At 45.5% G+C, this 132,465-nt stretch overlaps 2 protein-coding genes and 1 long non-coding RNA gene across 7 annotated transcripts; 2 read left to right on the forward strand and 1 right to left on the reverse strand.

Moving 5' to 3' along the window:
- Positions 1 to 30,808: 30,808 nt before the first annotated feature.
- EGR4 (early growth response 4) lies at positions 30,809 to 32,143 on the reverse strand. Its single transcript, XM_035101133.1, has one exon. The coding sequence runs from the start codon at positions 32,141 to 32,143 to the stop codon at positions 30,809 to 30,811; it is 1,335 nt and encodes a 444-aa protein (XP_034957024.1).
- Positions 32,144 to 56,721: 24,578 nt separating this feature from the next.
- On the forward strand, positions 56,722 to 121,441 carry ALMS1 (ALMS1 centrosome and basal body associated protein). 5 transcript variants are annotated; one of them, XM_035101147.2, is made up of 19 exons: positions 56,724 to 56,961; positions 66,602 to 66,736; positions 67,146 to 67,341; positions 78,524 to 78,644; positions 79,281 to 81,552; positions 85,545 to 85,704; positions 86,807 to 88,198; positions 88,527 to 88,657; positions 94,779 to 96,531; positions 96,891 to 97,016; positions 98,666 to 98,836; positions 101,074 to 102,275; positions 103,203 to 103,320; positions 107,571 to 107,807; positions 110,445 to 110,689; positions 111,611 to 111,776; positions 114,658 to 114,721; positions 116,692 to 116,791; positions 120,926 to 121,441. In XM_035101147.2, the coding sequence occupies exons 1-19, from the start codon at positions 56,926 to 56,928 to the stop codon at positions 120,968 to 120,970; spliced, it is 8,670 nt and encodes a 2,889-aa protein (XP_034957038.2). In that variant the 5' UTR covers positions 56,724 to 56,925; the 3' UTR covers positions 120,971 to 121,441. The 5 variants fall into 5 exon arrangements, with proteins under 5 accessions (XP_060134310.1, XP_034957038.2, XP_060134308.1 ...); XM_060278325.1 differs by having other exon boundaries at positions 78,527 to 78,644; XM_060278326.1 differs by having other exon boundaries at positions 56,725 to 56,961; positions 110,445 to 110,617.
- A 6,992-nt stretch (positions 121,442 to 128,433) lies between these two features.
- LOC132592613 (uncharacterized) lies at positions 128,434 to 128,970 on the forward strand. The gene is made up of 2 exons (XR_009558108.1): positions 128,434 to 128,646; positions 128,831 to 128,970. It is a non-coding gene; the product is annotated as an uncharacterized LOC132592613 (long non-coding RNA).
- Positions 128,971 to 132,465: the final 3,495 nt, after the last annotated feature.

Raw genomic sequence — 132,465 nt, forward strand, 5'->3', positions numbered from 1 at the left:
ATGTTGAAAGATCCTCACCCCATCTTTGCAAATATGTGGAGAGCTTTCTCTTTTACGAAGGCCTGTCTCGTGTTTGCTTTAGCTGAAAAATGGGCCCTGTGCTCCTTGGTCCTTGGTCAGAGAAAACAATTCCTTCTGGGCACCAGAGAGAGAGAGTTTTAGCCAGCAACCCTTACTGTGGAAGATAAGAAAAAGGAGGAGGGTCTGCCTTGGCATAGAATTGTAGAGTTGGAAGGGACCCTGAGGGTCATCTAGTCCAACCCCCTGCAAAGCAGGAATCTCAGCTAAAGCATCCATGGCAGATGGCCATCCAACCTCTGCTTAAAAATCTCCAAGGAAGGAGAGTCCACCTCCTCCCAAGGGATACCATTCCACTGTTAATGATAATAATAATAATAATAATAATAATAATAATAATAATAGTAATAATAATAATAATTTATTTCTACTCCACCCATCTGGCTGGGTTTCCCCAGCCACCCCGGGTGGCTTTCAACAACTCTTACTGTCAGACAGCTCTTACTGTCAGAAGGTTTTCCTGGTGTTTAATCAGAATCTCCTTTCTTGTAACTTGAAGCCATTGGTTCGAGTCCTACCCTCCGGAGCAGGGGAAAACAAACTTGTTCCCTCTTCCATGTGATAGACCTTAAGATATTAGAAGATGGCTATCATATCTCCTCTCTGTCTCCTCTTCTCCAGGCTAAACATACCCAGCTCCTTCAACCACTCTTCATAAGACTTAGTTTCCAGACCCTTGATCATTTTGGTTGCTCTCCTCTGCACACACTCCAGATTATCAACATCCTTAAGTTGTGGTGCCCAGAACTGGACACAGTATTCCAGGTGTGGTTTGACCAAGGCAGAATAGAGTGGGCTTATTCCTTCCCTTGATCTGGACACTATACTTCTGTTGATGCAGCCTAGAACAGCATTAGGGTTTTTTGCTGCTGCATCACACTCTGGACTCTTGTTGCATCCACAGCAACTGTGGACTCTCGTTGCAGGTTGCATTCACAGCAAAGGTGGCATTTTTCCATCTCCGCCGTATCAAGCAGTTGGTCCCTTACCTCTCTCGCCCTGATCTGGCCACAGTGATCCATGTGACGGTCACCTCCAGGCTTGATTATTGTAACTCGCTCTACGCGGGGCTGCCCTTGAAGCTGACCCAGAAACTCCAGCGGATGCAGAATGCCGCGGCGAGGCTCCTTACGGGGTCCCGGCCGCGGGATCACATTCATCCAGTGCTTTACCAGCTGCACTGGCTCCCGGTGGAGTACAGGATCAGGTTTAAGGTGCTGGTTTTGACCTTTAAATCCCTATGAGACTTGGGACCCTCGTATCTACGGGACCGCCTCTCCTGGTATGCCCCGCAGAGGACCTTAAGGTCCACAAACAACAATATTCTGGAGATCCCGAACCATAAGGTGGCTAGATTGGCCTCTAGTAGGGCCAGGGCTTTCTCAGTGTTGGCCCCAACTTGGTGGAATGCTCTTTCACAGGAGACCAGGGCCCTGTGGGATTTGTCATCTTTCCGCAGGGCCTGCAAGACAGAGCTGTTCCGCCTGGCCTTTGGGTTGGACTTAGTCTGACCCCTGTGTTTTTCCTCCCTCATGGCTTGAATTTGTGGACTACTTGAAATGAGGCTGCATTTTAAATTTTAATACTGTATTTTGGTCTGTATTTTAATTAATTGCTTTTTATGTTTTATTGTAATTTTATTGGTGTGAGCCACCCTGAGCCCGGTTTTGACTGGGGAGGGCAGGGTTTAAATAAAAATTTATTATTATTATTATTATTATTATTATTATTATTATTATTAAGCCTGTGGTCCCCCAAAACCTCTAGATCATTTTCACATGTACTGCTAGTAAGCCAGGTGTCCCCCGTCTTATATTTCTGCATCTAGTTCTTCCTACCTAGAACGTCTACTCTCATTGCAGCTCCCTGCAGATATCATTCCCAAGCCCTTTTTTCCTCAAAATGTATTGTTTACTGTGGGGAGGGGGGCAGGATACCTTCAGCAAGTTGGAATGATCCACAAGTATTGCCTGATAATAGTCAAGTGCACAAACCTAGGGCAGACTCTCACCAAATGCCATCTGGGACTACAGGCCCCAAAGGTTAATATTGAAAGGCGCGATTTCGCTACCAACCTCCTGCCCCAGTAATGCAAAAGAAAGAAAGAAAGAAAGTAAACTTGAATCGGATGTGATGGAGCACAACTTGTGACAAGACACCTTCTTATTCAACGTGTGAAATGCAGGGAAGTGTGACAAAGTGTCACACACACACACACACACCCCTAGGTTTGCAAAAATGTGATGACATAGCATAAGACAAATATGCTATGTAGCTACTGCCCCTTGATCAGAACAGCAAGCAAAATACAACACAGTCCCTGTCCGAAAGGGGTTACAGTCTCTTTTCGATAGGCAAAACCAGATGAAAGGGAAACCAACTTGAACCAGCTTGCTGGGATGCTACAAAAACCAAGGGACCTTCCGGTAAGTGACATTTGGCACAAGTGCTGAATTTGAGATGTGCATCACATTCTGAAGTCTGCAGACAAGTGCCCAAAGTGGAACATTTAGCTTGGAGAAGAGAAGATTGAGAGATGATAGGATGGCTGTCCCCAAATATCTGAAGGGCTGTCCCATGGAAGATGGAGCAAGTTTGTTTTCTCCTGCTTTGGAGAAATAACAAGGAAGGAGATTCCAGCTATATATTAGGAAGAAATTTCTGATGCTAAAAGCTGTTCGAACTACCTCGGAAAGTGGGGGCCTGGACTCCCCTTCATTAGAGCTTTTTAGACAGGGGTTTCATGGCCATCTGTCTGGGGTTCTTTAGCTGTGATTCCTGCATTTCTGGGGGTTGGACTAGATGACACTTGGAGAGCCCCTTCCCTTTCTACAATTCTATTATTCCAAAATGGTCCAGATTTCCATTTTACCTCCAGCAATCACAGATTTGGTATGTGAGTTTTCTTTTCTGAAATAACAGCAACAACAATTTATTACCTGTACCCCGCCCACCTGGCTGGGTTCCCCCATCCTGTCTGGGTGACTTCCAACAGAATATAAAACAAAACATCAAACATTAGGAGCTTCCCTATGCAGGGCTGCCTTCAGATGTCTTCTGAAAGTTGTTTATCTCTTTGACATTTGGTGGGAGGGCATTCCATGGGGCAGGCACAACTACCAAGAAGGCCCTAACAACAATTGTTTTCCTAACCGCGGCATACCGTATTAAATGTTTTTGCTTTGAAATGAGCAATTGGAGGGCATTCTGGCTCAGATGCTGACTTACATAAGTAGCCACCTTGGGCATGTTATCACTCAGCCTCAGTTGCTCATCTGTAACATGGGCACAGCAATGATATACCTTGAACATTAACACCTTCCTTTGAAATAAGGATTTAAAAAAAAAAACAGACCCTGGTTCCATTCCTTCAAAACTCTAGCACGAAAATCCCGTGGGCATTGCAGAATATACCACATATTCAATGAATCTGCTTAAGAGACATGCTTGCATGAATGAGCGCCATTTGGCAACTTCCCATTTTTCTCCCAACACCTCACTCTTTTTGCACCAAACCACTTTCTTTGAAGTGAGCAAAATTGCCATCCAAAAGGGATGAATTTCTCGCCCAGATTTTCCCTAACGTTCCCTAACGTTTCCCTAATGGTTTAGAGCCAAATGACATTCTTTCCCATGACTGAAAACACACGTTTCCCCTTTGATGGTTTCTGCAACCCCATATACAAGGAAACCCGTGATGCAGTGCAACTACGACTGAAATAGGATTTGAGAGCATTGATGCTGGAATCCGAGCTGGGCTTTCCACAGAAATCCACTGCTTGGAATCCGGAAGCAGAACCGCCAAAAGGAATTCCTCGCATGGGCTCTGCACTTGCTCAACTCTAAGTCTCCATGTGCAGGACAATGTCCCTTTTGCATACTGTACAGCACTTGGCACAAGCTAAATATGGCACGGTGCCTTCTCCAATTCAAAATAGTGAGCTCTAGGAACCCGGGGATCTGCTTTATCTGTCTTGCTCAGTGCGGTCCACTCTGACTGGCAGCTGCTCTCCAAGGTTTCAGGCAGGAGAGACTCCCAGCCTCACCTGGAGGTGCCAGGGGTTGAGCCCAGACCTTCTGCATTCAAAGCAGCTGCTCTGCCAGCGAGCTACAGCCCTTTCTAGCTAGAAAACGGAGGTTTATTCCTCCTTAGCAAATTTCTTTTGGAATATTGGTCCCCCCGTCCATGCACACACACCAGAATGCAAACATGACAAAGATTGGCTTTTCCATTAAATATCTCCCTGAGAAAAGAGAGCAGGGGGGGGGGGGAGTTTATGTGACCCTGCAAAGCTTCCACAATATTTCTGAAAACATATCGCCCATATTTTTTGCATACTTAACCACAGGGCTCTTAAACTCTCTCGCCTGGCTCATTACAGATCCCAGAGTAGTTCGCAAACCCTCCAGATGCAATATTAATACTCAGCCGTCAGTCCAGTTAACCCTTGCTGGTCCACATCTACGGCGGCTCTGATCGTAGAGCTACAACTGAGGCAGCGCATCTCCAGAAAGCAAGATCTCAACCTCTGAGCATTCATAACTGCCTTATTGATAACACTCCCGACAATCTGGATTTCATGCAACGGTTACTATGAGATACTGCGATAGCAAATTTGCACATGCAGAGTGGAGAAGAGGGAGGGAGGGAGGGAAGGAGGGAAGGCTCTTTTCTTTTCTCCAGCTACATCAGATAGAGGGGAAGGGGGGGGGGGAGAGAGAAGAAAAGAAAACTGCAATAATAGAACCTCTTATGGCAGAGACTAAAGGAGTCCGTATTGAATTCTGTTTTGTGAGTCACTGTCAGCTAATTGGATGGTGTGTGCAGGGAGAGCTATACAGAAAACCTCCGCAATCCTCACCTCTAGAATTTGCCCCTTGCTTTCCATCCTTCCATTCTGCCTGGAAAGATTTCAGGGGGTGGGGGAGCAGAGACCCACACATTCGCTCCCCTCCTTATTTTGCCTGTTCTTCTAAAGGCCACAGTGTGACAATTCCAACCTACTCCCAGTGGGGTTTTTTTAACCCTACACCTGGCTGGCACAGAGATCAGAAAATTGTTCATTTACAGGCTCCTTGATGGGGGAGGGGGAAAACCCACCCACCCACATCGAGAGGAGACATGCACTGCTGTGCATGGCAAGGCAGGAAGATCCTTTCTCGTTCTTCGCTTTTTCCCAACCCAGAGAATTTTGCACATCAGCCTGACAGCATGCCCGTGGAGGGAAAGAGAGAGAGAGAGAAAAAAAGAGAGCCTTACCTTCAGGGCTGGCCTGCCTGATCTCCCCGTTTTCACAGGTCCTGGAACGAGTAGGTGATGGCAGTGGGCGCAAGAGATGGGCTGCGGAGGCTGCGCACCTGCCCAGGTGTCCTGGCTGCCCTCCTCGCACGCTGTGCCTGGATGAGGAGATGGAGCTCGGGGACGCACAGTCTCTCCTGCTTAGTCCATACCTGTGTTCTGGGTCCTGCAAAGGAGAGGGAGAAGGAAAAATCTCTTTCCTTCCCAGAGAGGGCGGTAGCAGCTCTTATCTGCTATGCCTTTGGACGGTGGGGGGGGGAGGGAGAGAGAGAGAGAGGGAGAGAGAGAGGGAGGGAGGAAGGCGCGCCAGACCAAAAACCTCTCTTCTCCAATTCCAAGGGGGTGGCGTTGGGGGAGAGGTGGGATCGGATAATCTGACCCAACCGCCCCTAGGGAAAACCGAAACAAAACAACAGCAACAGCGAGCACCCTTTGTCGGGGCTGGGGAGGCCGAAAAGGCGGTGAGATGGAGAGAGGAGGAGGAGGAGGGGATGGTCTTCCTGAGCACAGCAGCACCCACCAGCTGACTGCAATCTCCGTGCCTCCATTTCCAAGGGAGCCACAGAGAAAAAAGAGGGGAGTGGAAATGGGTGCGGGGGGGCGGGGGGAGGAGGAGAAGGAGGGGAGATGCATGAGGCCAAACTGGAAGAGTCTCTCTGGGCTGGAGGAAGGAGTTTGCAGCTGCTCAAGAGGCTGAGGACGGGTGGGGGGGAGGGAGGGGGTTTGGCACGGCTCCCGGGCTCCCCCCTTCCACTCAACAAGCACCCCAGCCAACCCCCCTACCCCAGCTGGCTGTGCACTGTGAAGCGGGCTCTCTGCTCCACGGGAGCCCCTCCTGCCGTCTGGCTGCGGGGCTGCGATGCCAGGGGGCGTCTGCCTCTCTTGTCTCTGCCCTGTGCCAAGCGCCCATGTTTGGGGGGCAGGCACAGCACCAGGGCCAGCGCGAACCTCTCTCCATGTTTTGCAAAACACCCCCTTTGCGTTCCTTTTCTCCCTCCCCGGAGGGAAAGGGGCGTGTGTGTGTGTGTGCCAGCTTGCACACCCCGGCACAAGGTCACTCAACGTACACACTCGATTTATTTGCGTGTGCATTGCACTGACTGCAGAACTGACCGCCAACCCGCGCTGCAGATTTGCAGCCGAGGAATCGGCCCCCAAAAGATGCAACGGTGGCTATGCTCTGCCTCCAAGGATGGAGACAGCGATGCTTCTGAGTGAGTACCAGTTGCTGGAAACTGCAGGAGGAGAGGAGAGTGGCGCTTCTGCTCTCGGTTCCTTCTGGCCGGTTTCCCATATAGGGCACCTGGTTGGCCATTGTCCCCACACGACCCTCTCCAACCCTGGGCGGTTTATAAATCCCAGCAGTATGGCACACTGGTTAGAGAGTGCCAGAGTGCCTCTCAGCTTAACCTACCTCGCAGGGTTGTTGCGGGGATTAAATGAGGAGAGGGGAGGGCCACGCGCACCGCTCTGAACTCCTTGGAGGAAAAGGTGGTATGTGGATGTAAGAAATGAGTAAATAATAGTAATAGAAAATAAAAAAGAGAGTATATAAGTACTAAAAAAAATCCATTGACTCTCAGTCGCAGCAAAGAGAGGCAAAAGGCACCACAGGGCAAAAGACACATGCGTAACAGCCGAGACTCAGAAGATTAATATTAAATAAATAAAATGGTGTTAGAATTCTGGGAGAATTGAAAAAGGTTTGCTGGCACCGAAAATGGATTAATGTGGTTGCTTGGCAAGGCTCTATAGGGAGAGGTTTTTTGGGGGGGGCACCACTGAGAAGCCCCTATCTCTTGTGGTCACCCACCAGGTTGAGGGGGTACTCTGAACTAGGGAAAGGAGAGAAATGAGCTTCGGTTCAAATTTTGTAAACCTACCTAATTCACACTCTCCGTGTGAACTGAAACTCAGCCAGCTCCCCAAACCCACACTTCTCTGACTTTTGCGAGGCAGCCCTCCAACCAAATAACCAAATGTGTGCATTGGGGAAAGTGTGCCAAAAATGCATTATAATTAAGGGGAATTTCTTGCAAAGACATGCAAGCAAGGCCAAATGGCATATCTGGATCTCAGGAACAACGCACGCTCAACTGCTGGTGATTTTTCACGAGGACTTTTAACAAGATAATAAAATGCAACCCGAGGCAGAAATGTGGAGAACTGAACATAATCCGCCCACCCCTAGTCAGAGCAGAGCCTCTAGAGATGATCTCAGGTGGGTATGTTTTCTGTTTGGAGCACTGGCCTCAGCAGTGCAGAGAGAAGGCTCTGCTAGAACCATGGACAGCTCCGGGAAGAGATGAGCGTAGAGGTTGCTTCAGCAGCAGGCAGCCATCCTTGGGCTGGGACTTCAATTAGGTCCTGCAGCTCTTTCCCAGTAGCAGGCTCCTCTTTCTGCGGGAGCCTCTTCCCTTTATAGGGAACCACCCTGTTTTAGCAGTCGTGGAGTCCCACGGAGCAAAGGAGACTCTGGTTCCGCTACAGCGTGACATTCTCAGGCCAGAGAGCTGCTGTTAACTCATCCGTGAGATAGCTCAGTTGGTAAAGCATGAGCCTTTTAATCTCAGGGTGGTGGGTTCGAGCCCCACGTTGGACAAAAAGATTCCTGCATTGCAGGGGGTTGGACTAGATGGCCCTCACGATCCCTTTCAGCTGGACAATTCTATGATATTAGTATTATTACTAATACATCATCATCATCATCATCATCATTATTATTATTTACATCAATAGCCTGCCTTTCTTCCAGGAAGCTCAAGGTCGCATACATACTTTCCCCCCTTCCCATTTTATCCTCACAACACCCCTGTGAGGTAGTTAGGCTGAGAGGCAGCCACTGCCCCCCCCCCTGCAAGGTCACACTCAGTGAGCTCAGTGGCTGGGTGGGGATTTGAACCCTGATCTCCTTGGTCCTAGTCTGACACTCTTACCAGTAAGCCACACTCTGGCGGAGCTGGCTGAGGGCCAGAGAGTGGCAGAGAGACCAACGGTAGGAAAAGCCAGAGGCATAGCTGCCAAGTCTCCTGTTTTCCCCGGGAAATCCCCGTTTTCCCAGCTGTTCCTAGCTGAAAAAACGGATTTTTTTGTTTCCCCCCGGTTTATTCTGGCGCGACGGCCATTTTGGAACTGGGCGGAGCATGCTCAGAAGCGTGCCATTCCAAAATGGTGGCAACGCTACGTCCGGTCTGCTATTTCCGGCCCGGTCCCTTATTTCTCTGACAGCAACTTGGCAGGTATGGCCAGAGGTCAGTGGGGCAGTGCCCCATCTCCTGAAATAGACCAGCCCCCACTGCTGAGGGGGTCCTTGAGAGCATCCTTTCTTTCATTCTACACACCTCCTCTCTGCTGGTCTACCTTCCTCAACCTCTCATTGCCCCCATGCTTCAATTAAAGCCCAGGGGAAGGTGTTGCGATGCAAGGAATTCCACGGGGCTTTCTCCATTCAGGAATCCTGGGCACCCGGAGCTCTTCTGCCTGCCTGGGAATGTGTGTCCTTGATCATGCCTCTTCCTTGCCTGGGCGGAGGAATCTGTGTGTGAGAGAGAGCATGTGCAGAAAGCAGCCTACCCCCACAAAGCTCACATTCATGGCCCCGCCTACTTGTGCCTGAAGCCCCGCCTACCACAGGCATGCGGCCCCTGGGACATTGCCCAGGAGGAGATGTGGCCCTTGGGCTGATCATGGTTCCCCACCCGTACTCAAGAAGGAAAACAGGGCAACCATTTCCCCCTACACTGAAGCGGTTGCTTCGAGTAGTTCTGTGGTTCCTTTTGCAAAATTGCCATTTTCTTCAGCTGCAGTCAGGTCGGGTCAGGGATTCGCCTTCGTTTGTCGGCTTCATTTGCTTTCGGCTTTGCCTTCCATGTGATGATCACTTGATTTCTCCCAATTGCGTTATCACACTTTTTCTATTTTCAGCATCTGGTACAGTTTGGACAATCTGTGCTCTCTCTGATTGTTGTTTTCTCTTTATTATTACAAAAAAAATATTAAAAAATTACAATGTGTGCTTTGGCTTGCTCCAGAAGGATTTGAGCAGATGGGACTCCCTGTCTGTCAAGGCCTTGCCATAGGCAGCCAAGCGTGTGGAGGACTCGAGGCGCGATTCTCGATGGAGCTGAGTCGGGATGCTGGGACCACTCTGCCGGAGCGCTGGTCCAGAGGCACGGGCAGATGGCAGGGTGGGGGCCTGCCCTGAGAAACCAAGGGGGACTGGAGTGAGGAGGTAAGGACAGCAGCCGTGGAGCCAGGCTGATGTGGGGCAAGGAGAAGGGGCAGGGAGACTTAGGCCCGGAGATGAGCTGTTTACCCAGCAAAGGTCTGGAGGAAACTTGACGAGCAGTTTATTGAGCATCCATCTGGATTTGCTTGCGTAGGTTAGACTTCACTGAGCGCTCTTAGAATTGTAGAATTATAGAATTGTGGAGTTGGGAGGGACCCGGAGGATCATCCAGTCCAACCCCCTGCAATGCAGGAATAGGCAGCTCTCCTATACATTCTTATTTGTTTTGCTGGGCGGTTATATGGCAGGGAGCGCCCATTCTGATCTGCTCTCAGGGCACTTATGCATCTTCCTGTTATTCATTTGACCCTCTTGCACTTTTCAATGCATTTCCTGGACATCCTTTCCAGAGATCGGTGCTGTGATGTGGTGATCCTTTGCACCTCAAGGACCGCCTCTCTCCATATGAACCTACCTGGACCCTGAGATCATCTTCTGAGGCCCTTCTTTGTGTGCTGCCTCCTCCACGAGAGGTCCGGAGGGTGGCAACGCGAGAGCAGGGCTTTTTCTGCAGTGGCTCCCCGTCTGTGGAATGCTCTCCCCAGGGAAGTTTGCCTGGCACCTTCATTATACAGTGGTACCTCGGGTTGCAAACGCCTCGGGTTACAAACTCCGCTAACCCGGAAGTACTACCTTGGGTTGAGAACTTTGCTCCAGGATGAGAACGGCGGCGGCACAGCTGCATTGGGAGGCCCCATTAGTGAAAGTGTTCCTCGGGTTAAGAACGGTTTCGGGTTAAGGATGGACCTCCAGAACGAATTAAGTTCGCAACCCGAGGTACCACTGTACATCTTTCGGCACCAGGCAAAAACGTTCCTCTTTAACCAGGCCTTTGGCTGATTGACAGCCAATGCCCTTTTAAAATGTGTTGTGGAAGTGGGGATTATTGGGTTGCCTTTATTTTTATAATTCATTTCATGTTTTTTATATTGTAGTTTGGTGTTGTGAACTGCCCTACAGGTATTGGGTGGTATTCAGATTTAAAAGTAGCAACAACAAAAAACTTCTAATTCATAAGAAGGCTGGTTTCCCCAGCCACTCTGGGCGGCTCCCAACAGAACAATAGTAAAAAAGCAACAACATCAAACTTTAAAAACTTCCCTAACCGGGCTGCCTTCAGATGTCTTCTAAAAGTCGGATAGCTGCTTATTTCCTTCACATCAGATGGGAGGGCATTCCACAGGGTGGGTGCCACTACCAAGAAAGCCCTCTGCCTGGTTCACTGTAACCTCAGTAGGGCTCCCAGCCAGTCAGAGAACCTATGCAGTCAGGCTGTGAATGCTTTGCGGGTCCCATAGTATTGTGTACAATCACCAGGATTTCAGGACGGGCATCTTCCCCAGCCTTACTTGGACATGTTGTGGATTGAACCAGGGACATCCTGCCTTCAAAACAGATGCTCCACCCCTGTGCTATGGCCCTTCTTCAGAACATCTGAAGAGCCCATAACAGCCCAAGAGTTCCAGTCGACAACAACCTTTGCATTTCTTCTGGGCTCCGCTAGGTGGCAGCACGAGTTGGTCCTGTTCTGCAATGGCAGTGGGAGGGTCCTCGGTTGCTCGGAAGCCCAAGCTAATAATAGAATCGTGGAATTGTAGAGTTGGAAGGGACCCCGAGGGTCATCTAGTTCAACCCCCTGCAATGCAGGATTTTCTTTGCCCAAAGTGGGGCTCAAACCCATGACCCTGAGATTAAGAGTCTCGTGCTCTACCGATGGAGCTATATCCATTAAATTCGTTCTTAGGTACATATTTTAGCTAAACAAGCAACCGCTGTGTCATGATGTATCTAGGGAAGGGGTGTTTGCACAGTTTGTGTGCTTGAACCTAATGAACAGCTTAGTTGTGAGAAGGCAGCATTGATCTTTTTTTTTTTAATTTTAAAATACCTTTATTTCGAATAAGGATTTAAAAGTTATTTACACCAGATCTTTCCAGATGTAAACAAACAAATAAAATATATGACAAAATACATCCAACCAAACCAAATTCTCAAAACTAAAATTATACATACCAAAATCATATCTCTGAATGTATTCCACTTCCACAAATAAACAAAACTTCCAACCCTTCACCAGTATATCTAATTTTGTTGTTATTATTGATATTATTACCCACAGGTTGGTTTATATCAGCTTTAACCACAAATTCTTCCTCACTTTTCTTAGTTACCCTTTTTATGTCTTACAGATATCGCTCAAGTTCTGCCAATAGAATGTTGTTATTGTTATATGTTTTTAGATACTCTCTAAAAATTTTCCATTCTTTGGATATCTTTTGATGTTCTATATCCCGCACCCAGCCTGTTAATTTCGCTAGCTGTAAATATTCAATCAACAGAGTTTGCCATTCTGTTATGGTAGGGGGTAGTTTATCCTTCCATTTCCTTGCAATCAGAATTCTAGCGGCGGTCAAGCTATACATCATAAGCTTTCTATCTTCCTTTTTAAAGTTATCGGGCAAAATGCCTAGGAGGAAGATTACGGGTTGTTTCTTAACAGTTGTTTTGAATAGTTTTTTGATTTCATTATAGATCTTATCCCAATAATCTTTAATTATGTCGCACGTCCACCACATGTGGAAGTACGATCCAGGTTCTTTCCCGCATCTCCAACATTCCGGACTTCTCCCTTTATACATCTTTGCTAACTTCTGTGGGTAGAGGTGCCACCTATATAGCATTTTCATACTATGTTCTCTCAGTGAATAGCACGCTGTGAATTTCAGATCTTTGGTCCACAAACGTTGCCATTGCTCTGTTGTTATGTTATGTCCACAGTCCTGCGCCCATTTAATCATGACCGTTTTGGTCAGCTCTTCTTTAGTTTCCCACTCTAGTAGGAGGTCATATATCCCTGAGATATTTTTCTTTTTCTTTATTAATAGTTCTTTTTCGAATCTTGATGTTTCCCTAGCCAATCCATTACTGATATCTACAACTAATTTTTGGCGCAGCTGAAAGTATTGGAGCCAGTCCGTCATCCTTCCTTTAATGTCCTCATACTTTTTTAGAATTATCTCTCCATTCTCTATATCTGTTACCTCTCTGTATGACGGCCAGCTCCAATCCATATTTCTTCGTTTAATCGCAATGGCTTCCGTTGGGCAGGCCCATAATGGAATTTTGGGCTCTAGAATTCCTCTGAACTTGGTCCAGATGTTGTACAGGGATTTCCTTATGGTGTGATCTAAAAATCCTCTGTGTGATTTTATTTTCCCATATAACAAATATGCGTGCCATCCAAATCTTGTATTATGGCCTTCCAAATCCAATAGCTCTCTTTCTTTCAAAACTATCCATTCTCTCAACCATACTAGCCCAGCAGCCGCATGATAGAGTTCCAGATCGGGGAGTGCAAAGCCTCCCCTTTCTCTCTTGTCTATCAACAATTGATGTTTTATCCTTGGTTTTTTCCCGTTCCAGACAAACCTCGCTAGGTCTTTCTTCCATTCCTTAAAACAAGTTTTCCCTCCTAATATGGGTATTGTCTGGAACAGGAACATCAATTTCGGTAAGATGTTCATTTTTACCGCGGAGATTCGACCCCATAGAGATAGGTGGAATTTATTCCACGTTTCCATATTTTTCTTTATCTCTCTCCAGGTTTTACTATAATTATCTTCCATCAAATTTAAATTATTATTTGAGATCCAAATTCCTAAATACTTTACTTTCTTTTTTATTTCTAATTTGGTTATGTCCTCTAATTTCTCTTTTTCCTCCTTATTTAAGTTTTTTGTCAACATTTTTGTTTTTTGATAATTTATTCTTAAACCCATCGAGTCTCCGAATTCTCTGATTGCATCTAGGGCTGCTGGTATTCCTACCTCGGGGTCCTGTGTTGTCACAATTAGGTCATCGGCAAACGCCCTGACCTTGTAGGAATTTCTCCCAAGCCTAATTCCTTTTATGTTCTCTTCAGTCCTGATATGCTGGAGTAGCGGTTCTAATGCTAGAATGAATAGAAGTGGGGAGAGGGGGCACCCCTGTCTAGTACCTTTATTTATTTTGATTTCCTCTGTCAGGTTCCCGTTGATTAAGAGTCTAGCTTTTTGCTGTTCATAGATGGCCTCCAATCCTCTCCTAAACTGCGTCCCCAGCTCCATCGTTTCCCATTGTTTTTTCAAAAATTTCCAAGAAACATTATCGAACGCTTTTTCGGCGTCGATAAGTAGGAGCGCGGCTTTTTTATCAATGTTTACCTCCAGGTACTCTATAATATCAATGATGTTCCTCGTATTGTTAGAGATCTGTCTCCCTGGGAGGAAACCCGACTGGTTTGGGTGTATAATATCTTTTATCGTTTCTTTCAGTCTTGTAGCCAGTATGTTGGTGAAAATTTTATAGTCACAGTTTAGGAGTGAGATAGGTCTATAATTTGTCATCCTTTCTGGGTCTCCCCCTTGCTTGGGTATGAGTGTTATATAAGCTTCCCTCCAAGAATCCGGGATTTTGCCTGTTTTCATCACCTGGTTCATAATTTCCACCAGTGGGTTGATTATTATTTCCTCCATTTTCGTATAATATTCCGTTGGGAGACCATCGGGGCCGGGAGTTTTACCTATTTTCATCTTTTTTATTGCCTTCCTAACTTCTGTTTCTGTAATTGGGGCATTTAACTTTTTAATTTCTTCTTCAGTAATATTTGGGATCTTATGTTTAACTAGATATTTTTCTGCTTCTTCTCCTATTTTCAGATCTTCCTTATATAATTCTCTATAGAAATTGACAAATTCTCTTATTATTTTCTTAGGGTTGTCTATGACTTCTTTATTTACTGTGATTTTATTTATCCGCTTTTCACTGATTCTTTTTTTTAATTTCCATGCCAAATATTTCCCTGGTTTGTTTGCAAATTCAAAATTATCTTGCTTATACATTATCCAATTTTTATCCATTTCTTGATCTATTTTACATGAATATTCTGTTTGCAATAGTTTTAATTCCTTTTTAATTTTCTCGTTGGTAGGTTGTTTATCTAGTTCTTTTTCTTTTTTTCTTATTTCCTCGTAAAGTTTCTTTTTTTCGTTCTCATTGATTTTCTTTCGTATTGAATCTTGTTTTATAAAGTACCCTCTGATTACTGCTTTTTTAGCTTCCCAAATTATTTGAATATCTGTTTGTTTTTCCGAATTTAATTTGAAATATTCTTTCAATGTTGTTTTGGCCCCTTCTATAATTTTCTCATCTTTTAGTAGGGTTGCATTTAATTTCCACCTTCTTAGCCCTGTCGACCAGTTTGCCTTTATCTTAATCTGAACCGGGTTATGGTCTGAAATTATCTTTGGTAGGATTATCGCTTCTTCCACCCTTCCCAGTAAATCTTTTGACGTCCATATGGCGTCTATTCTGCTAGCTGACTTTTTCGCCTCTGAGAAGAATGTGAATTCTTTAGAGTTTGTGTGCTTAAACCTCCAGGCGTCTCCCAAATCTAAGCTTTCGCTTAGATCTATAAATGTTTGTGGCAATTTCCCCCGGTTTTTCTTTCCTCCCGATCTGTCTAATTCTGGCTCCAGTACCCCATTCAGGTCTCCCATTAGGACTATTTTCTTTCCCACATATTCTAGTAGTTTTTCTTCTAGCTTTTTAAAGAATGTAGCTTTTTAGAAGGCAGCATTGATCTTTGACATCTGTGGCCTTTGAGCAAAAAGGTGCTTCCCAGATGTGTTGAGATGCAGCAGCCTGGAGTTTCCTACAGAGACAAGGAGTTTTACAAATTTTTCACAGTTAGGTTTGTGGGATGTGAAACACAGAGCAGTCAAATACAACATTCCTAGAGTGGACATAGAAGGGGATGTCTGGACCAGCCAGTCGGAACTTCCTGTTTCCTCCTGGGCTGGGACAAACTTCCTCTACATGCGCCCAGAGGTGGGCGTGGCCTCACCTGTGCAGAGAACAAAAGCGCAGGACTGGCCACCACATCTCTCTCTCCTCCATTTTGCTTTCGTCGAAGAAGCATCAGCCTGAGATGCTCTCTTGGCAAGAGAGGACAAAGGAACTATCTCCTTATGGGATGTATATATTTTGTAACTTAAGTCTGCCTTCTGGGATCCATCTGTGAACAGGATGTGTGAGTAAACTATTTTATACTTTTATACAAGACTGTGTCGTGTCTATTCTTTTTAAGAGAGAATAAAGGGGAATTACCAGGAAACTTATTTTAGAGGTTTATACAAGCTTATACAGTGTGGGTGGCACTGTGTGTTAAACCACAGAGCCTAGGGCTTGCTGATCAGAAGGTCGGCGGTTCGAATCCCTGTGGCGGGGTGAGCTCCCGTTGCTTGGTCCCAGCTCCTGCCCACCTAGCACTTCGAAAGCACATCAAAGTGCAAGTAGATAAATAGGTACCGCTACAGCGGGAAGGTAAACGGTGTTTCCTTGTGCTGCTCTGGTTCGCCAGAAGCGGCTTTGTCATGCTGGCCACATGACCTGGAAGCTGTACGCCGGCTCCCTCGGCCAGTAACACGAGATGAGCACCACAACCCCAGAGTCGGTCACGACTGGACCTAATGCTCAGGGATCCCTTTACCTTACAAGCCCGGCAAAGCTATCCGCTGTGAAAGTTTAAAAGGGGAAATGCTACTCTGCTAAATTGTAGAACTTGTTAACACAAGTTGGGAAGGATATAATTAAACAATATATCCTCTCCTGCGTCCCTGAACATTCCCACAAGGTTTTCAAGAATAACCATGAATCACCATGCACAACGTAAAGCATCTTTCCCCGACCTCATGCCTGCTCTCCATAAACTCGTAGATCTGAAAGACACCCCAAGGGTCACCAATCCACCCCCAGATGTTTTAAACTACAGCTCCCAAGTACGGTTGCCCCATAGATTTGTGCAGAGGCATTATGATATTGGCAGTTTTATTTCTAGTACCTTTGCAAATGATCCCCAGCTTTTAATTTGCATCAGCTCGGAGCACAGGATCTTGCAAACGCAGGCTGCAGCTGGGACTCTGGAACCCTGTATCCATGCTGACATTTAATCAGAACATAAGAAAAGCCTGCTGGATCAGGCCAGTGACCCACCTAGACCAGCATCCTGTTCTCACAGTGTCCAAATAGATGCCCCTGGGAAACCCACAAGCAGGACCTGAGTGCCAGAAGAGTCCCTTGTCCCTTCTGTGGGAATGTTGAAGAAAGTAGGAGAGGATCTATTGATTATTATCCCTTCTCACTCAGGCTAGTGAGCAAGCAGCAGAGCATATTCCCTTGCCCATTGGTTCCTGGTAAGTTTCCCCTTTTATTTCCCTCTTCAAATAATAACAATAACATGACAGTCTCCTTTAAAAGTAAGAGTAAAGTTTACTTACAGTCAGTTCACAGCATTAATCTGAAGGCAGGCTTTGTCTTGTGGTTACAGTTCCATTTGTAGAGAAAAGAAATCTGAGCTAGGCCTCAGATTTATACCTTTTGTGGCTTCCATCCTCTGTAAGGATGAGAGCCATGTGCCCCTGGCTAAGAGCCAGAAGAGAGGAAGATGGCAAAAGAGCAAGAAAGAAAGAAAGAAAGAAAGAAAGAAAGAAAGAAAGAAAGAAAGAAAGAAAGAAGCAAAAGAGGAAGATGGCTGTGTGACTAACTAGCCCTTTTATAGGGTCTGCCAGGGTCACGCCCATCTACCTGGTCACACGCAGGGGGAGGATGCTGCAGACCAGGTGTGACAGGAAGTCCTGCCTGGAGCCACATCCCCCTGTGTGTCCACTCTAGGCAACAGGAAATGTTGTATTTGACTGCTTCTGTGGTTTCCAGCAACTGGGATTTGAAAGTATCCCTGCCTCCTACTGTGGAGACAGAGCAGAGCCATCAAGTCCAGCGACAATTGATAGCCCTTTCCTCCATGAATCTGTCCAATCCTTTTCCCCCAGACCTCGTAAATGTTTGAAACATTCAAAACGATTCCAGCCACAACTCATTCGCCTTCTCACTGAGAAGATCCTCTACACAATTGCATTTCCAAACAATGCCTTGAGCACAGTGAAATGGGAGCGAGAGGAACATTCCAAAATGTGAGCTTCGAAATGACAAATCTGGGGCATTGTTTCCCCCTCTCTTTTATTACCATATCAAAAAAGAACCCAGAAAGCCATATAACAATGAAATTGTCTCTTAAGAATTAATGCAAACATTAAAACAGTTGCTGAAGTCTTTCCAAACATCTCAAGACATTGCTTACAACTGCACCACCTGCCACAGGCCTGGCTTTGCCAGTGTAGTTTACTAAACTGAGATAATCACCCCCCCCCCCGCCCCACTGAGCCCCTTTGTGTGAGCTGTGATTAAATCAGGAAGTATCTTACTAACCATAGTGTACCGGTACCTCTAAACCGGGAAACAATGGTTAGCAGCTCCAGAACATACCAGGATAGTAAGTCAACAAGTTATCCTGGCTTGTTCTAAACCTGCTAACCATACTTTCCTGGTCTGTACAAAATGGGAAGCTGTGGGGAATTAGGTATTTCTTGGTTTAATTGTGGTTTACAGCAATGAGTGGGGGGACGGGACTCCTCGCCAAGGCAAAAAAAAACTTGGGCATGTGTCTTGGGTTATTTAAACCAAAGTATGTAATTGTCCAAACCCAGCCATAGGGTTCCACTTTGCCCATCAACACTACCTTCAAAGTCTTCAAGAATCAGATTTTTCATAATTGCAGTTTTGGATTCCACTAGCTAGTACACCATCTTTCCCCTTGCCATTGTAAAAGGAGCTTAAGGATTGGGTTTTTTAAAAATAAACACACACACACACACACACACGATCTTATTTGCAAATAAACGGATTCTACCCAGGCCCACAAAATCTGCTACCTCCTTATGGATATAGATGTTGTTACAACTTTCAGGACAGCTTTTCGGCCAAACGGATCGGCATCTTGGCGAGAAATCGGTGGCATTTGCTATCCCTCCTCATGGAGATCAATTGCTGCAAACTCCACTATTGCAATGAATATTAAGTGCCGTTTGTGATTGTTCTCTCCCATTCCATGAACTTGCAGTGACCTTTGGTTGATGTAAATCAACTTTACTTTCTACTTTCGCTGGAAAAGTCGTGCCAAAAGGAAAATTTCCTCAAATCCCTTTCTGGGTCCTGAGCTTTTACTAAGCAATGCCAATAGACTTCCAGGCCTATCTCACCAGGCTTAAGGAATAGAAACTCGATTTAAAAACAAAAAACAAAAAGGAGGGAAGAGGTAAGAGTCTTAAAGGAAATGGATTCTGTGGCTGTGATTGAGATGTGCCCTTGGATTGGGTCCAGTCTGCCCATCTTTGGGCTCTGAAGCAAATGGTATGATTTCTAGGGCAAGGAGAAGGCCTGTCCAAATACCTTTGAGTCTCAGGCGCCAAAGGTTGGTGCCATTAACCAGGACACATCTATATTCAAGTTCCATAAGGCATATGTATAAAGGTAAAGGGACCCCTGACCATTAGGTCCAGTCGTGACCGACTCTGGGGTTGCGGCGCTCATCTCACATCATTGGCTGAGGGAGCCGGCGAACAGCTTCCAGGTCATGTGGCCAGCATGACAAAGCCGCTTCTGGCAAACCAGAGCAGCGCACAGAAATGCCGTTTAGCTTCCTGCCGGAGTGGTACCTATTTATTTACTTGCACTTTGGTGTGCTTTCGAACTGCTAGGTTGGCAGCAGCTGGGACTGAGCAATGGGAGCTCACCCCCGTCATGGGGATTCGAACCACTGACCTTCTGATCAGCAAGCCCTGGGCTCTGTGGTTTAACCCACAGCGCCACCCATGTTCCATAAGGCATATGTATACACACATCTTTATTGCAGTCCATAGACCCAAAACACGCAGTACAGTGGTACCTGAGTTTATTATTGTCTCAGAAGTTGAATGTTTCGGCTTTTGAACACTGAAAACCCAGAAGTAACTGCTTCGGTTTTTGAATGCTTTTCGGAAGCCAAACGTGCCACGCCGCTTGCTCCCATATCGAGTTTTCTGGACGTAAATGCTTCCAGAAATGCATGCTTCGGTTTTCGAATGTTTCGGAAGTCAAACCATCTTCCAGAACAGATTATGTTTGAAAATTGAGGTTCCACTGTACAACAATGGTATATATCAACAGCTATTAAGGCGTAATTAAGAGCTGGAGCATAAAGTAGGCTGATCGCCGAAGAATTGATGCTTTTGAATTTTGGTGCTGGAGGAGACTCTTGAGAGTCCCATGGACTGCAAGAAGATCAAACCTATCCATTCTGAAGGAAATCAGCCCTGAGTGCTCCCTGGAAGGACAGATTGTGAAGCTGAGGCTCCAATACTTTGGCCACCTCATGAGAAGAGAAGAATCCTTGGAAAAGACCCTGATGTTGGGAAAGATGGAGGGCACTAGGAGAAGGGGACGACAGAGGACGAGATGGTTGGACAGTGTTCTCGAAGCTACGAACATGAGTTTGACCAAACTGCGGAAGGCAGTGGAAGACAGGAGTGCCTGGCATGCTATGGTCCATGGGGTCACGAAGAGTCGGACACGACTAAACGACTAAACAACAACAATTAAGGCGTAAGAGAGGCCTTGCTAGCCAACAGAGGAGCTTTAGCAAGTATATCCTGTTTCTGATTCTTACTGACTCCGAGAGAAATTTCGCATATATACCAGATGTTCTAATGTTGAACCACAGAACCCTTCCCCAAAGTAGGAGGTCCTCCCCTCCCCTCCTGGCCCTTTGCAGCTTCTGTGCTCCAGCTTCACCATCCATCAAGCATTCTCCTGGCAGAACCAGAACCATGCAGCTGCTTCCCAAGCAACTGGCAGCTCAAAGGGACCTCGCAGCGGATGGCTTTACCATGTATTTATTTTATTTATTTCATGAAATTGACAGACTACCTGACTGCAAAAGTAACAACCTCAAAGCAGTCTGAATTTCTTTTAAAAATCAAATCACCAAGAAAAATGGACAACTAGCGTTTAAAACATGCAAAAGGTCTAAATAGTAACACAGGTTAAAAATCCACACCGGCTTTCTAAGCCACTGGGTAGGCTTGCCTTAGCAGGAAACACAGTGAAGGAGCCTGCCTGATATCAATAGGCAGGGAGTTCCGAAGTGGAGGTGCTGCCACACTAAAAGATCGAGCTCTTGCAAATGCAGAGTAGGTATTATGGGGGCCCTGTAGCAGTGCCAATTACACCGATCGAAGTGGTCAAGTGGGCCTGTGTGGGGTCAGGCGGTCTCATAAGTAAGTTGTTGAAGGGCTGTCCCGCAGGCTGCAGTCGAGCAAAGCAGAGTGAGCACCCCAGGACTGGCAGAGGGGCAGCTCCAGAGCCATACCTGCCAAGTTCCTTCTTGAAAAATAAGGGATCGGACCGGAAGTAGCAGACCGGAAGTAGCGATGCCGCCATTTTGGAACTGGGCAGAGCATGCTCAGAAGTGACCTTTGATGCTGCTTTGCCCAGTTCCAAAATGGCCGCCGCACCAGAAGTCGCACTGCAGCCATTTTGGAACTGGGCAGAGCAGCATCAAAAGTCGCTTCTGAGCATGCTCTAACCATTTAGGGAAGCTTTTAATGTTTGATGGATTTCTGTATTTTAGAATTTCTGTTTTTTTTGGAAGCCGCCCAGAGTGGCTGGGGGAACCCGGCCAGATGGGCGGGGTATAAATAATAAATTATTATTATTATTATTATTATTATTTCCATAATGGCGCCAGCGCCAGAATAAACCGGGGGGAAACAAAAAAATCCGTTTTTTCGGCTGGGAACAGCTGGAAAAACGGGGGTTTCCCGGGGAATACGGGAGACTTGGCAGCTATGTCCAGAGCCCACATCTGAATCCGACTCATTGTCAGGGATTAGTCTGAGGAATGGTAGAGACTCCCCCCCCCCGAACTTCCTGGAGAAGAGGAGGACAGTATAGATTTAGAACAGTGGTTTGCAGAAAGTCATAGTTCAGAGGCTGCAGAGGGGAGAAGCTGGGAAATATTGGGAGATGAGCAGTAGGAAGAAGAAGAAGCACCACTCAGAGTCTCTTGAAAGCATTCCTGAACCCCCCTCTCCCAGGACCCAGCGTGCATTGAGAGTAGTAGAACAGAAAGCTCAGAGGCAGAAAGCACAGACCAGCCGGCGCAGGGATGACGTACAATAGAAGGGACTTTACTCAGAGCAACGCCATTACCTGAGAGCAGCGGCGTAGCTAGCTGCCAGGCTGCCCGGGACGGCAAACGCGAAGGCACCCCGCCGGGCGCATGCGTCATGATCACGACGCACGACACATGTGTCATGACATGCGACGCACGCGCGCACAGGAGGCGTGCGCTGTGGCGAACCCCGCAAGCAAGCCGTGGAGTGAGGCAGTCTCGCTTGCGTCACGGCTTCTCCTCCATGGCGGCAGCTGTGTTGCGCGGCGGCGCTGGCCGTCGGAGGTGGTCAGCCCCGCCCAGCCTGCTGCCTCCCGCCCAGCCTGCTGCCCGGGGCGGTGTGCCCTGCCCCCCTATTACTAGGCCACTGCCTGAGAAGCGCCACCACCTGTCTCTCTCTGTGAATATTGAATAAAACACCATGGTAAGAACATCCTTTTTTCCCATTTCTGGCTGCCAGCCGTGAGGGAGGGGGATCCAAGACCCTGACGGATGACACTCGTGCATGTTGTTGAGATTGTAAGGACATTCCCGGCCGAGGCTGCAGCTGACCTGCTTCTGATGAGGCTAACGGCTGCAAAGCACATTGAGGATTGCAAATACACACACACACACACACACACACACATATTTAAAAACAACGTAGGCAATAATGCAGCAGGGATTGCACACCTCTCACCGTGGGACTGGTGAGTGGTTTCTCCTGCAATTGCATCCATAATAGATGCGTTTTCTGAGGGGGTATTAATAAAGCTTCATGCATCATTCAAAAGAGACGGTGCGTGGAAAGAGATCCAGCAGTGCTTACTCTGAGAACAGGAGGCACTTCTCATAATAATGCCTAATAATAATAATAATAATACATTTTATACTTTGAATTTCCCTGGAGATTCCCCGAAACACATTATGAAAACTTGCATTCCCATAAATACACATCAACTTATAACGGTATATACCTATAAAACACGGCCTTATTAAGTGATCCGCAAGTTTGTATAAACCTCTGGAATTGGTCTTTGGTTTCCTGGAGAATTTGTGAACCAAATGAAGCTCCTGAAAAATGTGCCTCTGTGCTCTTGCCAGTTTAAATTTGTGGGTCAATTTTTCCACATGGCAATAAGCCTTACTCTCTCATATCAAGCATTCAAGTTCACAGCTTTTGAGTCCTTCCAGAATGGAATTATAACTATACATGCTGACCTTTAAAGCCCTAAACAGCCTCGGCCCAGTACCCCTGAAGGAGTGTCTCCTCCCCCATTGTTCTGAGGTCCAGCTCCGAGGGCCTTCTGGCGATTCCCTCCCTGCGAGAAGTGAGGTTACAGGGAACCAGGCAGAGTGCCTTCTCGGTGGTGGCGCCCACCCTGTGGAACGCCCTCCCATCAGATGTCAAGGAAATAAACAACTCTCTGACTTTTAGAAGACATCTGAAGGCAGCCCTATTTAGGGAGGTTTTTAATGTCCGTTGTCTTAGTGTGTTCCACAGGTGGCGCTGTGGGTTAAACCGCAGAGCCTAGGGCTTGCAGATCAGAAGGTTGGCGGTTCGAATCCCCGCGACGGGGTAAGCTCCTGTTGTTCGGTCCCAGCTCCTGCCAACCTAGCAGTTCGAAAGCACCTCAGAGTGCAAGTAGATAAATAGGTACCGCTACAGTGGGAAGGTAAACGGTATTTCCGTGCGCTGCTCTGGTTTGCCAGAAGTAGCTTTGTCATGCTGGCCACATGACCTGGAAGCTGTACGCCGGCTTCCTCAGCCAATAATGTGAGATGAGCGCGCAACCCCAGAGTCGGTCACGACTGGACCTAATGGTCAGGGGTCCCTTTACCTTTTACCTTTAATATTCTGTTGAGAGCTGCCCAGAGCGGCTGGGGAAACCCAGCCAGATGGGTGGGGTATAAATTGCTTAGCCACCAAATTCTGATTCTCATTTAAATACAGTTCCAGTAATGGAAGCTCTGGTGACCTTGTGATATGCTGGTGAGTAATTAGAGATGTTTTTTAATGTGTGACATTTTAATGTATTTTTAATCTTCGTTGGAAGCCGCCCAGAGTGGCTGGGGAGACCCAGCCAGATGGGTGGGGTACAAATAAATTATTATTATTATTATTATTATTATTATTATTATTATTATTTATTAACCTACCTCACAGGCTTGGTGTGGGAATTAAATGAGGAGCGGGAGAACTATGTGTGCCGCCTTGTGCTCCTTGGAGGGAAAGATGGGATAAAAATGCACCAATCAAACAAACGAATATAAACAGAGTGAAGTACTGAGACCTGGAAGACCAGGGTTTGAATCCTTACTCAGCCATAAAGCTCACTGGGTGACTGTGGGCCAGTCGCTCGCTCTCAGCCTAACCAACCTCACAGGGTTGTTATGAGGATAAGATGGGGAGGAGAAGTATGTAGGCTTCGTTGAGCTCCTTAGAGGAAAGCTGGAGTAAAAATGTAATGGCTAGGGATTGGGGGTTATTGGTTTGTTTTTGATCATGCTATTATTATTATTATTATTATTATCATCATCATCATCATCATCATCTTGCATTTGTATGTTGTCTGCCAGAGCGGAGAATCAGACGAGAATCAGAACCGGATTGTGATATATAACTGCAGGAAAGAATGTGGAACCTGGACCTTGTTCACCATATGAACATTGTTCGGTTGTTATGGGAACAACTCTGCTCTGAAGCCCTGGAGGGAAAACTAGCAGAATTTGGAAATAGTGAGTGTCTCTCTTGACAACACATGCCAACACACGCGCACGTCCATTACCTCGCAGGCTGCAGCTTTAAATAAACGTCGAGTGCAAACCCATTGAAAAGAATGGGAAATGCATTGAGATTGTTGCTCTGCTACTGAGTCACTGGAGGTCCCTTGCACTGCATCGTATTTTCACACCCGGGTTATGCCGGCAGCTAAGTCTGCAAGCGCCTTGCAAAGTGAGCGCTCAGCAGCCTTCTCTCCAGCGACGCCTGCAAGACACTAAATCTTTAGTCATTGCAAAATCTGATTTCATAAAAGCATAAGAATGGACTGCTCAATCGGGCCAAAGGCCCATCTAGTCTGACATCCTGTTCTCACAGTGGCCATTTGAGCAGGATTTGAGTGTGAGAGAAATGCTCTCCCCGATCAGAAGGTTGGCGGTTCGAATCCCTGCAATGGGGTGAGCTCCCGTTGCTCGGTCCCAGCTCCTGCCAACCTAGCAGTTCGAAAGCACGTCAAAGTGCAAGTAGATAAATAGGTACCCTCCAGTGGGAAGGTAAACGGCCTTTCCGTGTGCTGCTCTGGTTTGCCAGAAGCGGCTTAGTCATGCTGGCCACGTGACCTGGAAGCTGTACGCCGGCTCCCCTGGCCAATAATGCAAGATGAGCGCCGCAACTCCAGAGTCGGTCACGACTGGACCTAATGCTCAGGGGTCCCTTTACCTTTACCTTTAATATTCTGTTGGGAGCTGCCCAGAGCGGCTGGTGGCAGAGCGTAGAAACTGTGGCTAGGAGCCATCAATAGCTCTCTCCTCCGTAAAGTTGTCTAATCCTCTTTTAAAGCCATCCAAGTTGGTGACCATCACTGCCTCCTGTGTCATCTTCATTTCTGAGCTTTCCAGTTAATTTCACCATTTCTACATAGTCATTAACTTGGTTTTCCAATCTTCTTTCATTGGGACTGCTTCCTCTTTCCGTCTTTGGGCTATCACAGGCATGTCCAAAGTCTGTTTCGGGGGCCTAATCCGGCCCGCTGGTCAATTTAATCTGGCCCTGTCCTGGGGTAAAATCCTTTAAAAAAAGTTCAACAACTTTGGTCAGCCCTCATGCATGTTCACTTCATCAGATCTGACCCTCTTTGAAAAAAGTTTGGGCACCCCTGGGCTAACAGTATCCGGGCGGCCATTGTAGCATACATAAACATATTTTTCTGTTCTTTTGGAATCTCTGCTCCTAGAATACCTAATAAAAAAGGCTTCTGTTTTTTTTTAAAGCAAAGGTTACTCTAAAACATTCCCCCCCATTTCATTATAAATCATTTCCCAATAGTTTTTGACCTTCTTACATTCCCACCACATGTGATGAAATGTACCCTCTGTTTCTCTACATTTCCAACACTTGTTAGAACTTGTTCTGTACATTTTTGCTAATTTAACGGGGCTTAAATGCGTACCGCTGACACATCATTTCCATGTAGTTCTCTTTCAGTAAAGTACCTGCAGTAAAGTACATGCAGTAAATTTCAAATCTATCTTCCAAAATGCTTCCAAAGCCTTTCCCAGTCCATCATTGATATATTATGTCGGTGGAGAGCATTTTAAACCTGCAGTTTCATAGTATATCAGGGCAGGTGGGAGACTCTGGTGGTCGTCGGCCATTTGTCTGGAGCTATTGTACTTGGCTCCCCCAAGGAGAAGGCTGTGCCACATCACCTCCCAAGCTGAATGCAGCCAGCCCTGTTGCGGGGAGCAGCTGTAGCTCAGATACGGCACGGATAACGGCTGTGGCCTTGTTGACTGCATGCTGGCAAAGTGCGGCGCATGGAGGTTGAAGCAGTTTGGGAGCACTGACCTCTCAGTCGTTTGGTCTTTTCAACAGCAGCTCCTCACAGCTAACAAAAAGGGGAGGAAGGAGGAGGCTGACAGGATAACGGGAGGCAGAGTGGCAGGTGTTTGGTTCAATGGGGCCACCTGATTCCAAAGAGCGTGGCGCAATAATCCCCGTCTCTTTTGCCTTTGCAGCCTCCACATTTGGGTAATGGCGCTCCATGCGATGACAAGGCACGACGGTACTTTTTCCTCTCACGCCATTGGGCCCACTCTCAGTTAGACAAATTGCCCCCCCTCCTCACTGAACAACCCTTTAACTGAAGGTCTCTTTACCTTTCCCCTTAATCTTTTAGCCCAGAGTGTCCTGCGGGGGACCTTTGTGAGGGGGTAACTAGTGCTCACTGGAAGGACAGGTTGTGAAGCTGAGGCTCCAATACTTTGGCCACCTCATGAGAAGAGAAGAAAGATGGAGGGCACTAGGAGAAGGGGACGACAGAGGCCGAGATGGTTGGACAGTGTTCTCGAAGCTACGAACATGAGTTTGACCAAACTGCGGGAGGCAGTGCAAGACAGGAGTGCCTGGCGTGCTCTGGTCCATGGGGTCATGACTAAACGACTAAGCAACAACAACAACAAACTAGTAAATTGGAGTCTCAGACAGGTTGTCTTTAAATAAACTATGAAGATTGATTTAAAGCAAGATAGTAAACAACACAAATAGATTCAACTTAGGTTACTTCAGGAATACAGTGCGATTTCACTTTATTCGTCCTCAGTTGTTTTTGCATTATAGGTTTGGCTCCTTTATACGGTGACTTTCTTTCAGTTATCCACCCCCTTTAACAATCCTGCTTCTGAGGTACTTTAAGTAATAGACCCAAGGGCTCTCCACACACACCCTCCCTTCACTGGGTCCGGGAGTTTCTTCTTTTCCTTGGAAGAATCTCTCCACTCCAGACTAGATTTGAGTCCCAAGTAGGCTGTTCCTTTCCAGCTCCTTCATCTTCTGGCTCAACCTCTGCCTCCCAGTAAAATTCTGGTCTATTCCTCCTACAGGACACCACACTCCGTCCTTCACAATACGCTCAGAGTGACTACAGAAGCCTGCCTCATTCCTCACCAGGCTGACCATCAAGCTGGTCCACCTGCCAGAATCTGGAGCACATCATCTCCAGTTATTGGCAATGGGCTTGAACTGAAAGATTCGCTATCATGGGCCTATGTCGGCTTTCTTGACATAAACAGAGTTACAGTGGTACCTTGGTTCTCTGACTTAATCCATTCCGGGAGTCCGTTCAACTCCCGAAAAGGTTCAAAAACCAAGGCACAGCTTCTGATTGGTTGCAGGAGCTTCCTGTACTCAGAAGCCACGGAAGCCCCGTCGGACGTTCGGCGTCCAAGAAATGGTCACAAACCAGAACACTTACTTCTGGGTTTGCGGTGTTCGGGAGCCAATTTATTTGGGAGCCAAATCGTTCAAGTACCAAGGTACTACTGTATTGCATACAGTCTAATGTCCCAAACATTGACAAGCCTAGAGCTCCAGGGGGCCACATTGCAGTGATTGACAGGGCCTGGGGCAGAAGTGTGCAGAGCAATGAATCTCTCAAAATACTAGACATTGTGGATATCCAGTGAAGCTGAATGTTGCATGATTCAGGACAGATAAACGGAAGTCCTTCTTCACGCAGTACAGAGCTAAACTGTGGAACTCCCTCCCACAGGAGGCAGTGATGGCCACCAACCCGGATGGCTTTAAAAGAGGATAAGACAGATTCATGGAGAGGGCTATTGATGGTTACTCGCCAGGATGTCTAATCTCTGCCTCCACAATTGGATAGCCGTGTTGGTCTGATGTAGTCGAAACAAAATAAAAAAATCCAGGTATCTGAAGAAGTGTGCATGCACACGGAAGCTCATACCAAAATAAAAAAAACCTTAGTTGGTCTTTAAGGTGCTGCTGGAAGGAATTTTTTAAATTTTGTTTCCACAATTGGAGGCAGCAATGCTTCTGAACATCAGTTACTGGAAGCCACAGGGATGGGGAGGGCTCTTGTGCCTGATTCCGAGAGGCATCTATTTGGCCACTGTGAGAACAGGATGTGGATCCAGCAGGCTGTTCTTGTGGGAATGTTAGGAATGTAGATTAGGATATATTATTAGATAGATCCTATCCAAGCTTGTGTTAGCAAGCTTCCAATATCAGCAGAGTGACATTCCCTTTTTGTGCGCAGCAAAGCGTGTGCGCTCAGGTTTGTTAAAACCTGTACAATATTATACTTCATGGCAAAGTCCCCTTTGTCCCTCTTAAAAGAAATACACAACACAGTGTTTATAAAATAAGATAGAGTTTACTTAGTTTCATCCTGAGTTAACAGCATAATCGCAGAAAGGCAGGCTTGCTTAGAAAAGTTACAGATATATACATGTGGAGACTACTTAGTAAAGTAAGGCTCCATCTGGTCTCTCTCTTGGCTGCAGGCCAAGAGGGAGAACCATCCTAACTAGAGATTCCTAACTATCCTAACTAGAGATTCTCTGGAGATGTGTTCCCATCGAAGGAGAGAAGGCTAAGAGAGAGAATGGCTGCTGGCTAGGGGCTTTTGTCTCAGCTAATCCATCTCATCTGCATATCTGGAGGAACAGGAACTTAGTCAGGTGTCCCTCAAGGTGAGTTCCTGTTAGTGGACACTCTAGGAACTGTTGTGACTTGTCTGCCCCAGTGTTCCATCCCACAGTTCTTTACCTTTGTACAGTAGGCTTCCTACAGTAGCCCATTTAGGAGAAGGAAAACTCTCACCCTAAACCTCCGCTACCTTGTGGAACATCTTCGGAAGTAGAAAAGACTAAGGAGTAAACCCTACAGGAGACCCTAAGACAGTTGGATGGTGCCTTGTACACCTCCTTCTGGAAACTCCTGCAGCCAAGCTGGTGCAGAACATATTGCTCTGCTTTCCTTTGCACCACACCAGCGAGGCCAAGAAAGGAGTCTTGTCGTCTGGGCCGCCCAGGACCACCACCCACACTGCCCTTGGAGGGTCAAAAATCTCTCATTCCAGGATTACATAGCTGCCATCTCTAAATTACCGCCCAGTCAGTGGTGGAGTCTCCTTCTTTGGAGGTCTTTAAGCAGAGGCTTGACAGCCATCTGTCAAGAATGCTTTGATGGTGTTTCCTGCTTGGCAGGGGGTTGGACTGGATGGCCCTTGTGGTCTCTTCCAACTCTATGATTCTATGAAATTGAGTCAGCTTTTGGAGATGCAGAGCGCTGGAAACTCATGCCGTGGAGAGCCTTGATAGAAAAATCACAGTGGGTGCAGGAGTATTATCCAGACAAGAGGTGGTTTGGGCAGGATTCTGGATACCTTTGGAGAGGTGATATATTTGGCTGTGGGGTCTCTGTTCCTCTCCACAAAGCAGATTCCAGGATACTCTTTGCTGCTAAATGAGCAGCTCTGCCTAGGAGCACCCTTTCCCACTTACATCCAAAACACCCATTGTACAGTACTGCCTTCAGGGAAAACAGGGAACTAGGAATTGTCCCTCAGTCCCCACTACTGAAGGGTTTGGGTTTCTCAGGGGGGGGGGATCTGGATTGGGGTCAAAGGTGGCTGTGAAAAGTGGCATGGAATAAATCTTTACAAGTTTTTTTTAATAGATTAAAACAAATTTAGTTTATTGTAAAAATAAACACAGCTTTGTAATAACCCCGGCACATTCTGTTTTTACAAAGAGAGAGATTTACATAAAAAAATGAGAATCACCCCCCTTCCAATCCTGCAATCACAATTATATACAAAATGTTCATTAAGCAAAGTTTGTTTACTCCATAGCAACAATTTGCATCATTAACAAAGCAATGAACTGTGCTGATTGTATACAACTTTGAAAGTGGCTCCTTCCCAGCCCTGCGGTTTGATCATGAGAAATTTTATTCTTAGGATTTATTTTTTTTAATGACCCCTCCCCCCCCCCCGCCCTGGAAGGCCCATTAAAGTGCTTATGTAATGAAAGTAGGTCCAGTTCATTAAAAACTGTAAAGGTGTCTTGTTCTTGTGTAAAATAGAGATAGGTGTTTCTCTCCCCCTATATATATTTACGAATGCTGTTTGGGAAATTCTGCTCCTTCTCAGCCCTGTGCTGCCACTGGGAGCTGTCCACTACTCATGTGGTGCTGAAAGTCAGAAGCACACCTCTGCTAAAATACAGATTTCTCTGACAACTCAGAAGCTGGCCTTTGGACCGGAACTCCTCTGCAAATGAGCATGGAATGACTTTGAATTGTTGCCCGCATCCCACCAGACCCTTTTGGTCCCCTCCATTCACATTCTTCCGCCCGGACACCTCCAAAAAATGAATCAACAGGACAAGCCACAATGCTTGCGTCCAGTCACGACTCTCGTTCCTTTCCCTCTCTGCTGCACGAAGGAACTTTAACCTGAGTTTCCCAGAGTAATGCCCCCAAGCCCTTTCCAGAAAGAAAAAGCCTCCCCACAAAGTCACAGCAGGATTTGCACCCACCCCTGGGGTTTTACAGCATCCCGAAAGAAAGTCCCACAGAGTAGAAGCCCAGGCCTTTGAGCTTCTCCTCCGCCCGAGCTTTCTGCTTCAAGTGGACCTTGCTGTGCCTCTTCTTCTCGTCGCTCCTGGCGAACCGGCGCCCGCAGTCATCGCAGGAGAAGGGCTTCTCCCCTGTGTGCGTCCGGATGTGCGTGGTCAGGTGGTCGCTGCGGCTGAAGTTCCGCAGGCAGATGCGGCACTGGAAGGGCTTGTGGCCGGTGTGGATGCGGAGGTGGCGGTTGAGTTCGTCTGACCGCGCGAAACAACGGATGCAGTTCTCCACTGGGCAGGCGAAGGCTTTCTCGTGTGGTTTGGGGCAGAAACATTTGGAGGAGCACTTCCCCCGGCGAGGCTTCTTCTTTGGCTCTGGGACAGCTCCGGGGGTCGTGCTGGGGGCTAGAGGGTTGACCAAGGAGCCAGAGGAATGGGCCAGGAAGTCCGTCATGGGAGTTGATGGTGGGGTGTGGCTGGTGTGCAGTCTCTGGTCATTGGTGCTTGACAGGTTTGGCATGACCTCAGCCTGGGGCAAGGAAGACTCAAAGTCTTGGATGAGCTGGGGTGGTAGGTTGGGGATTTTGGCCTCTACAAAGTCACTGGGGATCTGTGTGAGAGTGGAGAACCTTTCTGGCAGGCAAGTGAAGTCCAGATTGTGTCCGAAGGAACCCGACTGTTCGGGGAGTCCGTTGAGCTCCGACTGGCAGCTGACGGACAGCACATTCTCGGTTTTTGATGCCAGTTGGGGGAACATTGTCTGGCTGGCCTCTGCAGGGCGGAATGTCTCTGGAGGGGTGTATTCCGCTGGTAGGTAATTCTGAGACTGGCTGAGAGGGTCCCAGTGGGAACAAGGAGATTTGAACTTCTCCAGGGATGGGGAGATGGCGGACAGCTTGATGTCCTGTTTGCTGTCCAACAGTTTTTCGCTAAACAGGCATTGGGAAGAGGCCCCCACGTCGGAAGGAGGTTGGGTTTGTTGGATGGTGTCAGGGCTGGGGAACGTGGAATAGCTTTGCTCGGCTAACGACGGCCGCACAGAAATGTTCAGCTCTGGCTGGCAGGTGGAATAGAGGTCCAAATGGTTCTGGATGGCCTCTGGGACGCTGTAGGCGGCGTCCGGCTGCCTCTGGTGGGCCTCTGAAGACGAGAAGGGAGAAAGGCCGAGGATGCCAGACATCAGGTTGAAGAGGGACTCCTGGTCTTGGCATTGCTCTGTCTTGATGAAGAAGCTGCCCGTATAGCTGACCGGTGGGGAGGGCTGTCCAGAGATGAAGTAGTAATCTGTGGTTTCAGGGTTCATTGTGGCTCCCATAAAGTCACCTGGAAAACAGAAACATGGGGTTTTTGTTACAAATAGAATCATAGAACACCAGAGCTCCACAAGAAAAGGCAGCAGAGGTTTTTTGGGAAGTGTGGAGGGTGCAATGGCCCCTTAGCATGACGGTGGCACATGTGGCTTTGCAAGCAGACGGCCTCAGGTTTAATCCTTCAGCCAAAAGGGTCCCAGCATCACAGAACTGTAGACTTGGAAGGTTTCCCAAGGGTCATCTGGTCTAACCCCTTGCAATGCAGCTAAAGAAACCCTGACAGGTGACCTTCGGGTGGCAGGTGATGGGATGAGCCCCTTCTCTGACTGTGACCTTGAAGATCAGGCACCAAATCAAGGATACAGACCTGACCTAGATGGACAATAGCCTGAGCTGGTAGAATGTAGCTCCCCATGGCACTGTTTCGTGCCTCAGGTGCAATAGGGGTCAGGCATGTCCTCCTGTGGGGTGCCTGCAATGAGGCACTCGTTTGTTCAATGTGAATTTGCAGCCAAATCCAGCAGTTTGAGGTGGGTGCCTACACACACCTGGCTCATTTGACCATCACAACACTTTTAGGAGGTGAGTCGAGCTCAAGGTTTCATGGACCCAGGGCTAGATCCCAGTTGGTCTCCATGGGCCAGGTCTTAATGGCTCCGGAGCATGTGAAATAAAAGAAAGAAGGAAGAAAGAAAGAGTTCCTGAGCATGTGCAGAGTCTAAGCAGCTATAACCAAGTGTCACAGGCCTGGGATCTGGGGGATAAAGGCCTCCACACCAGTTGCATTTCAGCATTGAACCATCCTTTTAGCAATTAACCAGGAGATAGCAAGAGACACAAGATCGGCTTCAGTCCATCTAGCTCAGAACTGTCTGCACTGACTGGCAGCAGCTCTCCAAATCTTCAGGCAGGTGTCCTTCTCAGCCCTACCTGGACACATTACCTGCATGAAAGGTAGAGGCTCTACCACAGAGATAAGGACTTTCCCCAAAGACCTTTCAATCTGAGTCCTCTTGGACCCAAGCACAATTTTCGATCCAGTGCAGAGCGTTTGCCAAAAAAAAGGGGGGGGGATTCTAAATGGGAAGAACCCAAATTTAGAAAACTGCAGTGGTGTCAGCCTTTGCATGGGCTTCCTCAGCCATCAGGCCAGCCATTCTCTCCACCACCATTCCCTATCTGCGAAATGGGAATAATAATGTCCTGCTTCATGGGGAGTGAAATTCCAAGAGCTGTTCTGCATTTGGATGAGCTGCCTAGCAGGAAACTTGAAGAACCACCTCCTTTGTAAGTTTTGGGTTAAATGGTTAAACCAGCAACTGTCAAGAATGCTTTGAACACATATAGAATCTGGTGGACACAAAGCAGGGGTTGGATTGGATGGCCTTGTGGGAGCCCTTCTGGTTCTTTCCTATGTTTATTTTGTATTAACCTCCCCCCCCAAAAAAAACCCCTCTAGCCACGCAATTCTAATGAATGCCATCACAGTCTATTTCCAAACCACATTCCCCTACTAACCACCCCCCCACATCGTTTTAAACAATTAACAGACTCTTAATTTACCCTAACCATTACCCTAACCATTATAACAGCAACGTTTTAGAGAATGGCATTTGCCACTGTGTGCTCACAAATCTGATGCCGATCAGCTGCTAACCGACTTGCTTTCACGTGAAATAATCAGGTTAAAAAATCCAGAGCAGGTCCACCCCCCCCACCCCCTTTCCAAGGTGAGATAGATCAGGCTTCTCCTCCTTACCTGGGAGAAAATCAGAGGCTCCCTCCCTCGGCTGCTCCGTCAAAAGTTGGGGCTCCTGGTCCTGCCCAGGGATGGAAGCATCACCTGCTTTCAGCTGACACTTGTCATACAGAGAGTCCTGGCGGGAGAAATCCATGGTGTTCAACATGTCCAAATTGAAGAAAAGGAGATGGGGGTTGAGAAAAGAGGGGTGGGAGGAAGGATGGGAGGAAAGCAGGAGGTGTGGAAGGGAGGAGAGAGCCCCCTCCCTGGCTGCTCAGAGAGAGGCCCCCCAAGGCAGAGGTCGCTTCAGCTCCAGGGGGGCTGAGAAAAGGGATCCTCCGACAGGTGGAAAGACGCAGGGATGCAGGTCCTCAAGGATCGTGTGGCAGAGAGAGAGGAGGATGCTCTGGTTCCCTAGGGAGGTGGGGGCTGTATCTGTATCCCAGGCCTCACCTGGGCTGAGCTCGGCAGGTGCGTCTCTTTCTCCCCTCCTTGGTGTTTGTAAGCAAAGAGCCGAGGAGACGCAGCCTGGGTTTATATATCTGCCTCTGATCTTCCGCTCTTCCATTTCTGGAGTTCCCCGAGCGAGGCTGCTGTGACATAAATGCCCATATATGGACTCAGGATGCAGGCGAGGGAGACCCAATAAGGAAATCTCTCCCTGTGACGTTTTAGCATCTTTTTTGGCGCCTCGCTCTCGCCACCTCACTCCGCGCTCTCCCCTCCCCGCTCTCTGCTTTGCGAACAACAACAGTTCATATCTACATGGTTGAGAAAAGGGAAGGGGAAAAAATAAAACAAAATTGGCCGTCAGGAAGTTGGAAGCCTCCAGAAATCCTGCAAATCTGGAGGTGGGTGCCTTCTATCACCAGAACCACCCAACGCCTGCTCCTCTCTGGGCTGCTGCCAGGCAATGCTTTGGCACGGGCACCAAGGGGCGCTGTTGCGCAGTGGGACCAGATGGAAGCGGGCTTCCCCCTAGTCGAGGCAGCAGCTGCCGGTCTGAGGGTGTCCCAGGAGGGGAGATTTCTAGGTCACTGGCACAGGAAGATCAAGGTGAAAGAAGGCCAGGATCTCAATGGTGGCAGAGCACCACTTTTGGATGAAGGAGAGGCAGCGGGTCAGCTGAACGTTACCCCCTCATTTACTTCATAGAATTATAGAGTTGGAAGGGGAACCCCCAAGGTCATCCAGTCCAACCCCCTGCCATGCAGGAAGCCCAGCTAAAGAAATCCCTGGCAGAGATGGCCATCCAAACTCTGCTTTAAGAACTCCAGCGAAGGAGAGCCCATCGCCTTCCGTCCCACCGCCGAGCGGCTCTTACTTAACTGCTTTGTTTTGTTGGTAATCCATTGCACCGAGAAAGCTCAGCAGTGGACAGACCTGGACATTTGGACCTTCCGGGATTGCTTGCCCGTTAAGTGGCCAGCCCTCCCCAGAAAAAGGAGGAAGAGGAGAAGCAGTACGCTATCTGGGCACATACTAGATACGGAGCAGCAAGTGCAAGGAAGACCACTCGCTCCAAACTTTTGCTGAAAGGCTGCAGCACCCACCACCCCAGTCAATTCTGCAAACTCCCCCTGCTTCTGTTAGTACAATTCTGACAGGCATGAGCCTCAAGCAGAGAGCAGGTGCAAAATAATAAGTGAATAGTGGCAGGTGGCTCAAGAAAGTGAGCCAGGCCACATGTGGGAGGAGAGGAGCTTCCAGAGGCCAAGCTGATCTGGGGTGGAATCACAGGAGCCCAGGAAGTCATCTGTATATAGAGCCAGACCACTGGTCCATCTAGGGCAGGCATCCCCAAACTGCGGCCCTCCAGATGCTTTGGCCTACAATTCCCATGATCCCTAGCTAACAGGACCAGTGGTCAGGGATGATGGGAATTGTAGTTCAAAACATCTGGAGGGCCGAAGTTTGGGGATGCCTGATCTAGGGCAATACAGCCAGCACTGGCTGACAGCAGTTCCCAGGGCAACAAACAGGCTTCAGATTCCCAGCTGTACCAGGAGATGTTGGGGGGTTGAACCTTGGGCCTTCAGGGTGGCAACAATATGGTTGAAAGATAGGATCATAATCAGAGTCATTTAACAGCATTCCTTAATGATAAATCTGCCTTTGCTTTAGGGAAAATGTGTGGAGTCGGGGTTTATTCCAGCCCAACTACGTACATACTTTCAGTTCCAGGGCTCCCTCCGTTGACAGACAAAGCAAGGATTAAAAAGCATCTGAACATGTGCAGAGTGCATTCCTCTATTTTTTTTTGAATTGGTGCAACCACTTCACACGCACTTGAGTAGGGGGGACACTACGTGTAGTGATTATTTGCATGCCCACCAAATAGACAGGGAGTTAACTTCTTCCATGGGCACAATGTTATTTATTACATCAACACATATCAACTATGGAACTCCCTACCACACGGAGCAGTGATGGCCACCAACCTGGATGGCTTCAAAAGAGGATGGGACAAATTCATGGAGGATGAAGCTATGGAGGAAGCAATGCTTCTGAATGCCAGTTGCTGGAAACCACAAGAGGGGAGAGGCGCACTTGTGTTCGAGTCCAGCTTGCATATTTCCCATTAAGGCATCTGGCTGGCCACTGGGAGAACAGGATGCTGGACCAGAGATGGGCCACTGGCCTGATCCTGCAGGCTCTTCTCATGTTGTTATGCTATCGGCTGCATTATCATATGCGCTCCCTGCATACACTTCTTGCACCTGCATGTGATGTGTGTTATGCTCAGAGAGCTGAGCATGCATGCTGTAGAGAGGCATGTTACTCAGACACACAGGAATGCATATGACTCATGTATATATCACCATTCCAGTCGACAAAATCTTCGGCTGTAATAAATTGGCTAGACTTTAAGATGCCACAAGACCCTTTGTTATTTCTGTGTGGCAACAGGAGCACACAAACACACACACTTGTGCACTTTATAAACATGTGCACACATGATGTGCCATGTATATATTTCACACACACACAACAGCATTTCACCAAGGCAGGAATGTGCCTCTTTAACTTTATTGTTGGTATGGATTTGCCTTACCTATGGAAGGAAAAGGATACACAGGTTCTGTTTGGTGCTGACCTTTAAAGCCCTAAACGGCCTCGGCCCTGTATACCTGAAAGAGCGTCTCCACCCCCATTGTTCAGCCCGGACACTGAGATCCAGTGCTGAGGGCCTTCTGGAGGTTCCTTCATTGCGAGAAGTGAAGTTACAAGGAACCAGACAGCGGGCCTTCTCAGTAGTGGCGCCCACCCTGTGGAACGCCCTCCCATCAGATGTCAAGGAAATAAGCAGCTATCCTATTTTTAAAAGACATCTGAAGGCAGCCCTGTTTAGGGAAGTTTTTAATATTTAATGCTGTATTGTTTTTAACACTTGATTGGCATCTTTGAGAGCCAGTGTGGTGTAGTGATTAAGAACAATAGACTCATAATCTGGGGAACCGGGTTCGCTTCCCCGCTCCTTTACATGCAGCTGCTGGGTGACCTTGGGCAAGTCACACTTCTTTGAAGTCTCTCAGCCTCACTCACCTCACAGAGTGTTTGTTGTGGGGGAGGAAGGGAAAGGAGAATGTTAGCCGCTTTGAGACTCCTTAGGGTTGTAATAAAGTGGGATATCAAATCCAAACTACTACCCTTCTTCTTCTTCTTCTTCTTCTTCTTCTTCTTCTTCTTCTTCTTCTTCTTCTTCTTCTTCTTCTTCTTCTTCTTCTTCTTCTTCTTCTTTCTTCCGATGCCTCCTGCCAACTGTGCCCTTCCACCTTTCGGATTCTGTTCTTAGACCGAGGCAAAGTTTGCAAACCGGGACACTACGTCTGGTTTTGCGGAGTTTGTAAACCGAATCGTTCTTAAACCGGACTGTTCTTAAACCGAGATACCACTATATACGGCTGATGTCGGGTGGGACACAGATCATCAGCATTTGGCAGGATCCGGCCGTCGAAAGGCATCTTTAGCTGCGGTTACACAACTGCATTAAAGGAGGCAGCCTTTAATGACTTTGGCAAAAGGCAGCAGCTACCCTGTTATGGGAAGCTGTCAAGGCAGCTTTACATCTCCCCAGGCGCTCATTCACCTTATGCTATTTTTGCCCTGAGTGCGGCTTCTAGAAGCACAGAAGGTGTTGGTTTTATTCGCTTCCTGCTCTCTGCCCCCCTCCCTCCCCCTTGGTTCTTCCCTGTTGCTTTTCAGCATTAAGCTCAGCCTTCCACACTTCGCTTTGGTCCTGGTGCCTTTTCCTGACGACTGAGATCGATAGTCAGATGATAAGCAGCAGCTTCCTTAACTTGGCTTTGTCCACCTGAGCAGAGACGGTTTTCTGCCGGCTTTTTCTACAATTTGAAGCGAGTTGAATAGCAATGGCTGAGGCCACATAATGCAGCTTGCATTCAAAGCACTTTCCCCAGTCATGGCTTCCCCCAAGGCATCCTGGGAACTGTAGTTCATTAAGAGTCCTGAGAATTGTTAGAAGGTAAAGGGACCCCTGACCATTAGGTCCACTCGTGACCGACTCTGGGGTTGCGGCGCTCATCTTGCGTTATTGGCCGAGGGAGCCGGCGTACAGCTTCCAGGTCATGTGGCCAGCATGACAAAGCCACTTCTGGCAAACCAGAGCAGCACACGGAAACACCGTTTACCTTCCCGCTCTAGCGGTACCTATTTATCTACTTGCACTTTGACGTGTTTTCGAACTGCTAGGTTGGCAGGAGCTGGGACTGAGCAACTGGAGCTCACCCCGTCGCAGGGATTCGAACTGCCGACCTTCTGATCGGCAAGCCCTAGGCACTGTGGTTTAACCCACAGCGCCACCCGCGTCCATTGTTAGAATTGTTAGGAGGCCCCTATTCACCTCAAGGAAATACAATTCCCAGAGCTGTTTAACAATGCATCCCTCTTGTATCATTCTAGGTAGCTCAGCTGGTTGGATTGTGGAGCTGATGATGCCAAGGTTTCAGGTCCGTTCCCCCCAAGGGAGAGCTGCAAATTCCTGCACTGAAGTGGGTTGGGCTGGATGATCCTCTTCCAACTCTGTGATATGAGATTCTATGAGCTTCCAGGACAAGATGCAGGACAATTTGCTCTAGCAGCAAACTTGGGCTGACAGAGATGAATGAGATCACTGGTGTACATACATGAACGGGAAAGGTTTGTCTGAGAAATCTGAATCTTGCCAGAGAAAAGTTGGGGGGGGGGAGAAAATGGGGAGGTGCTTTGGTGATGTTATCCAAGGAAAGCAGAGCAAGAAGTTTGGCAGAAGATTGGCTGCAGGAGTTGCCAGAAGGAGGCGTACAGGGCGCCATCCAACTGTTTTAGGATCTCTGTTCTGGATTTGCGTAGGGTTTACTCCTTAGTCTTTTCTTCTCCCGAAGATGCCCTGCAGGTATCTATAGCAGGCACAGCTTTTTCTTCGGGGGTTTACTCCTGAAGCTTTTCTCATGAATGATTATACTCAAGGCAGAGGAGGCTTACGGCCAGAGATTTCCTTCTCCTAGGTGGGCTCCCTTGCCAGGTGGATGAGCCCCATCTGCCCCTTACTCTCCTCTACAGCATGTGCAGGAACCACCTTCTTGACTGTTGAACCCACTACTGGTCTCATCTGCTCAACCTGCCGGAGTATGGGCATAGGCAGGGTGGGGGGAGGGCAAGGGAGCAGCTGCCCCTCCCCTAGATCACTTAACTAACTGACCAATCACGTTGGTTCTGCCCCCTCAACAAAAATCCTGGCTACACCCATGTGCCTGTCTTTGCATGCAGGGGAAGTCCCTAACTCACAGAGGGTTTGAAAACCGACTGGCGTTAAGGTTACCGGACGTCCCCATTTCCCCGGGACATCCCCGGATTTACAAATCAGTTCCCATACAAAATCCATTGAAGTTGAAAAGTGTCCCTGGATTCATTGAAAAAAACCTGGTAACCTTACACTGGCTACCCTCACCTGGTCTAGCCTGAGGGCAAGATAGGGGTGCCACATCCAGCAGCTGGTCCTGAGGCTCCCCCTTGAGTTTAGTCTACTCAGCTTGCAAAAAGACCGAAGGTCTCCGGTGTAGTTTCCCCCCAGCAATGGGATGTGCAAAGCCTCCTCTCTCCCACCCCTCAGGGAAATGAAGGGGCGGGAACCTCAGAAATCCATGGGATGCTGCACACTGGTCCAAGCAACCTGGAAGCAAGCAGTGCAGTGCTTCCTCAAGAGGATCAGGATGCTGCCATGGTGGTACCCAGGCCCACCTGCTCTCCTGGAAGTCCCTCCGCAAGATGCATCCAAGATCTTGCTGTGCCAGGGATTTCTGGAAGGGATCCTATCTCTTCCTGAAGATTGTTAGCTGAGCACCTGCTGACTTGCCCACCTGTCTGCTGTCTCTGGCCAAGATACCTGCCAGGAAGGAGTTCCCCTTTCAAGTCAGGCTCTTTTAAGAAGCAGCAGAGAAAAATCAATGGTGGATCTCAATGTTAGTGTAGCTTTGTTGACTTCTACAAGGCATAGTAATATTCATTTCTGCTTAGGTGTGTTTTTCAAAATGTCAGGGCCTCAGTTATGGTCCACGTAGACTTAGATGGACCATTTCTTTATATAAAACAAAAAGCTTGTGTGACTTGGAATCGATGTATCTAGACAAGCATCCTGCACTCACTGTGGCCAAATTCACAGTGGTTTTCATAAAGTCCCTCATGATATTCTTGTGGAGAAGCTGGTAAAATGTGGGGTGGATGAGGTAGCTATTAGGAGCTGGTTGACTGACCGAACCCAAATTCATGGTTCCCTCGTCATGCTGGAAAAAAAGTGACAAGTGGGGTGCTGCAGGGTTCTGTCCTGGGCCTGTTGTTGTTCCACGTCTTTATAAATGACTTGGATGAAGAAATTGAGGGGGTGCTCATCCAATTTGCAGATGACACCAAACTGGGAGAGGTAGCCAATGCCACAGAAGACAGAATCAGGGTTCCTGATTGGAGAACTGGGCCCAAACTAACAAAATGAAGTTCTTTAGGGACAAATGCTAAGTTCTATACAGGAATAACAGCTGCACAAATATCAGATGGGGAGACACCTGGCTTGCCAGTAGTACATGGAAAAAGGCTCTAGGCGTCTTAGTGGACCACAAGGTTAACATGAGTCAACAGTGTGATACAGCAGCAAAAAAGCTAATGCTCTTCTAGGCTGCATCAACAGAAGTCCAGGTCAAGGAAAGTAATAGTTCAGCTCTATTCTGCCTTGATTATACCACACCTGGAATACTATGTCCAGTTCTGGGTGCCACAAATTAAGAAGGATTTTGAAAAGCTGGAACATGTGCAGATGAGGGTGACCGGCATGAATGATCAAGGGTCTGGAGACCAAGCCTTATGAGGAAAGGTTGAGGGAGTTGGGTTCCTTCCAACTCTTCAGTTCTGTGAAACAGATGCCTGAGCGAAACTTGCAAGTAAGATCTGAGCACAAGAGCAACTCTCCCGCCCTGTGGTTTCCAGCAACTGGTATTCGGGGGGGGGGGGAGTGAATGCAATTCTAGGCTGCATCAACAGAAATATATCGTCCAGGCCAAGAGAAGGAATAGTACCACTCTATTTTGCCTTGGTCAGACCACACCTGGAGTGCCATGTCCAGATCTGGGTGCCACAGATTAAGAAAACGTCCTCTCAATTTATCGCCACTTAGCATAAACATGAATGGACGTTCTTCTGATTTTTCTCCTTGCATAACTCTGAGGGCTAGAAACTCACCCTTTCCATTTTAAAATGAAGACTCAGATTCTTGGAATGCCAGCTTACTTAGGCTGCACCGGAGGCCAAATTCCATGGTCTGTGATGCAAAAAAACAGGCACAGGGCCCTGTAAAGGAAACCAACTGGCAGACTGGAACCTCTGGCCCAGAAATGAGACCCCCATCTCCCTGCCCGCTTCACTGTCCCCAATACGTAGGACTGCAAATTTGGCAACTGGTCCCCACAAGAAGCTCCCATTTCGGAACTTCCCTGCCCGCTGGCAACTCACCAGCACATCCTGAGACTTTGTGGTTCGGATCCGAGGGCCCCTTTGCCCCCTTTCCTGCAACTGTCCAACCGACTCCTCCTCTCCTTTCAGGACAACTTCTAGAATGTGCATCTTGCAGGTTCCTACGGCAACCGGCATGTGGCCAGCTGGGCGCATCCTGGCACAAGTCCCTTCGCAGCTTTTCCACATCCCCGGCACAATCCGTGACTTTCAGGGGGGAAACAAACGAGAAGGCAGAAGTAAACAGAGAGATGTATGACAAGTGCTCCCTTCTGGCTGTTCTACACTTTACACCCTCTGTGTAAACAGTTGTCTCCTGCTGCGTAGGGAACATACAAAGCAGTTTGCCGCAGGGAGCCATGGAGTCCCGTGGAGAAGTTTCCAGGAGGATTTGGGGTTCGAGGGGAGGAGGATTTGTAAAGTCCTTGAATTCTTCTCTGCCTTGGGTCAAAACCTGAGCCAGAGAAGAATTTCTGACTTCCCCCCTCACCTGCAAGCCCTCCCTGTTCCTCAAAGGGAGGCAAACCTGGTATTTGTTTTTTAAAAGAAGCCCTTGCTTGCAACTTGGAGACGTTGGCAGAAGAGTCATGGTACCAGGTGAGACCACCTGGGACAGGGTAGGGAGACTTTTTCCAGTCCCATGACCACAATCTCATCCAGATCATCTTCCAGGAACCGGATGTCTGTGGTGTGCATGGCCAGAGGCAAACAGAGGTGTAGCAGTAAATTAAAAGTTTACCTTTGTGGTGCAGGTTTTTTTTAATTTATTGATTGGTGATACAATGATGATGATGATGATAATAAAAACAACAACAACAACAACAACAACAACCTGCTCATCCAGCTGGGATGCTCCAGCTATTCTGGGCATCTTCCAACACATATAAAAACATAATAAAATGTCAAACATTGAAAACTTCCCTATATAGGGCTGCTGTCAGATATTCCATCTTCCCTCCAAGGAGCTTGAGGTGATGCATGTGATTCCTTGTTTTGTCCTCACAACTACCCAAGGCTGCCCAGTGAGCTTAATGGCCAGGGGGGGGGATTCGAACCCGAGTCTTCTAGGCTGGCACACTGTAACCAGCCTGCTCCCATACTCTGGAACTCCCTCCCTAGAGAAGCCAAACCGGCTCCCTCCGACAAGCGAATACTTTCTTGTTCCAGCAGGCTTTTGAGAACTGATTGCTTCTTAATGAAAGGGCTGGTTCCACGCTGTTTTTATTGTGATGGTTTATTGTAATTATTTGCATGGTTTTTATTCAATATGCATATAGTTTTGATTCTATCAATGTTTAATTTTTAATGATTGGTTTCTCTATATTTTTACCAGTTCCCATTTTGTTCTTCTCCCGCATTCTTCGACAGCCCCAGGCGGAATTCCCAGGGGCTTATTTCCCATGTGCTAGAAGATGCTGGCCAGGGCTCATGGGAGTTGCTGTCTGAAACATCTGTTGGGCACCAGGTCGGCAAAGGCTTCAAACGTTCTACAGTAACGGAATGTTCACAAGCACTCCACCTTCTGTGCGGTGAAAGATCCATCAGGACTGCAGAAAATCTCCTCCCTACCGGACAGGGGGAAGTGCGTGGTATTGGGAGGGAAGGAGAGAGGGAACAGACAGAGAGACTTTAGGGTGGGAGGGCAGGACTTTGGGTTGGGGAATTAAGGGGTCCATTTTTTATATATAAAAAAAAACCAACAACCCTGCAGGCAGGTGCCTAAATCCCAAGCACATTTTTGAGTGCAGGTGCCTGGTTAATACATGTTTCACTGGAATGCTGCATCAACTGCATGAGCGGTTGGGGTGGTGCATGGTTGCCATGGCAACGCCCGGCAGCGGAAGACGAAAGGTGGAACAAAATTTGGCAGTGTGCATCCTCATCGCACAAGCTGAGTGCTCCCCTCCGGAGTTTCAGCCCATGAGTCATGCTCTCCTTTGGGATCCTGCAAGGCTCATCTAGTAGCTTCCAGATTGATTGATTGATTGATTGATTACTTATTTGGAGCATGTTTGACTCTGCTCTGCAGCCAAAAGGGCTCCTGGAGTGACTTGCATACATTCAACTAAAACAAGACAGTCCTGCCCCGCAAGCTTACGATCTAACCCTCCACAACACAAGGGTAAAAGGGACGGGGGGGGGGGAGAGGAAAAACTTGGGCACCAATTATTCTTCTAATGATCAGCTGGCACAGCTCAGGGGCAGGAGGTGCCTGATACCTCTGAGCTTTTGGCAAAGCTGATGGAGTGAGCTGTCTGTTTCTTATATCTCCCCATTGAGGTGGAAGGCCTCTTTCAATTTTTTCCACTTCAGATAAACAACACAACGCCACTTTTGTACTTCTGTAGATCTTAAGGTTCCCTGAGGCAAGCTGATGCTATCACCCTGCGTCCCAGTGGCCCCATCACGACTCCTTTTCTGTCTGCGCCTAGCACCCACGTTTGGTATTAGTGGGATTGATGCTCAATCCCACCGGGGCCCGAGCATTCCTGGCATATTCCTTTGGTATCTTGCTGTAAATGAGCACTGTAAATCCCACCCATCTGACTGGGTTGCCCCAGTCAAAACTTCCCTGCCTTCAGATGTCTTCTAAAGGTTGTGTAATTACTTAGCTCCTGGGCTCGGGGGTCGCATAACTCCAGACCCTCCAACATTTCTCTGATGAAAATAGGGACGTCCTAAGGGAAAGTGGAGGGACGTGGGTGGCGCTGTGGGTTAAACCACAGAGCCTAGGGCTTGCTGATCAGAAGGTCGGTGGTTCGAATCCCCGCAACGGGGTGAGCTCCCATTGCTCGGTCTCCTTATGGGATAGATTCCACATGTATATATTTTGTAACTTAAGTCTGCCTTCTGGGATCCATCTGTGAACAGGATGTGTGAGTAAACTATTTTATACTTTTATACAAGACTGTGTTGTGTCTATTCTTTTTAAGAGGGAATAAATGGAAATTACCAGGAAACTTATTTTAGAGGCTTATACAAGCTTATACAGCGTGGGTGGCGTTGTGGGTTAAACCGCAGAGCCTAGGGCTTGCCGATCAGAAGGTCGGCGGTTCGAATCCCCGCGACGGGGTGATCTCCCGTTGCTCGGTCCCAGCTCCTGCCAACCTAGCAGTTCAAAAGCACCTCAAAGTGCAAGTAGATAAATAGGTACCGCTACAGCGGGAAGGTAAACGGTGTTTCTGTGTGCTGCTCTGGTTCGCCAGAAGCAGCTTTGTCATGCTGGCCACATGACCTGGAAGCTGTACGCCGGTTCCCTCGGCCAATAACGTAAGATTAGTGCCACAACCCCAGAGTCGGTAACAACTGGACCTAATGGTCAGGAGACCCTTTACCTTCAAGGGGAAGTGGGACATTCCAAGATAAAATCAGAAACCAGGATTGTTTCTGTGAATTGGGGACTGTCCCTGGAAAATAGGGGCACTTGGAGGGTCTGCCAATCCAAAGCAAATTTCCCTGGATGATGATGATGATGATAATAATAATAATAATACCAGAGATCTTTCTACTAAGTATCACCTTTCAAAAAGATATTCCCATACAGGCAAAAGAACTCCTTCTATATTCATTAGCAGCGGCTCGTATTGTTATTGCCAAAGGATGGAAAGAAAAAGAAGCTCCAAGAATTATAGATTGGCAAAATAAACTTCAAGAGTTTGCTGAAATGGCACAGTTAACAAACAGTTTGAGAGGAAAGGTTAAAGAAGAATTTCTAAAAAAAATGGGACAGGTACAAGAAATATGTTAGAAAATATACTGAGAACAAAATTTCTATGATAGCGTTTGAGTAAAAAAGGGAAAAAATCTGTTTGGATTTGCAGAAATCAGTTTCCTTAAGAAATAGGAGTGTCAAACGATATGTAAAAACAGAGATAGCATGGATTGAATATACACTCTGCGACAAAAAGAGGAGAGTATGCTGATGGAGATAACAGGAAGTCCAAAGATAAAATGTACTTTCTTTTCTTTTTTCTTTTTTTTCTCCTTTCCCTTTTTTTCTCTGGGAAAGGAGGATTAGAAATACGATACGAAAAATTGTAACAAACAATCATAAATGTATATGTGTATGTATATGTATATGCATATGTATACAAGCATGAAGAACAATGTTCAGGTTTGGTGATGGGAAAAAATAAATAAATATCATTCAAAATAATAATAATAATAATAATAATAATAATAATAATAATAATAATAATAATACCCTGCCCATCTGGCTGGGTTTCCCCAGCTACTGGGCAGCTCTCAAAAGAATATAAAAAACACGATAAAACATAAAACATTAAAAACGTCCCTAAACAGGGCTGCCTTCGGATGTCTTCTAAAAATCTGGTAGCTGTTTCCCTTTTTGACATCTGATGGGAGGGCATCCCACAGGGCAGGCGCCACCACCGAGAAGGCCCTCTGCCTGGTTCCCTGTAACCTCACTTCTCGCAGTGAGGGAACCGCCAGAAGGCCCTCGGAGCTGGATCTCAGTGTCCGGGCTGAACGATGGGGGTGGAGACGCACCTTCAAGTATACTGGGCTGAGGCAGATTCCCCTCCCCCCCCATGCAGATTTCATGCAAAGATGCTTTCAAGAGCCCCCTGATCCGACCGGAAACAGAGCCAGCCCTCCTAATTCTTGACACAACAGAAGACTTATTTCCTTTTCTCTTTCAGTAGCAGGTTTGTTTGTTTTTAAAAAAGAGGGGGGAACGAGACTCTGGCGATGCTTAAAGCACACAAATACATTTCCCTGGAAACAGGAGCTTGTGGCATAATGTGCCAGGAACAAAGGTGATGGAGAAAGAGAAGGTTGCATATTGTTCTGGTTCTTCCGGGTGATCATTAGGCAATTTCTGGAACACAATTTCCATCAGCAAGTGTTTGGTCTCTTCCACCCTGGTCCTCCTTCCTCATTATTAGTTTCTCACCACTTCTGCCACATTCATTCTTACAAGACAATGATTCATCTTTTTTCGGGTGCAGTGGGAAAATAATAAAAAACACCACACATACACACCTGAAAAATTAAACGGCTAAGACCTGTCATCTTGCTGGATCTGTAAATGCTGAAAATGTTGGCGGGTTTTGTTTTGTTTTGTTTGAAGAAGGTGGATGTGCTAAATTCATCACTTCTCCGTAATAATAATAATTTAATAATAATAATTTATTCAGATAGTTGTTTATTTCCTTGACACCTGATGGGAGGGCATCCCACAGGCGGGGGCCACTACTGAGAAGGCCTTCTGACTGGTCCCCTGTAACCTCACCAGTTCTTCCTGGTGTTTAATCAGAATTTCCTTCCTTGTAGCCTGAAGGCATTGGTTCGTGTCCGACCCTCGAAGAGAAAACAGGAGAAAACAAGCTTGCTCCATCTTCCATGGGACAGCCCTTTAAAAAGTGCAGCCTGAAATTGCACAAGAAATGATTTACTGCTAACAACAACAACTGATTTTTGTTTACTGCTAACAACAACAAAAAAAACAAAAAAAAAACAACAATTTATTATTTATACCCCACCCGTCTGGCTGGGTTTCGCCTGCCACTCTGGGCAGCTCCCAACACAAATACAGTAACAATAACAATAATAATAATAAAGCGATAAAACATCTGACAATAAAACCTCCCTAAATAGGGCTGCCTTCAGATGTCTTCTAAAAGTCAGATAGTTGTTTATTTCCTTGACATCTGATGGGAGGGAAATATTAAGCAGTTTAGAAATGCTTTTAAATAAAACACGAGGGTCATCGTCGGCTGAAGTCTGCCTGGTGGGCTTTGGCAGCGGTGTTTACAGATGCTGTGAATATCTGCTGCTTTTACACCGTTTTCTGATCTGCCTGTTTCCCCCTCCCCTCCCCACTAACGCCCCAGCATTATTATGGAATATAGGACGGATGGGTTGATTAAAAATGGCCAGCTCATTCTGCAAGTGTCTGATGCTTCATGAGTACTCAATCCTCAGCCACCCACACCTTTTAGGAAAATAGTGATAGCCAAAAATATTTTGAAAAGAGAGGAAAAGATGTCCATTTCATAACGGGAACAAAACAGAACACAAGAGATGCAGAATTTAATCGCATGACTAATGTGGTTAATAGCCATTGGCCAATAGCCGAGAAAACAAATCTGTGCTCTAGCGATCTATTAATGGTAGCTGATTACCGAATAAACATAACTAATGGCTACGGATGAGTAGTTTCTACATAATATTGTTAAGATCAGGTCCTTGACTTCCTATATTGGGCTTTGGGTGGGGGGGGTATTCACTTGTAAGCTACCTTGGCTTCCTGGAAATACCTTTAGCAAAGAAAGAAAGAAAGAAAGAAAGAAAGAAAGAAAGAAAGAAAGAAAGAAAGAAAGAAAGAAAGAAAGAAAGAAAGAAAGAAAGTGGGAGGTGAGACTGTTGTTGTTGTTTAGTCGTTTAGTCGTGTCCGACTCTTCGTGACCCCATGGACCAGAGCACGCCAGGCACTCCTGTCTTCCACTGCCTCCCGCAGTTTGGTCAGACTCATGTTGGTAGCTCCGAGAACACTGTCCAACCATCTCGTCCTCTGTTGTCCCCTTCTCCTTGTCCCCTTTTCCTTGTGAGACTGTATCTGGGCTTTATTAAGCGTTGGTTCCAATTTGTTTACAGGGTGGCAATATGACGATGAGCAGCACTGATCCTGATGTGCAGGCAGGGTGTTTATACGTCTTCCCATTAGTCATAGAATAACTGTAGAGAAATGTTGGAGGGTATGAATATGCAACCCCTGAGCCAAGGAGATAAGTAACTAGACAACTTTTAGAAGACATCTGAAGGCAACTCTGAAGAGACTGCGATCTACTCACAGTTAAAAACTGGCAGTGATCTACCCCCTTTTGGGGGGTTCAGGTCAAAGTTGTTAAGCTTTTTTTTAGGAAGGAAGAAGGCCCATTTTTAGGGGTTCAGGTCAGAGTTGTTGAGCTTTTCTGAGGTGGGAGGAAAGCCCTCTTTTTGGGAGGTGAAGGGCTAAAATGTCGAGCATTTTTTAGGGGAGCCAAAGTTGTTGAGCTTCTTTGGGGGGGGAGCCAGTGATCTACCAGTGATCTACCACAGGCGTCCAGTGATCTACCAGTAGATCACGATCTACCTGTTGGATGTGCCTGCTGTATAGGGAAGTATTTCAATGTTTAATGTTTTAATATATGTTGGAAGCTGCCCAGAGTGGCTGGGGCAACCCAGTCAAATGGGTGGGGCATAAATATTATTATTATTATTAGTAGTAGTAGTAGTAGTAGTAGTAGTATTGAATAGGATGTCCCTGTTTTCATTGGAGAAATGTTGGAGGGTATGCCCCATAAAGCCTTTGACTGTGTCGACCACAGCAAACTACGGCAAATTCTTAAAGAAATGGAATAAAAAAATTCCTTCAGTAGCACCTTAAAGACCAACTAAGTTTTTATTTTGGTATGAGCTTTCGTGTGCATGCACACTTCTTCAGATACAGTGAAATGGAAGTTTCCAGGCACTTATGTAGAGAAGGGGTGGGGAGGGGTGGGGATGGGGAGGGGGGATCACTCAGAAGGGTGGTGGAAATGGGTGATTGACTGACTGATAGCTGTTGATGACCGCAAACGACTGCAAATGGTTTTGCATGAAAAAGCAAGGGTTGAGATGGCTGAAGATCGCTTATCATGTATAATGAGATAAGAATCCGATATCTCTGTTCAAACCAGGTCCCTCCATGGTTTTGAGCTTGGTGATAAGTTGCAATTCAGCAACTTCTCTTTCCAGTCTATTTCTGAAATTCTTTTGTAGTAAGACAGCTACTTTGAGATCTTGTATAGAATGTCCTGGGAGATTGAAGTGTTCTCCTACTGGTTTTTCTGTCTTCTGGTTCCTGATGTCAGATTTATGTCCATTTATCCTTTGGCGTAGGGTTTGGCCTGTTTGTCCAATATAGAGAGCTGAAGGGCACTGTTGGCATTTGATGGCATACACAATGTTAGAGGATGAGCAATTAAATAGTCCTGAGATGGTATGTTGGATGTTAACATGATGTTAGGAAAGTTGGAGGGTACAAGGAGAAGGGGACAAAAGAGGACAAGATGGTTGGACAGTGTTCTTGAAGCTACCAACATGAGTTTGACCAAACTGTGGGAGGCAGTGGAAGACAGGAGTGCCTGGCGTGCTCTGGTCCATGGGGTCATGAAGAGTCGGACACAACTAAACGACTAAACAACAACAAATTCTGTACTGGTTAATAGGTGGTGATGAATGGAGAAGTAAGATCTTAGAATTATAGAACCATAGAACGGTAGAGTTGGGAGGGACCCTCAGGATCATCTAGTCCACCCCCTTGCAAAGCAGGAATATGCTGTTGCCCCATAAAGGGATCGAACCTGCAACCTTGGCATTATCAGCACCACATAACCCACTGAGCTGACTGCTGTTTCCCCCTGTTGTTGGATAGTCTTTCATTTCATTAGTCTTTTGTTGTACAACTTTTATGTTTTGGTTTTAACTGCTGGCTCATTCTCTTTGATTGATTTGTTTCATACTGGAACTTCTCCCATAATGGATCCCTGCAGATGATTTTTTTTTATTTAACCAAATCACAGGTGGGCAACTTGAATCAATTCCCTTCCTATAGGGAGGAAGCTGAACAGGAACATTGCTCATCACCAATCTGTACTCGACATTCTCTCGACACATCGGCTGATGTGTTAATCCCGTGAGCTCCTCCATCTTATGCTCAGGTTGTAGAAATGTGTAAATAAAGCTGTATATCCTAAAGAGACCAGAGTTTCTGCTGACCTTCATTCCCAAGGAAACCGAACCTGGGCAAGTGCTTGGAACCCCTGGAGTCTCTCACTGCTCAGAGATTGGGGTGGTGTACAGCAATATTTTAAGGGGAAAGGACAGGCTAAATTCCCAGAACAGACAAATCCCTTTTCAGCAAACGCACTCCTTCAACATGGGTTTCTGCAGCCTGAAAGGCTTCCGGTCTCTCCTTCTTTCCCTGCGCCCCCAGTGTCAGAGAGCAGCCTTTTCTTTTTTGTTAAATGCACAATTCTCTTTTTTTATTTTTAAAGCTAGCCCACCCCACGAAGTACAACCTGTTCCACCCTGAGTGGCAGGCTTAGAGCAGCCGGTTTTGTAACAATGGACTAGCCAGCGGAGAGTTTTGCTGCTGCAAAATGCTGCCTTTTAAAAGCTGGAGACCAATTTTGTTTCCAGGGAGGGGAGGGAGCTGGTGCAGAGGCAGAATCCGAGGCCCCAGCAGGAAAATCCATAAGTGGCGGTATGTGTTTTCCTCAAAGAACCTCCATCAAGCCCATTTGAATCAAATCCAGGAGCTCTTTGTGAGTGCATCATCAGCGCTGAATCCGAACAGATCATATCCCCCCCCCCCAATCTTTCTGGAGCATTAGAGACGTTGTCATGTGGGAAGATTTAAAATAGGCTGTTGCCAACATCCTGCCGGGAGCAACCAAAGCTTGCATAACAGGCGAGTGGAGGAATTATATCAGCCCTGGATGGAGGAATGCCTTTCGGGAAGGGGCACTGCATCAATGCCCAAATGGCTTTACACTTGCATTGTCAATTCGAGCCGCTCCCCACCCTCCAAATCCCACAGGGTTCACCGGTATGTTTCACATTTACAAAGCCAGACTGCCTGCTCCGGATTTCTTTATCTGATCTGCGGCTGTGTTCTCATAGAATCATAGAGTTGGAAGAGACCACAAGGGCCATCCAGTCCAACCCCCTGCCAAGCAGGAAACACCATCAAAGCATTCTTGACATATGCCTGTCAAGCCTCTGCTTAAAGACCTCCAAAGAAGGAGACTCCACCACACTCCTTGGTAGCAAATTCCACTGCCGAACAGCTCTTACTGTCAGGAAGTTCTTCCTAATGTTTAGGTGGAATCTTCTTTCTTGAAGTTTGAATCTATTGCTCTGTGTCCGCTTCTCTGGAGCAGCAGAAAACAATCTTTCTCCCTCCTCCATATGACATCCTTTCATATATTTGAACATGGCTATCATATCACCCCTTAACCTTCTCTTCTCCAGGCTAAACATACCCAGCTCCCTAAGCCGTTCCTCATAAGGCATCGTTTCCAGGCCTTTGACCATTTTGGTTGCCCTCCTCTGGACACGTTGCAGCTTGTCAGTATCTTTCTTGAACTGTGGTGCCCAGATCTGGACACAGTACTCCAGGTGAGGTCTGACCAGAGCAGAATACAGTGGTACTATTACTTCCCTTGATCTAGATGCTATACTCCTATTGATACAACCCATAATTGCATTGGCTTTTTTAGCTGCTGCATCACACTGCTGACTCATATCAAGTTTGTGGTCTACCAAGACTCCTAGATCCTTTTCACATGTGCTGTTCTCACACACGCCTGTTTACTGGGCAGGCACTGCATGATTTAAACCGAACTTTAAAAAGTCTGAGCTTTTGGTTGTGAGTGACCCTCACATATCTTGACATGAGAAGGGCTCTGTCTTCTATCTAGTTCTGCTAGGATTTATCTATTTAGGGACGCAGGTGGCGCTGTGGGTTAAACCACTGAGCCTAGGGCTTGCGGTTGAAGGTCAGCGGTTCGAATCCCTGCGACGGGGTGAGCTCCTGTTGCTCGGTCCCTGCTCCTGCCAACCTAGCAGTTCGAAAACACATCAAACTGCAAGTACTGTAGATCAGCGTTTCTCAACTGCTGTTGAGAAGACGCTGGCTGGTGTGCCGCGACGTGCGGCGACGAGAAGGGCGATTTGAATTGTCACGTGCCTGGCGGCCGCCAATAAGCAACACCAACCCGCCGGAAAGCAATATTTCTCCTCCTCTTTCCCAAAGCTCAGTGCAAACGAGCCTGGCGGCCGCCAATACACAACACTAACCCACTGGAAAGCAATATTTGGCAAGTGTTTCTTACAGTCATAATTATAATATAGGGCGGCACAGAGTTAATTTTTTAAACTTTTTTAATGGTGGTGTGCCTCATGATTTTTTTCACGGAACAAGTGTGCCGTGGCCCAAAAAAGGTTGAGAAACACTGCTGTAGATAAATAGTTACCGCTACAGCAGGAAGGTAAACGGTGTTTTCGTGCGCTGCTCTGGTTCGCCAGAAGTGGCTTAGTCATGCTGGCCACATGACCTGGAAGCTGTACGCCGGTTCCCTCGGCCAATAAAGCGAGATGAGCGCTGCAACCCCAGAGTCGGTCACGACTGGACCTAATGGTCAGGGGTCCCTTTACCTTTAAGTTACCTACCAATTTTCCTCCTGGACCATTATGTTAGTGGCAGCGCAATAACAATGGAGGCTGGGCAATTAGGGCAAATGGGACCCACCTATATAGCGGTGTCAGGCGGCAAGGCACTTTGAAACCTCCCCTCCCGAGTGTCGGGACTTCAAAGCACAGCACGGGGCTGTTTAACAGCCCTTTTGCACACAGGGGAACTGGCATGCGCAGCTCATGCAGAATCTATCTCAGCCCCCTGAGTCAGGTGACAGACATCACTCCCCCTGCCATTGAAGTGACGTCAGCTGACTGGCTGGGGGCATGGCGTTTAAAGGCCAAATTTGACCCCCTAGCAAGACGAGATTGGCCACAGGTCAAAGGTTAACTACCTCTGATTTGGGTGAATGAGACACTGGCTCACTAAACTGGTTAAAATGACCTAATTCAAAAACCCATTTCCTGAATCAACGTACAGTATCTGAATGTGTACTTTATGGCTCACTGCTCTTACATCCTATTATTTTCTCTGCCTGCTGCTGTTTATTTTTGCCCTATTGCTCTCGATTTTGCTGTTTAGCTATTGTTTTTAATAGTGCTTTATTGTCTAATGACCTGAGGATCTAGTCTGGATGGAAGGTGCAGCATGAAAATATCTGTAGAAGGAGACACATTTATTGTCACTGCGCTGCAGAGGCTTTGGAAATCCGCAACCACTGTGGCCAGAGAGAGAGAGGCTTTGACTTTCCTGATTTGAACATCTTGTCTGGTTTGATTTTTTTTTTTTTTTGTAGTTCGGCCTCAGTGCTGGGTAATGAGTTATTTTAATTATTCATGCCTGCGTTGAATTAATATACGCATTGCAATTGCATAGATGTTTTGGAAAAACCATGCCTAAGCTATTCTCAAGGCAGACAAATGAAGGCCACCAATTTGTTCTCGAGGAAAAACAAAGTAACCCAGAGCTCCCTGCTGCTGGAAAATCAATGCAGCCAACTGGAAAATAATATAACAATAATCAAGTTGAGCATAAAAGGCAGGGTCTGGTCTTTCTTTCAGACATCCTACACCTGACTCTTCTTGTTTAAAGGCAAGTGCATGCAATGGGAGCAAAGGCGGTCAAACACCATTACTTGTCTGTGCATTAGGGTAATTTGCCAGAACACTGGGAGGCAAGAGCAGGTCTGCTTCCTCTCTGAATTGCACCTACTTCTTTTTTGCTTGCATGTCTGAAGATGAAAGGGTGACTTTTTAAAAAAAGCTGCTTACTTAAGGTTGATCAGCGGATTTGGTCCAATTTATTTAACACTTAATCACAACCATGAATACATAAACATGGGAAAGCTAGCAAAGGTTATTGCCAGTTACTTCCGTCTGCAATGGGTCACTGTTCTTACACCGCAATAAATTTGTTAAATCTTCAAGGTGCCTCAAAACGTTGTTGCAACAGGTTAACAGTGCAGGTCCAAGCCAGTTTGCACTAAATCTTGCTTATTGGTGGCACCTGGCTTCTTTACTCCCTAAACTGCAATTCCTTGGACGCCACAAGTGGGCTCATGCTGCAATAAAGTGTTGCAGCGAGGAGTGCTTCTGCTTAGAGCTCCAGCCCTTCCAGCTTTTCTCTCGATCCTGGTTTCCCTGTAACAGTTTGGACATTTTTTTGTTTTTGTTTTTCTGGATGGCAGGGTAGACTTACTGGTGGCTCAATCCCAGCTATATTTCAATCTTCTGATTTCTCCATGGGTCTGGAAAATGATCTGTGAAGATAGCATGATGGTTCCTTCTGTCCCCATTTATTTCTATGTGTCTCTCCATCTTCCCTACCCACCCTTCTGCCTGCACTGAGTGCCATTCCTGGACGACCGGGAAAAGCCTTGCCACAGTAGTTCATGCGCTGGATACTTCAAGACTGGATTACTGCAATGCGCTCTAGGTGGGGCTTGAGCCGGAAGCTGCAGTCGGGACTCAGCTATACAGCTGCAAATATAACGTTTTAAGTGCATTATACAAATGTACCACTAGGAGGAGATGGTGAGCTTATGGCAAATTCAATATATTTTTCAAAACACTTTTAAAAAAGCATTTTCACAGTGTTTTAAAGTATGTGTCTAGATTCCACCTCAGTGCAGAATGCTGCAACATGATTGTTGCCAGGTATGAGGCGGTGCCAGCATATAACCCCTGTGCTAAGATATGTCCTGTTTGATGATAATAAATAGAGATTCTGGGGGATCTTTGGGGTTTGCAGCACCCCTGTACCCCCTTATACATGCCTTCATCAGCAGAATCTATGCAATCTTTCATGTAAACATCATAAGGTGGTAAAAAAAGATATGAGTGAAATAAAATATTACATCAAAACTTACCATACTTACAGACTGAATAAATTAGCAGCCAGCCTTAGGGCAAAATGGATACCTTGTGTTATATTAGTTAATAGCTTCAATATCCAGTAAAGGTAAAAGTAAAAGGACCCCTGGCCATTAGGTCCAGTCGTAGACGACTCTGGGGTTGCGGCGCCCATCTCACTTTATTGGCCGAGGGAGCTGGCATACAGCTTCTGGGTCATGTGGCCAGCATGACTAAGCCGCTTCTGGCGAACCAGAGCAGCGCATGCAAACACCGTTTACCTTCCCGCCAGAGCGGTACCTATTTATCTACTTGCAGTTCGATGTGCTTTCGAACTGCTAGGTGGGCAGGAGCTGGGACCGAGCAACGGGAGCTCATCCCATCGCGGGATTCGAACCACTGACCTTCTGGTCTTGGACTCCAGGGTAGGCAATTTAAAATGTCAATATTAGGGCTTGCACGCCTTCGTTCTGGGTCCTCCTCCTCTCTCCTGCCTGTGAAGGGAGCACCCTGTTGCAACAGTTCAATAAAGATCAGGCTTACAAGCTTTTTTGCTTCTCAATATTCTCTGGTTGTCCTCTGTTATTTTCTCCTACAGATGGAGAACCTACAAACGACTAAGGGAATAAGGGCAGATTTCGTTTACAACAAAGTCTTTAAGTAGCATTTTTTTTCATTTCATAAAATGCACACACTGCTTAGTTGTCAAAACCGATAAACTTTGGAGCGGTTTACAAAAAGAACACAATGATGAAATTACCATGGGGGGGGGGAACCCTCAGTCTAAAACAACTATTTAAAACATTTTTAAAAAATTAAATCCCTCCTGTCATTCCTGGCAGATGGACTAGATGACCTCTGGGGCGCCCTCCAAATCTAGGAATATTGAGAAATTCATGGAGGAGGAAAAATGTTATCCAGGATTATGAACTGCGAGGGCTGAGTAGAGCCTCCATGTTCAGAGGCAGCCAGCAGGCTAATAGGGAATGTTGTCATCCGGGTCTTTCAGAATCTCCCCCCCCCCCCCGCTTTCCCGCCCGAGAGCACGCACGGACACGAAGCTGGAGGCTCCGCCCTCTTTCGCGAAGCCCCTCGCCCAATGGGCGCGAGGCACGCTCGGAGCCGTCCAGCCCATTGGCTCCTGGACCTAGGACGGGCGTTACGCCTTGCCCACTCCGTCGCTTGCGCGCGCATCTTCACTTCTCTCCAACGGCTCGCTCCTTCGCTCGCTCGCGCCGGCATCGGGCGGGAGGAGCAGGCGCGCGAGGAAGCCCCGCCCCCTTCCCGTCCCGCCCTCCTTAGAGCGAGTCCCTAACAACGAGCGAGCGGGAAGAGAGCGGCCCAGCGGACGCATGCGCATGCGCACTTCTCGACTCGGGAGGCTCGCTCGGGAGCGGGAGAAAGAAAAGAGGGCGGGGGGGGGGGCGCTGAAAGGGGAGGAGCTTTGAGCCACCCCCACCCCCCACAGTTGCCGTTACTAGCGCCCCCGACTCCCTTCAATTCCCCACAGCCATGGAGGGGCCTGAGAAGGAGGAGGGCCAAGTCCCCGTGAGTATAGGTGGGGGTGGGGGTTTTTAATTGGGGGTGGGGGATTTGATTGGGAGTGAGGGGATTTAATGTGGGTGGGGAAACCCAGCCAGATGGGCGGGGTACAAATAGTAAATTATTATTATGGGGGTGAGGAAGCTTTAATGGGGGGCTGTAATTGGGGGTGGTGGTGGGGTTTAATTAGGGGGTGAGGGGTTTCAGTTGGGGGGCTTCTTTTAAGGGCACTTCACTGCCCCCCTCCCATTCATATTACTGTGGGGTTTTTTGTGCTTGCAAGTGTGGAAATGCATCAGAAGCGGAAATCCTATCCCTTCCCCCATATTAAAACAAAAAGTTATAAATGATGTCTGTGTGTCTGCGCACACTTTGAACTTGCAGACTCTCCCCCCCCCCCATGCGTTTCCCATGGTGCTAGTCCACAGTGTGGAGCAGGGAGCACCTTGTCCACACCCCACACCCCCAATCTCTACCTCTTTTGGTTTATTATATCAGAGCTTTCAGAACTTTTCATGTCAGTGACATGCTTTTTAGACACGCGTCATTTCGCGACGTAGTCCTGCAGTTTACCTAGCAAACCAGAGGTTAAGCTAACCCCTTATAAGAGCGTTCGCATGACACACCTAACCGTCGCAGCTGACACACCAAGGTGTCGCAACACACAGTTTGGAAAAGCTCTGGTTTATTTGGATGGTATGTTGTATCTTGGGTTTATAAGCTTTTATGCAAACTGTCTAATAATGAGTTGGCTGCTGTTTCTGTTGTGCAGGTTTGTGACTTTAGGTACGGCACATTTTCTTCACCTGGGATTCATTGTAGGAATTCTCCTAAATACAGTGCATTTGCATGCTCTTTGTTAGATTTGTTAAAAGTTAAGTTTGCCTTTAATAAGTCAAACTACATAAGTAATGTAGTCCTGAGCTGCAAAGGGCCTTATATCTTCTTGCCAAAATCTTGTAGCAGATTGGCGGCCAGTGCAAATAGTTATGCTGCCTTCAGGCACCCTGGGTTTTGATCTCTGCACCAACGGCAGCCTGCCGACCATCCGCAAGGGTAGCCCCACATACAGCCCATTGCAGTAACCCGAATTAGCATTGTTGCTTTCATAATTTAAGGAAAGGCACTACTAGGAGTTTAGCAGGGGATGTGGGACTTGCAAGTAAACTGCTTACAGTGTGCCTGAGTGAAGTTTATTTTATTATTTACTATAATTGTTCTCCAGTGAAAATTCCCAGGGCATTTTATAATGGAGAGGAGAACAGAAATGTAGGAAGGGAATCACTTGACCTTTTTAAAAAGCAAGGTATGCTGGCTGTGACCTTCTTTTGAGGTCTTGCTGAACAGATACTTTCCTTATAAGTAAATATGTACTATTTTTATTATGCTATGAATTTGCATATGTGCCTTAGAGTTTTCAAAAAATAATATGAAGATTAGTTTTATTTTACACTGGCCACATTCGGAAGTAACAGTTCTCTCTCCCTTTCTGCCCAGCAGGGAGCTAACCATGGAGCAGCTGGCTTAGAATTGCAATTGTAGCTTCTTAGAAACCAACCAACCTTGAGTTGCTGGTTTGGGTGTAATGCTAAATTGGCCACTCCTTGGTTTGTCCCTACGCTGGGAGGAAGGAGGTGTGAAGTATCATCTGGAACGGTGGTGATGGTGTAAAGTTTTCAGATCTGTTTGCCACTGCTCTGTGGATGCCTGTGACTTTCATTTTTGGAAGTCAAAATATTTGTCTAGGCTAGGGAGATCTCCGGGTTTCCCAAACTTGGGTCTCTAGCTGTTTTTTGAACTACAATTCCCACCATCCCCGACCACAGCTCCTGCCAGCTGGGGATCATGGGAGTTGTAGTCCAAAAACAGCTGGAGACCCATAGTGAACTAGTCTTATGGATGTGTGAGCTCGATTGTGGCATATAGTAATTTTAGTGGCATTCTAGTGGGAGGGTAGAGTGGATGCAGCCTTTTGCCCCATGTGTTTATGGGGTAGCTGTGGATGGTTGTCCCATAACTTACTCATGCCTGAGTGAAAACATTGCTTCTACAGGCATCCTGGCTTGAGCATGTTTGTTCTGAAGCAAGTCCCTACTGAAGTCCAATTAGACATGTTTATGTTTGGGGTGTAAATAGTATCTTCAGCTGTCGATGTTCGCAGCCGTTCTTGATTTTTTAAATTAATCATAACATGTAATTATCAGAGCCTAAGAGAGGCTTGATATTCACTGCCAATTTTCAAGCGTAGAAAATCATTTCGGACTCTAGTGAACCTAGGGATGAGCGATACATCCTTCAAATTGAAAAAAATACAAATTCCTGCTATTTATACCTGGAGTGGGTTAGTTCCTACCTGTGAGCCAAATCAAGACCCTTTAAAATCTGATCTCTTGCAGTTAATTCATAGTTTTAATCAATTAAATAGTGTGATTTATATTAGTTCCCAACTCGTCTCTACTCTCTAGATTTGTACTTCTGAGAGAGACTAGAAGGAGTTTGCTGTGGGGCAAGGCAGGGCTTCACATGAAATTAAACTCAGGATGTGTCTGTCTTCCTTCCACTTGCCTCTGTCTAGAATAGATCCTGTTGAATAAGCAGATTTGTTTATTGGACCTGTGAGTGTTGCTGAAATAGTATGCAAGCTTTAATGCTATATAGAAGACTTCACTGGGCTGAAAGAACTTTTTTATTCTCAGCTAATAAAATTGTTGGCAGGAGCGATGCCCACCATTTTACCTGCTTGAAATGAGATTTTTGGGGATTTTTTTCTTTAAAATGCAAAGCGCTATAGAAATGAAATTAATAAAGATAATGAATGCCAAGGTGCTTGGACGTTCCATTGTGCCATTTGGTGATTAGCTTATATATCTGTTTCCAACGCTGTGTTCTGCTGTGCTGGCACAACCCTCCCTTCAACTCCTGTGCGGCAGACAGTGCAAGTATCTGAGTTCTGGGAAACCTGAATAATTCCTGGCATACTGCACAACTCCTTAGGTTAAGCAGCTAGAGCGAATACTTTATTTTTCTTGGCAACAAGGTTTTGTGACCTGTCAAAATCTCCCAATCAGGAACTGATCAGTGCTCATTGCACAGCATACATCCTTTGCTGACGGTATCCACTCCAATTAAGAGTTAGCTAATTCTGAAGGGTCAGGTGGATTGTGCCACCCCAGTAGCACACTTTTTGAATTATGCCACAGAAGATAAACTCTGCTGGTTGTATAGCAATGGCTGCATTCAGACATCATTATAAACTGTTGTTTATTGTAATGAGAGCATTGCTAGACACCCTGCAGGAATTCAGAAGCTTTTGCTTCCAATTACAATTAGCTACAGTTTAGTGTTGTTTCAAACCCTCTGTAAAATTGTTGGTTCTTCTGAATCTCAGTGCATGAAAGTTCACAGGTAGCTGCTATGTTAAAACCTGCTTTTGGTTGTGTATGATGTCAGCTGCTATGTTAAAACCTGCTTTTGGTTGTGTATGATGTCAAGTTTGGAGCATCAAAGCCATTTCCCCCTCTGAAATTTAGTTTTGGGCTGTTCTCTAGGACTGGGCATTGTCTAGTTTACAACATTGCAATATAACACCAGCTAAACATTGTGATATACTGATATATCACAATGTCTGTAATAAGGATGGAACTCTGTAGAGGTGTGGGCTGGCTTCACAGTTTCCCCCGCATTGTGATTTTGGCATAGCACCCGCGCACACCCACCCACCCACCCACCCACCCTGGTTTGCGATATATTGCCAGGTCAAAAATTATGTAACCAATATCATGATATGAACCGGGTTTAGATGATATATTGCCCAGCCCAACTGGTCACTCCTTGTCTGCTAAACTGTAGTATGTGCTTACCCAAAGTCTTCGAAAAGAACAAGGGGAGTGAACAAGCCAATAGGCACCTCTTCTTTCCTTAGCATGCGTATTTCCTTCCTTCCTTTATTCATGGCATACAATTTTCTGAATGTTTGTGGCTGTAAAACTATTGAGAATTTCTCATCCTCCTCTTGCTTGTCTCCTGTATCATGATTTCTACTTTTAACACTGAGCTGTAGAAATGCTGTATAAAGTACATGCAAAAAGTCCCAGGCATCTCTCCAGGTAGGACTGTGAAGGCTTCTTTTCCGAAACCTTGGAGAGACGCTGAGAGTTGGTGTCAAGAATACTGAGCTAGATGGACCACTGGCTTGATCTGTATGAGACAGCTTCCTAGGTTCCTTAGTTATTTTCTCTCAGCTCTGTGTTTACTGCTTGAATGATGCATTTCTTTGGGGACAGCATTTCTCTAGGGACAACATACATGGGTCTTAACATTTATTCCAGTATAGGTTGATGGTTGGACACCATCTCCACTGTTTGCAGTAGACTCTAGCCTGGTATATATTATTTGCCTAGCCTGAAATCATTGGTGGCTCTTTTAGTTTTCTTAAATACAGCAGGTACTTAAGAGTTTTTCTGCCTTGCACATTGATCAATACAGCTGTGATGAAATGAGCTTAGTTCATAGCTGTCAGTGTCTCTCCCCCTAAATATATATTTTAGTGAAGAGAACTAATTCTTACACTGACAAAAATCTGACAAGGTTTTCTTCTCTTTATCTCAATTGCATGCCACATCCCTGGAGAGGGATTATTCCAGTTTAATTAATTTGAGGTTTTAAGTCTATTTGTACCTGTTTGCTTTTCTGACTACCACCAAAGTAAATATTATTATAGAGTTTCTGCACCCAGTGGTGTAACTTCTTGGCTATTTGTATTCCTTCTGCATTGCTCTTTCATTTCCTCATCCCTCCCCGCTTTCTTTGGCAACTAGTCACATGAATGTGTTGTTGTTGTTGTTAGCTTCTTCCAGTTACTAATGTGGCAGTTTTTGAGGCTCTAGTTAATTAACTTGCTTTTGAGATATGAAATGTTCTATTTGGTGTTCATCATTGGCATCCATTCTTTCTGACACCCCCAAAGAATTATTGTTAATACTTAATCTGCGTGCTTGCAGTGTGTAACCATACAGATTTGAATTATAATATCTTCATTCATGATGCTAGGATATGCCTTGTGTATATATCGCTCCCCAAGGTTTTAGTTCTGTTCTAAATGTATTTGTTGTATTTGTGTTTTTAACTGTTTTTAACTATCTTATGTGTTGAGAAGGCAATTAATAAGTGAATTCTAGTAATAAAAGGAGGAAAGCAGCCTGAATGAGTAGGAGGCTCTTTGGGATCAACTAGCAACGTTTGTGTATTTGGTTCGGCATGGAAGCTTCCCCTCTGTATCAGGATATAACATGATGTGATAATTTGTGAAAGTTGTCAGGGTGAGGTAGACAACCGAATCTCACAAAGGTCTCAGTCTTTATGACAGCAGTACAGTTGAGGCTTAGACAGGGCATGGCTCCCCCCACCTGGCAGTTGGGGGTGGGGGTGGGGGGAGGCCTTGCCGTGTTGGTGCTTGCTGGGTCTTCATTCCTGTGCTGAGATATTTGAAATATCTCACTGGTCTTGTGTGCCCCAGGCCCCACTCATTCTCCTGACAAGGACGGTTACAGCTACGGTAAGTCCTGAATTCTCTATATACTGCTTGGCTCAGAAGTGAAGCCCCCCCCCTCCCCCCAAAAATGCTGTGGATCCTGTTGGATGAGTTAAATTCATATAAAGTACTCCGCATTAGATGCTGGAGAAGGGAAGCCTAGTCTCCTGTTTTGGAATTTAGAAGGAGTTCTCCCTTCTATCTGGTGGCCAGAACTCTTTTATAGGGTTTCCAGTTTGCGGTGCAAAGAAGTAGGAGGCAAAGCAGGCTGTATGTATGAGGAGCAAATATTGTAAAGGACCCTTCCAATCACAGTTAGCAGATCCTTTCATAGAAATTGGATGTCCCGTTTTTTAAATAGGTAGTTGTCCTTTCCTAACTGTCTGTCATGGTCTCCGTCCCTCCCGTTTCACCATTGCTGCCGCTGTTTCTCGAACTCTCTTACTTTTGGCGGTGCTGCCATAGTATCAGAAGAACTCTTTGCCATCACAGCTAGGTTGTCTGGTAATAGCTGGTAGACAGATGGGTGCTAGTTTGCTTGGTTTCCATGGCAGGCCTACGTTGGCCCGCAGGCCAGAGGTTCCCCACCCCTGTCTTTTAGTATGGACAGGTAGGTATGGAGGCAAGGAATCTTTCCCTGGTCCCAAACAAAAAAAAGGGCATGAAGGATTGAAACCAGCAATTTGAATTTAGCTTAGAACAGAACAGGGAGCCAAGTGCATTCATAAAGCAGAGGTGTGGTATGATCACAATGTTCAGAATACAGCTATTGCATTTGGTCCTTCTCCTTGTTGTTGTTGTTTAGTCGTTTAGTCGTGTCCGACTCTTCATGACCCCATGGACCATAGCACGCCAGGCACTCCTGTCTTGCACTGCCTCCCACAGTTTGGTCAAACTCATGTTCGTAGCTTCGAGAACACTGTCCAACCATCTCGTCCTCTGTCGTCCCCTTCTCCTTGTGCCCACCATCTTTCCCAACACCAGGGTCTTTTCCAGGGAGCCTCAGCTTCACGATCTGTCCTTCCAGTGAGCACACAGGGCTGATTTCCTTCAGAATGGATAGGTTTGATCTTCTCGCAGGCCATGGGACTCTCAAGAGTCTCCTCCAGCACCATAATTCAAAAGCATCAATTCTTCGGCGATCAGCCTTCTTTATGGTCCAGCTCTCACTTTCATACATCACTACCGGAAAAACCATAGCTTTAACTATATGTACCTTTGTAGGCAAGGTAATGTCTCTGCTTTTTAAGATGCTGTCTAGGTTTGTCATTGCTTTTCTCCCATGAAGCAGGCGTCTTTTAATTTCATGACTGCTGTCACCATCTGCAGTGATCAAGGAGCCCAAGAAAGTGAAAGCTCTCACTGCCTCCATTTCTTCCCCTTCTATTTGCCAGGAGGTGATGGGACCAGTGGCCATGATCTTAGTTTTTTTGATGTTGAGCTTCAGACCATATTTTGCGCTCTCCTCTTTCACCCTCATTAAAAGGTTCTTTAATTCCTTCTCACTTTCTGCCATCAAGGTTGTGTCATCTGCATACCTGAGGTTGTTGATATTTCAACAACCTTCTCCTTACTAGGAAAAAACCAAAGAAATGTGGGCCCCCTCCCTCGTGGATTTACTCTTCTTCTGTTTTAGTCTCCATCTGCTCTCTGTGGACCCCTTTGAAGGCGATGTCTGCTTTACTCATCTTGTTTGATTATCATTCAGAACACCCACATAATTACCGCTGCTTAACATATCTAAAATCAATACATTTTTTGCGTTTGTCCCAGTACTAATTGCCTTCATTGTTCGTGCTTCATTACACACCACTTTTGATTTGACCAGGAGTGGTGTATGCATCCTATTCAATTCCTTCAATAAACTGGAATTAAGGTGGGGGGGGGGCTTGTCTAGTGTCAGACCATTAACGTTTTTTCTTTTTCTTTTTTACAACAACATCATCCCCACTCTTAAAATAAAAGCTTACTGGCTTAATTACCAAACTACATCAGCTTGTAGGCACAAAGGTAAAGGGGAAATTGTAACATCTTAAAACAAGCTATCAAGTGTGAGTGGGGGCAGAAAGAAAATGAGTTTTGGGATGCAAGTGGAAGGGCTGAGTTGGGTAGACGGACAGAGAAAGAGGGGTTTTTTTAAGATCCTGGGAGCCATGTGGAAAGAACACACGGAATTAATGACAGATGGTCTTGTAAGGCAAGGGTGAGGGCTCCCACCCAATTAACATTGCTGATATTTTCTAGAAATTGTATTTTTAGTTGGTTCAGTGATTGCAAAGGCTAGGTAGAGATGTGGAGACCCAGAACTAGAGGGGGTGGGGGGAATTGAAAGCTTAAAAGGGAAACTGGAAATCTTGGGGGAAATTGCCAGGTGCCTATTACTGTACAGAATATATTTCCTTTCCAAATAATGAATGAAATATGTTTAAAGAAGTGCTTTGGAATAGTCTAGATTTTGTTACAAGCAAGAATCCTATGACACAGTCTACTTTTAACATTGTTGGAAATGTTGCATCCCTAGTTTAATGGTCACCATGATTTGCTAAGATTTCCTTGGAAAAGATTTTCTGCATTTGGTTATGTTTTTATTTTAAAAATTATGGTTTTATTTTAAAAATAATTTTATTTATAGTTTTCATTTATATACATTTCTATAATTTAACAATAGTTGTAACATTTCAAACCTCAACTTACTTCCTCCTCTTTCTGCGGTTCCTTAAATTTATTTTTATCATTTCCTGCATATTCTAACATAACTTATTCTTTTATTCATCTATTTTGATTATATATACTTTTGAAACTGCATGTTATTATAGTAATCCTGCCAGTGTTTTTATCTGTTTAAAATTTATCTGTAAATATTCAATAAACGATTTTCATTCTTTTATAAAAAAGTTTGTTACCTTGATTTCTTATTCTTCCAGTAAGTTTCGCCATTTGTGCATAGTCCATAAGTTTTTGTATCCATTCTTCTCTCATCGGGACTACCACGTCTTTCCATTTTTGGGCAAGTAACATTCTAGCAGCTGTAGTATGCATAAATAAATAAATTTCCATACCGTTAATAAGCATTTTATATAAGATAAATGTATTGGACTGATCCTAACCTTTCTGAGGCATGAGGAGATTAAGAAGCCAGAGAAGAACTGGAACTTTTTCACAAGGCAGCCTCTTCAATAATATGTTTGTTAAACACCCATTGTTTCTTCATGCCTGGAAAATGCATATTTTTATAATACAGTCATACCTCTTGTTACGAATGCTGTGGGTTGCATATGACACGGGATACGTACGTGCCGAACCCGGAAGTACCGGAACGGGATACTTCCCGGTTTGGCGGTTCATGCATGCGCAGACGAGACAAATGACGTCATGTGCAGAAGCGCTGAATTGCGCTGTGCACATGCGCAGACGCGGCACTTCATGTTGCGTACTGCTCATGTTGTGTATGGGGCTCCGGAACGGATCCCGTACGCAACATGAGGTACCACTGTATGTGGATGTATGGAATCGTATAGTGGTACCTCATGTTGCATACGGGATCCGTTCCAGAGCCCCGTATGCAACATGAGCAGTACACAACATGAAGCGCCGCGTCTGCGCATGTGTGTGGAGCGATTCGGCACTTTTGTGCATGCACATGTCATTTGTTGCGTCTGCGCATGCGCGAACCGCCGAACCCGGAAGTAACCCATTCCGGTACTTCCAGGTTCAGCGCGTACATATCCCATGTCATACGCAACCCGCAGCATTCGTAACAAGAGGTATGACTGTAGAGTTGAAAGGGATCCAAGGGTCATCTAGTCCAATCCCCTGCAATGCAGGAATCTCAGCTAAAGCATCTATGACAGATGGCCATGCAGTATTGTTTTACTGAGTTTTGGATACTGAGAGATGTTTTGGGTGCTCCTGTGACTATTGAGATAATTGGATTTTGCTGTTTAACTCATTGTTCCAACGTAGTATTCAACTCTTGCCTCACTGACTTAAGCAAGCAATATAAAATATTGCTGAATAGCTGTAAAACTTTATAATCTAATTGGTCCTGCAGGACAAAATAGGACAAAATACCAGTTTCTCCAGCCATCATTATTAAAAAAGATCTGTTTGTTTCAGCCTATTGCAACAACCCCACCACGTCAAGGTCTGAAAGAAGAGCTTTTAAGCCAAAGCAGCAGTGGGACTCAGGTTTCACATTTCAGTGGCATCTCCTTGGGAGAAGCAATCAGACATAGATCTACTGCTAATCAGGTAACTTTGCAATCTTTTCCATATTTTTTCATCCAGTTAGAATATTCACACAGTAGCGCATGTTATCACTATGGAACAAGTTAGGCTGGGTGACAGTGAGTACCCCAAGGTCACCCAGCGTTCTTCATGGCTCTGGGGTGGAGACACTGGCTCTAAACCAACCAAAAGGACTGGCAAAAAGCAAAGGTCCTAACAGAACTCCAGATGGAGGCAGAGAACTGGGCCACCTGAGGTAGGGAGTCCTCGAGTCTTTTCTTTCATATATTTTGATGCATATACAAACAGATATTTTAATGCATTTGCACTCTCTATAAAAAAAAGTTGTTGGAGAAGATTATAGGTTCTTTAAAGCTTGCCTTGAAGAATCATTCATTTTTCTATTTCCCCCTCTCCGATATTTTACTTTCAGGAAATGAAAACATGGTACCAGCCTCATGTAGAAATAGACACAAGCAACCTGGCAGCAGCCTTGAGCAGAAGGCTTGGTCAGAGCAGTGGGACCCATGACTTGACAGAGTTTCCAAGCATAGAGGAAGGCTCAATTACTGTCGCTGAAGACTCCAGAACGCAGCAAGCACCCAATGTGACACACACACGGCTGTTGGGTATGTTCTGTATACAGTACAGTGGTACCTTGGTTTACAAACTTAATCCATTCCGGAAGTCCGTTCTTAAACCAAGGCGTGCTTTTCCATAGCAGCGGGGGACTCAAATTTACAAATGGAACACACTCACTCAACATGTTCTGTTTCCAAGGCAAAGTTCACAAACCAAAACACCTACTTTCGGGTTTGCAGCGTTCTTAATCCAAGTTGTTCATAAATTAAGCTGTTCTTAAACCAAGGTACCACTGTACTCTTAAATATTTCCTTTTATAATTATTTTCATAAGCAATGACCTTTTTAAAAGTAGCGAAGTCAAGATTCAGAGGAATTTCAAGGTGTTAATAATAATAATAATAATAATAATAATAATAATAATAATAATAATAATATTTTATTTATACCCCGCCCTCCCCAGTCAAAAACCGGGCTCAGGGCGGCTGACACCAACAGAATTACAATAAAACATAAAAACAATTAATTAAAATACAGATTAAAATACAATGTTAAAATTTAAAGTGCAGCCTCATTTCAAGTATTCCATAAATCCAAGCCATGAGGGAGGAAAAACACAGGGTCAAGCTGAGTCTAACCCAAAGGCCAGGCGGAACAGCTCTGTCTTGCCAAGATGACAAATCCCGCAGGGCCCTGGTCTCCTGGGAAAGAGCGTTCCACCAAGTTGGGGCCAGTACTGAAAAGGCCCTGGCTCTAGTAGAGGCCAATCTAGCCATCTTATGGCTCGGGATCTCCAGAATATTGTTGTTTGTGGACCTTAAGGTCCTCCACGGGGCATAATTTTATTATTTATACCCTGCCCATCTGGCTGGGTTTCCCCAGCCACTGTGGGTGGCTCACAGCATGTATCAGAACATACTAAAACATTAAACCTTAAAAACTTCCTGTTACAGGGCTGCCTTCAGATGTCGTCTAAAAGTTGTATGGTTGTTTATATCCTTGACATCTGATGGGAGGGTGTTCCACAGGGAGGGCACCACTACTTTGAAGGCCCTCTGCCTGGCTCCCTGTAACCTCGCTTCTTGCAGTGAGGGAACCAGCAAGAAGACCCTTGGAGGAGGACCTCAGTGTCTGGGCTGAATGATGGGGGTGGAGACGCTCCTTCAGGTATATAGGGCTGAGGCTGTTCAGGGCTGCAGAGGTCGGCACCAACACATTGAATTGTGCTCGGAAACGCACTGGGAGCCAATGAAGATCCTTTAGGACCAGTGTTATATGGCCCCGGCAGTCACTCCCAGTCGCCAGTCTAGCTGCCGCATTCTGGATTCTATCAAGAAAGCTCACTTGGTGACAAGATCATACATCTACCTCCAGATCTTTGAGCCAGCTGGGCAAAGCACGTAATGTCATTCATTTCAGCTGTCACCGCACTTCTTCCTTATTAGCATTTCAGCTGATCATTCCAGAAAAGGAAGGTGAGCAGGCAGGATCCACCCACATGCTCCCTGTGTGCATGACAGACAGGATTCAAATGCCGGAAATTAAATATATACCCAGTTAGACTGAATTTGCAAGTTCCTAAAACAGACTCTGGGCACTCTTTGTAACACTAGACCATATTAGTCAGATTGTTTACACCCCTGTTCCTGTTCTTTTAGAAGGCATCTCTTGAAATTTATCAGAACCCTCCCTTGCCAGTAACTGTTTTTCTCTTGTGCTCCTCCATTTTCTACTGCTGAAACATATGGTAAGGCCAAATAATTTCTAGAGATTGTTGTCCTGGCTCCTGTCCCAAGGGCAGCGACAGAGGGGCTTACTTGTGTATAAGTTAGAAGCTTTATTCAAGGCTTGCAGCTATTCAGGTCAGACTACAGGTACAGATTGCCAGGGGCACTAATATCAGGGGTCCGAGAATGGACGAAATATGTGATGTCTCAACAAATAGGCATGCCCCCTCCTGCCAGTTTTTAAAAGCAAGACATGGTGCACTCACTTGTGAAATTCTCTCGCTACTAGGCTGGTGGGCTTGGTGGTGCATGTTTCTCCAGATGGGGGGCACGGATGTGCTTCCAACAGCAGAGATGGTGCCAAGCTCTTGGTGTCGGGACGGAGGTCAACCCCTCATACCCGCTCCTTCAGTTGTTCAACCTCCCCCTTCCCAGCCTCTTTAAGGGAAAAGGCCCCATCCTGTCCTTTGGGCCCCTCTCCACTTACCGCATCATTTGTGCTTCCCTCCTCTTCATCTGACAGCAAATTGCACCTTGAACCCATCAGGATTGCGGGGTTCATAACAATTCTTCCTCCCCTGAGGTATCAAGAAGATGAAGTTTGTGTGTGTGCCAGTTTGAGCTTGTGCTCTCTCTCTTTTTTTTAGCTTTTCTAATCAGTTGGCGGTTCGAATCCCTGCGACGGGGTGAGCTACCGTTGCTTGGTCCCAGCTCCTGCCAACCTAGCAGTTTGAAAGCACGTCAAAGTGCAAGTAGATAAATAGGGACCGCTACAGTGGGAAGGTAAACAGTGTTTCTGGGTGTTGCTCTGGTTCGCCAGAAGCGGCTTTGTCATGCTGGCCACATGACCCAGAAGCTGTACGCCAGCTCCCTCGGTCAATAATGCGAGATGTGCACCGCAACCCCAGAGTCGGTCACGACTGGACCTAATGGTCAGGGGTCCCTTTACCTTTACCTTTAATCAGTATTACTTAGCTAGGTTTTTATTGGACAATGGATGCTTTTCTCATCTTCAGGGCCACACAATTAAAAAAAAAATTTTTTGCTAGTGCTAAGCAGGGTCTGGTACGGTTTCAATTGGATGGGTGACCGCGTGTTGAAATTCCTTCCTCTCAGGGGGTTGGACTAGATGATCCTCTGGGTCCCTTCCAACTCTACAATTACTCTATGGTTCCACAAGTGACTTCCAAACTGTGCAAGTGAGAGACAGACTACAGGAACCCGGCAGTAATTGGCATCACCCAGTTACCTCTGCCTCTCCATGAGGGGAATACAAGTGGTCTGAGAAAGTTCTGTATTTGTGATTGGATCTAGACATGCCTGTTTGTGCATGTAAAGAGCTTCCAAATGCATAGGGCTATTGTGGGGGGGGGGGTGGCTGATCTCCCCTCATTTCCAATAGCAGCCCCATATACTTTAGGTAAGGCACGTCCAAAGTCTGTTTCGGGGGCCCAATCCTGCTGGTTAGTTTAACATGGCCCCTGTGGCAGTTTATTTCCTAGGGTAAAATCCTAAAAAAATCTTCAACAACTTCAATCCTAAAAAAAAGGTCAACAACTTTGGTTGACCTTTTGGTTGGCCCCCATGGCCCTTCACTTCATCAAATCTGGCCCTCTTTGAAAAAAGTTTAGACAGCACTGCTTTAGGGGATGCTTGTCTGGAGGGCCCCTAGTGTTCAGGGGGGGTTGTGAGTGTGTGGGCTACTACAGAACAGAAAGGAGCTACAAAGCTGCTGTGAGTGTATAGGGAAGATGGCATATACTGCTTTGGATCGGGGTCCTGTTCCTTATGTAACACCATGCCTCAACTCAGCCACGATGGGTACTGGCAGAATTAAAATAGACATAACAGACCTTTAGAACTGTAAATGCTAAAAATGAACACATATGCAAAATATGATTATAATATGACTAAGGGTGTTATATTTGGATTATATAGTACACTTTCTTTGTAGCAGTCAGACATTTTAGAAATTTTAAAAAGACATTGAGAACGATATGCCACCTACACCCTGATCTCTCCCTGCTGCTTCATATTCTGACTGCTGGTGGCAGCTCCTGCTCCCAGTTTAGCTCCAGCATTTATAGTCATTGGCAGGCTTGAATTTCCAATTGTGACTGCTGGATGGTTCGGTGAATATTGCTCACAGAGTCGGAATCTGATAATGGGTAGTTAAGCATTTCAGTTGATTTGAACTGGAGCATGGGGCATAATTCTCTTGCTGTGCTTGCAGAACTGTGATTATTTGTTAGTTCTTCCCTGGAGTATCTACCTGATCTTCCTCTGTCTGCTCCAGTGACTAGCATTGCTGGCATATAAACATGTGCATAGCAGAGTGACTGACTATATATATGTGCACCAATAGTTTATTTTGTTAATATCCCAAATAGCTCAGGGCAGCATATATGGCCTTGTATTGTTTTAGCTAGCAAGAGAAACCGGTGCGTAGAGAAACTATGCCGCTGGGGATCGCATAAAGATGCTTAGGTTGGAGCAGTGGAAGATGGGCTTTGTCTGTGTTTGCATTATCTAGTGGCTCCTTGAGACTTCCGGTGTAAAAGGGACGAGTGCTCCTTCCCCCACCCACTTCAGCACGTATATCAAACTGTTTCTCTTGTTCAGTGCAGCAGCTAACTCAACCAGGGAACCTATTTGCTGTTGTGTGAGGCATCAGTTTCCACAGCTTTATATAATTCCTCTTAATGACTCCTTTTCTTTAATGCATTTACAGTTTGATCTCCTGTCAAAACCTGTGAATCTGATCTGCAGTGAAATTGGAGTGGGGTAGATTGGTTGGTAAGGGCGATGCTTTCCTGGGGATTATGCTTTCCTCAGGTTCCTTGATCTTATTGTCCCTGAGCCTTTATGGCTTGCTGGGTGTGAGTCATCGTAACGATCTTTCTTCTTTTCCTTTTCCTTTGCTATAGCAGCTGCATATATATTTTCCCTTCAGTCCCGGCTTTAAAAGGGTCTTGGCCATTTAAAACATTTTTACTAAGAGAAGGGAAAATTGGATGCACGGCTCTAAATGTTGCACCCTGAGGGTAGCGGTTGCCGTAATGGAGGAATGGAAGTGGCAGGCTAGAGAATGGGGCGCGGAGAGCATAGACAGGTCCAAGGTGTCAGTGGAAGTGGAAAAACTAGTGGTGTTGTCTATGAGAGTGTTACTCACTCAAGAGGAGTAGGCAAATGCCAAATCAGATGACTGGAGTGATGGTGATTCTGCATATTTAGCAAACTAGGTAGCAGGCAACTACTGATGAGTGAAAGGGACACTTACCGTAGGCTCTGAAAGCCTCTCCTCCCACCCACCCAAAAAAGATTCACTTCATTTCCAGCCCATTTCCTCACTCCCAAGAGAATGCTATCCACTATCCATTCATTGGGACGCAGGTGGCGCTGTGGGTTAAACCACAGAACCTAGGGCTTGCCGGTTAGAAGGTCGGCGGTTCAAATCCCTGCAACGGTTCGAAAGCACGTCAAAGTGCAAGTAGATAAATAGGTACCGCTCCAAGCGGGAAGGTAAACGGCGTTTCCATGTGCTGCTCTGGTTCGCCAGAAACGGCTTTGTCAAGCCGGCCACATAACCTGGAAGCTGTATACTGGCTCCCTTGGCCAATAATGCGAGATGAGTGCTGCAACCCCAGAGTCGGTCACAACTGGACCTAATGGTCAGGGGTCCCTTTACCTTTATCCATTCATTGGACTATACTTGTAGTAGTGAGTGTGTACACTACATAAGACGGCTGAATCGTGTGTCCAAAGGTTGGAGGGGGGAGTGCCTTGCTGTATTGCATATGGAAATACTAGAATGTTTTTTTCCTCCTCCTTTTCCTAAAAGTATTAATTATGACATCATAATTCAGGCATCATCTACAGTCTTTTTGAAAAAGTATTTTCTAATGGTAATGCGTTAATTAATGTAGCGAATTGGAAAGAAAGAAGGGCTTGGCTCAGGTTTGGCTCCATCTCTAAATGCTCGGCAAACAGCATTCTGATTTCTGGCTTTCACATTTGTCAGCAGCAGGATGTAAGATGATGCAGGATCAGGTTTGCTTGCTTGGTGAATTTAGCTATGAATGAGGGAGGCGACCTTCAGAATTGACAGTGGGGAAGAAGAATTGCTCTTCTTTTGCACCAGGCACCCAAAGATGGTGTGACTGGGATCATTTGCTGCCCTGGGACCCAATAGGTCTCTCTCCAGAACACTACTGTTAACGTTTGCCCAAAACCATCACAAGCAGCAAGAGTTGAGATGGTGATTTTGCAATTCCCTAGAGAAAAGCAAAGCTCCATTAATTTTTCCAGCCAACATAAAATTTAATAGGTTTTCAGTGTAACTTGTGAATAACCTGATTTAGATTGTGTAATGGAATAGTTGATTGATTTTGTTTCAGAGATGACTAATATTGCTAGGTATTGCACATGGATTAGAAAGGCTTGTTTCTGATTTGGGGTGGCTGAAAAGGCAATGCTTATGTGTTCCTCTTCCCATCCCTCACCATGCTCCAAAGAAAGGGCTCTTGGATACCATCCTGCCGAAATCCTGGGTAACCTTTAAACCAGGTTGGCAGAAGGAGGCATAACATTGAATAATGGTTCTAGATTCAGGTCTGATGCAGATGTGTTGGTCTGATGCAGTCAAAATAAATTAAAAATTAAAACATTGTCCAGTAGCACCTTAAGAGACCAACTAAGTTTGCTCTGGGTATAAGCTTTTGTGTGCGTGCACACTTCTTCAGATACCTTGAAGAAGCGAATAATGGTGTACAAAGACCTTGGACCTCACTTCAGGATAGGTTGGAAGTGTTGGGCAAGTAACACAGTTTTAGGCCCACTATTTTCAAGGCATACAGAGAAGGGAATGCATTAAAAAGCATGTGTTCAAATCTGTGACATCTGAAAGGTTGAATTTGCAATTTTGAGGTCTTGGGTCTCACGACATCCACTACTGGTTGTCTGCCCCTGTGTTAAGGGAAGAAATACACAGTGCCTTCCAGCTACAACTGGCAGCCAGCCATCTTTGCATGAGCTTTATGTGAAATTAGCTGCTGTATTCCAGCTCATGAGATTTCCAGTGCTGTCTGAGATGCTGAAGAAGTTGCCCCTCTCTGGTTTGATTCACTGACCTTATTTTGAAATGTGAGGTGGTGAGACTTGGTTACGTTTCAAGCATCCTTTGCTTGGGAGTTTGATATCCTGGGGAAGGAGGAATTTCTTTGCTGGGCCTATGTCTGACTAGTTGTCCCCTTCCAAGCCCCCTCACACTTTGTGCTTGGCATTGGTTAACTCATTTGATAATATGGAAATGTATTTTGGCCTAAGAAATAAGGTGGTCTGTGATAAGATTTGTAATATTCAGCGATGAAGCATATCCTAAGACTTGAGAACACAGGCTTACTTTTAGTTAGTGCTGCAAGTGTTTGTTTGTCCTCCCTTAGCTGCCATTTTTCTAAAACTAAAAAGCCTTGAATGTTACAGTCTTTCCTCATAGAGAAAGGCGCTCAAGCCTCATGATCATAGAATCATAGAGTTGGAAGAGACCACAAGGGCCATCCAGTCTAACCCTCTGCCAAGCAGGAAACACCATCAAAGCATTCCTGACAGATGGCTGTCAAGCCTCTGCTTAAAGACCTCCAAAGAAGGAGACTCCACCACACTCCTTGGCAGCAAGTTCCACTGTCAAACAGCTCTTACTGTCAGGAAGTTCTTCCTAATGTTTAGGTGGAATCTTCTTTCTTGTAGTTTGAATCCATTGCTCTGTGTCCGCTTCTCTGAAGCAGCAGAAAACAACCTTTCTCCCTCCTCTATATGGCATCCTTTAATATATTTGAACATGGCTATCATATCACCCCTTAACCTTCTCTTCTCCAGGCTAAACATACCCAGCTCCCTAATCCGTTCCTCATAAGGCATTGTTTCCAGGCCTTTGATCATTTTGGTTGCCCTCCTCTGGACACGTCCCAGCTTGTCAGTATCCTTCTTGAACTGTGGTGCCCAGAACTGGACACAGTACTCCAGGTGAGGTCTGACCAGAGCAGAATACAGTGGTACTTTTACTTCCCTTGATCTAGATGCTATACTCCTAAGCGGGCCGCGGCTCTCCATCCCTCTCGCTCCGCGGTGCCGGCCGGGCGACCTTCCTCCTTCTCAGAGCAGCCGCCGCCACCACCAGGCGCCAGGACTGGCCGGGGTGGCTCGCGGGGTGGCTCGTCGTTGGCTGCTTCTCTTGACGCTGTGCCGACGCGTCCAGGAACGCGACGGAGAAGGTGGAGAGACGTCGCAGGAGCGCGACGGCGAAGGCCCAGCCTCGCGGAAGAGTCGAGAGAAGCGAAGCCGGACCTTCACCGTTGCGCCCCTGCGGGGTGGAGAGAGACGTCGGCACAGGGTCAAGAGAAGCAGCCGACGGCGAGCCACCCCAGCCAGTCCTGGCGCCTGGTGGTGGCGGCGGCTCTGAGAAGGAGGAAGGTCGCCCGGCCGGCACCGCGGAGCGAGAGGGACGGAGAGCCGCCGCGGCGCAGTAAAACGACTCAACAAGCCTCTCGCCGCTTGCCAAGCAGGGGAGAGGCTGTGTCATGCAGGGGCTGCGGGAGCTGCAGCAGGGGTCTCCACCATGAAGCAGCTCGGGAGTCTCCACCTGCCTCCTCCTCCGCAGCTGCTGTTGCTGCTGCTGCTGGGAGCCCTTTTCTACCCGCGAGGTAAGACCGGAGCGCTTCCGTGGGCTCGGAAACCTCGGGTTACTTACTTCCGGGTTCCGATCGTTCGTAAACCGAAAGTTCGTAACCCGAGGTGTTCGTAAACCGAGGTACCACTTTATTGTGTTCGTAAACCGAGGTACCACTGTATTGTGACCTGAATTGTACACAGACCATGTCATAGATATTTGCATAAGGGCATTATGATACTATACTGGGGTTTTTATTTTTGTTCCCTTTTCTGATAACCTGTGGCGCAGAATTTGCCCTTTTCATAGCTCCGTGAGAATGTGCTCTGCTTAGTCAGGGCCTGAAAAACTTCTTCCACATTAAGTGCATTAAGCTTTAAGGCTTCTCAAGATTCTCTGTTGTGTTTTCTGTAGCATTTAAATAGGGAAGTTGTAAAGCACCTGTAACATTGAACAACTGTGTGAATCTTTATATTCAACAGTAACCTTTGTCCCTTATTTTTAATGACTCATTTTGTATAAAATGCATTGAGAGTATTAATATTTTACTGGATGAATAGAGAATACTGAGTTGTATAAGGCACATTTTGTTCCTTTTAACAGTATAGTACACAAGGGGAAAGAGAAGAATGGAGAGGCAGAAAATGGACCTTTTGTTTTTGACGCTTTTTCTTACTTGCAACCTGGTTGCTGGGAAACTCACAACACAATACAAGGTTATATTAGCCTGTTGCAAGCTCTTGGAAACAGTGGCATATTCGAGGCATTGCTATTTCTGGCGTTTTGGTTATAGCCTATCTACCTTGGGTTGAATATTCAAATTCTGTATCAGGCCAAGAAATCCTCCATTTCGTAACAGGATGCAGTCTGAAAATGAAGGAAACCCGCACAAACCTGCTTCTGTGTGTTATGTTTTCAAAGCTCTTTTAAATATTTTGGCAGGCTTGACCGGCGGTCAGGAGGAGGTGGTGCAAGCAGGGAGACTGAAATGGGCATACGTTGCAGGAACTATTCCCCAAGGGTGAGGGATGAGACCTTCCCAAAGCATTGGAGCCCCATCACCAACACTGCCTCTCACCTCCCATTCTTACCCCAGTCGTGGCTTCTGAGGTCCCCAGGCACTTCTATGTGACTTGGTTTCTTAGCCTTTCTTGCTACATAAGCTCTTCTATTTTCATGTTTATGAAATAAATGTTTAAGTTGGTGAATTCTGTGTTTAAAAGGTAAAATAGCAGATCTAGCCTCCAAAGCATTTTGTTTTCTGGCCCTGGAGAGATCTACGAGATTTGGATCAAGGTGTAGGTTGTTCAAACAAACAAACCCTTTCCCCAAAAGCTGGAAGGTGAGACACTCCACTTGTGTTGCATCTTGTTGCTTCTTATGAAGTGCCCCAGCTTTGCCGTAGGCCAGGGGCCGGAAACCTAAGGCCCATGAGCCACAAGTCGTTTTACCAGCCCACAGGCTGCCCCTGAATCGAGCTCCCCGCTTGGCGAGTCCCCGTGCGCTGCACAAAACCAGCACAGTGCGGCCGAGTGGTGCTGGAAATTGCGTCTGCGCAGACGCCGGAAATCAAATGCGCATACGCTCATGCGCGCCCGTGATCTGGCCCACGGAGGGGGCTCCGCTGCAGTTAACTGGCCCAGGCAAGGTAAGCCTTGCCGACCCCTGCCGTAGGCTTTGTGTTCTCCAAAATCAAACATATTCTATGATCCCCAAGGACATGCTCTATGGGGTGCTGGCTTCAGGCACCGGGCCCGTTGGCAGACCAACTCTGTGTCACAAAGATTTCTTCAAACACAACACGAAGGCTACCTTCATCTGCCCCAGCTGCAACAAAACATGCCTCTCCCGTATCATTATCTACAGCCATAGCAGGCAATGCAACCTTCTAACAGTTTGACTTCACCCCCAAAAGCACACTTCCATTGTCTCCCGAGACAGATGGATGCCAAGCAACTCTATGATCAAATTATTCTACAGACTGTGAATAGCTTCTGCATCAACATTTTTATTGCTTAAGACCATTCATTAAGACCATGCATCCCCAAACTTCGGCCCTCCAGATGTTTTGGACTACAATTCCAATCTTCCCTGACCACTGGTCCTTTTAGCTAGGGATCATGGGAGTTGTAGGCTAAAACATCTGGAGGGCCGCAGTTTGGGGATGCCTGATTAAGACCTTCTGTGACAGGAAAAGAAATAATTGATTTCTAATTTGCATTTCATTTGACCCATTATGCATTAGATCATCCTACTTGGTGAAGCTTGTTTGTTTGTTTTTGTTTTTTTTTGCATTAAAAGAGTTAAAACTCTTTTTGTACTGCTTAAAATAATCCTTCCTGCTGAGTTAATGTCAAAAATGAATTTCTTTGAGTAAGCTTGTTGCTTTCCTCAGAAGAGCAGAACAGCTAATAGGAACCACCAAAATTAGATTGGGCATATGTCAGGTTATAGATGTTAACGTTGATTATCAAGTCTCCAATTGGTGTATGCTCAAAAGGATGCAAAGTTCATTGAGTTACATAGACAGAAATGTTTCTCTCAGACATATGAGGCTTTTTTCTAAGAGGAGGAATGTTACACATTCCCCTAAAGCTGTACTATGAAATTTATTTTAAAAAATTTTAATGTTAGAAACGACTATACCATATGTGAAATCTGTGTTTTTCAGTCTGATTCATCTTTAGCCATTTAAAGTTGCTGTATTACACATTTTCAACCATATTTGGTTTTTTAAGCTCCTGCCAGTTGGCAGGGCACTTGCATTAGTAAGGCTTTGATTAGCAAGCCATGACTTTTCAGTCCTGCCACATAACCATGGTGTTTGTCATTTTGACAGAAGCTGAGGACAGTCGCCTCTCTCCCAACCTCCCACTGATGACAACATACTCAACGCAAGGCCGAACATTCTTCAACGAGACCCTCTTTCAGCAAACGGGAACAGATTTTGCTCCTTTGAGGTGGGGTAAACCTACTGTTCTCTTGTACTCTATTAGCTGTGTTGTTTAAGGCACCGAGCACAATATGGTGTACATCAGACATGTCCAAAGTTGGTTTTGGGGGCCCAATCCTGCCCCCGGCCGGCTCCTTGGCTGTTTTATTGGGTTCAAATCCTAGAAAAAGCTCAACAACTTTGGTCGGCCCTCACACACGTTCACTTCATCAAATCTAGCCCTCTTTGAAAAAAGTTTAGGCACCCCTGGTCTTCTCCCCATTTTATCCTCCCAACAACCCGGTGAAGTAGATTAGGATGAGAGGCTGTCTGGCCCAAGGTCAACCCAGTGAGCTTCATGGCATGAGTGGGAATTTGAACCTGGCTCTCCCAGTTCCTAGTCCAGCACTTTAACCACCGCCGCACCACTGGCTTTTTTATTCTAGTGCTGCTTCAGCCAAAGGGGTCCACCATCACTTCCCAAAACCCAGAAGCTCATCCTAACAAAATTATGCCTGTATGTTGTCAGAGACAGTGACTTATTAAAGTACCTTTTTGAAGGGGAATATTGAGCTATCTTGGGCCTGGAAATATTATCTCCTGGGTTCTGCTAGACCGCAATGCAAGATTGTAATTCCGGCCCCCACCCCCAATTCTCTTTCAGAGGGACTCCAGATGCTTCTAATGTTGCCTCCGAACAGTCTTCAAGCCATTTGCGGATGAGTGAAGCTGTGCGGCTGGCAGCCACAGATGTCAGCTCCGACTCTTCTCTTCCCTCCGATTACTTTAAACTGTCTCAGCATCCCTTGGCTTTCAGCGCCATGGCACCTAGCAATACCAGCCTTGGCAGTTGTCTATCCCAGCATCCCCTTTCTTTTTCTGGGCCCACTCCCAGGGAACAGACTCATCATAGTGAGCAGCATACACAACAACACCTTGATGCAAGGACTGGAACCTTGGGCTCCAGCGATGAGAATTTTGGAATCCCAGGTTCACAGAAGCAGCTAAATCCGCAGTTGGCAACATCTCTTAATCCGAATGAGTCTTGGGGACAGGATCTGTTTCTTTTCGACAGCCATGTGCCAGCACCTGTCCTGCTTGAAATTTTGGAGAAAGAGGTGGGGTTATCCAAGCATTCTGGGTTCTTGTCTTCCGAGAGTTCATCTGGCAAAAGTGTTTTGGGAAAGGAGCCAGTCAAAAACGCTATGAGCCCGCAAATGGAAAATGTAGTTCTTGGGGAAAGGGAGTTGGAAACATTTGTAGAACCACCTGGGCAAGAAAGAAGAACTGTTCCTGAGTGTGATTCGTTGAACGTACTCTCTTATTTGGAGGGAAAGCCCTTTAGAAATGCTGGTAATTCAGAACAATTATCTTCAGACATTTCAAATGTGTCCTTCAGGGGACAAAGGATGGGTTTGGGCGATTCTTGCATCACTGGGATATCTTCAAACCCTTATCTGAACGAGCAGGAGTTGCAGCATGTTTCTAAAGCTGCATTTGAGGAGCAAAAGAAGCTTGTTCCGGCTTTTGCTGACGCTAAACTTCATGCCCCTGCACCCCACCAGCCAGTCTTTGTAGCTGCAGAACATGGCAATATCTGTAAGAAGGTAGAAATCCAGATGGGGAGCAAAAGTGAATTAATGCCTTTAGACTTCAGTATAGAGAGGGAACATAAAGATGTCGGAATTTCACCTTCCTTTAATGAGGGATCATTCATTGTCCACCTGGCTCATCCAGTTCATCATTCTACCCCAGGAATTTTTACAACTAGAAGCTTGACTCGGGAAGCTCCTGCTATGACATACCCGGTCAAAGCTGTTCTTCAGTCCTCTCTCCCTTGCTTACATGAGGAGTTCTCAAATAACTCTTGTTCCAATACATTCCTTCCTTCCGTGGAAGAGCCTCGCGGACCTTCTCTGGATGATACTTGCATACCCTCTGCGGGAGAGCCACGCTCTGCGGGAGAGCCAAGTGGCCAAGCATCAAAAGATGAAAACAGTGGAGGTCTCCATGTTCTATATCCTCTTAAAGGTAGGATTCAGTCTCTACCTTCTCTCAACTTCATGGAGAAGGTTGGGGCATGGAACATGAGTCAGTCATCTGAGAGGATGTCTGATGCCTTGGCTTTACATGGCTCAAGTGACGTTTCTCCTAGGCAGAAGGCGTACAGTGCAATAGCAGATTCCTTGAACCGCATTTTGTTAAAGCAGCAGAGCCAGGCTGATCTTAAGGCAGGGCTGCCAGCATCCTTTTCTGGGCCAAACTCCATGACCAACCTGCATGTTCATGATAAAAACCCAACACAGGTGCTACCGCTTACCAGGTCTCAGTCCGAAAACTCGGTGGCCGCAATCAGCAGAGAGATGCCAAGGGCTGAAGTAGGTCATGAAACGTCCCACAGTGAAGATCTTCATCCAGCAGAAGACAAGGGAAGAGTTTCAGGAGCGTCTGGAGTCAAGCAGGGTGATGCTAACGTTGAGGATGCACATACCCAACATTATACAGCTGTTCTAGTCTCCACTGTCTCCAGTGATGAAGAAATCGGTGAAAGTGCCACTAGAGGAAGGGATCCAAATCCAGATAATTTTATTTCCAGTGAAAGAGTTGCTGAACTCCTCAGAGAAGATGCCAGCTTTCTTAGCGGTAGCCAAGAAGTGGCAGATGGCCGTCAGGATAAAACCAGAGAATTGCCAGGTTTTCTTCCTTGTACCAACCAGATCAGTATGGGCCATTTTAGTGATGTTTCACCAGATAGCTTGAATCAAAGAACTAGTCATGGGACAGGCAGCTGTGCTGACTTGAGACTTTCTTCAAGACAGTCTTCAAGACGCTCTTCAATGCGATCTTCAGTTGTTTCTGGAAAGTTGCATGGCAGTTTGGAAGAAGTATTCAAAACTCCATATGACAGGGAGATAAACATCGAAGAAAGAATACCTGTAAGTTAATTTTGTCACAATATTTTATAATGTCGTCGTTTGCAGTTACAGTTGGTACATTTGCTCCACAGCCATCTTATGGTATACTTATAGTGCATATCAATGAATTCCTGTGGGTCTTTCTAGTCTGTTAACTGTTGGAGACAGGTATGCATGGTAAAGGTAAAGGGACCCCTGACCATTAGGTCCAGTTGTGACCGACTCTGGGGTTGCGGTGCTCATCTCGCGTTATTGGCCGAGGGAGCCGGTGTACAGCTTGCAGGTCACGTGGCCAGCATGACAAAGCTGCTTCTGGCGAACCAGAGCAGCACACGGAAACGCCATTTACCTTCCCGCTGTAGCGGTACCTATTTATCTACTTGTACTTTGACGTGCTTTTGAACTGCTAGGTTGGCAGGAGCTGGGACCGAGCAACAGGAGCTCACCCCGTCGCGAGGATTCAAACCGCCGACCTTCTGATCGGCAAGCCCTAGGCTCTGTGGTTTAACTCACAGCGCCACCCGGTACTTTTTGCCAAATACTTCTCCTTCCATCAAAATAGAAGTCTTCATCTCCACATGTACGGAAGGGACAGGAGTCTTGAACTGGGGGGGGGGGTAAATTGGATCTTTCTAGTATCTGCATTAGCACTGAAACCAAGGAGCCAGTGTCAACAGTAATAGAACATACAAACATTGTTGTTGTTTAGTCGTGTCCGACTCTTCATGACTCCATGGACCAGAGTACGCCAGGCACTCCTGTCTTCCACTGCCTCCCGCAGTTTGGTCAAACTCATGTTGGTAGCTTTGAGAACACAATTAATTACATAGGTAGCATTTATACCAAAACAGCAACTACTCGGTTAAATCTGTAGAAGGGACTGAAACTGGACTCTACCATGGCAGATAGGAGGTTCAGTGTTGAAATATCTCCCTGAAACAGGAAGCATCCTGCATGTACAAAATTGAGCATGTCGGAGAGAATCTTCTACCCCAGACCTTTTTGGATGTGCCCAGTGCCTTATGGTGCCCAAGGATATATATTTTGTCACTTTGAAAATAGGAAAAATAAAACTGTAAATTAGAAACCATCACCATGGTGGTAAAAAAGAAAGAAAGAAAAGGACAAAAAAGTAAAAAAAAAAAATATACCGGTAGACCTCAGCATTGTCATAGGAAACAGAAAAAATATACTTTGGAGTGGTAAAAAAATTAATAAGTTAAGTAATTAATTCCCCTTTCAAAGAAAATAAATTCATAAACGGTTTCCTGATCCCCCCCCAATATCTGCCTACCGTACTAGTAAGATCTGCTAATCCTTCCCCCCTGCCCTTGTTCTTCTCAATGTGCCACATTTTGAAGCATTTCAAACAAAATGCCTGAAAAATGGTCTTCCTTTGTGGCATAGTAAATTGTCCAATTATTTTTCGAGGGTGGATGAGAGGAGGGCAGCTTTGGACAAATTATGTACATTAAACTGAGGCCTTATGGTCTTTTGGTGAGGACTGTTGCGTAACACGAATGAACAAGCCATTCCTTGTAAGATGGATCGTAGGGCATATGCTGAGGTTGTTGGGATGACAGAAGAAGTGAATCAGTGTCTTTGCAACGAGAAGAACAAGACAGGATAGCTAAGTGGTGAGGAGCTTAATGCTTTCTGACTATTGCATTGAAGAGCTGCCTGTGACCTTCCAGTCTCTTCCTTCTGGGCAGACATACTGTGATGCTCCATGCCAGAAATCTACTCTGTGATACAAGCCCAGCTTTTAGTGGAGTCTAAGGGAGAAAATTATTCACACCCACATGTCTCTATACAACAGAAGAAGCTGGTACAACAAACTCCTGGCAAAGCACATTTCAGACCCTATAAATATTCTATTCTTTTCAAGTTATCTCTAGCATGAAAGCATGCAAACTGCTGACATGGAATGAATGCCCACCTGCCTTTTTAACAGCAGCGCCTGAAAATTGGTCTTTGGTAATAAAAGAATTACTCTGATGGCGGCTGCCTGTTAATATTTGCCCGTGTGGGTTCCTGGAATAAATACATGCTCATTTATGAATTGGTGAGACTTTTGGAATAAACAGTTTTCTCTCCCTGTTACCTTTTTTTTGGGGGGGGGGTGCCAGATTTTCCTGGTGTACCAATTTGGTCTTCAGAATTAGCATCAAGAATCCCCACCCCAAATGGCACAAAATAGAAGAGGGGCAGGACAAAGATGAGGAAAGGTTTCCTCTTTTTACATTCCCTCCCCACCAATCTTCTTGCCAGCTCTAACTAGGGGAATCTGAGTGAGAAAGCAGTTTACCACGTTCTTATCCCTTGCTGGAGCAGGACCCACAGACATGAACGCGCATCTGCCTGTTTGTGGACATGTGATCTGTTTACACTGCGCTGCTTGCAGTAGAATGCACACTTAGGATGGGAATACCTATAGTTCCTTCACTTGATCCAAAACCTGCTGTATTAGAGCAGATGGGCTGCATCAAATCTCCTATGGCTTAGAGAGGGGCAACCCACCCCCATTGCAGTTCAAAGGCCCCAGGGTGGGTAGAGTTGGGCTCAGAGGAAGCAAGGCTATTCCCTCTTTCCCTTTCAAACCCATGCAGAAAGGAAACAAGGGGCTTGCTTCTTTTCAGCCGAACTCCCAGAGCTCATGCCAGCATGCTACCCTGTCCTGCTAGTGTTTGCAAATATGGCGCAACAACACACACATCAGCCTCATCTGCTCAGGAGTAATTCCCCACCTCTAAACATGGCAATTGGCATACCCTTTCCAAGGGGAAATGTAATTTTGTGCATCTATGCCCTGGCCAGCTTTGGAGGGGGAACTGGAAGAATACATGTTCACGACTCCCCCAAAACCCCAATCTTGCACATTTTGTGTGCAAATTGGTGGCCATTATTTTCCCCAGCCTGTTGCTACTTCAGGGCAGGGAAGAGCAGATGAGTTCCCTCTTGCTGATGAAACTGAGCTTCAAATGTAATGCCCATTTTGTTGGAAGTCATGCTGTGCAAAAGAGTAATAATCCCTGCATACCAGTGCCAAGACAAGGGAGAGACTTCCCTTTTTGACACCCATTGACCTGGCACCTTTTCACTAAGAGGTGTGAGAAATACCTAAAGCTTGAGGGTTTATTTTACACCTGACAGAAATGTTCGTTGGGTACCTGTGGTTGGCATCTGAGATTCAGCCACCTTGCCTGCAGTCTTTGAGGGAATTTGTCTTGTAAATCAGTGGCAGGACCGATTTATCAGAATAAACCATGCATTTAATATACACAGATGTGACAGATTTTCCCTTCCGTGATTTCCCCTTCATTTCCAAATATAGTTTAGGTATCAGGTAATTAATGTCTTTCTGGCAAGGAAGAAGCATGGTGTGCCTGCTGAGGAAGGGCTTTTAATTTTGCTGGGGGAAAGGGCTACGAAGTGGTTGCTTATTTGGGCTTTTAAAGGAATGTGTGGGTGTGGGTGCACATGTGTGCTTGCACCATACCCGAATCCAGTTAAATACAGTTGTGAGCGTGGAAGTAGGTTTCTCAGAGTTTTATAATACCTTCCTCTCCAGTGAAGGTACAGGCGTGGCCAACCTCTGGGAAACTAGATCCTACTGAGCTGCCCAGAGTGGTTGGGGAAATCCAGCCAGATGGGTGGGGTATAAATAATAAAATTGCTGCTGCTACTACTACTGGACTACAGTTCCCATCTCCCCTTGCCATTTACCATGCTGGCTGGGGCTGATGGGAGTTGAAGTTCAACTGCGTCTGTAGGGTCACCAGTTCCCCACCCTGAAACAGAAGTTTTGTAGTGTTGGTGATTGAATGAACAGAATCCGAATGAACAGATTCCCATGCTGTGTGTTGTAGAGAGTTGCATGTGGAATTTTATTTCTACCTTTCAAGTTTTGTGCTGTTTATGTGGGATGGTGGTGCTTGGCGAAATTTTGATTTGTACGTGGCAGTCCTTGACTGCTGCCCCAGATTAATTGTGTTCACTTCTTGCATCATCAGGTCTATCTCCATAACCTGGGCATTGATCAGTCACCTTCATCCATCCTGACTCCATTTATCCCCCGAGGACCAGTCAGAGAAATAGAATTCTCTCCCACTGAGCTCAGAACACTGAAGATGTCCAATGACTTGTTAGCGCGGCGCCTGCAGCTATCAGAAGGTAAGGGCGGGAAATGAATCAGCTTCATTCGTGGAAGACAGGTGGGTCTGTCAGCAACTAATAGTCACCATCGCTAACGTTAGTTGTTGGGGAAGGGGGTTACCCTCATTCCATGTTTGTGGACTTCCCAGCAGCTCCTGACTGGCCACTGGGAACCAAATGCTCAGCTAGATGGAGCCAACTCCTAAGCTCTCAAGGCAGCTTGAAAACACAAAAACAACCCATACATTTGAAGTGGACACCCTAACAAATAAAGACTTGTGGCAAAGATCCGCTTACCCAACTGGGAAAGTCCGTCAGAATGGATTCTCAGTTTCTGGAAACTGCAGACAGCGGGGGTCTGTCCTATCTTGACAGGAATGCTGCTCCATAGAACAGGGGCAGCTGTACTAAAAGCCCTGTCTGAGTTACTCTGTGGGTCCCATGGGTTTCTCCTGCTGCTCATGATACTGGTAAAAACTTTGACGTGAATCTTCTTTCCAGGTGTTCACACTTTATTTGCAGTGAAGCTACCTTTTTGACTTCCTATTTCTGAAAGGCGACCAGACAAGAGTCCCTTGTCCATTAGGGTTTCCTGAATTTGGCAGCAATCCTCCAGTTTTCCTATATAACATTTCCAGTAGCTCTTTACTTGTCTTTGAGGTTGTTCCCAACAGAAAACTGATAAACACTGATTCCACTTTCAGTTACCTTTTAACCCTGGGTCACCAGACGGTCATTTTAGCACCATCTTCCTCCCCATGCCGTATGGAAACAGACCAATAAGCAACTGGGAAGCTTTTAAATGGGGCATGTTGGTGAACCTGACTCTGCTGGTTATTATGCTCCAAATAATTTACTTTTCCGGTATAATTACCTATACCATGTTATTTCAGTTACAGGTAGGTAGCCGTGTTGGTCTGACGTAGTCGAAACAAAATAAAAAAATTCCTTCCAGTAGCACCTTAGAGACCAACTAAGTTTGTCATTGGTATGAGCTTTCGTGTGCATGCACACTTCTTCAGATACTTCAGATACATGTTCAGTTCTTGACAAGGTCTTATGGTTATTGAACATTGGGAAGGGATACTTGGAGTTCTGACTATTTTTCTTTTCCTTCTAGGAGACTCGGCCTCTGTGATAGATGCTATACAGTCAAGCTTTGACTCTTCCATTCATGGTATGCCCGCCCCAGCTGGGTCAGATCCTGGTACTGATCTTCCACTGCCTGCAGAATTCTCTCATCAGCCTTCCAGAGCCTGCTTCAATCAGGGCAGCACTTTCTACTACCAGCTGGAGCAACGTACTCCGACTCCAGAGCCAAGAGAAAGCACTTTTGAGTCTTCAGCTCCTCCTAAGACAGCAGAGCCGAGTCACGTGACCCCAGAATGGCCGTCCAACATCCATTTTGGTGAGGGGAGATCTCCAAAATGTGTACAGGTCCTGATGGACAGATTTGATTCAAAAGAACTTGGTGCAAGTCAAGACCAACTCTCGCCTAGCTCTTTGGCTCATGGAAAAGATGAAGAAAGCATAAGTCAAAAAATCAGTTCTTCAGCTGTCCTTCTTGGAGGAGAAAAAGATCGTTACTTTATAGGATCTGAAACATTAAAAGAGATCCAGAAAATTCTGGCAGAGGCAGAAGCTAGAAGCCCAAGCCAAAACTTTACACCTGTCTCATCCATCTCCTCCACAGACCTGGACGGTTCATTAAAGCAAATGAAAAAGATGGATGGCTCCGGAGATTCTGGATTGTTCAAGGGGAGCAGCCCAGGGATTCAGAGAATGTGGTCATGGGATGAGACGCTGGCTAGGCAAAGTGTTCACAGCTGCAATGTGCTCTCCAAAACAGCTAGCTTCACTGGTAGCTTAAAATGTGATGGTCAGCTAGCTGCGGATGTCCTCAGCAATGATCAGATTCTGCCAGAAGAGTCTAGGCCACCCTCCCAAGTAACGGTTGAAGAACATAGGACGGTGAAGCCTGTTAGGCGATCAGAACCTGAAGGCTGTAATAGTGGCACAGTAAATAAAAGCTTGCCCGTCTTTGTAGACAGCGCTGCAGACAGCAAGTTGTTTACCCCCAAAGATCTCAAAGAATTAGCAGCTACGTCTAGCGTAGGGTCCTTAGACAGCGCCTCTAATATTTGGGAGGAAGGTCACCAAGTCTTGCAGAAAACCGGGAAAGAAACAGGTGGCAGTCATGGAAGTGGAAACAGCAGCAGTGTGGACTCGCTGGGTATCAAAGTGAAAAATCTTCTGCGGTGCGAACATCCCGTTTTACATACAACACAGTGGGTGGAGGAGGAGAAGCACAATGGACATAGTCAGAAACAAGTCTCAGCTGGAGCCCGTGTTGCCTGTAGCAAAGGGGATCTTGCATCCCAAGAGAGCGAGAACGGCAGTAGCTTGGACTCTCTGGCTACTCGTGTCAAAATTCTTCTGGAAGAAGAACGCCCTGTAATGCATGCAGCCCAGATACTTCAGAGTGCTGAGGAGGAAGAAGAAAAAGCACATGGTAAGCAATTGAACCTCAGGAGTTCTATGAAGCCCAATTGCTATTGTTTAAGTGTAAAGGAAGTAGGGGAAGTATTTCTCCAAGAATCAGTGAAAATATCAGTCTAATCAGAAATTAATCCTGCAAAAATTTTAGGTAACAGACATGCTGAAACAATTCCTGCATAGCAGGACATACGTTAATATTGCTGTCTTTCATACTCCCTGTTTAATAACCATTCTTGGTTTGTGTGTCCATAGCAGTCATCTTAATAGAACGTGGGCCACCTGCCAACACATCAGACTGAATTAGCAACTTCTACTCTCATTTTCTGTGATCTCTCTGGCAGCGTGGGTGAAACTCAAGCTGACTCTTCAGCCTGCAGATGCTGAGGCTGACCTAAATGAGGAAGACCGGCAGATGATAGAAGAGATCAAGAGAATGCAGCTTTTGAGTGCCAGGAAAGCTGGAAATGTTAAGGTAAGAAGGAACCAGGGGAAACCAGGAGGCCGATTTAGGAAGCATTGTAGGGTTAGGACAGAATCACAAGCTCTTGCTTGTGGACAAGCATCTTACAACTGCTGAATTTTTTAAAAAAGCGTTGCACAAAGCAATAATTTCTTCCCAGTGGTGTGGTTTTACCTTGTGCACAGTGCTGGTGACCTTTTAATAGCATCTCCACATAGCTTGGGATTTTTGGAAACTGGATGACCGATTAAAACATTTATAATATGCATATTATGGAGGTCACCTTTTCCAGTATGTGCCCTGCATTCGGAGGGCAAGAAACTAGTTCTTCTTGACTGCAGTGCAAGTCAGAATGTTGTGAGAAGTCTGGTCTTTCCTGGCTCTGTCTGGATGTTACGGGGACTGAAGCAGAGACTTTGCATGCAAAACATGAACTCTGCCACCAAACTAAAGCCCTTCTGATGTGAGCTGAATGTGCAGCTTGGTTGTACCATAGATAGCACAACTTCAGCTGTTGGTGTTATTGGCAGTGTGCGCACATAAATTCTGAATCATGGTTTATTGTTGTGAGGATGAGACATGGAAGAATATGGCCAGGAGGAAGACTTGGGTAGAGTTTAGTCTCACTTTTACAGACTCCCAGCTTAGCATTCTGTTTGAAGCAGGGAACCTAGTTTAAGCTAATAAGATTCATAACAAGGATGGTTTCTCTGTTCTGTCGCTGACTGTGCTATTTTAATAATCGAATTCTTCTACATGTATTCATGGTTTTTTAAAAATCTATATCTGCAGTATTTTATTGCATTTAATCTGTTTTTGTTTTGATTGAAATATTTTGAACCGCTCAGAGGTTTTTCTAAGATGTGAAGCTGTATACAAGTTCCCTAAATAAAATAGATAACAAGCCGAGTTCAAGCCAGGTGTGAAGTTGTCTTGTTATGAAACTTAACAGAGCTTGTTTTAAATGGGGACTCCTGGTTCAAACATAATGCTAGGCAGGTATTCTGCTAAATGAAATCAAACTTTGCTAAAGTTGTCATGCTAGCCACATGGTAGAAGGAGGGGAAGTAAACAAGCTTGATATTTGGCAAGGACTCATCCATGTAGCGCTAAAACGTAACTCAGTACTGTATTACAAGCAGATTTGGCCTATGTCTTTTTATTAGCGGCAAATCATTAGTGTTTTCACTAATGGGCCACATGACCCAGAAAAACTGTCTGCGGACAAATGCCATCTCCCTCGGCCTGTAAAGCGAGATGAGCGCCACAACCTCAGAGTCGTCTGCCACTGAACTTAACTGTCAGGGGTCCCTTTACGGCAGTGAAACTGATTTTAGGCTTGTTGTATGTATGTATGCCTGCGTGTGCATGCATGCACAGACACATTTTTAGTTTTGTGTTGTAATTAGTAGATCTTACATAGCAGTTTTATTGTAGTTACCGTAGTTATGAAAACCAGACAATAGATTGTATGTTGTCAATTGAAAAGCGTAAACAGGAAATAAGTGAGACTTGTGTAGCTGAATACCTGCTTTCCTTAATATACTCAAAATCCAAAGGAGGCGTAGTAATCTGCCCCACATTTTGAGGGCAAGTTCACACAGCTGGTGTCATAGTGAGTCAACCACTGATCATTTCCTCTTTCCGTCCCAGTTTGGCTTCCATTTCGGGGTGTTGCGAGAAATAATAATACATTGATTCTGGTGAATCACCATATATAATGCCAGATGCCTGTAACCTTTCACTTTCACACTGCCAGTTGATAATACAAAATATCACGTAATAATTAAAGCTTTAACCCATTCTTAGTTTTATTGTATTACGTCTCCTGTATACTGCCTAGAGATGACTGTAATTAAGCGGCTTACAAATTGTTGAAATGACATTTTAAAAAATCCTTCCCCATCTTGCTGCAATGGGCATGAAAGCTGTGCCCTCTGTCATCAGAGGACCTATGCAGAAGTCCTGATTTTTAACACCTTCATGTCACACTGATTTCACTCTCCCCACCCAGCATGCAGCAGTGGGGATGAAAACTGGGCCAGTGGTGGATCTCAGGGTCTCAAATGTCCGTGGAGCCTTGTACGAGGCCAAAATTCAGTGCCCCTCCGCTTCTCGCACTCCATTCTAAATTGTAGTTGCGCCATCCCTGGCGGCGCACCCAAGGCTCTGCGCCCGGTGCATGATCCCCTAAATCGGCCTTTGACTGGGCCTCCTCTGCTTCTCATCTGATGCTCACCAGTGAGGTAAGAAGCAGAGATGGGCTTCCTCATTGCCATGATGGAGATAAAAATATCCCTGCCCCCAGCCAATCTGCATGATTTAGCTTGGGAGAAGTGCTGTGCTATGGGGATTTTACATATAGATGTCTGTGTTTGTGATATGTTTTATTTAGCTCTGTGTATGTATAGCTTTTATGTGTATTTATAGGTTTTGCCCCACCCACCACAGGGAAACAGCTCCTGACCACAGCCCCCAAGGAAATGCACCCCCACCCTTACCTTTTGGAATGCCAGTTTGCCTGCTTATGAAACTTCTGCCACTATGGAATATTTATTGTCCAGAGTGGGCAGGACAGCCTTGACCTTATTCCCAGGTGTTGGCATAGAATCATAGAATTGTAGAGTTAGAAGGGATCCAGGGGTCATCTAGTCCAACCCCCTGCAATACAGGAATCTCCTTCAGAAGAAATGGAATGAGCCTCAGGTGGCTGCCTAGGGCATATCCCACCTCCATACGTGCTTTCAGGGTTACTCATACAGCTTGCTCTCAAACAATAACCTTACAGATTTCCTGACCTTCCATATACCCAAAAGAGCGTCTCCACCCCCATTGTCTAGCCTGGACACTGAGTTCCTACTCTGAGCGTCTTCTGCTGATTCCCTCACTGACAGATGTGAAGTTACAGGGAACCAGGCAGAGGGCCTTCTCAGTAGTGGCACCCACCCCATGGAACACCCTCCCATCACATGTCAAGGAAGCAAACAACCACAGTCGTACCTTGGATTCCGAACGCCTTGGGACTCGGACATTTTGGCTCCCGAATGCCGCAACCCCGGAAGTGATGGTTCTGGTTTGTGAACATTATTTTGGAACCCAAATGTCCGATGGGGCTTCCGATCGGCTGCAGGAGCTTCCTGCAGCCAATCAGAAGCCACACTTTGGTTTCCGAACGTTTTGGAAGTTCCAGAACAGATTCTGTTTGACTTCCAAGGTATGTCTGTATCTGATTTTTAGAAGACCCCTGAAGGCAGCCTTTACGGGGAAGTTTTTAATGTTTGATGTATTATCGTGCTTTAACTATTCTGCTGGGAGCCACTCAGATGGGCTGGGTAATAACAGTAGTAGTAGTAGTAGTAGTAGTAGTAGTAGTAGTAGTAGTAGCAATAATAAATAAATAAATAAATAAATAAATAAATAAATAAATAAATAAATACATAAATCATCTCAGGGATGCTTCTGCTGGCTTGTTTCTTGAATATTTTTTTAGAAAGCACATTTGAGGCCTGTATCTGATTATTCAAAAGTTCAAACACACACCTTATCCAGTCATTTTCAACCCTGCACATTTCTTTGATAGACATGTATGACAAAATAATGTGAGAAGTGACTGTACTTCTTGATGTTGGGGGTGCAGTGGTGGTGGTGAGTAGGGAGACCTTTTGTATTCAACGGCAGCATCTTGGCTTTACGTTCTTGAATAACTCATAGATATAATTACAGGTAGGTAGCCGTGTTAGTCTGACGTAGTCGAAACAAAATTTAAAAATTCCTTCCAGTAGCACCTTAGAGACCAACTAAGTTGGTCATTGGTATGAGCTTTCGTGTGCATGCACATTTTTTAATTTTGTTTCATAGATATAAATGCCTGTTGATTTTGTACCTGTTTGTCTTGTCTGTTCCCAGCGTAAGAAAACAATGCCTTTGCTTCTGGTGCTGACGTGGGGGTGAGGTGAGGGTTTGCAGCATGTTTTGAAGCGTTGAGTAATACACCTGAATACTATCTGTTTTTCTCTAATTGCTTCCAAGAAACAGTTTTCACTCCAGGAAGCTGGAGTTGCTGAATTTTCTGCATGCATCCGAAAGAGGTTCCTTGTTTGTTTGTTTGTTTGTTTGTTTGTTTGACTGAGGTTTGCTGTGTGATCTTTGGTCTGAAAAGACGTGTTTTGTTACTGAAGCAGGCTGGTGTTTTTTGTTTGGTTTTTTACTTGTGCCAAATAAGTTGTTTTTACTACATCAGGTAAACAAGAGGAGATCTCTTTGCATTTATTGTATTGCTGCCTCCAAAGGAATAATGGCAGCTTTTATAATTTCTCTCTCTGGCTCACAAAAGACTTGACGTTAACTGCAGAAAAGATGATAATTTTTATTCTATTTTAATGGGCAATCTCCATCTGTAGCATGCCCAAAAGTGTGCTTCGTTTCAGTAAAGCTGCAAACCTCACATGCTAGGGGTTTTCTTTATTCCTTTTTAGTGGAGTTCGACGCTTACGCCGTTCTCTTTTGCCCATGCATTATTTAGATTGGCATTTCGGTAAACAGATTAAACTGGGTGACACCGGAGCTGTTGGAAATAGTCTTCAAATCTAGATTAGAAATTGCCTGCCTCTTTGAAGCCATCCACAGGTGCCTCTGCAAATGAACCACCTCTCAGTAAGGTGTAGAATTAAATGTTGCATTTAACTGACGTTTAATAAAACCTTTACATTTTTTTTTGTGCTGATTGCAAGAACATAGACCTACTTTTCATAGTCTTTTCATAAATGCCATTCTGCTGAACTGTATAAGGACTGCTGAACTGTATAAGGAACAAATGTATTGTTCATACACATTTGGGTGGTGATACTGCAGTTGTGCAATTTTCTCCCTGGGGAAATCCACCAAGCTGCCACATTTTTAGATAGACTCTGAAAGTGGGAGGGCTAGGTGGGACTACAGTAAGCCTTAACTTGTGTTCATTTAACTTGTGTGCATTCAGTATGATGCACATGGCAAATTAAAAAAGGTAAAATTAAAACAAACAAGAAGGGGAGGAAAATAGTTCTAGGAAGAATGACTTTGGTAATCCCACCTGGAATTGAACCTAATGGGTTTTGACTATATGCAACTTTTGGCTTTAGGCACAATTCCCATAATATTATCCAACAACAACATAAAAATTGCCCTTCAACACAAGATCTCAGAATAAAATTGTTGAAGGCTAACTTGTAGGCTAACTGTATTATTATTCCAGAAGGTTCTTAATGACAAACTTCCCTGTTCTTTTGATTTGTTAGATTTTTCTGCTGGTGTCTATTAATTGCTTGTTCTTTGATCTTGATAGGTTTTTTATGTTTGAACTTTGCAAGCAGCCTTGAAAATACTTTTATTTTTAAATGCAGGATCTAAAGGATAGAAATTTGTTAGAAGTGTCAGAAGGAAGTGGTGGGATAGCATTGGTGCCTTCACAACTTTCGCCTGTGTAGTTATATTTTTCTTATTTGGGTTGTTAAATTCCATCCCTAGTTTATATGTGCCACAAAATCGGGGCTCACTTTGACTCTCTGTCCATGGTGACATCTTGGCATGTTTGGAGGCAGTCTGACACCAAGTTGGGACTTGGAGGCAAGAGATTTGGTCCACTTCCTTTTCTATTCTTTAAAGTTAAAGATTTGTTGAGGTTTAGATTAGGAAGCCTTCTTTAAGACATAGTCTTCTGATCTTCTTAATTTGGCAGTTGTTTGTGCATTCAGGGTTCATTGGTTTTATCTCTGCCCTATTGATTGTAGTAGAAGAAGAAGAGTTTGGATTTGATATCCTGCTTTATCACTACCCGAAGGAGTCTCAAAGCGGCTAACATTCTCCTTTCCCTTCCTCCCCCACAACAAACACTCTGTGAGGTGAGTGATGCTGAGAGACTTCAGAGAAGTGTCACTAGCCCAAGGTCACCCAGCAGCTGCATGTGGAGGAGCGGGGACGTGAACCCGGTTCCCCAGATTATGAGTCTACCGCTGTTAACCACTACACCACACTGGCTCTCTTGTGTGACAGATCAAATATAAAAATAATTACGTTAATTTGTTGCACTAATTTTGCTGTTGTGGATCTGTACTGTTAAAGTATGCACTTTCTGTTTGTCTTGGATTCTTGACAGGATGGGCTGTGGGGAAACAGCTATGAAAGAATTTCTAGCTGCAGTTCTACCCTGAAGACAGACACAGAACTCTCAAAAACTTCTAGTGACAGTGAGCTGCAAAAGGACATTCAGATACAAGACTCCCAACTAGTTGAATGCCCTGTAATAAGTGCAGCCCACTCTAGGGTGGTCTGTGGCACTGACCGTGCCCTTCCGGATGACTCTGAGATTACGTCTTTGACCAGTGACCAAAGTCATATCAGCGACCAGCCACGGGCACACTCAGAAAGTCTCTCGGACTCCAGCCACAATGTACACACTGCTTTGCGTAACGCCACAGACACAAGTCTGAAGGGCCTGACAGGTACCCCCAAGGCAGCCACAGGAAAAGAAGTGAGTGCCTCAGCACAGGCAAAGTTGGCTGCGGACGTCTCTTCTACAGAATCTGCCAAACAAATCACATCCATTACTTTTGCATCCCGTAAAAGGACATCGTCTGCCCGCGTGCCCTGTGCCAGCATTCCTGAAGCCATTCCTTTGGAAACCCAGTCGATTAACAATGAACAGCTGGAGTCTAGTAAGCTGCAAGTGGGAACTCCTCAACCCTGCGCTTCAGCAAGCATGAAAGCCGTTCATGTGCCAGATAAGAGTGTTGAATTTCATTCGGGTGGAGACAGCCATCGGCATGTGCCCATGGTTGTCAGCAAAGAGGCATATCCTCAAGAAAAGAGTTCCGCATCTATGGAGAATTCCCAGCCGAGTTGCTCTGATCAAAAGGTCCACTCTGTTACAGAGAATCGGGAAGAAACCCAGGCTGCTTATCAAGGCTTTACTGGGCTAAAAAGTTACGACAGTCCTTCAGTTAACGTTTCTGATAACAAATCTAACGCGGGAGAAACTGTGGCTGAGCCTCTCCGTCCCTCCAACCCACCTCAACAAAAGGCAGAGGATGCTTTTCAAGATGGCTCGAGAAGCTTTGCTGGTATCTCTAAGCCACATTTTCCTACAGGCAGGGAAAGTACATTGACAAAAGAGAGCAAATCTGCCCCTGATCAATATTTATGCAAGGCTGAAGCCATGGACACTGGAAGCAGCGGCCTGTTACCCGCCTCCTCCCCAGATCACATTTCAACGACCATTCCAGTCTCTCCTCCATCACCAACCCGGAAAGCCCTGTCTGGTGTCCACATGACTCTCTCTCCAAAGCATGTGGATTTGCCTCCTCCTAGTTTAATAGATGCTGGCACTGAAAAGAGGCGAGTTGGTGGATTTAAAAGTGACCCTCATCCAGCAACTTTAAAAGATCCGAGCCATTCGTTAGAAGGTACCTCTCATTTGAAACCCACAGAACGTTTCACAAGCATCCAGGATTCTGCATACTTTCCAAGGTCACCTTCACCAGATTCTCACCTTAAGCATTCCCATGTACCAGTTGTAGCAAAACCAGCCCCAAGTCAGGAGCCACTGGAGATCAGGCAGATTTTTCCAGTTACAGACCGAGGAAGCACAAGAGTACCGGGTTCGTATTGGCAGAGTCCCGAAGAGAACTTGAAAACCACAGCCTCTTCCCAAACGGAAAGGATGTCGTCGGATGCCATCACTCAAATAACAACAGAGAGCCCCGAGAAGGCAACCTATTCTGCAGAGATATTTGTTAGCAATGACAGTGGTGATGTGGAAGCTCTGAGACCTTCTCATCGAAAGAGTCAGGAAAAGCTGAGTGCTCCAGCTGTTCCCGTGAGCCACATCTCCGTTTTGAACAGGCAGGCTGGTGAGAAGTTTAATTTACTGTCCTTTGATCTGAAGAGCTATGCCTAATGAGCAAGGCAGCTTTGTTCAAATTATCTTCTCTCAGTAGTGAGACATACTTTTTCCTTGAGGGATATGTGAGTAAATCTACCAGTTTAGCTTCTGAATCCACTGCCACAGTTTCTGTGGGATGGAAAAGTCCGCAGGATGTCTTACAAGGCACGTGAGAGCCTTGTTCCTTGCAGACCTATCCTTTTCAGGGACCGAGGTGTATACATTTAGTATCCTAGCTATGCCAACAAATTATAAGGTTAAAGTAGTATCGCATTTGGTGTTTAGTTTGCGTCCTTGTCTTGTCCACCTTGCTTCCCATGCCTGCAGGTATGCCAAGGTTGCTGCCGTATAAACCACCTGGGAGCTCAGAGATGTACTACGTTCCCTGTCCAAAAGAAACCATCAGACTCTCGCGGGTCCGATCAGAGACTACCATGGAGAGCTCCCACTCAGGTATTTCCTGTTGCTCCAAACTTTTATCTAAGCTGCTCAGTACCATGGCTGTTCTCAGCAGAGCCAAGGAACTGACTTTGCATAAAATGCAAGAACGTAAGCAGTTTGTTGTGCTGTGTTTAAATTTATTGAATAGAGTTGAGCTGCAATGGTCTAGTTTTACAATAGTTGTAGAGCAGAAACAGAACTCGTATGCATGCTTCATTTAAGCTTTGTGTTTTGGCGTGAAATGGCTTTTTAGATTTGAATGACAGGGGGAACAATTTATTAGCTAGAAAGGCAGCACGATTTCTTTCTACCAGTACAGTATTGGTGGACCCTAGAAGTCTTTAATTTTCCTGGCTCTGCTTCGAAGTGCTGCTTCATTCCAGTTCCAGTTCCTTCTCCCTCCAGCAGTGTTTCCCTCTTTCGTTCCAATTTTCTATGTGTTTTTACCTTTAGGTAAGGTATCAGTGAAGTATTCTGAGAAGCAGTGCAATGTTCAGTTTAAACAGAGATCCAAAATGTTTGCATTGCCTGTATTTGTACAAGAGCTTAGTTAACCTGTACTCTGCACATACTCAGAGTCATGCTTGCCTTTATTACTACTTGACCTGTAAAGTAGTTCTGAATAATGCTGAGTCCTAACACTGAATGGGAAACAGATTCCTTCTCATCTGGTACATCTTTCTACGGTGTTGGACGGTGTTTCTTATTTGTGAAGTTCAATCACAAGACTGGCATGAATTTATTAGTCTTTCTTCCTCAAAGCAGGCAATAGCTTTGAGCTTCTCCCTGATGGAAAAGATGACCTGGTCAAAATTGGACCCCACGTGCTTTAGGTTCTGTTGTTTGCCTATCCTGTTTGGTTGGAACTGGAACCAAGAAGACATAGCTAGTGGTTGGAACTCTGTGAACGTAGTTCTGTAATGTTCAGTTTGTAAGTTTATTGTTCTAGCTGAAGGTCATGACAAACCTCTAGCAAATAATACAGAACATTCATCCATAGTATAAGCCAACATCCATGAAGTATAAGAGAGAAGATACCAGAGACAACATCTAGCATGATTTCAGATTAAACCTCCAAATCACCACAACAACTTGAAGTGATTCCATCTAACATTTTTCCTGTGTGTTATGAAGCTATTGTTTTCCCTCAAAAGAAACCCAACCATTTCTGCCAGGGTGTACCTGTTTGCTTGTGTGAATAGAGGTTTCAAAAAGCAATCTCTTGGATCTCTAAATAAGAGGCAGGCTAACAGATATAATGAGTGATGTCTTCCCCCGGAGGTTGACCACAAATGAGAAGCCTGTCTACATAGGGGGCCTTGTTGTACCGTAGCAGCCATCCAAGACCGCAATGGAGTTCAGTAATGAGGTTGCTCACAATCCTAGAAAGCATACATCCATTTTTAAAAAGAACTAAATTAACTGATAGAGTTGAGAGATGTCTCATTTAATTGGGAATATGATAGATGACCAAGTGCTGTTGACCCAGAATATAAATCAGCTTCCATTGTAGACTTTAGAACTGTTACAACACAGAAACATGCTGCTGTGGGATGTTTATTTTTTCTGTGTCTGATTTTTTAAAATGTACTTTTCCTTTCCCAGTCCTCTTTCATATATATACATATATATTGGTCTCCCCACTCTCTGTCTCCTAACAGGATCAAATGATGCTACCCCTCCAAAATTTCTAGTACAGGCACTTGGCTCAGGAGATGAGACCCCGCCAAGTCCTGTGGCTATCAAGCACAGAGAGGGCATTTATAGTAAAAGGGCTATTCCTAAGGAGGCTTGGACAGGAGAAGATGCAGGAGCACAGGAAGGCGCCAAAGGTGACTATTCTTCTATATCTCTGAAGATGGAGCAAGAGCTGCTTTTGTGGCATCTGAATATTTATTACGGTTTGGAAGCCTCTTATGTATTATGCTAGCTCTCGAATGGCCCAAGAATGATTGTTTTGCTATGGGAGTTGAAGTAATTTGTTGCTGTTGCTATAATCTGCCCTTCACCAAATGCTTCCAGTTTAAGCTAGAAAGATATCTTGGTGGAAAACAAAAACACATTACAGTGGTACTTTGGTTCTCGAACGGCTTGGCTCCCAAACAAATCGGCTCCCAAACGCTGCAAACCAGGAAGTAAGTGTTCCGGTTTGCGAAAGTTTTTTGGAAGCCGAACGTCTGATGCGGCTTCTGCTTGAGTGCAGCAAGTTCCTGCAGCCAGTCGGAAGCTGCGCCTTGGTTTTCGAACGGTTTTGGGAGTCGAAGAGACTCCCGGAACGGATTAAGTTCGAGAACCAAGGTACCACTGTATCATTAAAACATTAAACTAAAATTACAAAATCACACAATCACAAAAGTAACAGAACAGCAGTTCAGAGCAACAGTACTCGGGAATAGTTTTAGGATGCCATGAAAAGGATGCTGTTTTTTATTCATCAGCAAAAGATTGTGGATGAAGATGATTTCTGAAAATGAAGGGCAAAATGATTAGATCCTGTCATCCCTGGAAAAACACCTCGAGTGACAAGTGGGGGGCAGGCAGTGAACTTCTTAAGAGCAGCGGGGGGGGGGGGGGATGGTTAATGGTTAACCCTTCTTTCCTCCAACTGTAACCTCCAGGAAGATCGTACACACCTCTGGCCCAGAAATCAGACTTAGAAAAAGTTACAACTGTTTTTATATATGTGAGTGTGGTACTTGCTGTTCCCATCTGTGGCCATGGATCTCCTACTTTTGAAATTTTCGATATCTCTGGTAGTTTTTGTTATGTGAATGGTGCCACAGACCCGCCGGGTGTGTTAGGCAGACTCCCCGGGGTCCAATTGGGAACCACCGCCTTAAACCAATTCTTCTGTTCTGGACCCACTGCTTGGCTTCCATAACCGAACTCAGAAACCTGGTCTTCTCTTTGTGCTCTTTCACTCAGTATCCTCTGGCAGTGCAGAACGAGCCAGCCAAAGTTTCTCTCACTGCCAAAGGAAGGAAAGGTGTTAAACAGAATCTGCAAATGGCACAATAATTAGAGCAGAACAGCATAGTATTTTAGGGAGCGTGTGGACAGACTATATGAGCTTTTCCATGCAAACTTTATAGGTTCGTAACTGGCTGCGTTTCCACGAAAAAAAAAATCTCTGTGCAGCAACATGCTCAGAAGCCGAAGGAGAATTCTTGCCTTTGTGCCTTTGATCAGCTCTTGCCCTGGAGTGACACACACAACTCTTGAAATGTTAGTATTAGAAGGGGGGGAGGACAGAAGAACGTTGGGGAGATGAGCACAGTAAGAAATGTTCATACCTCAGGCAAGGGTGTGTGTGGAGAGCTGTGTGTTCTGCCGGGGGGGGGCGGGGCGGACCCCAGCCTATAACTAGATACAGTAATCTAAATTCAATAGCCCGAATAAATGTAGGCAGCCGTCCATTTTGCACAGCCTTCTTTTCAGCTTGAGGAAAGAGTTCGTGCTGCCGTTTTATTTTCTTGACAAAATTCCACAAGCCTAGGCCAGCATAAGCAATTATTTTTGTTGTTAGTCTAGCAGAGGAGTAGACAACTGGTTGCACAGAGAAACTAGTCTTTTCTGAGTTCATTTATACAACTCCATTTATTATTGTTATTATTGCTCTGGCCCATAAACAGACTTGGAAGTGCATTGAAATGGATTTTAACTGTTGTGCTTATTAATTTTATTTGTTTCACTTCCCTTGTGTTTATGTTTTTCATTTTGTATCGTCACTTTTTCATTATATTTATCTTTTTTTGTATAATTTGTATTATTTTTGTTGGCCGCCTTAAGCACAGTTGTCTTTTTTAAAAAAGTTACTTTTTTCAAGGTATGGTTTGACACATTCTTCTAATTGTATGTCACATTGGGAGAGCCCTGTTTTGAAAGGCAGCATACAAATCCCCAAATTAATGTATAAATAGAAAATAACCATGTAAGGAGACTGTGCTTAGAGTTGATGAATAGCACTGTCAATTTAGAATGAGAACAATCATGTATTGTAGCTGGTTTTTTTCCAGCCGAACTTAAATATTTCTTTTTCTTTTTCTTTTTCCTTCCTTTCCCTCTTTAGGAAGTCCCAAAGTCTCAACTCCCTTGGAATCTCTGGCAGCTACCCATTCAGGGGTCAGATCTGCGCAGTTTTACCTGCATCCCCCCGTGCCTCTGCAGCATGAAATTGACTTCCTTGCTGGGAACAATACCTTGGGACGGTATGCAGTGCAAGAGCGCCCAGCCCTTCCTTCAAAAGACATCTTCCAGTACGACGGAACATCTGGAAGAGGTCAGGCCGTTTTCTCTCCGCACCAGCCAACAGGAGAGGAGAGGTTTTCCCCACTGAATTTTGAGCCAGATTACAGTGTCCTTGAGGAATTGAGGTTCAATGAGACTTTGGAGAGAGGCTCCCCAAGTAAGGAACTAAAACAGCCTGAAGTGAGGAAAAGTGGCCACAAATTGTCCAAAGACCAGCTTCATCCAAGCAGCCAAAGGAGGAGCTTTAAAGAGAAGCAGGGAGCCGATCTCCCAACTAGGCAAAGTGCTTCCTTCACAGGCAGTTTAGATGAACTCTGGGCTAAATACTTGGAGCGTCAGCATCAGCAACGTAGTCCGAGTAGCAGCAGCAGAAGTGAGCTGTCTCTGGTAGAGCGACTTGACAGATTAGCCAGACTTCTGCAGAACCCGGTTAGGCACACACTGGTGCCTGTCAAGGATGAAGATGTTCATGTCCAAGAGGAACCAAAGGGGAAAGAGTCAAAGAAGATCAGTTCCCAAGGAAATAAGGCGTACAAAGGTCGAGTGGCAACCCATAGCCCCAGAGGACAGGTGGAAGAGAGCCCAGAGGCCACCTCCAATACAAGGCTATCAAAATCTAGGCATGGTAAAATTGGCAGTGCCACAGCTCTTTACCACGTGGAAAGAAACTCGGAGCAGCGTCGTAATTCAGCGATTCTGAGCGACACCTCTTCTGAAATGAGGCCTGTGAAAGATTCCAGCTTGTTAACTGACATCGCCTCCGATTCAGAAGGGACTCAGCCAGAGACGGACACTGCGTCTCGGACGGAGGCAAGTGTTTCCGTTTCCACGATTGACACAGAGAGGCTGATCCGGGCCTTTGGGCACGACAGAGTGCAGGTGTCCCCCAAACTGTCCCAGCTCTACAGCACCATCCGACACCAGAAGACGCGCTTGGAAAAGTATGCCAAGGGAAGCAGGAAAGACAGGGCAGCAGGCTACCAAAGAATGGCTCATGCTGAGCCAAAGAGAAAAGAGACCCGGGTAAGTATGTGGCATAGGAACCCGTGGGGTAATCCACAGCAACATGTTTACTGTGGTCTATGATCTGCATACAACAGGTGAAAGGAAAGAGTGACAACTAGCCTTTAAGTTGAAGATCAGCTAAGCTATTTGGGTGGAGGCGGAGGCAGGCTAATTGGGGTCTCTCCGTCGTCTTCCTCCTCCACTGCGTCAGCTGAGCTGAGGCCTCTGTGTGTAAGAGTGTGGAAAGGTCAGCCTTGTTTTCCTTTAGCTTTTGTAAGCAGCAGGTGAAATGGCCTTAACTGTGCCTTCATTATCATCTTTAGGCCCCGGGCGAAAACGTTCCTCTTCAATCAGGCCTTTGGCTGATTAACAGCCCATGTCCTTTTAAATGTTTTTGTGGGAATGGGCTTTTTTGTTTTGTTTTGTTCTTGTTTTTATTATGTACTTTGTGGTTTTATTCTGTGTTTTTATGCTGATATATCGGCATACAAATTTTAGTAGCAGCAGCAGCAGTGATAATAATAATAATTGTAATAATAATAATAATAATCCTGTCCTACTTCATAATATAGATGGGGACATGACATAATAAAGAGGGGGCACCATGCCCAGTGTTGTTGCTAATTTACATGCCAAAGTGGTTTCTTATATTGGGGTCTCACCTCAGATGGTGACCAGTAACTTTCCTTCCATACTTCCCCACCAAGCAACTTACATTCATCCAAGCTGGAATTGCCTCATCCTCATGACCACAGAAGTGACGATTTCTGAAGGAAATGGATGTGGACATTGTGTTCTAAAAAGCTAGCTAGCTTGTTTTTCAGAGCCAAGGTGGTGCTCTTTGTGTGCGTGTGAGAGAGATAGACTGATTTGATTTCCAAACACCGACAAATAAACTTGCAGTCCTCTGAGACCTTTATGCATCTGTCTGATTCTTTCCTTTAGGCAACGGACTCCTTCATTTCTTCGGATTCAGTTTCTACCATCAGCAGTTCCCTTGGACCAAGCCCTGCTCTCAGTAGCAAGCGGAGCAGGCGGATGTTGAACAAGGCTGTCCAGGCAGGTGAGCAGCTCTCATTGCTTCATGTCTGCGCTCTTGCCTTTTTGTTGTGATCCTCTTCGGAGTCCCTTGCTCTTACTTCAGTCAGCCAGGTGTGCTTGCAGAGCTTTCTCTGCCTGCATATCTTTGCAGCTCAGATCCTTTCAAAAAATGGATAACAAGCTTGAACTCCGATGAAATGGCACTTCCCTTCCCTTCACTGGCTTCTTTGATGTTAGCAGGTAGTTCCTTTGTTCATACTGTGGGCTTTCTTGACTCTGGCCTCGTAATAAATCTTGGGTCAGAGAACTGACTTGTTCTGTGTGGTATTTTTCCCACTTGCAAGCACAGTCATAAACTTTCTCACTACTGCAAATAAATGTCAGTTCTCTTGCTCAGACGGTTGGAGCTTCACTCCGTATTTGATGATGTGAATGTTGCTCTTATTGTGTAATTTCTGTTCTGGGCAATACTTATCTAAAAATGGAGGCCAGTTATATACAACCGTGTACTATCCTCACCCACTATTGAAACTGGAGCCATGCACAACCGCCAGTTTGTTGCAGGTCTATACATTATTGGCAGAATGAAGAGTTTTAGAATTGGAGGGGACCTAAGAGGACATGTGCTCCTGCCCTTCTCCTCTGAGGCTGGGTGAGGGATGCAGGAATTCTACATTGCATAAGGCAGGCATGGCTCTTGGTGTTTTTCATTTGGTTAAATCATGGGTAGGCAAACTAAGGCCTGGGGGCTGGATCCAGCCCAATTGCCTTCTAAATCCGGTCCGTGAATGGTGCAGGAATCAGCATGTTTTTACATGAGTAGAATGTGTCCTTTTATTTAAAATGCATCTCTGGGTTATTTGTGGGGCCTGCCTGGTGTTTTTACATGAGTAGAATGTGTGCATTTATTTAAAATGCATCTCTGGGTTATTTGTGGGGCATAGGAATTCGTTCATTTCCCCCCTCCAAAATGTAGTCTGCGCCCCCCCCCCAAGGTCTGAGGGACAGTGGACCAGCACCCTGCTGAAAAAGTTTGCTGACCCCTGGGTTAAATCAAGGTTCGCCCTGTTAAGTTATGGAGTCCTCTGCTGCATCAGGCCAGAGCTCCACCTAATCTCGCATTCTGTTCTCATGCCTGTGGAGGTTGAAAAGTGAGTTATAAGGGTCTCCTGAAATTTCTGATCCCATTGTGTGGTTTCAGCAACATGTTCAGTGATTGGACCCAGGCTCTGTACTGAGCAGGGCTTCTTGTTCTACAGACTAATGTATATCGGGGGGGGGGGGAAGCAAGTACTGTATGCATATTCAGAAAATGAACATGGAAGCACACGTGACAAAATCAATACATGGAAGTATTAAATCCTGTGGCTAGACTACTATATCTGATGATTTTGCTGTGTGTATGTGTCATTCTTCATTCTGCATAGCTCTTGGCACTGTGCATTGATGCTTGAGCACTCCTTCAAGGAAGGAGATGTTGCTGTCATCCTTTCCCTTTTCTGCAAGTCCTGGACATTCCAGTTTCTGTCCAAAACTACGTACTGTATATTTCTCAAATTTTTATAGACTCTTATTTTTAAAGATTCAGAAACCAAGAGGAGAGTAAAAAAAGAAGTCAGGATCTTTGCTCTTCAGATCTTGTTTCTGTTTTAATAACTTTGAGCAGGTTTCACATGTGGATCTAATTCCAGAATATATAAAAAAGCAGAGTTAAGATTCAGTATGTATGGCATCCATCCATTCATGTAAGCAAGTTTCAAATTCTGCTAATTACTAATAACAAAAATGTGCATATTTGTTAATGTATCTAGAGCAGACTGTTTGAAGCCTAGCTCATAATCAGTTTGCAATATGTGGCCCTCTGTTGTAAACATAGAAAATCAATCGTTAAAATACAATTAAACACCGATAGAATTAAAGCTATACATACATACATGCATACATACATACATACATACATACATACATACATGCATGCATGCATACATACATACAACCTGTTTAGAACATACCAGTATCAAATCCCTTTCTTTTGTTTTCTCTCTCTTTTTTCCTGCGATAATTTTAATTAATTTTTCCAAATGTCTTAAACACAATACAGCTTAACAATATTATTCTCCTTTAAATCTATATCTTATCCGAATTAACTTCCCTCCACCCCTCTTCTGGCTTCTCTACATTGCTCTTACTTAAACATGTTTACTATATATACATTCTATAAATGTCTATAATTCCTTAATAAATTTTTGTATTATACTTTAAACATACATTCCTTATTATATTACAGCATTACATCTTATGATCTAAGCAAATGTTTACAATAAACGTTAGGAGTATTTATTTCAGTCCTGTGAGTGTCTTTATTTATCTACACTTTTCTCTAAGTATATCATAAATTTCGACCATTCTTTTTGGAATTTCTCATCGTCCTGCTGTCGGATTCTTTCAGTTAGCCTTGCTATTTCTGCATACTCCAATACTTTCTGTTGCCATTCTTCAATTGTCGGAATATCCTGTGGTTTCCATCTCTGTGCGAGGAGTAGACTTCCTGCTGTTGTGGCATAAGGGAAGAATTTCTGATCTTCCTTTTTAATGTCCTCTCCAACCATTTCTAGCAAAAAATACCTCTGCTTTTTTATAAAAGGTGTACCTAAATATCTTTTTTAACTTGTTATACACACTACCCCAAAAAGTCTTCACCTTGCCACACAACCACCACATGTGGAAAAAAAAATCACCCTCTTTTACAGTGCGTTTCCAATAGTCCTTATTTTTCATTTTGTACATCTTTGCTAGTTTGGTGGGTGTTAAGTACCACTTGTACATCATTTTAAACAAATTCTCTTTTAAGGTAATGGATGTGGTAAATTTTATTCCTAAATTCCATAGTCTTGTCCATTTCTCATATTCGATATTATATCCTAGGTCCATTGCCCACTTAGTCATGACCTCCTTAATTTCTTCATCTTTTGTATGCTATTCCAGCAAAAATTCATATACTTTAGACAACATCTTTGTACGACCTTGTAATTCCCCAGTCTCCAATATTGATCTATCATTATTAAATTCATAATTTTTTATCTTTAAGGAATATATCATTAATTTGGTGATACTCCATCCATCCTGACAATCTAGGTTTTAGTTCTTCATAAGGTCTGATTTTGATTATATTATTGTCTTCTTTCAACAAAATCTCTATAGGTTATCCACTCTCCTTTCATATTTACCAGTAATTTTTTAACTGAAAGGGCTTCCTGGGGTGACAACCGCCACGGTGTTTTCCTTTCAAACAAGTCTTTATATCTCATCCATACTTCATATAATGGTCTTTTAATAATATGATTTAAGAAATCCCAATGTACTTTAACCTTTCCATACCGTAGGTAATAGGTATGCATGCCACCCAAACCTGTTTGCGAACCCTTCCAGGTCTAGAACATCAGTGTTATCAAGTTTCATCCATTCCCTCAACCATGTTATAAAGGCAGCTTCATAATAGAGTTTGAGGTCAGGTAGGGAGAATCCTTCTCTTTCTCTTCTATCAGTTAACAACTTAAATTTTATCCTGGGCTTCTTCCCTTGCCACACAAACCTTGAGATTGTTTTCTGCCATTCCTTAAGCTGTCCTAATCCTGTAATTACTGGGATGGTTTGAAACAAGTACAGTCATACCTCGGTTTAAGTATGCCTCAGTTTGAGTATTTTCAGTTTAAGTACTCCGCGGACCTGTCTGGAACGGATTAATCCACTTTCCATTACTTTCAATGGGAAAGTTCGCTTCAGGTTAAGTACGCTTCAGGTTAAGTACGGACTTCCGGAACCAATTACACTCATACCTCGGGTTAAGTACGCTTCAGGTTGAGTACTCCACGGATCCGTCTGGAACAGATTAATCCACTTTCCATTACTTTCAATGGGAAAGTTCGCTTCAGGTTAAGTACGCTTCAGTTTAAGTACTCCACGGACAGTCTGGAATGGATTAATCCACTTTCCATTACTTTCAATGGGAAAGTTCGCTTCAGGTTAAGTACAGATTTCCGGGACCAATTGTGTTTGTAAACCGAGGTACCACTGTATAATAGTTTAGGTAGCACCTTCATTTTAACCACGGCTATTCTTCCCCAGAATGACACTTTCAGTCTATTCCATATGTCTAAATTTCTTTTGATTTCTTTCCATATTATTACGTAATTGTCTTTAAATAGATTTACATACATACATAAAACCTGTTTAGAACATGCCAGTATCAAATCCCTTTCTTTTGAACACCAGGAGACTTTGAGATTGTGAACAGCGCAACCAAGAAGCACACCCGAGATGTCGGCCTGACTTTCCCCACCCCAACACCCAGCCAAGCGAGGCTGCGGGAAGATCCCGAGAGTGGGATGGAGGGCGAATTTGCTCAGCCGGATGGGTTCCTTCTGGAAAGCAAGGGCAAGCAGAGGAGGCAGCACGGCAGGCTTCTTGCAGAGAAAAAGCCGAGGAGGAACAAGCCATGGTGGCGGCAAGGTCTCTGACAAGCGTTGCATCTTTTGTGAATGAGGAAGGACTCGCACGGTCCTCCAAACTTTTGTCTGTTGTTGCTGTGGTGCCATAAAAACCAACAGTTAGGTGCACATAGAGGAGAGAGCACACACATCGTAACAAATCAAAGGTGGCTATAAAACGCCCCATTGTACCCACACACCAACAGATTGGTAGGGAGTTACATGTGCTGCTGTTTCTCCTGTAGCCGATTTCCCTGCCCTGCCCCTGTTGATAGGCTCGTTCACGGCTATCTGCGGAATGACTCTTTGGTTCCACTAGAGATGGGGAGTCAGGCTATGCTGACAAAGAGCCTTGGGGCAAGACGAAGGCAGGCGAGTCTGTGTTAGCCTGCCTCTAGGATTTGGCCATAGGCAAAAAATAAATGAAAATTCCAGGTTATCTTTTGCAAGTAAGCAAATAAAACGTAGGGGGTGGGATCCTCGTTCATATTTGTTCATCTCCAAAACTCTCTTGCTCTCCAAACTACCCCAAAGCAGGTCGATTGCATTGCTTAATCCAGGGGCAAGGAATCTGTGGCCTACCAGATGATGTTGTGCTGCAGTTTGCACAATGCCAGGGAGTGGGGGATTGGAGGGCCCCTGCCTTGCTTAATCCAGGAAGTGCAGCTCAGCTTCCAATTGCAAGAGATTCTGAGGCTCACTTCCCCAGAGGCATGTCTTGAGAGTACCCACTCCAACCCCAGATCTGCTTGGTTTTCTTGTGCAGTGACCCTGCAGATAACTGCTACTACCGATGTCTTAAACTTGTTTAGCGCAAACAGGCTAGGCACAGGCCAGGAAGAAAAAGGGTTCAATATTACACCGTCACAGGCTGCTCTTATTTTGTTTTGTTTATGTCATAATAATTCACACCCCACATCTTTGAAAGGGCTGTCAGTGCCGCAGGCAAAACATGGAAACATCATATCATATTAGAACAATGAAGAATAAAACAAAAAAAATAATAATAATTCAGCAGCAAAACAACTTATTTAACCTACAAAAATGAAATCAGGGAGAGAGTGCAGCCCTCAAAAGTTGGTTTAAACGGTTGCCAAAATACCCAGGGTGTCGGGCGCCTGCCAGACAACCTGGGCCAGTGAATTCCACAGCCTGGATGCTTCCAAGGAGGAGGCTAGATCCTGTGCCCTTGTCCTCTGCACCTTCAAAGGCAGGACATGGAGCAGGTCCTCACCTGGTGGCTGCAGTATGCCATTGCAGAAGACAGGCCTTCAGACACCCCGAACAATTTAAGGCTTTAAACGTGCTAATAAATTGGGACCAGAAGCAAACAGATTTCATTTCATCATCTGGAGACCTGGGGATTTTCTGCTATCTGTCTCCTAAAGCTATGAAATAGCAGACCAATTAAAACTATACAGAGCAAGATGTTTTAAACAAATACTGCATGAGAGGAAAATATTTGTTCCTCAGCTTTGTCCGCACGCTGACAGTAAATCCAATACCCTTTGTATTTACTTTTCCACACCTTGTTGGTTTTTATTTCTTACTACTTCTGGTTTTAGACAACGCAAATCATAGCCCAGACCTTGTTTTGGGCGGTATAAAGAAGGGGGGGGGGGAGAGATTCTCAGATGCAAGAGGAAACAATGACTATATGGTACTTCAAAAGCCAGCATGCACATCAGGAGTCTCTGGGCACTGTGGCTTCTAGGGAGAGAGATGGCGGGGGGGGGGGTCATCACTGTGTGGGCATACCAGTGGGGGCACTGGGTTTCCTCTGCCAGAGTGTCTGCACAGCGACAACCACAACCCCCTTTCCCTCCCAGTAAGCTGCCATGACACAAGAGCCAGAAGCCCAAGGATTCACCCCATCTTCTCTCTGCCATCTTCCCCCCCTGCACATATGTCCCCCCAATGATTCTTTCAACAAAGAAAACAAATGCTGAACCCTGAAGCAAATCCATAATAATTAATAATGATTTGCTATACTTTTCCATCTCTTTTTAAATCCCATCAACCAACATTTTTGCAAAGGCCTGGTAAGAGTGCAGAGCATTTAATGTACAGTGGTGCCTCGCAAGACGAATTTAATACATTCCACGAGTCAATTCGTTTTGCGAAAAGTTCCTTTTGCGAATCGCGGTTTCCCATAGGAATGCATTGAAATTTCCTTTTTTGCCCACAGGAACGCATTAATTAAATTTCAATGCATTCCTATGGGAAACTGATTTGCAAGACTAATTCTTCGCAAAACGAATTCGTCTTGCGAGTCACCATCAGATGCATTCGTCTTGCAGGGCATTCGTCTTGCGAGGTACCACTGTACTAAAATGTTGACGGCCTCTCCTGGATTGTGTGCTGCTTCCATGCTTCTTCACTCTTTGTCCTGTGCCATTTTATCTTTGCTAAATCCCTTGAACCCCTAAATTTGGGGAGTGGAATACATTATATATGCAACTGTGATGTGCCTATGTCTCCTCTGAGCATCGTCCTGGACCTTTTTCAGTTGCAGAGGACAGCCCAGAGGAAAAGGGGGCAATGGCGGAGGTAGCCCCGTTTTTGTGTCTTCCTGTCTTTTATAAGTGAACTGCAGTGGGAATGGACAGTTTGCACTGCTTTCCTTTTTTAAAAGCATTTTTCTTTCCCTCTGCCCCAGGAGTTTCCTGGTTTGTTTCGGCAAAGGATTTGAAACCTGACTTCAAAAAGGGAAGTGGGTCCAGCTACGTTTCTGATCCTGGTACCGCCTGGTTTGAAGCCATGCCCGACCCGAAGCCGTGGCGAGAGCCCCTCCGGGAGAAAAACTGGCAGGAGGACCATAGCGAGCTGCAGGTGCGTCTGATGGCTCCATCGAGAGACGTTGAGAATAAGCCGCCCCCACCTTTTGTGAAAATGACACTGCAGGTAAAATCCAGGCTCTGCCTTGGACTGCTTGCCTGGCTTTGGCTGTCCCATTTGCGAGTGCTTTGGTTGTCAGATGAATTGAGCCACCCATCAGTTTTACGGATGCAGCATGTGTGCCTCTGTGTGTATCTATGTGTCTGTCTTGTCCCCTTCCCTCTTTGAAATACGTAAGGGCTGGGCAGGAATAGAACAGAACCTACTTTGCCTTCTGTTCTACCCTTATTCTAACTCTAAAAGGGAAGGGATGGTGCTAGCAACTGCTGGGCAGGTGGGGTTTGCACACACACAAACACACACACACACACGGTTCAGATTATGGAATAGGGGAAATGTAAAGCTGTTTGTCTGCATTCACCAGCTTATCCTTGCCTTCAAATTCCAGTCCAAATCGAACAGTTCTCACGCCTCCTGCCCTTGACATTACACTTCTGATGGCGAGAGGGTTGTAAGGATGGGGGAAGCGCTCTCAGCCTGCTTCCATTGCGCTTTGGCAGCCAGCAGGCTCTTGTGAAGCCCCCTCCCCAAGACTAATATTGAACCGTGTTAATTTCCCCATCTATCCATTTCATTTACAGTCACCGAGAGGCCTCCCTCGTTGCACGGAGACTTTTTGTCCCATGTGCACACTCCAGCCAGCTTGTTTAAGCTTAAGTACTTATCCCTTTTACGAAAATGTAGCTGCGCTTATTCCCAGTCTGGTATCTTTCCAATTGGTTGTCCAAGATCAAAGCATTTGTTAACAAGACCCGCAGAGAGATCTCTTCGCCTTCTGTAGATGCAATATTATGTACATTGCGTGAATAATTCTCTTCTTCTGAGGCATGTTTTCAGTGCTTTGTTAATGGGGTTAGCTATTTTTGACATTTCCTCAGCCTTAAGTGGAGCTTCTGAAGCAGCTCTTATTTTTGTTTTCCAACTTAGGAGTCTCTTGCACTGCACCGTCCTGATTTCATCTCCAGCTCCGGGGAGCGCGTGAAACGCCTTAAGCTAATAATGGAAGAAAGGAAACTGCAGAGCATGCTCCAAAGCGAGAGAGAAGAATTATTTAATGCTCGTGAAGAGAGAAGTTTCCATCTTCCTAAAAGAGGTGCCTTCCTTATTACAGACATGGGTTACATGCCCAAAGGAGGGGTATTATGTGTCCGGGAGAAGCTGGGCAAGGCCTTTGCCTGCTGAAGAGGCAAGCAGCTTATCTCTCTAAGCCAGGCATCCCCAAACTGCGGCCCTCCAGATGTTTTGGCCTACAACTCCCATGATCCTTAGCTGACAGGACCAGTGGTCAGGGAAGATGGGAATTGTAGTCCAAAACATCTGGAGGGCCGAAGTTTGGGGATGCCAGTTGCTGGGAATCACAAGTGGAGAGAGGGCTGTGGCTCTCTCGCCTGTGGCCTTCCCATTGCAGCAACTGGTTGGCCACTGTGAGAACAGGATGCTAGAGTAGATGGGCCACTGGCCTCATCCAGCAAGGCTTGTCTTACATCCTTACATTTGGCAGTGGAAACTGCCATACCAGAAACGGCAAGCAGCCAGACTCTGTGCGCGCTACTCGCTCCTGCACAGTTATACCACTTCTTTGGATCAGGGCTGTCATATATTTCCTTAGCAGTAATGATGGACACATGTCGTGTCTCTCTGTAGGGCATGGCGTGGCGTAAATAGCCAGTTTATATTCAGAAAAGGCTAATGGGCAGTGTGCTGTAGGCTTGGAGAGCTGCCCTGTTTTAACCCCAGACAACTAAAAATAGCTTCAACCTGTGATTGAGCATTGCATGGCCATTTTTCTGCAGAGTGGCTGTTCATAGACGATTGTTGCCATGGATTTTTCTTTCTTTAGCAAGGCACATTCTTGTGGTGGTAAAGGGTGTTAGAAAAGCAGTAAAGCTAGAGCAAATGCCATTTTTGCTCCACTTGCCCATGGTATGCTAATTTTACTTAGTTGCAAAATTGTACGGTGTGTGTGTGTGTGTGTGTGTGTGTGTATGCATGCATGCATTATAGTAGTAGTTTTTTTAAAAAAACAAATCAAAACACCAAACAAACCACCAAGTGCTTCCTCCAAGTTTATCAGAGATAATTGCAGGTTATTTTCCTGAGAGATTGCCCACTCAACAAGCAAATCTTCATTTTCAGTGTAGAACTTGGAGGGAGTGTGGTGCATTCTAAAACACCCTTAGTTGGCATTGAGCAACCCAATGTGCTTGTTATACTATATAACCGAGAATGCACCATAAAACATAGAATCATAGAATTGGAAGAGACCACAAGGGCCATCCAGTCCAACCCCCTGCCAAGCAGGAAACACCATCAAAGCATTCCTGACAGATGGCTGTCAAGCCTCCGCTTAAAGACCTCCAAAGAAGGAGACTCCACCACACTCCTTGGCAACAAGTTCCACTGTCAAACAGCTCTTACTGTCAGGAAGTTCTTCCTAATGTTTAGGTGGAATCTTCTTTCTTGTAGCTTGAATCCATTGCTCCGTGTCCGCTTCTCTGGAGCAGCAGAAAACAACCTTTCACCCTCTTCTATATGACATCCTTTTATATATTTGAACATGGCTATCATAGCACCCCTTATCATTATTATTATATCAACATGCTTGAGAACCCTTTGCGAGGTGTAGGAAATAGGGACTCCTTGGCAGAAAAATCAGTGTAGAAGAGAGGTTGAAAGCCATCTTACTCTCTGGACTTCATTTTCCTGTTAGATTCATCCCTATCTGTTCAGGAATGCTTCTAGCTGTTGCACAGAGAGAGGCTGGCAGCTATATGTAAAAGTAAAGGTAGCCGATGGGTAAAATATCAGGTGTATGCACAGGTATCCAGGGTTTCCCCATCCCCTCTAGGCTGTGACACACATTATCATTTTGGACTTGGAACAAGGGCAACTAAGAGTTGGAGTGGTATAGAATAGTGGCTAAAATGTGAGGTGCAAGCAAGAACGCCCTTGGCTCAACATTTTCCTCTGTTGTGGTTTTGCCTTGATAGTCATATGCGAGGTATTCACTCTCAGCTCTGGGCACTATGGGAATAATAATACTGGCCTCCCTTGCAAGATTGTTGATAGGGCTAGTGAGATGGTATAGTGGCTCAGAATCCAGAATTCCTTTCTTTTCCTTTTCTTCCTATATACATAAAAATGTAAGGCTGTCATCACGCTGGAGTTGACCCAACCGCATCACGACGGCAGAATGGCAGGCAAAGCAAGCAGTGTGGGTAGCTGGGGAGCCAGGAGTGCTGTTCAATTTGAGGGGGGGGGGTGCTTCAAGGATTGGTTTGCCAAACTGCTCTCTGAAGTGCCACCTCCCTCAGTTAAATCTCGCTGCAGCAATGGTCAAAGGAGCGTGGGGGGAGTTGCTTCAGAGAGCAGTGTGGGAATCTGCATTCTGAAGCACCTTCCAGGGCCATTTAAAAGGGGCTTGGAGAGAGCTGTGAGAGTAGTGGGGTTGGGGCAAGCTTTGAGAGGAAAGGCGAAATGGTGGGTGAGGTGTAAAGGGAGGGAGGGGTCGCCCAGACATGAAGGAAGGGGGCTTGGCAGGTAGACAGGTTCAGTGAGAAGCTGTGACATCCCCTTGTCCTTTTAAAGAATACCAATAACAGCTCCCATGTTATAGTCTCCATGCAACATGCTGCTGCAGCTGAACTGTACCCCTTCCTTTGAGAAGCTGATGTTGCATTGCTCCTCCCCATCTTTCTGTCATGGCCTGCTAAGCTTTGTATTGGCCTCTGTGGTCCAAAAAGGGAGGAGCCCCCGTCTCCTGGTCAGATTGGCACAATGGTCTTTACATCAGAGGATGAAGCACAAGACCTTGTTTCTGAGGACTGATGTCTCTCCCATGGCCCACTCTTAGCATCGCCAGATCTTATGAGCTGCTATCTTGGCACAGCATTTTGTAGGATGAGAACATTAGTTGTCTGGCAAATTAACATTTTGAATTGTGCTGTACTCATCATTTTTCCTACTTTGTTTAGACTACAGGGCTATGCAGAAGAGAAGAGCAATTTCCAAGAATGAAATGGTTCAGAGATCAAAACGGTAAGGCTGCTTTTTATTGGAGAACAACCCTGTTACCGTGGTACCTCGGGTTACAGACGCTTCAGGTTACAGTCTCTGCTAACCCTGAAGTAGTACCTCGGGTTAAGAACTTTGCTTCAAGATGAGAACAGAAATTGTGCGGTGGCGGCAGCGGGAGGCCCCATTAGCTAAAGTGGTACCTCAGGTTAAGAACAGACCTCCAGAATGAATTAAGTTCTTCACCCGAGGTACCACTGTATATTTTTGCATATGGAAAAATCCAAAGTACCCTAAAATATATCTCTGGGGCACACATTTTGTCTTATTCTGCAGTTAGGCCAGCTCTGGATATCTCTCCTGTGGGAAAAAGAGTTACAGGAACAGAAATCTTTCTAGCTTTGGCTATACATACATTTTTAGCCATGGTATTTTAATGCCTAAAGAATAGGGATTTGTTTATGGTATGTTGTAAAGCCTGATCTTCTGTTCAGCAATAAACTGGCATTGATTTGTTTGTTTATTAATGGCAGTTTTCCAAATAACTATTATGTGCATAGGAGGGAGAGATCAGATGGATGGTCGGGTTACTGGATTGTGGGGACAGATGAAGTGGTGAGAACGTAATTGCCGAGGGACACATCCTGCCTTTATTCCAAATGAACTGTTTGTTTTACTCTTCTCTGCAATATTTATCAGATCCCCCCAGGGAATGTTCAAGCAGATATCTCTTCTTTCTTTCTAACAAGCTCATTCCTTTAACTGCTAAAGGGGATTTGATAGATACTTCATTTTTGGAGCTGGGAATTGGGGGTGTATTTTAAGGAACGCGCTGGGAGTGATTCACAGTCGTTCTCCTGCGTAAGCGTAATTACTCTTGATTCTGCTTTTGCAACCGGTCAACCATCATTTTGCTTTTCCTGCAGTCTTTACCAGTTCTTTGCTGTCACTCTTGGGCAGGGGACCCTGGGAGGTGTCAGAGCTGGAAGCAGAGCTCTCTGTGCACGTCTGTCCTGTGCGATGAATCACCAGGGCTTTCTCTGACCTAGAGCATCTTCCTAGGAAGTACTGTAAAGGGAAACCTGGGTATGGGAGTGGCGTTGAGGCCTGGCCATTGGCTCTTCGCACTAGGACAAACTATCAAAGCTTTCTGGGAAAGGCTGGGAATTTGTCTGGGCAACAGTAAGCCTTTCCTAGCTTTGATTCCTTGGCTTGTCCTCCCAGGTCTGCCCTTCACTTGACTGCTGACTCCTGGCTCCCAGCTCCCACTGGACAGCTGCTAACAGCTCTCCTCTAACACCTGGAATCTTGGCTGTTGCTAGAGCCCTGTGAAGCAACCGTAGCTGTCAGCTGTCCTTACAGGGCCCATGGGCTTAGGAACCTTGCCCATCCTGATTAAAAACACCCTTTGAAATGTTCAGCTTTTGTGGGTGGAGGTTGGAAGTTCAGGTCCAGTCCCCGGCTAGAAATCCTGTACTGTAAATCCAGGTTTCAATCCTGTTACAGCCCTGATTTCTGGTGCTTTTTTAAAATGAGTCAAATAAGGAATTCTGTAGAATGGTCTGGGGCCGTTTCTTAGAGCAGGACGACCATTGCCACTTGTTTCTGTTTCTGTGAGGCTAGCTTGTCTTGTTTCTGTGAGGCTAGCAAGCCCGATCAGTTGAAAAATCGCAACTGAGAGAGGTCAGTTGTTGCAATTTGAGCCCACAGCAGATCCTGAATCTGGGATTCAGCGCTGGCCAAAGGGAGTAACTGAAAGCAGAGCAGTCAGACTCAAAAGGGTCTTTTAATCAACTTTAGGCTTCAGCAGATCAGCTGAGACCCGCCAGGCAGGTCTGTGTTTTGGCTCCGAGTACCAAAGACATCACCTTGGCTCTTTTAAGCTCCCTTTTGCTTCTCCCTATAACCCTGCACTCACTCAGCAGTGCAATGGCTGATTCATTTGGGAGCAATTTCTTTAGAGTAATCTCTTCGTTTTATTCTTGCTCTCTTAGCATCTATGAGCAGCTGCCTGAGGTGCGAAAAAGACGGGAAGAAGAAAAGAGAAAATCCGACTATTCTACAAATCGTTTGAAGGCTCAGCTTTATAAAATGGTAGGTGCTTTGATTCAGTTTAATATTTGCACTGCTTTTCCAACAGCTAATGTCGAGCTCAAAGCAGCACACAGTAATCGCAGTAGAATTAAAACAACAATCAAACACAGTAGCATATAAATAAAGCAAACAACAGCTGCAAGACAATTAATACAATTCAGTAAAGTCATAGTATCTCATTGTACTGCTGAGATACTTTCTCCCAGCCCCTGCTTGTTTCCACAACAGCCTAGTCTTCTTTGAGTGTCCTTTGGAGAGCGAGAGAGTTAAGGAAGTTCATTGGATTGGGATAAACAAAATTTCCCCAGTAATCAGATGGTTGGTCACAATGAAATGTTTCCTGCAGTTTCCATCTTAAGAACTTGAATTGCTGCCCAGATTAGCTACATGCATTAAATATAATGACCTTCCCCCTGCCCCAATCCCTAAACTGTAGAGATGCCAAAAGCAGCCACAGCAAATTTGTTGGGCGGAAGAGTGCTCTTGTGCTGGGGGTCCTGCCATAGGCATCTGGCCGGCCACTGTGAGATCCAGATGGGCCGCTGGCCTGATCCAGCAAGCTCTTCTTATGTTCAAACTTCACCCGATTCAGTTTTCGGTGGGGAAACAGAGTTTTGGCAGACAAGAGGCTCTCTTGCAATGCCCTGATCTATCCCTGGTGGTCACACCTTTTCAACCCTCCAGGTCAACAAAACAAGTACTCATTTAAAAGGTGATGTTGCCGGGGGGGGGCGGGGCAGAGCAAAGGAAACTGCCCAAGTATGCTTCTGCCATGCACCAATGCAATCAGGAATGCCTGGCTTCTGCACATGAACATAGAATCATAGAGTTGGAAGAGACCACAAGGGCCATCCAGTCCAACCCCCTGCCAAGCAGGAAACACCATCAAAGCATTCTTGACATATGCCTGTCAAGCCTCTGCTTAAAGACCTCCAAAGAAGGAGACTCCACCACACTCCTTGGTAGCAAATTCCACTGCCGAACAGCTCTTACTTTCAGGAAGTTCTTCCTAATGTTGAGGTGGAATCTTCTTTCTTGAAGTTTGAATCCATTGCTCCGTGTCCGCTTCTCTGGAGCAGCAGAAAACAATCTTTCTCCCTCCTCCATATGACATCCTTTCATATATTTGAACATGGCTATCATATCACCCCTTAACCTTCTCTTCTCCAGGCTAAACATACCCAGCTCCCTAAGCCGTTCCTCATAAGGCATCGTTCCCAGGCCTTTGACCATTTTGGTTGCCCTCTTCTGGACACGTTCCAGCTTGTCAATATCCTTCTTGAACTGTGGTGCCCAGAACTGGACACAGTACTCCAGGTGAAGTCTGACCAGAGCAGAATACAGAGCGGAACATGTGCAGTTACTTTCTCCTGAGTAACTCTGTTTGTCAGTGCCACCTGCATAAAGGGATGCAGGTGGCACTGTGGACTAAACCACTGAGCCTCTTGGGCTTGCCGATTGGAAGGTTGGCGGTTTGAAACCCCGTGATGGAGTGAGCTCCTGCTGCTCTGTCCCAGCTCCTGCCAACCTAGCAGCTCAAAAGCATACCAGTAAACTGCGTTTCTGTGCACTCGGGTTTCTGTCACGGCGTTCCATTGTGCCAGAAGCGGTTTAGTCCTGCTGCCCACATGACCTGGAAAGCTTGCCTGAAAGCAAGATGAGCACCACAACCCCATAGTTGCCTTTCACTGGACTGAACCGTCCAGGGGTCCTTTACCCTTTACCAGTGCTACCTACTCTGACCAGCAGCAGCTCTCTTTAAGATCCCCAGCTGAAGCCTTTTCTGACTCTCCTACCTAAAACCCTTTGAACTTGGAGATTCTGGGATTGAACCTAGTTCTTATAACATGTGCTCTACCACTGAACTACATCTTTCCCTCTAAACATTTGAAGCTGGAGTACAAGGAATTTGGACATTGGCCCACCTAGTCCTCTCTTCTCTGGCAAGTGGTGGCTCTGCTAAGGGCTTGGGCAGAGAGACCCCTCCACCCCCCAGTCCTTTTAACTGAAGTCATCAGAGATTGAACCGGAGACCTTCAGCATGCTAATACTGCAGCCTTTCTAGGCTTTAAATAGAATATTTGTTTTAAAAAATAAAAAAGGAGGGGCGGGGTTGGGATCTCTTATATCAGGGGTGGAAAGCTTGTGGGGCCCCCAAGGTGTCATTGGATTACAGTTTCCTTCATCCCTGTCCATTGGCTATGATGGCTACTGGGCCAATGGGAATTGGAGCACAACATCATCTGGAGAACCCCTCCCCCCCCAAACCTGCCCTATAGGTTTGCATTGACGGCATTTGATACCCCATTTTCTCCACCCATGTAGATTCCTAAAGTAGCTCGGAGGGTAAGAAACCATAACGGAAGGAGGAAGCTTTTCTCACGGCCTGGGATTCAGTGATGCATTCAGCAAAGTGGCTGCTTGTTAACTGTTCCTGTACATAAAATGCAATTTGCAATGCAGAAAAGGTTCATAAATCCTCGTCATAAGCATCTCAGTAGCTGGCAATCCCTCACTTTTATGAAATCGAGTTATGGGCCCCCATAAATGCAAGTTTTGCACTGCGATTTAATACAAACAATATAAAAACGGCGTTGTTGACCTTCCGGCCCCTGCTCCTGGCACAGGCAGTGGACTGGGAAGAATGTCAAAGCAGAACTGATTGAATTTTCCTTGCTGTTTTTGTGTGTGCGTGTGTTTGGTTTTTGGAGGGAGAATTGAGGTTGTTATGTAAGAGTTGTGTGAATACTTACTTTACTTTACTTTACTTTACTTACTAACTTATAAATTTCGGTGCCGCCTTCCGTCCAATGATCACAAGGCAGTTTATAATATAATAACCAAGGGAAAGCCCATGGGCTTCTTCCCATTGCATGTGAAGTCCTCCCACAAGCCAGAAGCCCAGTGAACACATCAGAGATCACGTGAATCTCTAAATCAAGTCGTTACTAAATCCTGACCAGGTGTGCGCCTTGGACTAAAATATTCTATATCCAGTGGAATTACACCCACCAAAACAATGCTGTGAATTTTGTAAATAAAAAAGACCAGCCTTTATCAACAGGATCCCCACCCACCCCACCCCCCGGCTGCCTGTATTTTAACATGCGTTTACAGTAAAGTGGCATCAAAACATCTCATTAAGAACTGACATTTGCAAGGAATCAATCTTTTAATGTGGCAGGTGACTCCCTGCATGTTAATATCAATCAGGCATTTTAGCTGCACTGGTTTGTTTGTTTTTTGACACCACCAAAAAAAAAACAACCATTCTGTTTCAGCATGCCATGATAAACCACCAAAGCTGGAAGAATGGGGGAAATACAGTTGTGAATTTGACTTTCACCACAGGGTGGCACTGCAATAAACATAATGAAATGGCCACAGCAAAGCCTGCAGCCTCCCACTATGGCATGATGGCCAGCAATTCATAGCTTTAAAAAAACCCCAAATTCTTCTAGGACAGCACAAGCCAAAATGCCTCTTTGGACTCTGACCTTTTTTGTTTACTGTGTTTAACCGCTTTGATAATTTCTCCAAGAGCTAGCTGTCCATGCTGTCGGAGGCAGTATGCTTCTGAATACAATTTGTTGGGAATCGCAATTGGGGAGAGTGTTGCTGCTTTCAGGTCCTGCTTGCAGGCTTCCCATAGATATCTTGGTTGGCCGCTGTGAGAGCCGGATGCTGGGCTAGAAGGGCTTTTGGACTGACCCAGAAGCCAGGCTCTTGTCACATCCATAATTTCCTGTGCTACACCTTTTTTCGGCACTCTCCCATCCTCTCAAGGCTTCCGTTTCCACGGCACACCTGTATCTTCTTCATCTCCCATGTGTGAATCTCTGCACAGCCCTCCCCTTGGCTCAATCCTCGCCTTCTTTGTCATTTTCAATGCCTGATGTTTTAATGTTTTTTTTAATCTTGTGTTGGAAGCCGCCCAGAGTGGCTGAGGAGACCCAGCCAGATGGGCGAAGTAGAAATAATATATTCTTATTCTTATTCTTCTTTGTCTCCTAGGATGTAAGGCAGAGAATAGATGCCTTGTGACAGTAGGAGGTTTGCCCTCTCGGCATGGCTATCATTATGGCATCGCAGTGATGATAAGGCTAACAGATTTATCATTTTCTTTCTCTGCAGAAAGTCACCAACCATATTTTGGGAAGAAGAGTACCTTGGGAGTGATGTTGAAACCAAGCAAGCAACCTTTTATTTCAATAAAACCTATCACACCTAGTGAATATTTCACCACCTTCCCTGTTTGAGATGAAAAGTGTGTGAATAGATTACTCGGGTGGTTTTCCAATTATGCAAAGCAGGTTTCATTCATTTTAATTAGTGTTTTGAGGTGTCCTTCCTAGCATAATCCGACTGTTTCTACATATTTTAAATCTCATGAGGATTAAAAACAGGTTTCCGATAAATAATTGACTTTTAGTAATGTGCATTTACTCTCCAAGATCATAGTAGCTTAGATTTAATTTATCAGAACAATGCAATCAGTGGGTTTTGTTTGTTTGTATGGGTTTGTGTGTGGTTTGTTAATTTATTTGATACTTGAATTTTGGTGTGTTTTGTACTTTTTTATAGTTGAGTTGCTCCCCTGTATCTTTGTTTTTCTACTACTGAAAAAATTAAATATCTGAAGACTCTGACTTCCAGTACTTCTACTTCTCGTTTTCTTTTGGCGTTGCTCCATGTGAGGATATTCAGGGTGTCAGGAGAGGGGTAGTACCTCTGGTGGGGGACCTGTCGTGCTCCTTCTGGGGTAATTTGTTAACCTTTGGAACCCCCCCCCCTGCACTCAGCTCTCACCTGTAGCTCCTAGAAACTGCCAGCATGCGACAACAGCCACACCTAGGGAACAGCTTCGACTGGCCGGCTAAAGCAGGTGATAGGAGCTGATGGCTCTCAAACCTTCTGTGAGTCAGGGGCTCCCCCTGTATGAAGACAAGCTTCTGTAATTTGAGCAGACGAGACCAATAGTGGGCCCAATGGTTAAGAAGGGAGTTTCTGCCCATGTTGTAGAGGGAAGCATGGGGCAGGTGAGGTTTGTCAGTCTGGAAAGGGAGCCCATCGAGGAGAAGGAAAACTCTGAACCTAAACCTCCGCTGCCTTGCGGGATATCTTTGGAAGAAGAAAAGATTAAGGGCTAAGCCCTACATAAGTGGGGTCCCTAAGACGGTTGGATGGCGCCTGGTACACCTCCTTCTGGCAATCCCTACAGCCAGGCTGGTGCCAAACATCTTGCTCTGCTTTCCTGTGGACACCATCAGTGAGACTGAGAGAGGGGTCTTGTCATCTGGGCAGCCCAGGACCACCATAGACCCTACCCAGGCTTGCGCTTCGAGGAGGCCACTGTGGTGCTGCCAACACAGCGGTTTGACTTCACCCCCAAAAGCGCACTCCATTGTCTCTTGAGGCAGGCGGAGGCCAACCCACCAACTCCATGGGAGAGGCAGGGAAAAGAGATTTCTCGTTTCCAGGGTTTCTGCAGCTAGGCTTAGTGCTTCCTTAAAGTCATGCTCATCTTTACGCTGGATTTTGGTACTTGAGATGTCTATTTTCAGGAGCCACCTTATTTCTGTGATTGTGTTTTAAACTGTGATAAGGATAATAATGTTGAACATAAAGGTAAAGGTACCCCTGACAGTTTCCTGCCAACCTAGCAGTTCAAAAGCACGAAGTGCAAGTAGATAAATAAGTACCGCTCCAGCGGGAAGGTAAACGGCGTTTCCGTGTGCTGCTCTGGTTTGCCAGAAGTGGCTTTGTCAAGCCGGCCACATGACCCGGAAGCTGTACGCCGGCTCCCTCGGCCAGTAAAGCGAGATGAGCACCGCAATCCCAGAGTCGTCTGACTGGACCTAATGGTCAGGGGTCCCTTTACCCCTGACAGTTCAGTCCAGTCACGAACGACTCTGGGGTTGAGGCGCTCATCTCGCTTTACTAGCTGAGGGAGCCGGCGTTTGTCTGCAGACAGTTTTTCCAGGTGATGTGGCCAGCATAAGCCGCTTCTGGCGAAACCAGAACAGCGCACAGAAATGCTGTTTACCTTCCCGCCGGAGCGGTACCTATTTATCTACTTGCATTTTGATGTGCTTTCGAACTGCTAGGTTGGCAGGAGCAGGGACCGAGCAACGGGAGCTCACCCCGTCGCAGGAATTCGAACCGCCAACCTTCCGATCGGCAAGCCCTAGGCTCTGTGGTTTAGACCACACGTCCCTGAACATATCCTTTCAAAAAAACTTCCTGTTTCACTGCTCCTCACTAAGGATATGTCTGAGGTTCCTCACAGTTGCTTTCCTTTTCTTCTTGATTGCTTCTTACACTTCCTTCCCTCCGAACTGCGTGGGCTCTCTTGGGCAAAGTATCCTTTTTTATAGGGTTGAATCCTGGCCAAAGGCAGCTGTGCATCGTTGCCTGTGCACACACCGAGGACATTGCGAAAAGTGGAATGGGGTTCAGCTTGATGGGGATTAGAAGTAGCTGGAGCCATGCAGGGTCGACAGAGAAATGGGCCCAGTCAATCCCTCCAAGGGAGGGTTTAATTTTCCTCTTTTGGGATTGGTTTGAACAAGGGAACCCACACTTCCATGGCAGATTGAAGAGAGGGCCACTACGGCAGGTCTGTGCTAGTACACATCAGATTCATTGTGCAAAACTAAGTACAAGTTTAATCCACACAGGGAATTTCTATATTCCTGCAAACAATAGGCATAACTGCATATAAACCTTAATTTAATTGCTATTTAATTTTAAATGCTGACCTCTGATTAGGTTGGCTAAACCACGTGAGGGTAGCCAATGGATCTTAAATCCTCAGCAAGTTATGGACTTTTTCTATCCCCTGCATACAAAGACAAGCTCTGGCAGATTGAGCGGACGAGACCAGTAGTGGATCCAATGGTCAAGAGGGCAGTTTCTGCACCTGCTGTAGAGGGAAATGGAGGGGATAAACCCCGAGGAACAACCCATACCCCCTAAGGCTAAGGAGTTAACCATATACAAATCTGGAGTGGAGTCCCTAAGATGTCTTCTATGCCTCCTTCCAGCAACTTCTGCAGCCAAGCTGGTTCCAAATATATTATTTTGCTTTCATTGGGACAACACCAGCAAGGCCAAAAAAAGGGGGGGGTGTCTTGTCGTCCGGACAGCCCAGGACCTCCAGACACACTGCCCAGGTTTGCGCCCTGCAGAAGTCACTTCGGTGCTGCCTCCCAAGTCTGCATTTCCAGCATGTTCACACTCCTCTCAGCAATGTCTACACTGGTTTGGCCATGTCCACAGCATGGAAGATGGCAGGACCCCCAAGGTGGGGAGCTGGCTTCAGGCACCTGGCCCATTGGCGGACCAACTCTGCGTTACAAAGATGTCTGCAAATGTTACATGAAGGCTGGTAACACCAACCCTGCCATGTGGGAATCCCTTGCCGGAGACTGCAATGCCTGGAGACAGATAGCAAGGACCAGAGGAGGAATGAGAGGAGCTCGGAGAGAAGAAATGCCACAGTGAGTCTGAAGCAGCACATCCAGACACCTTCATCTGCCCCAGCTACAACAAAATGTGTCCCTCCAACATAAAAAAAAAATCCTTCAGTAGCACCTTAAAGACCAACTAAGTTTTTATTTTGGTATGAGCTTTCATGTGCATGCACACTTCTTCAGATACACTTGAAACAGAAGAGTCAGACCCTTATGTATATACAGTGGGTGGTGGGTGGGAATGGGTGATGGGCTGATAGGAGTGGTAAACCTGTAGATGGCTGTTAACGACTGCTGATGACTGCAATTGGTCCTGCGGGGGAAAAGCAAGGGCTGAGGCGCTAAAGAGAGCTTGATCATGCATAATGAGATAAGAATCCAATGTCTTTGTTCATCCCAGGTGGTTCCATGGTTTTAAGCTTGGTAATGAGTTCCAATTCAGCAACTTCTCTTTCCAGTCTGCTCCTGAAATTTTTCTGCAATAAAACAGCTGCTTTGAGATCTTGTATAGAATGTCCTGGGAGATTGAAGTGTTCTCTTACTGGTTTCTCTGTCTTGTGGTTCCTGATGTCAGATTTATGTCCATTTATCCTTTGGCGTGTACCCTCCAACAGTTTAACTCAGGGGTCAGCAAACCTTTTCAGCAGGGGGCTGGTCCACTGTCCCTCAGACCTTGTGGGGGGCCGGACTATTTTGGGGGGGGGGGAGGGATTGAACGAATTCCTATGCCCCACAAATAACCCAGAGATGTGTTTTAAATAAAAGGACACATTCTACTCCTGTAAAAACATACTGATTCCCGGACCGTCTGCAGGCCGGATTGAGAAGGCGATTGGGCTGGGTTGAGAAGGTGATTGGGTCGGATTCGGCCCCCGGGCCTTAGTTTGCCAACCTATGGTTTACCTTCACTCCCAGAGGCACACTGCACTGTCTCTTGAGAGATGGATGCCAACAAAATCATAAATCGTCCATACTGTGATATTTCTAATTCATCCCCTTGCACAGCATAAGTGATCTAGTCTTCTAACTGCTTTGCTCTTTCACAGCAGGAGACTACTGACCTGATTAAACATGACAAAAGTGGAAAGCAAGATACTTGAAGAAAGGCAGCCGTTTGCCTTTAACTGAGAGGTCTTTCTGCTTTCTGAACTCAGATGCACAAAGTGAGATATCTGACTCTTATCTAAAGACATCTTGAAAGAGGGAGGAGGGAGAGAGAAACCGCAGTAGGGCTCTCTTTACACCCATATGAAGTTGGAATGCTCGCTTACCCGCAGAGAACACAGCCTGAATCTGTAAACAGGAAAAACATCTGAAGGCATGTCAGCTGAGTTAGCACATGCAACTCGTGAGCTCTCTAGCCTGCCAGAGACTTCTGGCCTAAACTCCCTTGAGTTTGCAAGTTATACTTGCGAGTAATCTTTTATAGGGGATTTCATTCTGTCACACTGAAATCCCTGTTCTCTTGCACCGGCGATAGGATTTTATGCTGCAAAAGCGGAATAGCGTTGGGAGTTCACCAACGGTTCAGTAGCACGATCCATGAAGTTTGCTGCCTGCAAAGTCTTCCAAGACGGCAATGCGGCGGTAGTACTAGTTTGAGACACCAGCTTTAATAATAATAATAATAATAATAATAATAATAATAATAATAATAATAATAATTTATTATTTATACCCCGCCCATCTGGCCGGGTTCCCCCAGCCACTCTGGGCGGCTTTGGACGACGAGGGCCTTCCTCATCTGGTGCTACTGATGTGAGATCTTTCTGTGCCGTCCTTTGGTGGTGTAATTCTAAACCAGAAGTGATGTGAACTGTACACTCTTAAGAGCCTTTCAGAGAGGAGGAAGGGGACCTAGGATCGTGGTGGTTTGAGACGGGACACACCCCAGAAGAAGAAAGAAGCTGGGAAATAATGGATGGTGAAGAACCAGGAGCAAGATAGCAGTGAACAGAGACAGGAGCCGGGTGTGTTAGAAACAGCAGCCAAGTGATATAGTGTCTCTGGAGAGCCCCCCCCTTCCTCTCTCGTACCAGACGTGCCCTTCGTGTCTCGGAGCAGAAAGCCAAACAGAGACAGAGAGATTCCCTTAGCAGCCACCTTAGGCAGCAGGAGGGGTTTGAGCCCAAGGAATTAACTGCCAGGGGGGTGGAGCGGCAATCTGAGCAACATCGGCTCAAGCGTGAGGTTGTACATTCCATATCTTCCTGTGTTTCTGTGGATTAAAAGGACTGAGAAAACTCCCTCGGTGTCTCTGATTTCACTAGGCAGATAGCCAGTGAGCTCTTGACGGCACCTCCTGACAGTCTATCAACGATAATAATAATAATAATAATAATAATAATAATAATAATAATAATATGATATATTTATACCCCACCCATCTGGCGCTGTGGGTTATACCACAGAGTCTAGAGCTTGCTGATCAGGTTGGCGGTTCGAATCCCTGCAACGGGGTGAGCTCCCGTTGCTTGGTCCCAGCTCCTGCCCACCTAGCAGTTCGAAAGCACATCAAAGTGCAAGTAGATAAATAGGGACCGCTCCGGCGGGAAGGTAAACGGCGCTTCCATGCGCTGCTCTGGTTCGCCAGAAGTGGCTTTGTCATGCTGGCCACATGACCCGGAAGCTGTCTACGGACAAACGCTGGCTCCCTCGGCCTATAGAGCGAGATGAGCGCCGCAACCCCAGAGTCGGACACGACTGGACCTGATGGTCAGGGGCCCCTTTACCTTTTTATTTATACCCCACCCATCTGGCTGGGTTTCCCCAGCCACACTGGGTGGCTTCCAACAAAATATTGAAACACAATGGTCTGTTAAACATTAAAAGCTTCCCTAACAAGGCTTCCTTCAGATGTCTTCTAAAAGTCTGGTAGATGTTTTTCTCTCTGACATCTGGTGGGAATTCTGTTTAAGGGATTCTTCTATTCTAACGATGGGGAACCTTGTGGCCCTCCAGGTATTGGACTACAATATCCATCATCCATGAAACTTCCTGACTGGGGCAGATGGGAGTTGTAATCCAACTGTGTCTTGAGGGCCACAGAGCCCAACCCTGTGCAAAGCACAGCCTGCTCCCAGAACCTCAGGAGAGATTTGCACCTTCCTTCATTTTTTTTTAAAAAAACAATTTATTAAATTTTCAAATAAACACATTAAAGACAATAAACAAAACAAACACTCAAAAACAACACACACACAATTATCTTTTTAACAATTCTCTCCAAATCTCTCATTCCCAATGCTCTGCCGAGCTTGACTTCCCTCCCTCCCCTCATTTGGTTTTCTTTTCAACTCTTATCTCGCAGTTCCTTTATTCCATCCATTTAAAGTCAGTTCGTAGGATTTATTTCAGTCCTGCAAGTGTCTTTAAACTTCTACAGTTCTTTTCCATATAGTCCACAAATTTACTCCAGTCTCTTTGGAACCTTGCTTCCCCCTGGTTCCGGATCCTGCTAGTCAGTCTTGCTAATTCCACATAGTCTATCATTTTTGTCTGCCACTCTTCAATCGTCGGTAAATCCTGAGTTTTCCATTTTGGGGCTAACAAAAATATTGTTGTCACATACAAAAATATTATATAGTCCTCTTTTGCAATCTCTTGTTCTCACCTTCCTTCTAAGTGATGGGGTCTTTTAAGCTGGGCATGGAATAGATCAAGGGGACAGCAAACCTGGACTTAATTTTTAGTGATGCCCAGGACCTGGTGTGAGGTGTCAAGTGTTGTTGAATCAGTTGGCAGCTGTGACCATAGTGCTATTAAATTAAATGGCCAATTGCCGAGAACATCTAGAATGTTCACATTTGATTTCAAAATACTGTAGGAAGCTTCCTCAAAATGGGGACTGGCAGAAAACGAAGTTGCAAAATCAAAGCCAAGAGAGTCACTCACTCCAAAATGCTTGGAAATTGTTTGAAGATTCAATATGAGGAGCTCAGTTGGGGGTTTATACCACAGATCATGACAGGTACCGTACCGCCAGGGCCAAGAAGATGATGCCGGCATGGTTCAGAAGCAGAATCAAAGAAGCTATTAGATGCAAGAAGGCTTCCTGGGGGAGAAAAATGGAAGTCTTGTCCAAATGAGGAACGTAAACTTTGGCCAAAGAAATGCAAGCAGACAAAAAGGGATGCTAAAAAAATAATTTGAGGAGCATGTTGCTGTTATGAAAAATGTACCCCAAAATGCGTTGCCTTTTAAGAAGGACAGACGCGGGTCGGAAGCTCCAAAATTTGCACTAAGTTCAGCTCCGCCGGGAAAATGACAGAGACCACACGATGCTGTCAGGAAAAACAAACTGATCCCTTTATTGCAGAATGCAAAGCTACAGCTGTAGGGTCCCTGCCTCTGGAAAGAAGGAAGGAACCCCGGGAAATGGTAAGGACCCCCTATATACCCTCCTGTTCCTGCATGGAAATCTCTGGACTGCGAGGGAGGGGGAGACAAGGGCGGTGGGTGGGAGATCGGATTAGCTGGGTGCGGAGATGACTTTTCCTTTCAGATGGAGAGATGTCAATCTCTCTTCTCCTGTCGTTGATGGTACTCCCCTTTGTTTTGACAGGTGGGCAATCCTTCGAGATGGGCGCAGGAGTGGAGCGATTTCCTGACGATTTCCATGAGGTGATTTTGGCAGGTGTTTTCCTTGAGGCCGCGGAAAGATGGACTATGGCATGTTTAATTTGAATAAAGTTGTCAAGCTAATCTTTCTATTGTCCGTGTCTTCCTTCGTTGGGTATGGGACGGTGATGGGGAGGTTTCAGGGGGGCTTGGGGTCAGAGAAGGGTTGCACAGAAAATAAGTATGGAAAACATTTCTAATACATCCTGACGTATACAGTTCTAAAATATAAAACAGTGATTTTCTAATACAAAGAGATACTAACAAACCTATTTTCTAATACAGAGGAACACTAGTCTAATTAATCAAGAGTAATACTGAGGTTGTGGTTAGGTTCTTAGGCATATAGGGAGGGACGCCTTTCAAGGGATATAAGGGGTTTCTCACATTTAAGGCACATAAGGCCAGCAGACATATAATCACAAGAAGCAAGCATATAATCACGAGAAGGTAAAAGTTCATAGCAAGTTTGTATAAGGTTTGTATAAAATGGTAAGGCTGTATAAAAATGGGCTGCGTTACTTGGTGGAGTTTATGATAATTGTCTGTGATAATTGTCTAGGCGAGGGTTGCATATGCTTGTCCTTAGGCGAAGGGGAAATGCAGATGTCTAGGCAAGGGTTGCATATGCTTGTCCTTAGGCGAAGGGGAAATGCAGAGTTTATGTTGGATTTTAGGAGGTGTTTGAATATGTTAATCCCTGCGGAGGGGGTGCGGGTCTCTGGAGGGAAGGAGAGCCAAGCTGTGGCGGCGAAATGGTGGTGCGAAGGACTCTGGGTAGCCGTAGCTGTCAAGCTGTGGTTACCCCTCTCTGTTCATTAATAATGGTGTCCTGCAACCCCCCCAATATGATTTTATAACAGTGTCCCCTCTCTGAGGCAATATTGTTGTGTAACAACCAATCATTGCCTCATATAATCGACAGTGACGTATTCTCCATTTCACTGTATGCAGCAGTATTCTAGCACTTATGGGAAAAACAAGTGGTCTATGCTTTACATTTACCAGAAGATCCACCAATATTGACTGGAAAGTGTAGTTTGTTTGTTTGTTTTTACCTTTTTGTGTGTTGTCAGGTGTCAAAGCTAGCTCTCCTCTGGTCTCACACCTCCATCATGGCACAGCAGCAACAATCCCTGGTGAATCCCCTTAGGGCTTTCATATCGACCATGTCACCTGGCACTCACCATAGCTGCCACAGGTTTGGACATGTCATGAGAGAGATGCCTTTGCCTTGGGCTTTCTATGGGATTTTTTATTATAGGCTCTGGTCTTGCACTGTAGTAGGGAGTTGCTCAGTTACTCTTAAAGGGAGAAAGCTACTTGCACCTTGGATTCACTTGCCCAATTAGAACTGACCCAATTATAATTTATACAGCCCCATAAAAACCATTCTGAAAAGGGCACATGTCCAAATTGGTCAATTTAATTCTATAAGGAATCATTCCAGGTAAATCAAGGCATATACACCTTCTTGTATCTGCTGGTTTCATGAATCCTGAAACTGCTTCTTGGTAAAAAGAAGGCTGGCACACTACAAAGTGCCAGGTGAGATAAGGAAATGTGGTCATAAATTGATCTAAATCTCAACAATGGACTATGCAATAGCCTGATCTTTTAGAAAACATGAGTCCTCCATTGGGCGAGTCCTCCATTGGGCGTATAAGGAATAATACCACCATTGGGTGCATAAGGAATGTTACACTATACAATAACTTACTATACATAAAACATGAAAGCAATTACACACAAAAATGCCCCCCCCTTTGTGGAAATAACATATACTTGTCAGACATAGGTCAAGGTTTCTGCAGAATATCACGTAACATAAAACATAATTATATATCAGTTGCACAGTCTTGAGGGCACAGTCTAAAATAAAAAAAGAAATATCCTTGTAACTCATTCCCCCCCCTTGTCCGTCCCATTTGACACATTTCAGCATTCCTACATAATAACACATAATGCATAAAACCTTCACATTGTTAAGTCTACACCATTTGTATATCTTGAGGCAATTGGGTGAACTTGAGATAATTCTTGCTGCTTTTGCATGTATTTCCAACCTTGGGCACAAGGGCTTTTCTTGTCTGCCTTTGAGTCACTGGGAGGAAGTTAACAGCACTTCTAAACCTTGCTGAAACATTATAGCTAAGAGATAAAATGCCCTTCATAATTCAATTACTTAGTTTCTCAAGTCTTTTATGGGAATAAATTGTTGTGGCCACTGTGATGCATTGGCAGGTTGGTAAGGTGGTGAGGGGATGGTATTAGCATTTGATTTCCTGTAAAACATCCTTTTGAAAATAGGCCTGTAGGGGGTTGGGGCCTGAAGATATAATTAGTTAAATAATAATAATAATAAAGGGGAAAATATTCTATAAAGTTCTTCTTGGGAAGCTGCAAATAATATGTGATCATAGTTAAGCATTTTATTCATTTAAATATTATTATTATCATTCATATTTAATTACTGCTGTTATTGTCTACTCAGTCTGTTTAATTTACTTCACCTAGTTTGGCTGTGGAGGACAACAATTTTGTTAATTAGGACACAATTGATAAGTTATTAACATTTTCCATGTGTGGTTCTGAATTCTCTTTGAGGTTCGCGTATCCTGTTTGAAAGGGATTATTATTACTATTATTATTTACAGGAAAGAATGACTTAGATGCTACATTCGTATGTACAGGAAGAAAAAGTAGAAATAGAAAAAATGCATAAATAAAAACAAAATGATATTTAGATTACCACTCAAACAACAATTTTTTTTTTTTTAAGAAGGACTTGACACAAAAATCTCAGATTAAAAAAAATTATTATCAAATAATATGAAGACATTATAAAGACCATACAGGTTAATATTGGCATTCCACGTGATGGACTGATGGACATGCCCCAAAATATAACAAAACAAAACACTGACATATGAGGAACCAAAATAAATAAATAAATGCTAAAACACACAATTTCTAATAATGAGCATCTCAAATGAAAATAAAGAGTAGCAATCTAAAGTTGTACAAGTATGGTTAGATTAATTTCATAGACATAATGGAAAAACTGATTTAATAAATGGAAGCAGATTATTTGTAAACTAAAGAGAAGCGTCAAAGCCAAAGAGAAATAATAAAAGAGGAAAAAGGAAATTACTGTTTGTATCTCTTCACTCCCCCCCCCTTTTTTTTTGCTGTGGGAGAAAGGAAAAAATAAACACTTGTTACTGGAGTTTAGTCTTCTTAAAGGTTCACATATCCTTTAGAAATGTTCTTCCTGGGAAAGCTGTGAGAATAATTTTTGCATGTTAGGTTGGAACTTTGCAAGGGGGGAGGTTATGCAGGAGTTAATGCTTGGGGTGAAATGCAAATGCGAGATAAGTATCTGAAGGTGCTTCCTGAATACCCATTGGAAAGGGGGAGCAGACCCTTGGTTTGCATAGTCTGGAGTTTTTTCTAAGCCCTTGACTAAAATCACAATCAGTATCCTGTTGAAAGGGGAAACAAACAACAACAAAAAGTACTCAAGCGATGAAAGTACTCAAGCGATGAACTCAAAGTGGGAGTGCTGAGATATTTACC

The sequence above is a fragment of the Zootoca vivipara genome, chromosome 9 (genome assembly GCF_963506605.1).
Source record: "Zootoca vivipara chromosome 9, rZooViv1.1, whole genome shotgun sequence".
Classification (NCBI taxonomy): domain Eukaryota; kingdom Metazoa; phylum Chordata; class Lepidosauria; order Squamata; family Lacertidae; genus Zootoca; species Zootoca vivipara.

Excerpts from the sequence above, each read along its gene's own strand:
- EGR4 (XM_035101133.1), bottom strand. The coding sequence starts at position 32,143 with ATGGGAGCCACAATGAACCCTGAAACCACAGATTACTACTTCATCTCT.
- ALMS1 (XM_035101147.2), top strand. The coding sequence starts at position 56,926 with ATGGAGGGGCCTGAGAAGGAGGAGGGCCAAGTCCCC. Across the intron at positions 107,808-110,444 it reads CAAGCCATGGTGGCGGCAAG|GAGTTTCCTGGTTTGTTTCG; the intron begins GTCTCTGACAAG and ends CCTCTGCCCCAG. Across the intron at positions 116,792-120,925 it reads AGGCTCAGCTTTATAAAATG|AAAGTCACCAACCATATTTT; the intron begins GTAGGTGCTTTG and ends CTTTCTCTGCAG.